A 144,179-nucleotide genomic window follows, 5' to 3' on the forward strand; every position below is an offset into this window, starting at 1 on the left:
CCACAATAGGAACAGACGACAGCAAGAACTGATGAACAAGGAGGCCCCGGCCTACCACTGCACACGGCACACAACCAACCACAACCACACTCAGGGAGCCTTTAAAGCTCCATTTCACACGGTACATAAACGAACAACACCCCGGGAGGTATTAAACAAAACAGAACCAATAAAACCCCCCCTCCCCCTTAATAATCTGGAACAAATTAATACTCCAACAAATACCATAATTCCTCTTCACTCTACTCTATCCAACCCCCCCCCCCCCCCCCCCCCCTTCTTTTCCTCCCCTCCTTCCTCTCTCTCGCTACAACACATGACACACACGGATACGGACCTTGTGTCTAACACACCCATTTTTAAAAAAAATATAGATCCAGAAATGCACGGAGTTTCCCACGGCCTCCTGAGTTACTCCAAGACCATCCCAGCACACGCAGCAACCATCAGTTAGGTCCTGAGCGACAGTGCACCTCCCTTGGCACCTATACCAAACTCCATGGTGGTTGAACAGGAGTCCGAACTGGGACATCACGTAGGAGGGGGCCATTGAGCCTAACCCCAACCCCAACCCTAACCCTAACCCTAACCCTGACCTTATATGGTTGGACAGATAAGGCCCTCAGCTATCCGTAGACGTTGGTTTCATGTCTCTAGCACATTCCTATCAAAAGATATGAACTTAACATCCTAACAACATTACACAGGCACGATTTTGGCAACAAACAATTCCACCAAGTGCATTCCCATTTTTCAATTCAATTCATTTTTATTTTTATAGTGCCAAATACAACAAATGTCATCTCTAGGCACGTAGTAAGTACAATTCAAGCCAATTGGAATTCAATTCATTAATAATAATCATAGTTCATAAAATATTCCAATTCGTTCATATAGAACCAATTCAAAAACAATTTCCTAGCTAAGAAAACCAACAGATTGCACTGAAAACTATTCCCATGCATGTCAGAGTCCTGTGTGTGTGTGTAAATGTGAGTGCGAGTGATGCATCTCTTCCAGTGAGGATCTTGGTGGAGAGCCTACACAGGTGGAGCTCATTGCCTCATCAGGGTGCTGGGAATAAAGGAGCTGCAGAGCCTTCACTCAGTAACTCCACCGGCAGTCTCTCTGGCCGGCTGTTGCACTTTACCTGTTAAAAGTTATTGACTATAATCACTGTTTATGCTACTGAATCACAACTTTTTGGACAAAATAGCTTACAACCTTTCCACCAAATGCGGTCCCATGCATTTCCTATGGAAAATACATTTTAGCATGAGCATTTTGTTAAAAAACCATGTCTACAAAATAGGTACCAATCGACTCCAAATGGCCTGAAACGTGCTCCTAACAACATTCCCCAGGGTCCCTTTTGGCTGTGGGACTTATTGAAAAAAAATTAAAGCCACACTACGCTCATTTCAATGGGGAAACGGTTTTTGTTGAATAACTCCCGAACGGAAGGTCCTAGAGATTTGGAAAGTTGATCCGTCCCACATAATTTGGCCATGGGCTTTCCAATGGTACCCCCCACGAGTCTCTACGACATTCACTTCTGGAGTTATGGGCCAATCAGTGACAAGAATGTTAAAACGTCTATATCTCCGGAACGGAAGGTCCAAAACCTTATTCATTGGTACTGTGAGATTCAGCGGGCCCACAAATGGGGGGGTAGCCGAAGTTTCGATGCTGTGAATCACTGTTAAGGGTACTGAATCACCACGTCAAAGGTGGCGCTCAGCGACTACATTTTGCGTCATAACTCCCGAACGAAAGCTCGTAGAGACTCGGAAGTGACTTCCGTCAGACATAATTCGACCCTTCTGAACACGCCTGACTTGTCCCCAGGTCTCTACGACCTTCCGTTCAAGAGATATAGGCGTTTTAACGTGATTGGCTAATAACTCCGGACCGGAAGTTCCCACCCCTTATTCATTGGTACTGCTAGATAGAGCGTCCCCAAAAATGGGGGGGTAGCCAAAGTTTCGGAGCTATGAATCACTGTTAAGGGTTCCGAATTAGACCCTCTGAAGTGGCACTCTTGCCTAACCCTAACCCTCGGCATCCGGGGTTTTAGCCCCTTATCCTAACCCTAACCCTAACCCTTCCTATCAAGAGATAAATCAAAATAACTAATCCTATTATGTTATATAGGGATTAGTTTTTCGTGAATAACTCCGGAACCGTACGTCCTAGAGACTTGCAAATGCCTTCCGTCAGACATAATTCGACCGCTCTGAACACGCAGGACGTGTCCCCGAGTCTCTACGACTTATGGTTCCCGAGATACATAATTTTCACCCATAAAAAGTGACATATCTCCGCAACGGAAGGTCCCACAGACAAACGGGTGCTACCGTTGGAAAGCCCGCCTACGAATTAGTGGGGGCGGAGCATACTTTCGAGTCGCTACGACCTTCCTATCAAGAGATAAATCAAAATAACTAATCCTTTTTTGACTAATCGTGGCTAATACCCCTATTCCCTAACCCTAACCCCTAACCCTAACCCAACCCTAACCCTAACCCTAACCTAATCCTAGCCCTAACCCTAACCCTAACCTAATCCTAGCCCTAGCCCTAACCCTAACCTAACCCTAACCCTAATCCTAACCTGGCCCTAACCCTAAACCTAACCCCACAGAGAGTAGCGGTCTTAACCCTAATTGGTACTATCATTATTGATTTAATAATTAAAAAATTAAAAAATTTATGATTTTAACATTAATTAAAACAGAGCTAAAACCAATTCAATTGAATAAAAACAATATTTGATGGGTTAAACCTCATTTATTAAAAATTAATGGATTAAAAACAATTAATGGGTTATAAATAGGAATTAAATTACATTACAAATTAAAGGAGGGTTGACTTAATACAAATTCAATTTAAAAACATTTTTTCTAAAAATACTAAATGGTGCAAAACAGGGGTTAAAAATTCATATTATTCGTCCCTTTGTAGCTTTTCCCGCCCAAAAAGTAGGGGCGGAGTATAAAAGGAGGAGAGCAGGACATCTCCTTCATTCCAGCTCTGGCCTTCGAAGGGGAAACATCCCACAGCCACAGCGGAACCAACGAATTTTTCGTGCCCAGCCTGAGGAAGACCTATCAGAGGTCGAAACGTCGCGACGGGCACATTTTTATTTTATTTTATTTTAGTTTAAAAAAATAAAAAGACCAAAAACATAATAAAAATTAAAAAATACAAAAAAAACCAAAAACTTGAAAAAGTAAAAAAACAAGTACGTTGAAAAACAACAACACACGTTATTGGGGAAAACCTTTTATTGTTTCAGTTTGAAACCCTCCCTTGGTTATTTGTTTATTTTTAAATTTTACTGTTTCCCAGTTTTGGAAACCCTCCCTTGGTTGTTTGTTTTGTTTAATTTAAATCCCAATTTTGATTAAATTATCCCAAAAAAACAAAAAAGAATAAAAAAATAATAACAAACATGTATGATTGGACACCGGTCCACTACGGCAGGAGACGCAGGCGTCCCTGTCAACCATCATGGGACCAGGGTTGCGGGAGGTTCGAAGGGTCGCAGGACCGCGCACCTTCTTCCTCCCACGGGAGGATAGCTCCAGACCCACTCCCTAACCTGGCCCTAACCCTAACCCTAACCCCACAGAGAGTAGCGGCCTTAACCCTAATTGGGACTATCATTAATGTTTTAATAATTTAAAAATTAAAAAATTTAGAATTTTAAGATTAAATAAAACATTGCTAAAACCAATTCAATTGAATAAAAACAATATTTGATGGGTTAAACCTCATTTATTAAAAATTAATGGATTAAAAAACAATTAATGGGTTATAAATAGGAATTAAAATACATTACAAATCAAAGGAGGGTCGTCTTAATACAAATGTAATTAAAAAACATTTTTTCTTAAAACAATAAATGGTGCAAAACAGGGGTTAAAATTCATATTATTCGTCCCTTTGTTTGCTGGAAGCCTTTTCCCGCCCAAAAAGTAGGGGCGGGGTATAAAAGGAGGAGAGCAGGACAGCTCCTTCATTCCAGCTCTGTCTTTCGAAGGGGAAACATCTCACAGCCACAGCAGGAACAAACGAACTTTTCGTGCCCAGCCTGAAGAAGACCTATCAGAGGTCGAAACGTCGCGACGGGCACATTTTTATTTTATTTTATTTCAGTTTTAAGAAAATAAAAAGACCAAAAACATAATAAAAATTAAAAATACAAAAAAAACAAAAACTTGAAAAAGTAAAAAAACAAGTACGTTGAAAAACAACAAAACACATTTTTTTGGGGAAAACCTTTTATTGTTTCAGTTGGAAACCCTCCCTTGGTTATTTGTTTATTTTTAAATTTTACTGTTTCCCAGTTTTGGAAAACCTCCCTTGGTTGTTTGTTTTGTTTAATTTAAATCCCAATTTTGATTAAATTATCCCAAAAAAACAAAAAAGAATAAAAAAAACAAAAAAGAATAAAAAAATAACAAACATGTATGATTGGACACCGGTCCACTACGGCAGGAGACGCAGGCGTCCCTGCCAACCATCATGGGACCAGGGTTGCGGGAGGTTCGAAGGGTCGCAGGACCGCGCACCTTCTTCCTCCCACGGGAGGATAGCTCCAGACCCACGCCCTAACCCTACCCTAACCCTAACCCTAACCCTACCCTAACCCTAACCCTAACCCTTTTGTCAAAAATCATGTGTCCAAAATAGGTACCAAATGACTCCAAATGGCCCGAAACGTGCTCCTAACAACTTTCCCCAGGGTCCTTTTTGGCTGTGGGACTTAGGAACTTTTCGAGAAAATAGCGTTCCATTCATTTCAATGCGGAAACGGTTTTTGCCGATTATCTTCGGAACGGAAGGTCGTAGAGACTCGGAAGTGACTTCCGTCAGACATAATACGACCCTTGTGAACACGCTCGACATGTCCCCGAGTCTCTACGACTTACGGTTCCCGAGATACAGACATTTTCACCCCAAGGAAGTGACGTATCTCCGCAACGGAAGGTCCCACAGACAAACGGGTGCTACCGTTGGAAAGCCCGCCTACAAATTAGTGGGGGCGGAGCATACTTTCGAGTCGCTACGACCTTCCTATCAAGAGATAAATCAAAATAACTAATCCTATTATGTTATATAGGGATTAGTTTTTCGTGAATAACTCCGGAACCGTACGTCCTAGAGACTTGCAAATGCCTTCCGTCAGACATAATTCGACCGCTCTGAACACGCAGGACGTGTCCCCGAGTCTCTACGACTTATGGTTCCCGAGATACATAATTTTCACCCATAAAAAGTGACATATCTCCGCAACGGAAGGTCCCACAGACAAACGGGTGCTACCGTTGGAAAGCCCGCCTACGAATTAGTGGGGGCGGAGCATACTTTCGAGTCGCTACGACCTCCCTATCAAGAGATAAATCAAAATAACTAATCCTTTTTTGACTAATCGTGGCTAATACCCCTATTCCCTAACCCTAACCCTAACCCTTACCCTAACCCTAACCCCTAACCCTAACTTTCCCTGCCACTTACCCTAAACCTAAGGTCACAGGACTAAGGCCCTAAACCTTTCCCTGCCACTTACCCTAAACCTAAGGTCACAGGACTAAGGCCCTAAACCTTTCCCTGCCACTTACCCTAAACCTAAGGTCACAGGACTAAGGCCCTAAACCTTTCCCTGCCACTTACCCTAAACCTAAGGTCACAGGACTAAGGCCCTAAACCTTTCCCTGCCACTTACCCTAAACGTAAGGTCACAGGACTAAGGCCCTAAACCTAAGTCAAAAGCCTACAAACCACGGTTAGAAAATATTCATTTCCAGATATGAATTTTCATAATTTTCTTAATTTTCCCAAAATCCCAATTACACCCACGACTTCCCTTACTCCACTCTCACCCCCGACCCGCAACAGTGCACCCGCTTGGCACCTATACCAAACTCCATGGTAGCTGAACAGGAGTCTGAACTGGGACGACACGTAGGAGGGGGCCACTGAGTTAAAAACCCTAACCCCTAACCCTAACCCTTGTTATAACCTTTCCCTGCCACATACCCTAACCCTTCGGCGACAGAATTTAAATGATAGTTTCCCCTAACTCCATGGCAGCTAATCAGTTGCGTAGGAGGGTAACCAGAACCATAGCAATGTCATAACCGTGTCACAGCGTCATAACCCTATTATTACGACCCTATGGAAAATAATCCTAAAATATAATACAACCCCATGAATTATTTTGATAAACCCTAGAGTGTGGACATAAACTAAATATGGGAGATATGGGGTATTATAATAAAATACTGTATATGTATATGTATAATACAGTATAATGATGACTGTGTGTGTGTATGTGCACAGATGGAGGAAGTGTAGATGCATGTGCAGGACATGTGTGTGGGGGTGTGGGTCTGGGTGGAGTGTGCACTGAGCCCGTCTCCAGATTGGATGGCGATAATTAACCCTGTTCAACAAACCCTAATAAATAATAACCCTAATAGGTGTGTATGTGTGTACATATATATAAACTGATGTATAAGAAAGGTAAGGAGATGTGTGAATATAAGTATAAATGGATATGTATATATAGAAATGTGTGTGTGTGTGTGTGCGGGGGGGACGGGAGGGGGGGGGACGTTCCTGAATTTTGTTGGAGGTCAGATGGAGTGTGCATTGGGTCCAAACATTCAATTGTTCTAACCCTAATTAGACTGTGGAGAGTTTTGACAGCCTGCAGCTTATGTGATGCATGCTGGGAACAGGTCTGCCTCCCCCAGTGGATGCAGATTGGAGATGCATGCTGGGAACAGGTCTGTCTCCCCCCAGTGGATGCAGATTGGAGATGCATGCTGGGAACAGGTCTGTCTCCCCCCAGTGGATCCAGATTGGAGATGCATGCTGGGAACAGGTGTGTCTCCCCCCAGTGGATGCAGATTGGAGATGCATGCTGGGAACAGGTCTGTCTCCCCCCAGTGGATGCAGATTGGAGATGCATGCTGGGAACAGGTCTGTCTCCCCCCAGTGGATGCAGATTGGAGATGCATGCTGGGAACAGGTCTGCCCCCCCCCCAGTGGATGCAGATTGGAGATAAAAAAGAATAAGACAATAATGTATATATGTAAGTATATGTATCTATGAAGGGTTAGGGGTAGGGATGCAGCGATACCACTTTTTTTAAACCGATACGATACCAATACTTGGATCTGAGTACTTGCCGATACCGAGTACCGATGGCGATACTTCTACCACAGAAAATATGCAATGAATTGTAAGACCACACTGTTCCTGATCAGCTTGCCATCTCCCCGAGCCGCCAATCAAAAAAAATACAACAAAAATGACAAGCCACCCTCTGATCGCGGTCTTCATGCAATAAATTGTTATCGGTTCATGGTATCGCTTAACTTTAACGAGTACGAGTATATTAGAATAGTATCGGCCCGATACCAGTATCTGTATCGGTGCATCCCTAGTTAGGGGTTCCTCTCTTCTTTTTAAAACTGTAACCAGGCTGAAGAAGAGTCCGAGCTCTGTTGAGCCATGTATTTAACTCTCATTACAGATCATTTCATGAGTTTCTTTACCTATAAAATTGTTTCTAATTGCGAGTCCCCTTCACACCTATAGATGATTTTAAAAGGCTTTTCAATCAGTATTTTTCATGTTGGACCTGAGCGTGTCCTTTGCCATCCCTAACCCCACAGGCCTGAAGAAGACCCAAAAGGCTCGAAACGTTGTGTCCATTAAAGTGTGCATTAAAAACTGGACAGAGCTAAAACACCCAATATGGGTGATCAGTGCCCCACCCCTTCGAGGAATGGCCGAATCACTTCAAATGAGTAAATATAGATATATCTAACATATACTGTGTGTGTGTGTGTGTGTGTGTGTGTGTATATATATATATATATATATATATATATATATATATATATATATATATATATATATATATATATATATATATGTATGTGTGTGTGTATAGCCTGGGAATTCCCATGCTGCTTTGCTCGAGATTTCATTCACACTGCAAAGTCAGCCTGGAAACCACCGCCCTTATTTTTGCCTGAGTTAGGGAACCAATCACAGAACGGGGGGGGGGCAGCAAGACAATGACGCCGTCTATGCGCTACACCGAAGCTTGTAGAGCGTCAATCCAACATGGCAGCAGACACAACGTTACCGTTCGATGCAGCCTTAGAAAGTGTTTTAAGTAGCTTAGAGCGCAAGTTTACTTTTATTTTACTTTTTTTTTTCTTCTTCTTCCTCGTCAAATTTATGTCGCTCTACATAATGTCATCTGGTATAAGTGATACAATTGGCTATGAATCGGGCGCAAAGCAGCATGGGAAGAACCAGACGCAATTTAATAGACATTCGTAGCGCCCAATAAATTTCAAAGATCCAACAAAAAGTGTGACTGAGCCAGAATACAAAACCTAAACTGTGACAAAACTTGGCTAAACAAAACCTACTATGACTAGGGATGGGAATCGAAAACCGGTTCTTGTTGAGAACCGGTTCCCAGATTTTCAATTCCTTGGAATCGTTTGGCGATTTTGCAAACGATTCCCTTATCGATTCCAGTGGGCGCGAATGACGTCACCACGCAGCGTTGCGTGGCGAGTCCAGCGCAGCCAGCAGCCAACAGTAAACATGGCGCCCAAGCGGTACAAACGCTCGAAAGTTTGGTTACACATCCCTAAAAAAGACGACAACAGGGCAACTTGCAAAGTGAATATTTCACCAAAGGGAGGAAATACTACCAACATGCAATAACTATGAATGAATGATTAACGTTGGTGAAACTGAACCCAGCAACGTTAGCAACGTTAGCAACATTAGCAACATTAGCATGTCCTCGGCTAACACTGCAGGTAACTAACTAACAAACACTGCCTATCATGTTAGCACCATTTGCCTCATTGTAAAAGCTGCTGTTAGTAACGGTTAAGGTTAAATGAATGCCTTCTCAGGCATTACATTTAGATGAAATCATGAGAGACAGAGCCTGACTGGCTCAGAGCCAGAGGCTGGTGGTACTACCCCCAGTTCACCTCTACCTCCAGCTTCTCCTTTCACCAGAGCAGGGAAGAGTTAAATTACCCAGGCCAGGATAGACCAATGTGGACCTCACCGTTGTTGGGTTTGTGAGGTCATGACTCGTGTTACTTCTAAACTAAACAAAGTGGATGCTAATCGACCGGTTTGTTGTCCTTTTTCTCCAAATGAGAATCGATAAGGGAACCGACAAAGAACCAAATCGTTAAGCAGAATCCAAAATGGAATTGGAATCGTAAAAATCTTATCAATTCCCATCCCTAACTATGACTGTGAAAAAAACAGGAATAAACTTGACATGGACAAAACTAACTTGGCAAGAGTTGCTGTGCCATGGGATCAATGAGGATCAGGCAAAGTGCATGAGAAATTAAATACTGAGGGGGTGATTGGTGAGTGAGTGCAGCTGATGGCAGGGCCAGAGAAACTAAAGAAAACAAAAAACTAAAGACGAAACAGGAACTTAAAACCGAACGAAACTAATAGAACTAACCTAACTAACCTAATAAAGAAGCTAATACATTATATAGAGTATTTGTTGTTTGGCCATAGAAAATTAGATTGTATTTTTATTTTTTGCTTTTACTTGTTTTGCAAAAAACAGAGAAGGACGAGTGATGGATTTTATCGTGGACTCGCTGTCAAAGCCTTTATCAAGAGATTATTCAGAAATCTGGACATTGTGAGGAGAACTCAGAAGGAACTGAGACACATTCAATAAATCAACTACTAAAAGGTACAACAATATACTGCATCAGTGACACCTGATGAGCAACATTGGTCATTTTCACTGATGATTAGAGTATTGAATTTCTTTTTGTGATTAACAGTTTTTATTTCCATTTTCATTATTCAACAATTACAAAACAGACAGACCCCCCACCCCCCTAAACAAGCACCACCATCTGTGCTGATCGCTTTCTGGTTACCAACATCTACCCCCGTGCTCCTTCACATGACTGCCATAGTTACACCAATCGTATCAATGAAGACAAAAATAGACACAGAAAATTATTTGCGGTAAAATCAAAACAAGAAGTAAATAAGGTGAGCACTGCATTAAAGAGGTATTCTGTTAACAAACAACATGATCAAAGTAACAATAAAAAACATAAAATACATATAAAAATAAGAAGAAACACAGTTATATATTTATACAACTTTTTTGAAACCTTGCGTCTCTCCACTATATAACCCCTTTAATAGAAGTTAAAAGTTAGATATTTGCTCCACTTTGCCTCATTTATATCCAGTCTACCCAGTCGTTTATATGACATTTTTTCAAAAGCTGCAACTCGTGCCATCTCTACTGCCCACTCTTGCGTAGAGGGTACCCCCTCCGTCTTCCATCCCCTGACAAGTATTTGTCTGCCAATCATAATACTAGACTGGATAAAGCTTTTAACATGTTTATCCTGTCCTGTCAGAACTGAATGATCACTCAAAATAAATAGTCTAGGAATAAATGGAATTAGCATCTCTGTTATCTCACATAGATTATCATAAACATTGGTCCAAAATTGTTGGACTTTGTGACATGACCATAAAACATGAATTAAAGTACCTTCCTCAGACTTACATCGCCAACAGTGCGAAGTGGATGATAATCCTAATCTAAATAATCTAGAGGGAGTCCAATAAAAACGATGCATAATTTTGAATTGAATAAGGCGTATTCTTGCATCCCTTGAAACTACTTTAATATTCCTACAAATTCTGTTCCAATCCTCATCACTAAATGTCAAGTTCAGATCCCTTTCCCATGTCCTCTGTAGAGCTGCAATGGGCCCATTACCAAGAGTCTGAATCAACATAGAATAATAGACAGCTGCCTCGTGTCCTTTCCCATAACTCTTTAAAATTCTTTCTAGAGGCTCTGCATTGTGGGGAACTGCTGCAGCGGACCCAAAAACCGCCCCCAACATATGTCGGAGTTGCAGGTACCTGAAAAAGTGAGATGTAGGGATGCTGAACCGCCGCACCAACTCCCCAAAAGAATTTAATGAACCATCACAATACAGATCCCCCAGTGTGACCACTCCCTTCTCCTGCCATATCTTCCAATAAATGGGAAATTTACCAATTCGTAATTTAGGATTTAACCAGATACTTGAAGAGATATTTAGAAAGGGATCAGATTTGAATATACGGGCAACCCTTGTCCAAATTAATTTAAGATGACCGATTATTGGATGCGTATTTGCTTTTTTACTTAATTTAGTAGACAAGACTTGCATGGGTGACAGAGGGGCAACAACAGCTTGTTCCATACAATACCACGGCGGGGCTCTTTCCGGAGGGAGAGACCAATGGGCCAAGTGCCTTAAATTAAAAGCATAATAGTAAAATAACATCTTTGGTAGCCCTAAGCCTCCTTTATCAGCCGGTCTCTGTAACTTGCTGTGGTTCAGACGGGGCCGTCTACCATTCCAGATAAATATCTTGGATATTCTGTCGAACCTTTTAAAATAACAGTGGGGAATTTCTAAGGGGAGGGACTGCATAAGATAATTGAGTTTGGGAACACAGTTCATTTTCAAAATGTTAACTTTACCTGCCATAGAAAAATTAAGAGTTGCCCATCTTTCAACATCACAAGAAATTTTTTGTAATAATGGGTCAAAATTGACTTTAACCAAATCTTTAAGCTGTCTGGGAAACCGAATACCCAAATACAGAATACCTTGCTGAGGCCACTGAAATGCACCTGGACGGAAGGCAGTGGAGGGGCAATAAGCTGTTAAGGGGAGTGCCTCGGACTTGGACCAGTTCACCCTGTATCCGGAAAATTTTGAAAATAAGTCTATAATTCCAAGAAGACATGGTACAGATCTGCTAGGATCGGAGACCAGTAATAAGATGTCATCGGCGTAAAGCATCAGTTTATGTACCATCCCACCCACAGTGACCCCCGGAAAATCTGTCGCCTCACGTATGGCAGCTGCAAGAGGCTCAATGGCTAAACAGAAAAGCAAAGGGGATAGGGGTGAACCCTGCCTGGTTCCTCTTCCCAACATAAAATAGTCTGAAATCAACCCATTGGTCTGCACTGCTGCTTCTGGGTGCTTATATAATACATGAATCCATCTTATAAAGGTGCTACCAAATCCAAACTCTTTTAAGATTTTGAATAAATACCCCCATTCGACCATATCAAAAGCCTTTTCGGCGTCCAGAGATATTGCAGCAACCGGGGATTGGGTGTCGGCCACCGACCACATGACATCAATAAGGCGTCTAATATTATCTGAGGAGCTACGACCGCGAATGAATCCCACTTGGTCAGTATGAATCAGTGATGTAATTACGCTATCTAATCGGTTTGCTAAAATTTTTTAAATGATCTTAACATCGATTTGCATTAATGAAATAGGACGATAATTCTTGCATTCATCCAGATCTTTACCTTTCTTGGGAACTAGACTAATAAGGGCCTGTCTCAGAGTCGGTGGCAGAACTCCCCCCTCTAGCGCTTCCTTATAGACCTCTAGTAAAGGTGAAGCTAACTCTGTTGCAAAGCTCTTAAAGAATTCCCCAGTAAAGCCATCGGGCCCAGGTGCTTTACTCGACGGTAAAGCCTTAATTACCCCTTTAATCTCCTCAACAGTAATATCAAGGTCTAGAAAATCCCTTTGTTCATCTGTGAGTTTTGGCAGTCCTAGTGGTACTATAAAGTCATGAATTTCTTCTTCAGACGAGGTAGATGCTGAACTATAGAGATTACTATAAAATTCTTTAAATGCCTGATTAATATCTACAGTTGCAGTAAGCAGGTCTCCAGCCAGCGACCTAACAGCAGGAATAGTGGAGGACAACTCCCTCTGCTTTATATAACTGGCAAGCAACTTTCCTGCTTTGTCTCCTGACTCAAAATATGTTTGTCTAGACCTAAATAGATTAAATTCAACCTTCTGGGATAGTATGTTATTATACTGATATTTTAACTTTGTCAATTTTCTCATGCCGTCTTGTGTCATATGTTGCTTCAACTCTGTTTCGGCCTGTTTAATTACATTTTCCAATTCTAGCAGCTCCCGTGTTTTAATTTTCTTATGATATGACATGCGTTGGATGATCCGTCCCCTGATCACAGCCTTTAGGGCCTCCCATGCAACACCTGCTGATGATACAGATTGCCAATTAATCTCCAAATAATTATTTAGTTCTGTCCTTAGCCACTCAACATTTACTGGGTCCTGCAGAAGAGACGAGTTCAAACGCCATCTGTAAGACTTTCTTCTCTCACTTTGGGGTAAAAGGTCCAAGCTGACCCAAGCATGATCAGAAATAAGAATGTTCCCTATTTCACAACCTATAGCAGAGGAAATGAGTGCTTTGGATATTAGGAAAAAATCTATTCGGCTATAGGTCTTGTGTACTGGTGAAAGAAAAGTGTAGTCTCTGCCAGAGAGGTTCATGATCCTCCAAATATCTATTAATCCTAAAGATTTGCAAATTCTCTGTAATGTTATAGCAGCCCTTGGCACTTTACGCAACACTGTCCCACTGTGGTCAAGAGCTGGATCCATTAAAAGATTAAAATCCCCTCCCAAAACAACAGCATGATTCCCAGCAGTTTGCAATTTTCTTTCAAGGTCAGTGAAAAAAGTTTGGTCATCCAGATTAGGTGCATATATGTTAGCCAAGATCAGCTTCTGAGACTGTATTTCAGCCAGTACGATTATCATCCTTCCCGAATTATCCTTAATTTGCTTAAGACAGTTAAACTGTAAATGTTTACTTACTAAGGTTATAACACCCTTGCTCTGGCTAGAGCCTGTGCTGTAAAAAACATGTCCAACCCATCCTGCACAGAGCTTCTCAGACTCCTCTTTTGACATGTGTGTTTCTTGAAGAAACACCACGTCATATTTTTTGTTCTTAAGCATCATCATGACCTTTTTTCTCTTAACCGGGTTCCCCAGCCCATTTACATTCCAAGTGGCGAGATGCATTAAACCTATTTGTGAAGGCATTCCTGCCCGCGCATTAATAACATACAACCCTTCACCAAAAACAATGATATTACACAGTGGTGGTGTCTAAACACAATCCCCATAAAACTAACAAAACAAAACATGTGCAACTGAACCTGAACTTTGCACATTTCCACCCCCACAAAAGTCCCTTCAACGAAGGTCCGACGGTCCGTGTCTGGTCCGCGAGACTCCACTCGTCGTAACCCCTCACGCGCGTCGCTGCCATAACAATGAGTCTACACCAGTGTCTTTAATTGAACATTTAGGTGCTTGGGATGAGAATAAAAACACTTCCGTTATCAGCACTTACTGCATAGCGTCTATGAAAGCCATAGCTTCCCGGGGACTGTCAAACGCCCTCTCCCCCTCGTCGGTCTCGATCCTCAGTTTAGCCGGGAATAGCATCCTGAAGCGTACTTCACGATCATGCAGCTTTTTGTTGCATTCCCTGAACTTGTCGCGCTTCATCTGGGTAGCTCTGGAGTAGTCGGGGAAAAGCATAATAGTGGTGTTTTCCCAGCTCAGCTTGCCTTTGTTCCTCGCAGCCCGCAACACCGCATCCCGGTCCGACGATCTCAAAAACCTGGCCAGTATCGCTCTGGGTCTGTCACCTGGTGTGGATCGTTGGCTAGCAATCCGATTAGCCCGTTCAATCTCTCGTCTCCCTTCCATGTTCAGCAAATTTGGCAACAGCTCCTCCAAAAATTTCACCACATCTCCCCCTTCTTTGCCCCCCGGAAAGCCGACGAAGCGAACATTATTGCGTCGCGAGCGATTCTCCATGTCTTCTAGTTTATCCCATATCTGTCCGACATCTGACTTGCTAGCTGGCGGATTAGCTTGCCACTCCTGCTCGGTCATTTCCAAAGACTCCACGCGCTTCTCCATGTCGTCCATTCTTGTAATTAGGGATGAGAGTTTAGTCTCTACCGACGCGGTGGTGCGACGTATTTCTGCCAACCCCGTCAGATCTTCAGATATTTTTGTTAGTGCGGAATAGATGTTACTGATATCCTGTGCTATATCGTTAGCTTGTTGCGGCACCTCCGCTCCCTCATGGTCTTGCATCATGGCGTCAGTCCCGTATGAACGTAAATGTCTTTTAATGTCTCCACAAGCCGAAGTCTTAGCATGTTTCGACATTTTTGCAACTTCTTTAGTTAGTATCAAGTATACTGGAAGCTATTATCTCTGGTGTAAATATTTTAAAGGATAAAGGCAACGACGCGAGCGGAGCTCCCCTACTCCGTGGCTTCCTCTCGCATCGCGTCACGTGACTCCCTAGAGTATTGAATTTTATTTATAACTTCCATCGATCCATCAGCTTCCTCTTCTCCGGGGGTCGGGTCGCGGGGGCAGCAGCTTAAGCAGAGAAACCCAGGCGTCCCTGACTCCAGTGAGAGCTGAAGGTCACAGCCCGACTGAAGGTCACGGCCCGACGACGCCAACAGAACCACATCGTCCGCAAAGAGCAGAGACCCGATTCTGTGGTCGCCAAACCGGACCCCCTCAACGCCCTGGCTGCGCCTAGAGATTCTGTCCATTAAAATTATGAACAGAATCGGTCATAAAATCTTATTTATTAGCCAAGATGCTGTCATTCATCAGTTGTTTAGAAGCACTTAGTTGTGTAGCTGGATATCAGATCATAACAGTGTGGGAGAATAACAGATGATCTTGGCATTGGGGATGTTAATGGTGGGCAAGTTATTATCGGTTTGGATCATTGCTGTGGCTGTAAATGATGCTGACATTCAGTGTCGTTGAGTTTGTGTTGTGGCATGAGTCCAGCAGGTTCAAAAGAATTTACAGGAGGGTTAGGGCCTCTTTGTATCTTATAGAAGTTTTAATTGACTAATTAATTTAGTAAACTTGATGGCTGTTTTGAACTTGTGCCTTTTTGGGAACTTGTGCTTTTAACCCGAACCCCTTTGTTCTTTGGTAATGATATGGGTTAGGGTGTGCTTTTTGTGATAGAGAATCCAGTCTGACAGATAAATCCTTTACACCGGCGGTTCCCAAACGTTTTAGCGCCACAGACCGGTTTAATGTCAGACAATATTTTTGCGGACCGGCCTTTAAGGTGTGCCGGATAAATACAACAAAGTGAAATGATACGACCAACACAAAAATTGTGGTATTTTGTAAATATAATAATAAAGGTGAATCCACTGTGTACTTCTATGTAACTTTTAGTTTTGAAGGCTTCATTGCCTCGTTGGAGAGCCGGTCGGTGTTTTAAGTCCGTCTCCTGGTGTCGTCTGTTAAATGCATCTTTCTTGTTCTTAGTGGTCAGAGGCTCTTCTTCTGTCTCCTCACTGGGCCTTTTCCCCTTTGCAAAGAAACTTTTCAAAGACTGATTTTTACTCATTTTGCTAGCTTGTGGGTTTAATATTGGCGTTAATGTATCACGTGACCGAGACAAACATCGTGACACGTGTCAGGAGTGAGTCATAGACGGAGGTAACGGAGAGAATTCGGTTATTTTTCAATATAAAACATTGTTCAGAATCGGATAATAAATAAAACGGAAATAATGTAAGTTGTTTATTCTTTCTGTGCGGCCCGGTACCAAACGACCCAGGGACCGGTACCGGGGTTAGGTGATGCTTTACACCATCAGTCATGTGTTATTGTCTCTTAGGGCCTGGGCCTTCAGCTAAAGCTCATTTCCACTGTTTAAAGATTAACATCATTGTGAAGATTAAGTGCTTCCATAGAATGAGAATAGCACATAGCGCTCGTGTTATAGTTGGGTTATTGAAGGTAAATTTAACTAAGGTCTGAAGGTCTGGGTGTAAAACACATGGCCTGACACCACAAAACATGCCTAAAGTTATCCTACCTCAGGAACTAAGTCGCACCTGCACCTCAGGGAACTGATGATAAAATATTCCACCAGCTAAGGAGGTTCTGATGAGTCTAAGAGGCTTCTGGGGAACTCTATGAACCAAAATGATGTGTTAACACTAGGGCTGGGACTTTAGCGCGTTAATTTCGATTAATTAACTACACACATCTTAGCGCGTTGAAAAAAATAACGCATTTTAATCGCACACTATAATTTTTTTTTTTTTTCTTTAAATACAGACGGATGGAAGCGTCGACAAGAGCGTGGTTGTGTACCCCATAGCTACCCCAACTTTGGGGCTAGAGGCAGGTTTACTGCTCACAAAGAACAGAAGTGCAGTGCAACAACGACAACAATATTAAGAAGTAAAGAATCACGTATGTTGTTGCGTGGTAGCCTATCCCCGTTTTTCGTTCTTTAGCTGATAAATATACATATGGAAAGGTATAAAACACCAGCTTTACTGGTGAAACGGCTATCCACATTGTTCCTAGATCTACAGTAGCTGTGGTGATGTCATTCTAAAGTCAGCCAATCACGTCTGTTATAAATTACCCGGGGAAATCGGAGGTCTAAAATAATATTTCCATAAAGCAGATTTAGGAGATAAATAGAAACCCTATTTAATTGTATTCTCAGTTTAATTCGTTTTTGAATAGTCATATGTTACAGTTTTCCTCTCATTTTAGCACCCATTCACTCATAACATAGCTAAACTGCAATTCTAAATGGATATTTGGCGATTCTAACTGGAATATGGCGATTTTGAGAATGTCCTTCTTCAAGTAACACAAATAAGGTAGGAAATCCCAGTTGTTTTTCATATGGTCGCCTAAACACTATTATCAAATAGTCTTCTTGTGACTTGGTTTGTTAGTCGACTCTAGGTGCTTGCAGTCTATCTAGAGCTACTTGCTAAGTAGCCTTGTGTCAGTGCAGTTAGCACCATCTTTTGAAAATAACGGACACACTTTTTACTTTATGTTAGGTTGCCAGCGTGCTTCCTCTGCCATAATGTGATGCGAGTAGATTGGCTTGAGTCGGCTATGTGTCCGCTGTGGCAGCGGACAGACTGGTGTGAGCAACAAGTTTGAACGTAATGTTGTGCCTGTGTGATTTAGCACTGTACGAGGCTACTGTTGGAAGCCCGCCAGGTAGAACTATCTCTTGAAAGTTGTCGCCTACAACTGTTGTGCGTCAGATGAGATGAAATAGAAAGTCCGCACTGTAGCTCATTCACTCCCAGCTCATTTTTTCCAAGATGAAGTTGATCCAAACTTATTTGAAAAAGTTAATTTTCTAAAGGATAAAGTATATGCGATTAAAATGCGATTAATTTCGATTAATTAATTTCAAAGCCTGTAGTTAACGCGATTAAAAATTTTAATCGAGTCACAGCCCTAGTTGACACCCAAAGATGGAAGAATAGCAATTAGAACTTAACCAAAACTGAACTAATGAAAAAGAGAAAACATTTTGTATTGCTGTTTGATACATAACAATAAGAAAAGACAATATTACATAAGTGTGAGAGCTATAAGTATGGTCTTATAAAGTCTGAGAAAAATTATCCAAAGAGAAGACAAATTAAATCATACAAAGTGTAGCATTCTGCAGTATCAAACACCATTCAAAGATGTTTGTTTTCCTTTTACAGTGTGAAAATCACATTTTAGCATGTTCTTCAAATTTCACATAATAAGAAATTGTGTCAAGCACTGCATTTGAGTCATTTATCTAAAAAACCAAAAAACTCTAAGAATAACACAACATTCATTTAATAAAAGTACTCAGACATTCTGTAAGATAACAGTCCAGCGCTTTGTGTAAGATTCCAGTACTGAGAGAGGTCTGTTAAGAATTTAACTTTTGTGTTAGTATTTAACTAATACTAACACTGAGAAGATGGGCTAGAGTTAGCTACCTCTAATACAAGAGGAAACACCACCCTCATTTGTTTGGGTGGTTTGAACCTGATTTTAACTCTTATCTTCAATGAAAAGCAAGTAAAATAATTATTAATGTACAGCTATTTAATCTGAAATCAAACCATATATGAATTTACCCACTTCTATTTTACTGAAGCTAAAACGTTCCAGGTCTGTGGATATGTCTACTTCATTAGGAACTGAAAAATGAGAAGTTGGGTTTATGAACAGGAATGTCAGCTAACGGGTACAAACAGCGACCGTTTTTACCATCAGTGGTCACAGCTTCCTGTAATCTGTTAAGGGTTAGGGTTAATCTGGTAAATATCGCCATGGTTAGGGTTAATCTGGTACATATCGCCGTGGTTAGGGTTAATCTGTTAAATATCGCCGTGGTTAGGGTTAATCTGGTAAATATGGCAGTGGTTAGGGTTAATCTGTTACATATCGCAGTGGTTAGGGTTAATCTGGTAAATATGGCAGTGGTTAGGGTTAATCTGGTAAATATCGCAGTGGTTAGGGTTAATCTGTTACATATCGCAGTGGTTAGGGTTAATCTGTTACATATCGCAGTGGTTAGGGTTAATCTGGTACATATCGCCGTGGTTAGGGTTAATCTGGTACATATCGCAGTGGTTAGGGTTAATCTGTTAAATATCGCAGTGGTTAGGGTTAATCTGTTAAATATCGCAGTGGTTAGGGTTAATCTGTTAAATATCGCAGTGGTTAGGGTTAATCTGGTAAATATGGCAGTGGTTAGGGTTAATCTGTTACATATCGCAGTGGTTAGGGTTAATCTGTTACATATCGCAGTGGTTAGGGTTAATCTGGTACATATCGCCGTGGTTAGGGTTAATCTGGTACATATCGCAGTGGTTAGGGTTAATCTGTTAAATATCGCAGTGGTTAGGGTTAATCTGTTACATATCGCAGTGGTTAGGGTTAATCTGGTAAATATGGCAGTGGTTAGGGTTAATCTGGTAAATATCGCAGTGGTTAGGGTTAATCTGGTACATATCGCAGTGGTTAGGGTTAATCTGTTACATATCGCAGTGGTTAGGGTTAATCTGGTAAATATGGCAGTGGTTAGGGTTAATCTGGTAAATATCGCAGTGGTTAGGGTTAATCTGGTACATATCGCAGTGGTTAGGGTTAATCTGGTACATATCGCAGTGGTTAGGGTTAATCTGGTACATATCGCAGTGGTTAGGGTTAATCTGGTAAATATCGCAGTGGTTAGGGTTAATCTGGTAAATATCGCAGTGGTTAGGGTTAATCTGTTAAATATCGCAGTGGTTAGGGTTAATCTGTTAAATATCGCCGTGGTTAGGGTTAATCTGTTAAATATCGCCGTGGTTAGGGTTAATCTGTTACATATCGCAGTGGTCGTTGCTCAACTGAAGGAGTAAACAGGGTATCTCTGACAGTCCTGGACCTGTTGGAGTGCATTTGCTTCAGATGGGGACTCGGTAACAATTTGAGCTAATAAGATTAAAAAACCTCTCTCCGTCCTGGAAGCACAGAATTGAACCTGATAAGTTTTTTGTCTCTGAATTCTCCAAAAGTCAGAGAATCTCAGGGTTTATTGTATATCAAACAGGTTTTTTAAGTGATGTAGAAGTAATTTGTGGGAATCTTACTATGTGTTGACTGCACATTCTGTGGACTTTCTCTGATTAATCTTACTGTATTATGTGATAAAGCGTTACATTATAAAGGACTTGGTGACCATTATTCCACGCATACAGGGCTCTGTCTCTCGGGTTGTAGTCGAGCATTGACAAGTGGCTGTATTTATTGGTCAGAGGAATATCGATGTATTCGTAGGTGGAGGAGTTGGTGGAGTAGGCGTAGTACACCTTGGTTCCCCCTGAGTACCCATTGGTCACGTATAAGGTTCCACAGATCATGAACGCTTCGCCAGCGCTGCGCTTGGGGTGGTTGGTGGTCCAGCTGCGGATGATCTGCAGAGTGTTGGGGTTCAACTGGCTGAGCACGATGTTTCCGGCGTTCTGATTGGTGGCATATACGGCCCAGAGCCCGCCCTCGTCCACCATCAAGTCGATATCAGAGTGCCCCCCCCAGGAGTAGTGGTACATGTTGTTGTAACCGGCGAAGTCGAGCTGTCGGGAGCGGCTGACCACCGATGTGCTGAAGTCAAACTTCATGATGGTGTGACTCTGAAACTTGTTGAAGTAAACTGATCCGTTATAAACCACCTGACCAGTGCCAGACCAGGGGTGGGGCAGCCGGTGAGAGGTGAAGTTATCGGTCGTCATGAAGTCGTACACCGACTGATACTCCCTAACGAAGCGGTTGTTATGGTAACCATCCATGTACCACACCTGTTTGGAAAGGAAACAAAGAGATAATTAATCTTCTGACCCGGCACAGATCGGGTTCAGCAATTCAAGATTCAAAGGTTTATTGTCATATGTGCAGTTAGAAACGTGTTTCCCTGTACAATGAAATTCTTTGCTTTGTTGCCCGCCCTGGATGTCCAAATATAATAAAAGATAAAATAAGGATGCAACAATATTATAACAGGATTCTTAAATAGAATAGAAATATAAAGATATAGAAATATAGCCTGTGTACATAAACGTGCAGTAGTGCGCTACATTAGCTGTCTTTGTGCAGTAGTCAGCAGTAAGGTGGTTGTGATTGTGATAAATTGCAAGTACATTCTTGTTATCTGGCTGAAATTTAAGCTTTAAGAAAATATGAGTTATCAGCCTGCCTGGTTCTTCTGGAACAGTCTCCTGATGAGCTTTTTGATTCTGCCATTGAACACAATGGACCTTCAGGATGTATTTACTTTCCAAAATGTTTCTATCGAAAGTTAGTGTTCATAGTTTATCTTTCAGCTCAGAATCTGGCTTATAGACGCAGAACCGGGATCATATCAATGTGAATACAGTTAATACTCTGGTGCTTCAGGGGGTCTTCCATTATTTTTTTAAGGTGGGTTAGATGGGTAACATCAAAGTCTACGTCTAAGAAGAAGACATGTTTTGAGTTTCAGTCATTTCAGACGGACATTTTCAGGTAAACAGCCGAAGCTTCGTCCCACTTGTTGTAATAAAAACAAGCTAAAGAAGACTTGGACTGTTATTTCCATGATTTATTATTGTGCTGTTGAAGTGATGGTGCCACTCACTCTGTTGTCTCCAGGTGGCGCCAGCGGGTCGGTCATCCATGAGCCAAACCTGGATCCTGAAGTCTTGATGGTGATTGGCTCAGAGATTCCTGTCAGTTTACCACAAGCTGGAAAACAAACAGCAATGTTCAGAGGTACACCGTGAACACAATAAGAGAAATAATAAAATAAGAGTAAAACAAACGGCAACGTTCAGAGGTACACCGCGAACACAATAAGAGAAATAATAAAATAAGAGTAAAACAAACAGCTTTGCTTCAGTTCAGACAGGAATGTTCACGGGTCTTTTACGTACAATTCTGTTCAACTCCAAGTCTTTCCCTCTGAGTTAGAGCACTTTATAACTTACAGTGCTTATTCATTCTGCTTCAATCTGTTCCAGAATAACTAGTTCAGATCTCCCCCACCCCCTCAGCCCAATAATAAACTAAACAAATCAAATAAACCCACCGAGCCTCTGCATGCAGGCCCTCAGCCGGTCCTCCAGGTTCATCACCCGGCCGTGCAGATCTTGGTAATCCAGACCTCCCAGCTGTTCCTGCAGTGATCCCAGCAGCTCCGTCACGTTAGCCGCCTCCTCTTTAAACTGTCGCACCAGCAGAGCGTCGGCTTTGTAGGCCTCCAGAACCGGGATAAGAGGACGCAACTCCTCCATTTTGGCTTTGATAGACTAACAGACAGCAAAGAATGCAGAAAACAAAAAGTCATCAGATCCGAGTTCCAGCTGTTGGATCCTTCACATTTTATCATGATTACTGAGATCAGAACAAACCAATCTTTGGGGATTTTCTGTAAACTGGAACATTATTGAACCTGTTCAAACTAATGTGTGCCAACAACTTTATTCAATTCAATTCATTTTTATTTATATAGTGCCAAATACAACAAATGTCATCTCAAGGCACTTAGATAATAAAGTCCAATTCAAGCCAATTGGAATTCAATTAATTGTAATCATAATTACAATTAATGTGAACTACAGCTAAAAGTGTTGAATCAAAACACAATTTTTCTATAATATCATATTTCAGAGCAAGAGAAGCTGTAACTTATAGACTTAAGCTATAACTATGATGAGCTATGATGTAATCAGATGAAATAAGCATTTATTTGTACCTTGTATTGCCTGGCGATGTTGCTCTCATGTCCGTCCTCCACCTGTTTGAACTTGTTTTCCAGACCTTTCAGCTGTGTTTCCATCTTCTCCACAAACTGCAGATCTCTGCGGGTTCGCTGGTCCAGAACCTCGATGGACTGACTCATGTTTTGAACCTGAACAAAATCAAAACATTTTATACATTTAATAAAATTGAATATGTTACTCCTGATATTGTACAGTCTGTTTAACATATAACAACAGAGCATTAATACTTTATGGTAAAGATCCTGAGACCATGGTCCTCGGCCGGAAAAGGGTGGAATGCCCTCTCCCGGTCGGGAATGAGATCCTTCCCCAAGTGGAGGAGTTTGAGTATCTCAGGATCTTGTCCACGAGTGAGGGACGAATGGAGCAGGAGGTTGACAGACGGATCGGTGCGGCGTCTGCAGTGATGCGGGCTCTGCACCGGCCCGTCGTGGTGAAGAAGGAGCTGAGCCAGAAGGCGAAGCTCTCAATTTACCGGTCAATCTATGTTCCTATCCTCACCTGTGGTCACGAGCTGTGGGTAGTGACCGAAAGAACGAGATCCTACCCTCACCTATGGTCACGAGCTGTGGGTAGGGACCGAAAGAACGAGATCCTACCCTCACCTGTGGTCACGAGCTGTGGGTAGGGACCGAAAGAACGAGATCCTATCCTCACCTATGGTCACGAGCTGTGGGTAGGGACCGAAAGAACGAGATCCTACCCTCACCTATGGTCACGAGCTGTGGGTAGGGACCGAAAGAACGAGATTCTACCCTCACGAGCTGTGGGTAGGGACCGAAAGAACGAGATCCTACACTCACGAGCTGTGGGTAGGGACCGAAAGAACGAGATCCTACACTCACCTATGGTCACGAGCTGTGGGTAGGGACCGAAAGAACGAGATCCTACACTCACCTATGGTCACGAGCTGTGGGTAGGGACCGAAAGAACGAGATCCTACACTCACCTATGGTCACGAGCTGTGGGTAGGGACCGAAAGAACGAGATCCTACCCTCACCTAAGGGCACGAGCTGTGGGCAGGGACCGAAAGAACGAGTTCCTACCCTCACCTGTGGTCACGAGCTGTGGGTAGTGACCAAAAGAACGAGATCCTACACTCACCTATGGTCACGAGCTGTGGGTAGTGACCGAAAGAACGAGATCCTACCCTCACCTATGGTCACGAGCTGTGGGTAGTGACCGAAAGAACGAGATCCTACACTCACCTATGGTCACGAGCTGTGGGTAGTGACCGAAAGAACGAGATCCTACCCTCACCTATGGTCACGAGCTGTGGGCAGGGACCGAAAGAACGAGATCCTACCCTCACCTGTGGTAACGAGCTGTGGGCAGGGACCGAAAGAACGAGATCCTACACTCACCTATGGTCACGAGCTGTGGGTAGGGACCGAAAGAACGAGATCCTACACTCACCTATGGTCACGAGCTGTGGGTAGGGACCGAAACAACGAGATCCTACCCTCACCTATGGCCACGAGCTGTGGGTAGTGACCGAAAGAACGAGATCCTACCCTCACCTATGGTCACGAGCTGTGGGTAGGGACCGAAAGAACGAGATCCTTCACTCACCTATGGTCACGAGCTGTGGGTAGGGACCGAAAGAACGAGTTCCTACCCTCACGAGCTGTGGGTAGTGACTGAAAGAACGAGTTCCTACCCTCACGAGCTGTGGGTAGGGACCGAAAGAACGAGATCCTACCCTCACCTAAGGGCACGAGCTGTGGGCAGGGACCGAAAGAACGAGTTCCTCCACTCACCTATGGTCACGAGCTGTGGGCAGGGACCGAAAGAACGAGTTCCTACACTCACCTATGGTCACGAGCTGTGGGTAATGACCGAAAGAACGAGATCCTACCCTCACCTGTGGTCACGAGCTGTGGGTAGTGACCGAAAGAACGAGATCCTACCCTCACCTGTGGTAACGAGCTGTGGGTAGTGACCGCAAGAATGAGATCCTACCCTCACCTATGGTCACGAGCTGTGGGTAGTGACCGAAAGAACGAGATCCTACACTCACCTATGGTCACGAGCTGTGGGTAGTGACCGAAAGAACGAGATCCTACCCTCACCTGTGGTCACGAGCTGTGGGTAGTGACCGAAAGAACGAGATCCTACCCTCACCTGTGGTAACGAGCTGTGGGTAGTGACCGAAAGAACGAGTTCCTACCCTCACCTATAGTCACGAGCTGTGGGTAGTGACCGAAAGAACGAGATCCTACCCTCACCTATGGTGACGAGCTGTGGGTAGTGACCGAAAGAACGAGATCCTACCCTCACCTATAGTCACGAGCTGTGGGTAGTGACCGAAAGAACGAGATCCTACCCTCACCTATGGTGACGAGCTGTGGGTAGTCACCGAAAGAACGAGATCCTAATCTCACCTTTGGTCACGAGCTGTGGGTAGTCACCGAAAGAACGAGATCCTAATCTCACCTTTGGTCACGAGCTGTGGGTAGTGACCGAAAGAACGAGATCCTACCCTCACCTGTGGTAACGAGCTGTGGGTAGTCACCGAAAGAACGAGATCCTAATCTCACCTTTGGTCACGAGCTGTGGGTAGGGACCGAAAGAACGAGATCCTACCCTCACCTATGGTCACGAGCTGTGGGTAGTCACCGAAAGAACGAGATCCTAATCTCACCTATGGTCACGAGCTGTGGGTAGTTACAGAAAGAACGAGATCGCGAACACAAGCGGACGAAATGAGTTTCCTCCGCAGGGTGTCTGGGCTCTCCCTTAGAGATAGGGTGAGAAGCTCGGTCATCCGGGAGGGGCTCGGAGTAGAACCGCTGCTCCTCCGCATCCAGAGGAGTCAGATGAGGTGGCTCGGGCATCTGGTTAGGATGCCTCCTGGACGCCTATCTTCCGCTTGTCCCGATCCCCGGACAAGCGGAAGATGGATGGATGGATGGATGTTTCTCACCTTCTCCAGCAGCTGTCGCAGCTGTTTGGTTCGGGCATCTCTGGAGCAGACCGTCTGCTGAGGAGCCACAACAGTGCAAACACATCGGCCCTCAGAGTCCTGAGCCGAGCTGTACACCTGCCAGCCCTCCTCAGGGGTGGAAGGACCCACCTAATGGGGTAATGATGAGAATTATGAACTCTTATGACAACAGTGGAAATAAATGTAGTTCAAGCTGACTGTAGTTGAAGTAAGCAGATTTATTTCTAACTGCTTTAAGTGGAGGATTGGAAACAGGTCACATTTCAGGCTGTTCACCTGTCAGACCTGCTCAGGAGCACATGGCCCACATCATCCCCGCCTTATACAGACATCTTAAATTATTGAAATTCAAAGAGTGTTTTCTGTCCTCTGCTGGCTGAACTTAATATAACAGCGTGACCCATTTCTGTGCATCAGTGAAACTGATCTGAGGACAGTTTCACCTGTAATCTGAGTATTTAAGGTGTGGTTAAAGGATATTCTGTAGATTTATTACAGAACTACCTAACCCTATTATTACCCTAACCCTTACTCAAGACACCAAAATAAGAATGAATCGTTTTTATTTGATTCTGAAGGAAGAGAGCTGAACCCACTGCAGTTCAGATGTTTTTCTCTCTTCAGTTTCACTGTTTCCAGCCTGATCATCAGAGACAAAAACAATCTAAGTCGTGCAGCTCGAGATGCTCAGAAAACCAAACTGTGGACATAAAACCAAACTGTGGACATAAAACCAAACTGTGGATATAAAAACGAACTTTTCATTCGGACCGAGCAGAAGGATGAAATGTGTGAACTATGTGAGAATCTAACAGACTCAAAGATGTGTTCATCCCACAGTATTGTGGAATGTTTTTAAACCGGGAGAAGACGTTTCAGTATCATCACATTCTTTATCGGTCTTTGTAAGAATGAAGTAAAGCTGAAACTGTTCTTTGTTTTAAATGCTGAATTCCTCTGAACATCATCTGAACTCCTCTCAGTTGTATTTCCACCACTGATAATCTCTGCTTCTTCCCTCGGACGCTCCGGGTTCCTTCTCCAGTCAGAAGTCAAATGTTTCCGTGTCCTTCTGGGATTGAGTTTCAGTCACATGACGCAGAACATTAAACATCATCAGATATCTTTGAGCAGCCGAATGTTTAACGGTCTTTACCTTTGGTATTTGTAAAATATGAACTAATTCAGTATTTCTGTAGCAGCTCTGCAGTTTATTATTAATCCTAATCTGCTGTAATAAATCCTTTAATAATCCAGATTATTAGCAGTTTTATTATCAGATCTTATCATATACTGAACACTGATTACCATCATGTTTCTGTTTCTGTACTAAAGCAAAGCACCTGGGCTTCATCTTTAGTTTTAGGTTAAATCTGAGCTGAGTTTACCTGAGATTCAGTTTTTATTTACATCTGGAACAAACATCTGGAGGTAAAGCTACAGAAGTTCATTCTGGGACTGATCGGTGGTGGAAAACAGTTTATTTCTGAGAGTATCAGCTTGTGTAAGAATGTAAAAAAACGACTGAAAGATATTAAAGAAACATGTTGGAATCTGATCAAAGAGTAATCAGCAAGGAATTTTCTGAAAAACATGGCGTATCAGAGCTGAGTGGAACAGCATGAAGCTGCAGCAGCGAGAACCCTAACAGAACATTAACAGAACATTAACAGAACCCTAACAGAACATTAACAGAACCCTAACCCTAACCCTAACAGAACATTAACAGAACCCTAACAGAACCCTAACAGAACATTAACAGAACCCTAACCCTAACCCTAACAGAACATTAACAGAACATTAACAGAACCCTAACAGAACCCTAACCCTAACAGAACATTAACAGAACATTAACAGAACCCTAACAGAACCCTAACAGAACCCTAACAGAACATTAACAGAACCCTAACAGAACATTAACAGAACCCTAACAGACCATTAACAGAACCCTAACAGAACCCTAACAGAACCCTAACAGACCATTAACAGAACCCTAACAGAACCCTAACAGAACACTAACAGAACATTAACAGAACCCTAACAGACCATTAACAGAACCCTAACAGAACCCTAACAGAACCCTAACAGACCATTAACAGAACCCTAACAGACCATTAACAGAACCCTAACAGAACATTAACAGAACCCTAACAGAACATAAGGAGAAGCCGAGCTGTTACCACTTTGAATTGCCTTGTGTACGAATGTGCTCTATAAATAAAATTACCTTGTGTACGAGTTGTGCTCTATAAATAAAATTGCCTTGTGTATGAGTTGTGCTCTATAAATAAAATTGCCTTCCCTTACCAGAGTGACGTGCGATCCGATGAGCAGCAGCAGCAGATAAAGATGATTCTCTTCAGACTCCATCTGTTCCTGAAACCAAAAACACGTCTTCAACTCAACCTGGTTCTGAATCTGGTTACTGGCCCGTTTATCAGATTATTGGCAGATCTATCCGGTTATCTGGCTCTCTGCTCATTGACTCGGTTACTAACTCGTTTATCTGATTGATGCATCTGTCTGTTCTTCCTCTGCTCCTCCTCCTCCTCCTCCTCTCTTCGTCTTTTCTGATGCGACGCCAAAAATCAGTTGAGTGGAAACAAGATCCTTCTGCGCAGGGAGCGAGATGATGTCACAACGGAGCTGGAGAACAGATCCGTGAAGCAGCAGGAAGAAGAGGAGGGGGAGGAAGAGGAGGAAGAAGAGGAGGGGGAGGAAGAGGAGGAGGGGGAGGAGGAGCTGCCCAGGGTGCTGAGAGAGGGTTTCTGTGTGTGTCCGTGTGTGCATGTGCATGTGAATGTGTGCATGTGTGTGCGCAGGAAGCCATTTGGCCTGAGGAAGAAAATGTCGGTTCTTTAATATTTATAAGATTTTTCAATGTTATTCAGATCCGACACGTAAAATGTGTTTTTCTATCATATTTTAGATTAAAATAAATGATACAAACATGAGGTATTTTGGACTAAAGACGTATTTCTATGCTTTAACATTTTTATTGTGACCTGATATTTGGTTCCTATTCATCCATGAAACCGTCAGATTCATCAGAATTTAATTATTTCTCTCGGGGGTTAAATTCTTCTCCTGAAGATTTATTTCCTCCAGTTTCAAAAGGATGAAGATGAGCAGGGACGATTTAAAACATTTAAAGGTATTTTACCATCATTAGAACCACTTTACACTGTAAGAGGCTGTAACTGACTTTAGGATTTAATTTATTTTTTTTTTTTTATAATATGTTTATTGTGCAAACTTCAAAGCATATTACAGATAAAACACAAATCAGCTGTAAGTAGGAAGTCTGACATTTTTTTGTTTCTTTTTCCCTGGAGATAAAACCAGTTGTAAGAGAGCATCCAGACAAAATACCAAATGACCAACACCCCCAATTCACCCACCCACCCTGCCTAGTCTTGCACAATGTACAAAGTTCACTTTATATGGTAAATAAGAGGTCAAGAAAAAATAAATAAATAAATAAAAAAGAAAATAATAGAATAGCAACCATTGTAATAGTAACAGTAAATAAATAAATAGTAGTAGTAATAATAATAATAATAATGAAACACACAATAACAAAAAAAAAAAAAAAAAAAGAAAGAAATTATGGTCAAATTTAGGAGTCTATCAAAGTTAAAGAGTTGACATAGGAAAGAAAGGGGTCCCATATTCTGTGATATCTTTTCACAGATCCTCTGACTGTGTGTTTGATTTTCTCTAAATGAAGAAAAGACATTAAATCTTTTAACCAGGAGGTTGTGCCAGGGGGATTAGGACTCTTCCAATGTAACAAAATGCGTCGCTTGGCTATGAGGGCAGCAAACGCAACGAGGTCAGCCTGATATTTATTAAACTTGCCCGTAGGAGACACACCAAAAATAGCAATTAAGGGACAAGGGGTCAAGGGGATGCCCAGAATTACAGAGAGGGAGTTAAAGAAAGACGACCAGAAGGAGCTGAGCTTAGGGCAGGAGAAAAATGTGTGTGTGTGGTCTGCTGGGGAGAGAGAGCATCGAACACAAGAATCATCTGTATCAGGAAATAGTCTCTTTAGCCTGGCCTTAGTATAGTGGACCCTATGAACCACTTTAAACTGAATAAGGCTCATACGAGCACAAGTACAAGTGGAGCTGATCCTAAGCAGGGACTCCCTCCACCAGTCCTCGTCCAGCCCCAGCCCGAGCTCCTTCTCCCATGTGCCCCTTAGCCATGAAAGGGAAGATACTTGTGTAGAGAGTAAAAGGTTATAAATTGACCCAATGCTGTTTTGTGATTTTGATGATGAAGACATTATATTCTCTAAAAGAGTCTTCTCAGGCAGTTTAGGAAAAGATGTAAAATTAGTCCTTACAAAACTACGAAGTTGGAAATATCTAAATCGACCTTGAATTGACAGGCCAAATTTAGTGACAAGGTTTTCCAAACTACCAAATGTTTCATCTAGAAAAAGATCACAAAAAGAAACCAGGCCTTTCTTTTTCCATAGTTTAAAAGCTGGGTCTAGCAGAGAAGGTAGAAACAGGTGGTTGTTGCAAATAGGGGAAAGGACAGAGGAAGATTTTAATCCAAAATGTTGCCTGAACTGTTTCCAGATTTTTAGCGAGGAAAGTACAACAGGGTTATTAGTATACTGAGAGGGGCGCGTTGTGAGCGGAGCAAAAAGCAATGCGGGTAGAGAGGATGAAGTGCAAGAGCTAGCTTCTATAAGACACCAGTTAGTGTCAGGGGAATGATACCATGATTTAAGCTTTTGGAGGTTAGCGGCCCAGTAATACAACTGCATATTGGGAAGTGCAAGGCCCCCATCTTGTTTGGGCCTCTGGAGGATAGATATTTGAATCCTGGGGGGCTTGCCTGCCCAGATGTAAGAAAGTAGAATGGTGTTGAGGGATTTAAAAAAAGATTTGGAGAGGAAGAGAGGGAGAGTTTGAAAAAGAAATAGGAACCGGGGTAATACATTCATTTTAATTGTTTCGATACGACCCACTAGTGAAAGAGGTAACACACCCCATCTCTGTAGGTCTAATCTAATCTTCTCAGTCAATTCCACAAAATTATTCTTAAAAAGTGAGCTATAGGAATGTGAAATGTTTACACCTAAGTATTTAAAGCCACTAGGAGATAGATGGAAGGGCAGCACGTCAGGAGAAATTGATTTTGCTAACCGGTTAACAGGAAAACATACACTTTTTGTGATATTCAGCTTATAACCAGAAAATATTCCGAAGGTCTCTAACAAATTTACTATTCCACCAACACACTTTACTGGGTCTTGAACGTATAATAATAAATCATCAGCATATAGTGCTACTCTGTGTTCAACCCCTCCCCTGATTACACCTGAAAATAATGTGGAAGCTTTCAGGGCAATAGACAGAGGCTCTATAGCGAGAGCAAAAAGCAGCGGTGAAAGGGGGCATCCTTGGCGCGTGCCACGCGAAAGAGGGAAAGGAGGTGAAATTTCTGAATTTGTTTTAACTCTTGCCAACGGAGCAGAGTAGAGAAGGCGAATCCATGAGATAAACTTAGGGCCGAATCCAAATTTCTGGAGGATAGTAAACAGATACTGCCACTCCACCCGATCGAATGCCTTCTCCGCATCGAGTGAAATAACCATCTCAGGGTTTGGAGAAGCAGAGGGAGTCAAGATCACATTTAGAAGTCTACGTACACTAGACGACAACTGACGGCCCAAAATAAAGCCTGTTTGATCCTCTGATATAATGTCAGGGAGGCATGTCTCAAGTCGGCATGCCAGTATCTTTGCCAGCAACTTCACATCATTGTTAAGCAAGCTAATTGGTCTGTAGCTACTACATGAATTTGGGTCTTTATCTTTTTTAAGTATAAGAGATATCAGCGCCTCATTTAGTGTTGGCGGCAAAACACCCCGTTCTAACGAATCATTGAAAACATCTAGTAATAAAGGGGCAAGCTGTACAGCAAACTTTTTAAAGAACTCAGCTGAGAAACCGTCTGGGCCAGGGCTTTTATTATTCTGCATCAGAGAAATGCAATAAGTGATTTCTTGTAGACTTAATGGTTTATCTAAATTTTCTGCTGATTCTCTATTTACAGTTGGTATATCTAAATTGTTAAGAAATGACTCCATGGCCGAGGTATCAGGGGGAGGTTCTGATTTGTAAAGGTTAGAATAAAACGAAGAGAATTCAATATTTATGTTTGCTGGATCTGTTGTCAATTTCTGGGAAGCGTCATATATTTGTGAAATAAAGTGAGAGGCACGCTGATGCTTCAGCTGCGAGGCTAAAAGGCGACTGGCTCTGTCCCCATGCTCATAATAAGTTGCTCTCGTCCGTTGCAATAGGTGTTCCGCTTTACCTGTTGATAGGAGGTCAAATTCGGTCTGCAGCTGCAGACGTTTAGTAGCCAGAGCAGGATCTGGTGAAGAGGCATGCTGCCTATCAATGTCTAAGATAGAGTCCATAAGTTGTCGCTGCCTCAACCTTCTGGTCTTGGACAAGTGCGCACTGAAAGAGATGATACGCCCACGTAAAAAGGCTTTCAGTGTTTCCCACAGAAGCGATGGGGAAACGTGATCAGACCTATTAGTCTCTAAAAAGAAATCAATCTCCGAAGATACATAGTTACAGAACTCTGCATTGGCCAGTAAACCCGTGTTCAACTTCCAGCCTCCCTGGTGCCTATGTGAACCCGAGGGGAAACAAAGCTCGAGTATGTGAGGAGCATGGTCCGAAGTTACTATGGCAGTGTAATCTGTAGATCTGACGAGAGGTAAAAGGGCCTTATCAATAAAGAAAAAATCTATGCGGGAATAGACTTGATGGACAGTAGAGAAATAAGAAAAGTCTTTAGCATTAGGGTGAAAGAAACGCCAAGGGTCAACACACCCCACCCGATCCATCAGTGTTAATAAAGTCTTGGACATTGCTGTTGGTGCGGTTGATCTGGGCTGTGAACGATCAAGGCTTGGATCGACGACACAGTTGAAATCTCCTCCTAGTATAAGATGATGAGTATCTAAATTTGGCAGATGGGAAAATAACGTGGACATAAAATCTGGGCTATCCCAATTAGGTGCATACACGCTGACTAACACAACAGGAGTTTGATAAAGAATACCAGAAACTATAATGTAACGACCACCAGGATCAGAGTATATATGATCAGAGACAAACTTAATTCGTTTATGTACTAAAATGGCTGTGCCTCTGGATTTACTGTTAAAATTGGAGTGAAATATCTGCCCAACCCATGGTTTACGGAGCCTAGTGTGGTCAACTGTACGCAGGTGAGTCTCCTGCAAAAAAGCAATATCAGTGGAGAGATACTTTAAGTGTGAAAAGACTCTGGCACGCTTACACTGCCCCCCCAAACCCCGCACATTCCAAGTAATAATATTAATTTTATGTCCGGCAACTCCCCCCGGCACTACAGAAGCATTTGCCATTTATGATACACAAGGTAGATAAGACTGAGTGAAACCAGTAATTTGGGACCAAAGGTAGAGAAAGAGGAAAGGGAAAAAACAAACAAACAAGCCAGCAAAAAAAAACAAACAAGGCAAACAACAACGAACAAGGCGCACAGCCCCCACCCACCCCACCCCACTCCCCACATATAGCTTACATCTGTTGAGAGATACAGTAATATATGTCTGATGCCCGCTCGAATAAAACCGACGAGCTGCCAGAGCCAGTGTACATACAACCGGTTAATCATGTAGTGTTACCTGCTCCTTACATTGTATTTTTAATACCCTGGATATTACGGTCAACCCAGAGGGAGAGATAAAGCATCCTGAAAAACGCGTCGCAACCGCGAGCTTTAAAGAGGCTATACTCAGTAACATAACAGTGCACAGGTGCCTGCACAGTAGCTGTATTGCAGATAGGCTGTAAATTATAATGTGCCATTGCATAGACCCAAGCCTACAGCAACACTACACATAGTACCAAAAATGGTTAGGACTACTGCTACTGTCATAACGAACAAGAATGAACGTAACTTTAACAGCAAGCCAACAAAAGTCCGATAACATATTGTAACTAATACCTTAGCCAAAGTAGCATCACCTGAATGTATTTTTACTCCATCGTTAAAGCCTCCTAGGCTGGAAAGTTTTGCCGGTAGAAAGTCTCCGCGGCCTCGGGAGAGTTGAAGATGTGTTCCCTGTTGTTGTGGGTGACTCGGAGGCGCGCTGGGTACAGCACACCGAACTTCACTCCCCGCCGGTAGAGAAGCCCCTTGACCGGGTTAAATGCTGCTCGCCTCCTCGCCACCGCTGCGCTGAAATCCTCGTAGATTTTAATTCCGTGGCCGTTGTAAGAAGAGTCCTTGTGTGACTTTGCCCACCTCAGAACAGCCTCTTTCTCCATGTAGCGGTGAAACCTGACGATAACAGGACGTGGAGGATCATCCGGTCGGGGTTTCGGCTGCAGGCTGCGGTGTGCGCGGTCCAGCTCAGGCGGTCCAGAGAGCAGGTCTCCCAGTAAATCAGTGAACAACTTGGCCATAAAGACCCTAGCATCTTTTCCCTCCACGTTCTCCGGGAGTCCCAGCACACGGACATTTTGGCGTTTTGAGCGGGACTCCAAGTCCTCCACCTTTGCCTTGAGCTCTGTATTCTCTTTCACCACCGATCCCAGGTCAGACTGGAGCCCGCTCACGTCCAGTTCTAGTTGCGTTATCCTGTCGCTGTGGTCGGATAAGCTAGTCTCCATCTCTTTCATAGTAGAAGTTTGTGCCGCCAAGCTCAGCTGGAAGGATTCGACCGACGACCGGATAGGTTCCAGTGAGCTATTTAGTAAAGCTGTGAGTTCGACGGTTATATTCCTTCTCATTTTTTCAAGTTCTAGGACGAGCGTCTCCGTCGTTAATGGTGCCACAGGATCCTCCGCCATGCTGTCACAGGCTTTAGCACCCTGCTGCTTTTCAGTTTTACCGCCCGATTTACCCGCTTTACTCATTCTGCCTCAGAGTTTCGTTAAACGAAGTAGTCGTTTCAGGATTAGGAACTATGTGACGAGAAAAGGTATTTTGTGAATAAGCTAAACTGAAAAGATGCGGAGCTCGGACAATGTGCGTCTTACCACCACATGGCGTAACCCGGAAGCCCCCAGGATTTAATATTTTAACACAAAGACTTACTTATGATGCATTATCTGCATGGAAACAGTTCAAAGATTAAAAGAAGTTCACATTTTCAATGAGCATTCACAAAGCTTTATATCTTATCCTAACTCGCACTGAACACATTTTACGCAGGAGTTTTTCCTTTAATGTGATTCTCGTGCACGACTTTAGAGCGCTCAGTACGGTGATTGGTTGTTTGAGGGCGAAACTCTTACACAACATTCCACAAAAATCAACGAAAAACCAGGAAATAGCCTGATGAACTCCTATCAAATAGTTCTGGACAGTTAGCAGAATAAAGGCATTTATTTATTATTACAGATCCTCATTAGTCCTCACCACAGTGAAGGCTATTATTCCTGGGCTCCAAATATTCACACTTCAAACTACAAACATAATCCAATAAAATAAAATACAATCTCTGAGATTCTGCAGAAATCAGAGACTGTCCTACTTTCCCCAAGTATTCCCATGTTTGTTCATGTAGGCAGATAATGGTCAATAATTAAATTTAAAGAACATACAGCCTTTAGTGGTCGTAAGATGATGGCATTCATCTCAAAGGTCCACCACCCCTTTCCACCTTTGTGGCTTGTGAAACTAAAGACAAGTAAATAGGTTACGATTCCTCTGCTGTGATATGAAAACATTCATAATGTCAGGAGGGGGTGGGTGGTGAGGTAGGACACGGATGTACAAAAGCAAACTGGGTTTATTTACAAAAACAAAAGTTAAACAAAAGTTAAACAAAAGTTAAACAAAAGTTAAACAAAAGCGCGGCTGAGCTGGAAGAGATAAATGAGACTGTGACAAAAAACCAAAAGACATGAAACATGAAAAATACTTAGCTTGGTTGGTCATGAAGAAGATGTGGTGTGAAAGTGCCAGGATCTGACAAAAGGACGGGAAACTGGAAACTAAATAGAGGGCTGGGAGTGATTGGAGACAGGGAGCAGCTGGTGACAATGACTAACAGGTGACGGGAATTAACTAATGACCAGAGTGAGGGGAAAAACAATGACAAGACTAAAAACAAGAACTCAAAACCAAGACATGAACTGAAAAACAAAACAAAACCTAAAACATAATAAAACATAAAACTAAGAACATGAGAAATGTCCCATGGGAGTGACACATAAGTCATATTCCCCTTCATCATTTGTAGAGGCGGGTCTTTATCAGCTGTCATAATAAGACCTGATGACAGGTATGAACAAACAACCTGTATGACCATTTCAGGTGGAGAAATCTGGTTTTCTACAGTGAGTCAATTTGATCTTTTTCTAGGAGTGTTGAACTGTTCAGATTCAGGAATATTAGTACACTGTTACAATGTTAATTCACTCAATGTTGGGTTTGGGTAACGTATTCAGTAAATGTTGGGTTTGGGTAACGTGTTCAGTAAATGCTGGGTTTGGGTAACGTATTCAGTAAATGTTGGGTTTGGGTAACGTGTTCAGTAAATGCTGGGTTTGGGTAACGTGTTCAGTAAATGCTGGGTTTGGGTAACGTGTTCAGTAAATGTTGGGTTTGGTTAACTTGTTCAGTAAATGTTGGGTTTGGGTAACGTGTTCAGTAAATGTTGGGTTTGGGTAACGTGTTCAGTAAATGTTGGGTTTGGGTAACTTGTTCAGTAAATGTTGGGTTTGGGTAACGTGTTCAGTAAATGCTGGGTTTGGGTAACGTGTTCAGTAAATGTTGGGTTTGGGTAACGTGTTCAGTAAATGTTGGGTTTGGGTAACTTGTTCAGTAAATGTTGGGTTTGGGTAACGTGTTCAGTAAATGTTGGGTTTGGGTAACTTGTTCAGTAAATGTTGGGTTTGGGTAACTTGTTCAGTAAATGCTGGGTTTGGGTAACGTGTTCAGTAAATGCTGGGTTTGGGTAACGTGTTCAGTAAATGTTGGGTTTGGGTAACGTGTTCAGTAAATGTTGGGTTTGGGTAACGTATTCAGTAAATGTTGGGTTTGGGTTATGTGTTCAGTAAATGTTGGGTTTGGGTAACGTGTTCAGTAAATGTTGGGTTTGGGTAACGTGTTCAGTAAATGTTGGGTTTGGGTTACGTGTTCAGTAAATGTTGGGTTTGGGTAATGTGTTCAGTAAATGCTGGGTTTGGGTAATGTGTTCAGTAAATGCTGGGTTTGGGTAACGTATTCAGTAAATGTTGGGTTTGGGTAACGTATTCAGTAAATGTTGGGTTTGGGTAACGTGTTCAGTAAATGTTGGGTTTGGGTAACGTGTTCAGTAAATGTTGGGTTTGGGTAACGTGTTCAGTAAATGTTGGGTTTGGGTAACGTATTCAGTAAATGTTGGGTTTGGGTAACGTGTTCAGTAAATGCTGGGTTTGGGTAACTTGTTCAGTAAATGTTGGGTTTAGGGAACGTGTTCAGTAAATGTTGGGTTTAGGTAACGTGTTCAGTAAATGTTGGGTTTGGGTAACGTGTTCAGTAAATGTTGGGTTTGGGTAATGTGTTCAGTAAATGCTGGGTTTGGGTAACGTGTTCAGTAAATGTTGGGTTTGGGTAACGTGTTCAGTAAATGTTGGGTTTGGGTAACGTGTTCAGTAAATGCTGGGTTTGGGTAACGTGTTCAGTAAATGTTGGGTTTGGGTAACGTGTTCAGTAAATGCTGGGTTTGGGTAACTTGTTCAGTAAATGTTGGGTTTAGGGAACGTGTTCAGTAAATGTTGGGTTTAGGTAATATATTCAGTAAATGTTGGGTTTGGGTAACGTGTTCAGTAAATGCTGGGTTTGGGTAACGTGTTCAGTAAATGTTGGGTTTGGGTAACGTGTTCAGTAAATGTTGGGTTTGGGTAACGTATTCAGTAAATGTTGGGTTTGGGTTATGTGTTCAGTAAATGTTGGGTTTGGGTAATGTGTTCAGTAAATGTTGGGTTTGGGTAACGTGTTCAGTAAATGCTGGGTTTGGGTAACGTGTTCAGTAAATGTTGGGTTTGGGTAACGTGTTCAGTAAATGCTGGGTTTGGGTAACGTATTCAGTAAATGCTGGGTTTGGGTAACGTGTTCAGTAAATGTTGGGTTTGGGTAACGTGTTCAGTAAATGCTGGGTTTGGGTAACGTGTTCAGTAAATGTTGGGTTTGGGTAACGTGTTCAGTAAATGTTGGGTTTGGGTAACGTGTTCAGTAAATGTTGGGTTTGGGTAACGTGTTCAGTAAATGCTGGGTTTGGGTAACGTGTTCAGTAAATGTTGGGTTTGGGTTACGTGTTCAGTAAATGTTGGGTTTGGGTAACGTGTTCAGTAAATGTTGGGTTTGGGTAACGTGTTCAGTAAATGTTGGGTTTGGGTTACGTGTTCAGTAAATGTTGGGTTTGGGTAATGTGTTCAGTAAATGCTGGGTTTGGGTAATGTGTTCAGTAAATGCTGGGTTTGGGTAACGTATTCAGTAAATGTTGGGTTTGGGTAACGTATTCAGTAAATGTTGGGTTTGGGTAACGTGTTCAGTAAATGTTGGGTTTGGGTAACGTGTTCAGTAAATGTTGGGTTTGGGTAATGTGTTCAGTAAATGTTGGGTTTGGGTAACGTGTTCAGTAAATGTTGGGTTTGGGTAACGTATTCAGTAAATGTTGGGTTTGGGTAATGTGTTCAGTAAATGTTGGGTTTGGGTAACGTGTTCAGTAAATGTTGGGTTTGGGTAACGTGTTCAGTAAATGTTGGGTTTGGGTAACGTATTCAGTAAATGTTGGGTTTGGGTAACGTGTTCAGTAAATGCTGGGTTTGGGTAACTTGTTCAGTAAATGTTGGGTTTAGGGAACGTGTTCAGTAAATGTTGGGTTTAGGTAACGTGTTCAGTAAATGTTGGGTTTGGGTAACGTGTTCAGTAAATGTTGGGTTTGGGTAACGTATTCAGTAAATGTTGGGTTTGGGTTATGTGTTCAGTAAATGTTGGGTTTGGGTAATGTGTTCAGTAAATGTTGGGTTTGGGTAACGTGTTCAGTAAATGCTGGGTTTGGGTAACGTGTTCAGTAAATGTTGGGTTTGGGTAACGTGTTCAGTAAATGCTGGGTTTGGGTAACGTATTCAGTAAATGCTGGGTTTGGGTAACGTGTTCAGTAAATGTTGGGTTTGGGTAACGTGTTCAGTAAATGCTGGGTTTGGGTAACGTGTTCAGTAAATGTTGGGTTTGGGTAACGTGTTCAGTAAATGTTGGGTTTGGGTAACGTGTTCAGTAAATGCTGGGTTTGGGTAACGTGTTCAGTAAATGTTGGGTTTGGGTAACGTGTTCAGTAAATGTTGGGTTTGGGTAACGTGTTCAGTAAATGTTGGGTTTGGGTAACGTGTTCAGTAAATGCTGGGTTTGGGTAACGTGTTCAGTAAATGTTGGGTTTGGGTTATGTGTTCAGTAAATGTTGGGTTTGGGTTATGTGTTCAGTAAATGTTGGGTTTGGGTAACGTGTTCAGTAAATGTTGGGTTTGGGTAACGTGTTCAGTAAATGTTGGGTTTGGGTTACGTGTTCAGTAAATGTTGGGTTTGGGTAATGTGTTCAGTAAATGCTGGGTTTGGGTAATGTGTTCAGTAAATGCTGGGTTTGGGTAACGTATTCAGTAAATGTTGGGTTTGGGTAACGTATTCAGTAAATGTTGGGTTTGGGTAACGTGTTCAGTAAATGTTGGGTTTGGGTAACGTGTTCAGTAAATGTTGGGTTTGGGTAACGTGTTCAGTAAATGTTGGGTTTGGGTAACGTATTCAGTAAATGTTGGGTTTGGGTAACGTGTTCAGTAAATGCTGGGTTTGGGTAACTTGTTCAGTAAATGTTGGGTTTAGGGAACGTGTTCAGTAAATGTTGGGTTTAGGTAACGTGTTCAGTAAATGTTGGGTTTGGGTAACGTGTTCAGTAAATGTTGGGTTTGGGTAATGTGTTCAGTAAATGCTGGGTTTGGGTAACGTGTTCAGTAAATGTTGGGTTTGGGTAACGTGTTCAGTAAATGTTGGGTTTGGGTAACGTGTTCAGTAAATGCTGGGTTTGGGTAACGTGTTCAGTAAATGTTGGGTTTGGGTAACGTGTTCAGTAAATGCTGGGTTTGGGTAACTTGTTCAGTAAATGTTGGGTTTAGGGAACGTGTTCAGTAAATGTTGGGTTTAGGTAATATATTCAGTAAATGTTGGGTTTGGGTAACGTGTTCAGTAAATGTTGGGTTTGGGTAACGTGTTCAGTAAATGTTGGGTTTGGGTAACGTGTTCAGTAAATGTTGGGTTTGGGTAACTTGTTCAGTAAATGTTGGGTTTAGGGAACGTGTTCAGTAAATGTTGGGTTTAGGTAATATATTCAGTAAATGTTGGGTTTGGGTAACGTGTTCAGTAAATGTTGGGTTTGGGTAACGTGTTCAGTAAATGTTGGGTTTGGGTAACGTGTTCAGTAAATGCTGGGTTTGGGTAACGTGTTCAGTAAATGTTGGGTTTGGGGTTTGGTTTACGTTTGTAAAGCAAGATGTTAAATTGGGTTCTTGATGTAGATGAAGATGATATAGCAGAGTGAAAATATTTATATTAAATTTACAGAATTTGTGAAATGAATCATGCTTCTTCACAATTTCAGTCCGCATTACCGACAATAGATTTCCTTGCAGATAAACATTTACAGTTTATTGATCAGAATGAATTTATTGGTGATTGTTTTTGGTCAGATTTGTTTGCTTCATGATGTTTAGTATCAGTATCAACAGTCATTTGTGTCCCACACTGCGGTCAGCTCGAGTTTTAATCACTGATGTATCCATGATGGGCTAAGAGGTAAAAAACAACCAGCAGGAGGAGAAGAGATGGAGGAGAAAGCATCTCTAAATTAATCATGTTCCACATTGGGTCGTCATGGAAACAACATTTCCATCTGCAGGCGCTGTGTGTTTCTGAGTGTGTGTGATTCAGTGTGTGTGTCAGATGGTCCTCAGCAGGGATCAAAATACACACCAAGCGTGTTGGACAGAAACCAACATTTCTGTGACAGAGGAAGAAACTAGGTTTCCAGAAACATCCAATAAAACACAAATGTAGCTATTTATCCTTAACCCAATCTATTTAATGATCAGTGGCCACATTCACAAAGGATCTTAGGGCTGAAAGATGGGCTGTAATAAAAAATAAGTGCTGAGAGGACTCAGGTACATGTTCTTAGATCCACTCCAGGGCCCTCATTCATCATTAGTGCGTAGAATCCCTTCTAAATCCTGTCGTATGAGTGAAATTTAGAATGTGCCCAAGTACAAAAAAATCGGCATTCATCAAACGTTCTTACACAGGTCGTACGCACACAGGTAGGTAATCTGCAATGATAAATACCACACCTGCCAGTTCACCTTGCGCGGGCACGATCAGACTAATTTGCATCATGGAACGCCCCCAATTAACCATATATGGCACCAACATTCCCTTAGCCACCGGAACTCGCAATTAAATCCTTGGTGGAATGATGGAGAGGCGCGCCAAAAAGCGAAACTTTTCGGAGACTGAGATGGAAGCTCTGGTAACAGAGGTAGGACAACACCAAAAAATCCTATTCGGCACCTTAGATGGTGGGGTAACGAACAAAAAAAAAAAAATCGTGTGGGAGAAGGTGTTGAATAAAATGTGAAGTGCCAACCGTTGTGCAACACACACACACACACACACACATACACACACACACTGGGTAAATTATATGCCTAACATGGGTAGACTTGCCTAAAATCCCTCTATTATCCCTGCTCTCATCCGCATGGCACCAGGGGCAATGGCCTCTGCGCAAGGCTCTCCAGCTTCCAAACGGTCGTCTGGTCTAGGTGGTTCCTGCAGGGGGATGCCTCTTCTGATGGCCAAATTATGAAGCACACAGCACGCCGTCACAATGTTGCACACTTTTTCAGGGCGATATTGGAGCGTTCCCCGCGCGCTTGACAGGCACATCCACCGGCCTTTCAGCAAACCATTCGCGCGCTCTATGGTGACTCTGGTGCGCGCGTGGGCCCGGTTGTAAGCTTGCTCCTGCTGTGTGTGTGCAATGAACGCCAGGTAGGTCTAATGCACCGTGCTTTGGAATTGCAGAGGCTACACGGACCCAAATGCCGTCAGACATACTGTAATGCAACAATTGAATGAACATTGTAATATTCCCCTGTGCAGCGATCAACACCATTTGCAGTTTTGTAATTCTACCACTAGGCAATGTGCGTAAGCATGGTCAAAGCTGTGCGTGGATTTAGGCACATTTCTAAGTTCAAGGACATGTTCATAAATCCCACACTTTGCTCAGGAATGATCGCACGCACGCTTTACGCACAGATCTGTTCCTAAGAACGCTTGATAAATGAGGGCCCTGGATCTGCTTCGGGATCAGTTCTCACAAAGTATTGAACAGGAAGTTCACAAAGTCTGGTACTGCTTCCTTTTCAGAGAAAACATGAACAGAAACTGGATTAAAACTGGAGCTTCCATCCTTTCCTCTTTGTTGGTGAATTCCCCTTCAGAAGCTCACAGGTGTGTCTGATTTATCCAGTCCAGGTCCAAAGGGTTACAAACCCTAACCCATCTGTTCATTTCACTGTGTCTCCTGCTACAGTTGATGTCATTGTTCTGTTTCATGTATTTTCAGCTTTGGTTTTGTTTTAAGTGACAGTTGGATGTATTTCCTGATCCTGAGATTTCTGTTTGAAGCATGTTAAACTTTCTGAGCCCTGACATCTGCTGGTTGAACTGCAGAATTACACAAGAATAGAAGGATTTCACCTGGAGGCTCTGCCAGGTGATCTATAGAGGCGCCCCATGCTGTTTTCATTTGTTTATGTGAAGTATTTACCAACAAAAACACAGAAATCCAACAGACCAAATAAAAGTCCTGAATGAGAGTCACTCAGTGGGGTCACATGGCACAGAAAGGATCGGATTATTGGCTGAATTACAATCAGACTGATTTTTTAACTTCATGTAGACACCTTAATTTAAGATTAAGCTTAAAGGCCTACAGAAAGGTGATTTTTTGCACAAAACTGAAATAGCAGATCGATTCCTTTTATACCATGGAATTTTTTTATGATTTTAAAATAATTTTAGGCCCCTGGATAGTCCTGATTAGGCCCAATAAACTATCACCACATTTGACTCGAATTTGGCAAACTGGAACGACAGGTGCGTGACGTCACGAGTGCCAGCTGCTGGAACAACCCCCAGTAGTTCTAGTAGCGAAGCCAGCAGTTTGCCAGACCTGGACAGCTTCCTCACGGCAAATTTCGATGTGTGCCGCGGAACGTCGCTTTGAAATATAAAACATTGAGTTCAATGCAGTTCAATGCATGTATTTTATTGCGAGTAGATGTACGAAGTGCGTGTGTTGCCCTCAGCAGCAGCAGCTCACACCACCGGGGACAGAGGAAGCAGAGAGACCCGCGGTCGGACAGGAATCCACCTGGCGGCGAGCGAACACACTCTCCGCCAGGTGGAGAGTGGAAATCAGCCGGCAGAGCGATCATGTCCACGTCGGGGCTCTTGATGATCGCTCTGCCGGCTGATTTCAGGGCAACCATCCCGCGGTGTGTCCGCTCTCCGCCAGGTGGATTCCCCCTGAGTGTCCGCACCGCAGGGAGCTGAACACGGCGGGATGGCTCCGGCTGATTTCACCAGAGAGGAGGCAGGCGGACAGGGAGGCACAGACACAAGACCGCGGGTCTCTCTGCTTCCTCTGTCCCCGCAACATATGAAACTTTTCAGGTGAGAAAGTAGTCGTTTAGATCCCCAACGTGTTGAAAACCTGACAAAATACCGGCTGTTTACAATTTTGTTCCGACGAATTCGGCGCTGCTAAAGCTAGCCGCAGTGAGCAACGCACTTCCTGTTATTTTTTACAAAATAAAATACCCTTTGCCTTTTATCATAGGGAAAGCCATTACGTGCTGTTGTTTTGAAAACAGGAAGTGAACCTACCCTCGTTGTAGCTAGCTTGAAACTGCGGTTTTGACAGGAAATGCCGGGTTGCCACCGTCCTGCAGTGCTTCTGTCTCGGCTTGTATGGTATCGCGGGGCAACTGATTTGTCACTCACAAAACAAGTTGAATTGTCGCTAGATTCAGCCAGATTGAGCCCGAAAGTCGCTAGATTTTTTTTTTTTGTCGCCAGAGATGGCCAAAAGTCGCTAAATCTAGCTAAATTGGCAACACTGAAGCAGCCAGGAAAAACCATGGCACTTGTGACGTCACACGGAAGCCCCGCCCCCAGTCTGGAATTCCAGGAAGGTTTCCTAGCGGCAAATTCAAAATCGCAAATTTCATGCGTTTATGAAATGTTTTGGTGTAGAGTCCAATGATCATTATTGTTCCTCTGTGTATGTATTATCATTACGTATTGGGTGTAGTGTCAGCTTTCTGTAGGCCTTTAAGATCCAATTTATTGGTCATGCATACACACGAAATTTGTCCTCCGCTTTTATCCCATCCAGGTTGGCACCTGTTGACACACATGCACATGCACAGGGTCACACACTCAGAGACAGATGCCAGCCTGGAGCGGTGGGCAGCCATTCAGCACCCGGGGAGCATGGGGGTATGGTGCCTTGCTCAAGGGCACCTCAGCCATGACAAGAAGGTGGACTGACATCCCTCCAGCTATCAGTTCCACCAATCTTTTTTTTTTGAGTGGTGAGAATCGAACCGCCAACCTTCTGGTTATTGGATGACCGACTCTAACCACTGAGTTGGAGGTCCAAGATGGCGCTGCCCTGCCGGCGACATGGAGGAGGGCTCTTGCTGCATATTGTTTGTTTTCTACATGTCATGTCTACGTTAATGTCCCCGTTTTATGTCGGTGTCCGGTGGACACAATGTGCAAGACATATGCCGAAAGCTATTCGAGCTTTAAACCATTTACTTTACATATGTGACATGAGACAGAAGGGAATGGAGCGGATAGCATTGGCGTGGCTAATCCTGTCCGGCCGGTTCATCCAGTGTTTTTCGGATGGGATCATCAACCAGCTAATGTACAGCGGAACCGAGCTGATGGCACTGCGGGACGGCGGAGCTGTACCATCGGCAGGACTACTCAACGATGTGCCCGGAGAGCTATGTCGGCACCACGGAGCAGGCTACCGTCGGAATGGCAAGGAGAGGAAGAGGGGCAGAAGGGGCGGCGTGAGACAGCGCACCCGGAGGGCCAGCAGGCTACCGCTGCCGCAAATGCTGCTTTGCAACTCCCGCTCCCTGAGAAACAAGCTGGATGAACTATGGTTACTGGCCAGAGGCTGCTACGAATACCGTGAGTCAGGTCTAATGATTTTCACGGAGACATGGTTTAGCAGGGATGTACCAGACAATTTCGTACAGGTAGACGGGTTTTCCCATGTTCGCCTGGACAGAGACGAAAACTCGGGCAAAGTAGGGGGAGGAGGAGTATGCATTTATATCAAGGACAGTTGGTGCTCAAACTTTGCAATAAGAGACACTATATGCAACCCGGACTTGGAACTATTGTGTGTCACTTTACGTCCACACTACCTGCCTAGAGAATTTAGCAACATTTTTGTGTGCGCCGTCTATGTCCCACCAAGTGGGAATGCCAACAGAGCAGCAAACCAAATTGCTGACTGTGTCCATCGTCACCTACAGAACAAACCTGACGCCCCAATATTGATATTAGGGGATTTTAATCACTGCAGCCTGAACAAGAGTCTACCTGGGTTTTATCAGTATGTAAAGTGTAACACCAGGAAAAATAACATTCTAGACAAGTGTTATGCTAATGTCAGGGATGCTTATACAGCCAGTGCCAAACCCCCTCTTGCAAATTCTGACCACAATGCAATTAATCTGCTACCCACATATCGGTCAGTCTTTAAGTCCAGCAAACCAGAAACCCGAACTATAAAGGTGTGGTCAGACGACAAAATTGAGGAATTGAAGGGATGTTTCCTCTCTACAGATTGGGACGTCTTCTTAAAGGATGCTAACATTGACAGAGCAACAGAATCCACAACTGCCTACATCTCCTTTTGTGTTGACTCCATTATTCCACAGAAAACTGTTAAGATTTATCCGAACAATAAACCTTATATCACAAGAGACATTAAGGACTGTATCAGGAGGAAAAAGTCCGCCTTTGAACTCAGCGACACAGAGGGAGTCAGAACAGCTCAAAAAGAGCTTAATCATCACATGAGAGCAGCTAGGCTGCAGTACAAGGAGCGGGCAGAACAAGGATTGTCCATGAACAACTCTAAGAAACTTTGGGACTCAATTAGAGGAATGACAAACATGGAGGCCAAAAGGAAGCCCCTTGTTGCACAGGATGAAACATTGAAAGCAAATGTACTGAACCAATTTTATATGCGTTTTGAATCTGATAACAACAGGGACTGCTGTGTTGTTTTGGATAAAGTAAACTGTAATGTGAAAGACAGGATTTTTATAGATCCATGTGCGGTAACCAAATTTTTTAAATCAATGCATTTGAAAAAATCGACAGGGCCAGATAATATGTCCACTTTTCTTTTAAAGACATTCACAGAGGAATTGACTCCGGCATGGCACCCGCTGTTCCAACTCTCTATTGATAAACACACTGTAGCTGAGATCTGGAAGAAGTCCATTATAATTCCAGTTCCAAAAAAGGCATGTCCTCGGGAGGACAACGATTACAGGCCTGTTGCATTAACTTCTAATGTCTTCAAGGCCCTCGAACGACTCATGTTAAATGCACTTCGTTCAGAGGTGGAGCCAGTGTTAGATAAATACCAGTTTGCATATACAAAGAAACGTAGTACAAGTGATGCTATATCGACTATAATGCACCTTACACTGAAACACCTTGAAACCCCGGGTGCATATGCCAGACTGCTCGTTATTGATTTTAGTTCTGCTTTTAATACAATCCAGCCACATATTCTTTTAAGGAAATTAGCTCTTCTGAATGTAAACCCATTCTTAATCAGGTGGTATCACTCTTTCCTCACCAAGAGGCCACAGCAGGTCGAGTTTAACTCCTCCCTATCAAGCACAGAAATATGTAGTACTGGGGCCCCTCAGGGTTGTGTCAGTTCACCATTTTTGTTTATTCTGTATACAAATGACTGTGTTAGTTCTGAGCCTAATCAATATGTTGTGAAGTTTTCGGATGATACGGCTGTTCTTAGTCTGCTCACTAAGAACTCCGATTCATCCATCCACAAAGAGGCTGTAGACAGGTTTGTGGACTGGTGCGACAACCATAAACTACACATTAACACCTGTAAGACTGTAGAAATGCTCTTTGATCCCAGGTCAACTGGTGACCGTAGCCCTTTGACCATACACGGTAATAACATTAATCAGCTAACCTCATGTAAGTACCTAGGCATTCACATTGACAGCGACCTGAGCTGGCAGACACAGGTAGCCGCTGTATGCTCTAGAATTCATCAGCGCCTCCACTTCTTACGCAGACTGCGGTTGTTTGGTGTCAGCAAAAACATAATGTTCATTTTCTACAGGGCAGCAATAGAGTCCATCTTACGGTACGGTATCACCAGTTGGTTCGGAAATCTAACTGTCAAATGTAAATCACAGATTCTCAGCCTGGTCAGAGTAGCGGGCAAGATTATGGGTCACTCCCCCTTAACCTTCAGGAACTGTTCAATGAGGCTGTCATCACTCAGGCAAAAAACACTCTAAATGACAGTTCACATGTGTTGTACAATGAATACTCACTAATGCCCTCAGGGAGAAGATATAGGGTCTACTTATGCAAACACAACCGGTTCAAACATTCCTTTGTCCCAGTGTCAGTCAAGCTCATTAATGAGCAAATGTAGGGAGGTTTTGTATCAGCATGTTTAATGTGTACTACCATGTGTACATTTTGTTCTAATATGCACCAGCACTTCATTGTGCAGTGCACTTTAAATGTACATTAGAACCATAATTTATCCAATTCTGTACCAGCATTTTTAAAATATATGTACTAGCATTTTAACATGCACTGCACTTTAGCCGGAAAAGGGTGGAATGCTCTCTTCGGGTCGGGAATGAGATCCTTCCCCAAGTGGAGGAGTTCAAGTATCTCGGGGTCTTGTTCACGAGTGAGGGACGAATGGTGCAGGAGGTTGACAGACGGATCGGTGTGGTGTCTGCAGTGATGCGGGCTCTGCACCGGCCCGTCGTGGTGAAGAAGGAGCTGAGCCAGAAGGCCAAGCTCTCGATTTACCGGTCAGTCTATGTTCCTACCCTCACCTATGGTCACGAGCTGTGGGCAGGGACCGAAAGAATGAGATCGCGAATACAAGCGGCCGAAATGAGTTTCCTCCGCAGGGTGTCTGGGCTCTCCTTTAGAGATAGGGTGAGAAGCTCGGTCATCCGGGAGGGGCTCGGAGTAGAACCGCTGCTCCTCCGCATCGAGAGGAGTCAGATGAGGTGGCTCGGGCATCTGGTGAGAATGCCTCCTGGACGCCTCCCCGGTGAGGTGTTCCGGGCCCGTCCCACTAGGAAGAGGCCCCGGGGAAGACCCAGGACACGTTGGAGAGACTATGTCTCGCGGCTGGCCTGGGAACGCCTCGGGGTCCCCCCAGAAGAGCTGGAGGAAGTGGCCGGGGACAGGGACGTCTGGGTCTCTCTGCTCAAGCTGCTGCCCCCGCGACCCGACCCCCGGACCAGCGGAAGATGATGGATGGATGGATGGATGGATGCACTTTAGGTGCATTAGCGTGTACTTTCAAGGCATACCTCTTGCACTTTGGTCCTTACCTGGCTGTCGGTTAATGTACCCTCCTGTTTGGATGGTTATGCTGTTTTTACATAATGTTGTCTTGTATGTTCTATGTCTGTCTATGCAGCAGTACCCTGTCTCTGAACCAAATTTCTCCCAAGGGAGACGAATAAACGTACTTGACTTGACTTGACTTGAGCCACAGCTAAGCCCTGAGCCCTGACTAAGAAAATGGATCAGATTATTCGCTAAATCATAATCAGACTGAGTTATTAATTGCATGTAGACACCTTAATCTGACTAAGAATTGGATCGGATGGGATTCAGACCCCGAGATAACTGGGGTGAAAGTCACTCTAAACCTGCTTGTAGATGCTGAAGCTCGTGGTGAATCAGACTTTGCGTTCTGCGCATGCTCCAGATGTTTTCCCGGGGTCGTGACCCGGAAGTCAAAGGAGACGATATTCCTGTTGTTGTCGCCGTCAGAAAGAAAGAGACAACGCGATGGAGAATGCTCCGTTGGGCATCGTTTGTGCAACAAGCAGCTCATCACAGACCAAATGTAGAGGGACGTAGCTTCATCTGGCTCTGCGTTCTCCATCTTTCTCCAAGGCCTGAGTTTGTTGTTGTTGTTGGTGGTGAAGAGGTCAACAGGAAGTGGCTCTATTAGCAACAGCTGGAATGGGTACAGCGCCACCTATCATACCGGGGTATGACACGCTTTGTGCCTCTGATCCCATTCATTCACCGCCAAATATCCAAGGAGAATTACCCTTAAATAAGGAGCAGAACCCAACTAGAGGTGTAATCGAATTAACCTGAAGTGTTTACCTGAAAAACTGTTCTTTTTTTTCTTCTTTAAAGCAATACTATGTAACATTTTACCTTAAAATAACAGCTTGAAAAAAATTGTGCGGCTAGAATGAGTTTTAATATTACGATTGGCCTGTCTCCTATGTCCTTCGGGGGTCTGAGTTGGAAAAACTGCGCTATGTAACTTTGCTGGAGCGGCCCGGGAGCTGAGCGGAAGTACTTCGACTTGCTTTCTGGCACACCTACCGCAAAAACAAATAGACCCCTCTCACGCTCCCAGGTACATTTGATTACTCTTACCTTCTCGGTCGACATAGCTTGCACCTTCTGACTCCTCGCCGGTTCGTCAACAAACGTGAAAGCGAAAGCGAAAGGGTGTTGTATTTACGACAGTGTAACCGTACATTACCTCCAAGCCTGTAGGGGGAGCTCCATAGTGGGCTTTTTGAGAAGATACATTGTATTGCTTTAAAACAAGTTGTCAGTTTTATCATCAGTGTTTAACTGACGCTTTGGTTTCTACGGTGAAACAGATGGAGGTGGACTTTTTAATTGTGAGTTGCTATGGAAACCATCACTCCGCTTCTTTCGACATGATCATCATCAGTCTCACAGCTGCTACTTTCACAGAATTATAAATCTATTTCCGTGAATTATTCTACAATCAAAGAAACTTTGGCACTTAATGTTAGTCTCACCTGTATTGGTTTAGGTTTAGGTATAGCTTCCGTATGTTCGGTATAACAGATGAATATTTCTCAGATTGAAGTAAAAAATACTTTTTTCCTTTATCTTTTTTTACAAACACCCAGGGTGTGTAGAGTAGACGGAGACAAGCGAAAAATCTGAATATACGACTCTGCACATGAACATTAAAAACTGAAACCAAACATGAAGGACTGGAGCAGTGAAATCCAGGGTTTAAGGAACCAATGTGCGATGGGTTTGAATCACCAACCACCTGCCAGCTGGTGGCTACTTTACTCCAGCATTCATACCGAGGATGTGAAGAAAGCCAGAGAAGACAATCATGTTGTCTCTCTGGGAGGTTCTCAGTGTTCAGAACCCTCTGAAACATGAGAACCTTTTGGCCCGAGTTGGTGTACCCTCAGCAGTTCAGATTGTTCTTTAATGAAGTGAAATATCGGTTTGCTTTATTTAAACCAAAAAACCCACTGAGGCCGATGTTCAACTCAAAGTGTTCTTTATTTTGAGATCTAAAATACAGGAAGTTGAAAAGAGTGTGATCAGCAGTCTCACATCTCATGAAAAAGAAAATCAGCTGATCAGAATCTCACTGTTGAGTCAATCAAAAATGTTTCACATTTCACACAATCAATCAATAACACGACCATTTATCAACAAGCAGGAAACAGGGAAAGGGGCGGAGCCTCCACAGGCTGTTCCTCTGTGGGCGTGGCTAACACCAGCAGGTTTATGGGGGGCGACACTTTATATTTACAGGCAAAGCTTTAAAGTGATGTCATGGTTTACAGACACACTCTGTGGTGACATCATCGCGCCTTTTCAGCTTCAGTTTCTCTTTAATAAAATCGACTTTTCTTCAGAATTCCACATATATAAAGATCCATGCTTAACTTTGAACTGGTCTCTGCCAGTTTGTTGTTATTTAAACATCTGAAGATGTTGTCACTGAAGTTAAAAAGTTAAAGGTTCTGAAGGGTAAGGCTAATCCTTTTCCATAAAAAAGAAGCGATAAAGGACTAAAGTTTAAGATTCAGATCAGGATTTAATTAATATTCTTCTACATCTGAGGACGAATTCTTCTGAAAACGTTCATTCCAGATCGGATCAGATATCAGTGTTCAGCCCCTGATCTCTGATTGATCTCTGATTGATCTCTGAATAATTCTCAGTCAGGTTTTTGTTTCATCACATGTCAAAAGCTGTCTGGCTGCTGATTGGTTGATATATCTGAAGAGCAAATCTGTCCAATGAAAAGCTGTCACCAGACCGCCTCTGAGCTCTTACATCACTTCCTGTGGAGAGACGTCCTCATTGGTCGACTACTGTGCTAGACTAGCCGACTACTCTGCACAAAGCCTACAAGACAGACAGACAGGCAGACAGACAGGCAGATGTTAGACCGGGCAGATGTTAGAACGGGCAGATGTTAGACCCGGTTAGACCGGGCAGATGTTAGACCGGGCAGATGTTAGACCCGGTTAGACCGGGCAGATGTTAGATCGGGCAGATGTTAGACCAGGCAGATGTTAGACCGGGCAGATGTTAGATCGGGCAGATGTTAGACCGGGCAGATGTTAGACCGGGCAGATGTTAGACCAGGCAGATGTTAGACCAGGAGGATTCAGACCAAACTGGGATCAATCATTTTAAACTTATCAGCAGGTTTGTTTGTGTGACTGAAGCTTCTGTGTTGGTGTTTCTTTGGGTTAAGGTTAGGTTTAGGGAACATCTGAGGAGGACAGCTGGGACTCATTTTCACTGTTTCCTTACATTTTACAGCCGATGAGCAGAAAACAATCATTTTTCACATGATCAGTTAGTTTAGGGTGAATGAGGCAGAGAAACACGAGGCTGAACGTTCACATTTGGCAGTTTCATGGTTCACGGCGTCTTCGGGGGCAGATTGGATGATGCAGGTCATAATGAGCCCCCCCTCTGAGGCTAATCTGGCTTTAAATGTAAACTCCACACTCAGTTTCTCACAGTTGTTGCAGCCTGACATGTGACTCCATGAATGATGGCAGCTTATTTTTCCTCTATAACATCATGCATAATACAATACAGTTGATATAATAGTATAAAGAGCAGACATATCAACATATTCAGGCTATTAACACAAAAAGCCTTCATTTCATTTGTGTTCAGACTTTTTTTCCAACTCAAACTCAGAAGGAAAGCAGTGCCAGTCCTGCCTGATTAACTCCAACGTATCAGCGGGGGGTATTGGTCCCTAAAACTGGTCACCACTGGTCCTAAAACGTAGATATTGAGCTCCAGTTGGTTTGATATCTTTACGTTTATTCAGTTAAGTTGTGAAGTCTGCTCTGGTTATTTATCTGACGGCATCAAAGAGGTTAACTCGGGGTTAAATTAACCCAAAAAGAAAGACCAGATGGTTCAGTTCAAGATGAATATTATTATGAATTCAATACATTAAATTAGATTGAACAAGATTGCAACGTTAAAGTGCCTTGAAATAACTTGTTTGTGAACTATCCATCCATCCATCCATTATCTATACCGCTGAATCCGTCGGTCGGGTCGCGGGGGGCGGAGCCTATCCCAGCAGTCATTGGGCGAGAGGCGGGGTTCACCCTGGACAGATCAGTCCATCACAGAGACACACCAGACCAACAACCACTCACACTCCTAGGGACAATTTAGACACTAATGAACCTAACAGGCATGTTTTTGGACGGTGGGAGGGTCCGGAGAGAACCTTGTTTGTGAACTAGAAACATATAAATAAACTGAATAATATTAAATGCTTTATTGCTGAAGATATGATGCTCAACAGAACAGCCAGGAAACAAACAGCTGCTCCACACCGTCAGGTTGTTTCAGCTAAAACTGGAGTAATGATTCTGTTTCCTGCTGAGAAGTCATGATGAACCACAAACATTCAATTTATTTTGAGACTAATGGAGTGTCACACTCTGCCTTAGACTTAAAGAGGACACAGCAGGATCATTTCCTGTCATTTCATTCTTAATCTCGGGTACCTTTGTAGTAGCTTTGCATGCTTCATTACTCCCTGTTCCAAAATCAGGGAGACGGGTCAGCGTTTTCCTGATAATGAGAGGCTCTTCTGAGGGAGGTGGAAAGGATGTTGGTGACTCGTGAAGGTCAGAAAGCAACTCGTACACAAAGGAGAACCTTTGACAAACGCTGTGTTTTTCAGCCTGGCAACACCTCAGATCCAAATTATGTGTTCGATCCAGAATCAGATCCAAATTATGTGTTCGATCCAGAATCAGATCCAAATTATGTGTTCGATCCAGAATCAGATCCAAATTATGTGTTCGATCCAGAATCAGATCTAAATTATGTGTGTGATCCAGAATCAGATCTAAATTATGTGTTCGATCCAGAATCAGATCCAAATTATGTGTGTGATCCAGAATCAGATCCAAATTATGTGTTCGATCCAGAATCAGATCCAAATTATGTGTGTGATCCAGAATCAGATCTAAATTATGTGTTCGAACCAGAATCAGATCCAAATTATGTGTTCGATCCAGAATCAGATCTAAATTATGTGTGTGATCCAGAATCAGATCTAAATTATGTGTTCGATCCAGAATCAGATCCAAATTATGTGTGTGATCCAGAATCAGATCTAAATTATGTGTTCGATCCAGAATCGGATCCAAATTATGTGTTCGATCCAGAATCGGATCCAAATTATGTGTTCGATCCAGAATCGGATCCAAATTATGTGTTCGATCCAGAATCGGATCCAAATTGTGTGTTCGATCCAGAATCGGATCCAAATTGTGTGTTCGATCCAGAATCGGATCCAAATTGTGTGTTCGATCCAGAATCGGATCCAAATTGTGTGTGTGATCCAGAATCAGATCCAAATTATGTGTGTGATCCAGAATCAGATCCAAATTATGTGTGATCCAGAATCAGATCCAAATTATGTGTTTGATCCAGAATCAGATCCAAATTATGTGTGTGATCCAGAATCAGATCCAAATTATGTGTTCGATCCAGAATCAGATCCAAATTATGTGTTCGATCCAGAATCAGATCCAAATTATGTGTGTGATCCAGAATCAGATCCAAATTATGTGTTCGATCCAGAATCGGATCCAAATTATGTGTTCGAACCAGAATCAGATCCAAATTATGTGTTCGATCCAGAATCAGATCCAAATTATGTGTTCGATCCAGAATCAGATCCAAATTATGTGTTCGATCCAGAATCAGATCCAAATTATGTGTTCGATCCAGAATCAGATCCAAATTATGTGTTCGATCCAGAATCAGATCCAAATTATGTGTTCGATCCAGAATCAGATCCAAATTATGTGTTCGATCCAGGATCAGATCTAAATTATGTGTTTGATCCAGGATCAGATCCAAATTATGTGTTCGAACCAGAATCAGATCCAAATTATGTGTTCGATCCAGAATCAGATCTAAATTATGTGTTCGATCCAGAATCGGATCCAAATTATGTGTTCGATCCAGGATCGGATCCAAATTATGTGTTCGATCCAGAATCGGATCCAAATTATGTGTTCGATCCAGAATCGGATCCAAATTATGTGTTCGATCCAGAATCGGATCCAAATTATGTGTTCGATCCAGAATCGGATCCAAATTATGTGTTCGATCCAGAATCGGATCCAAATTATGTGTTCGATCCAGAATCGGATCCAAATTGTGTGTTCGATCCAGAATCGGATCCAAATTGTGTGTTTGATCCAGAATCAGATCCAAATTATGTGTGTGATCCAGAATCAGATCCAAATTATGTGTTCGATCCAGAATCAGATCCAAATTATGTGTTCGATCCAGAATCAGATCCAAATTATGTGTTCGATCCAGAATCAGATCCAAATTATGTGTGTGATCCAGAATCAGATCCAAATTATGTGTTCGATCCAGAATCGGATCCAAATTATGTGTTCGAACCAGAATCAGATCCAAATTATGTGTTCGATCCAGAATCAGATCCAAATTATGTGTTCGATCCAGAATCAGATCCAAATTATGTGTTCGATCCAGAATCAGATCCAAATTATGTGTTCGATCCAGAATCAGATCCAAATTATGTGTTCGATCCAGAATCAGATCCAAATTATGTGTTCGATCCAGAATCAGATCCAAATTATGTGTTCGATCCAGAATCAGATCTAAATTATGTGTTTGATCCAGGATCAGATCCAAATTATGTGTTCGAACCAGAATCAGATCCAAATTATGTGTTCGATCCAGAATCAGATCTAAATTATGTGTTCGATCCAGAATCAGATCCAAATTATGTGTTCGATCCAGGATCAGATCCAAATTATGTGTTCGAACCAGAATCAGATCCAAATTATGTGTTCGATCCAGAATCAGATCTAAATTATGTGTTCGATCCAGAATCAGATCCAAATTATGTGTTTGATCCAGGATCAGATCCAAATTATGTGTTCGATCCAGAATCAGATCCAAATTATGTGTTCGATCCAGGATCAGATCCAAATTATGTGTTCGAACCAGAATCAGATCCAAATTATGTGTTCGATCCAGAATCAGATCTAAATTATGTGTTCGATCCAGAATCAGATCCAAATTATGTGTTTGATCCAGGATCAGATCCAAATTATGTGTTCGATCCAGAATCAGATCCAAATTATGTGTTCGATCCAGAGTGGAGGTATTTCAAAGTGGATGATAAAAACCTTGTGATTGTAAACTGTGCAAACTTTTCTTAATGTACTGTAGAAGTATCGGATCGGGAATTGTTATCGGCAGATACTCAAAATCAAATGACTCGGACTCAAAAAAACCTGATCGGGACATCCCAGGTGAAATACTCAGGCAGAAAACATCTGCTCCAAGAACTAGAACGGATAGTGATATACACACGCCTTCATTGTTACCTGAGGCTAAGTTGGTATGAGCTCTTTATTGTACACAATATGTGATGTGCATGAATATGTGCAAAGAGGGAGGTAAATCAAATCATGGTTGATTATGAGATGAACCCCATGTTTCTGAGTTGTAGAAGCAACATATGGCTTCTTCCGGTTGCTACATAAATAAATAAGATATTCCCGTATTTTCCGGACTATAAGTCTCACTTTTTTCATAGTTTGGCTGGTCCTGCGACTTATACTCAGGTGCGACTTATATATCAAAATATATATACTTTGTTGTTTTTAAATGTTAATTCACACTGACTGACATGAACCAAGGAGTAAACATTGCTATCTGCAGCTGTGAGAGGACACTCTGGGCTTGTGACAACTATCTGCTGCTCCTGTACCACTGAAACATTAAAAACTTAAAGACAACTGACAATCCCCACGGGCCGAAGTGCTGTTGTGTAGCTGAATAACTGTTAATGTGTCACGTTAACATACCCATTCAGCCTGTTGTTCTGTTGTTGTGTAGCTGAATAACTGTTAATGTGTCACGTTAACATACCCATTCAGCCTGTTGTTCTGTTGTTGTGTAGCTGAATAACTGTTAAAGTGTAACGTTAACATACCCATTCAGCCTGTTGTTCTGTTGTTGTGTAGCTGAATAACTGTTAAAGTGTAACGTTAACATACCCATTCAGCCTGTTGTTCTGTTGTTATTGTGGAGCTGAATAATTTGCCTTTCCAGATTAAATGTCTGTTCTTGTTCTTGGATTTTGTGAAATAAATTAATTTATATATAATTTTTTTTAATTATGTTTTGGGGCTTTTTATGCCTTTATTATATATCACAGTGTAGAGAGACAGGAAGCAGGGGGCAGAGAGAGGGGGAATAACACGCAGCAAAGGGCTGTCCGATGCGGGATTCGAACCGGGGCCAGCTGCAGCGAGGCCTACAGCCTCTGTACATGGGGCGTCTGCTGTACCCACTACGCCACCGACCGCCCCGTGAAATAAATTTCTAATTAAATGCGACTTATATCTGTTTTTTTCCTCTTTGTGATGCATTTTTTGACTGGTGCGACTTATAGTCCAGAAAATACGGTACCTAATACAGAATACCATTGTGTGTCTTTCCCGTGTTGCCTTCATTCACTAATCCCCCTCCTCTGCATTTAAATTCCCGCCTGTGATTCATTCATTGTCAGATTCTCACCATCACTTGTGTTGTTTCATGTCAGGTTTTGGTCACAGCGATCCCTGGTTTCCTTTGTCAGTCCTTGTGCAAGTATTTCAGTCTGGTTTTGTTATTTTTATTTCAATGTTTTGTTTAGTTTTTAGCCTTTGCCGTGCTTTTTGTTAAAGTTTCTTTGGAATTAATCCAGTTTTATTTAATATCTGCATTCGGGTCCTTCATCTCCATGTCGACGCCACACTTTTTGACAAAAAACTTCCATTCTGCAGTTTTTGTTAAGTAGTAGTCGAGTCAGATGGCATTTCAATCTGCTTGCTGTAGGTTTTTACTCAAAGTATACACCTGTATGGGTCAGTTACAGCTTCTGAGATCACAGTTTGAGCCTGAACACCAGATACACATCACAGGTGCTTTCATTACCTCCTCCCCCCACCCCTCCATCATCACAAAGATGACCTTCCAGTCCGATAGGGGAACAATAAAGTCTGAGTGAAGCAAATTCTGAGATTTTCATGGAAACGTGTTATGTGTGTTATCAAAGGAGATTAAGTATTCCCTAACCCTAACCCTACCCTATCCCATCTAGAATTTGGACTGTTGATTTACACTGAAGGGGAATGATAAGAAGAAGAAAAACTGGATTCATTTAGAAGAGTTCAGTAAAATCAAAGCTCTGCAGATGTTGAAGAGCTTCAGCCTGAAAAAGGAATCAGGCTTATGTTGAAGTGGAGGGTGGACTAAACCTCTGTGGGATAATCTGTGGAGGTTCTGGGGCTGTGCAGTCGCTCAGAGAACCAACGGACCATAGTTTCAGCCCTACGGTCAGTGGATGCTCTGTGGATCCCTTCTGTGCAGAGCTGCAGGAACAGACCGTTCAGGATCATCACCAACATCCGCCTCATTTTCCACCTGGTAAGTCTTACTAACCTTTCCGAAGAAAGCTGGGATTAAGGAATGCTGTGAAGCTCTTTATGCTAAGTCTTTATGCTAATTATGCTAAGTTCATGCTGCTGAACCTTCAGCAAGAATGACCCATCATGGGAATGGAAGTTATACCGTTTAACAGACTTTGAACAAGCTCAGAGCAGATTTATTTCTGCTGTCCTGAGTTTAAAGGAAACAAGGAGATGAAGAAGCTTCTATTGGAGACGAGCAGTTGGGTCTTTCCTCACATCCTGACAGGGAAGAAGACTGAGGAAAGACATGCTGCTTCCCCACCAGGTGTAAATATGTGTTGAATTCTTACAGTCTTTCACAGATATTTAACACACTACAGCAGATCAGTCACAGCTCCTGGCATCAGATGAACATTTACATGTAACATATGTGTTATTGTTTCGGCTCCGAAGGGATCATGGAGCACCTGAACTCATCATGTCGAACAGTTTAACAGGCGTCTCACAGAGGTGACTGGTTTCAAACAGCAGCAGAGAAACAGATGTTAACCCTTTAAGCGCCCCAATCCTGAATAAAACAGGCTGAAAGGCCCACGTTACACATCAAATCTTATTTCTACTCACTACCACTAAATGGCAGACATGTTTTATCTGACAGAGATGTGCCAGATGCTGAGATGCTGAGCCCACTGAGCTGCTGTCCCTCTAACTAACTGATGATGTCTGGACTCTGAGAACAGATGAAGCTAACAGAGATGAAGCTAACAGAGATGAAGCTAACAGAGATGGAGCCAACAGAGATGAAGCTAACAGAGATGAAGCTAACAGAGATGGAACCAACAGAGATGGAGCTAACAGAGATGAAGCTAACAGAGATGGAACCAACAGAGATGGAGCTAACAGAGATGAAGCTAACAGAGATGAAGCTAACAGAGATGGAGCTAACAGAGATGGAGCTAACAGAGATGAAACTAACAGAGATGGAACCAACAGAGATGGAGCTAACAGAGATGAAGCTAACAGAGATGAAGCTAACAGAGATGGAGCTAACAGAGATTAAGCTAACAGAGATGGAGCTAACAGAGATGGAGCTAACAGAGATGGAGCTAACAGAGATGAAGCTAACAGAGATGAAGCTAACAGAGATGGAGCTAACAGAGATTAAGCTAACAGAGATGAAGCTAACAGAGATGGAGCTAACAGAGATGGAGCTAACAGAGATGGACCTAACAGAGATGAAGCTAACAGAGATGAAGCTAACAGAGATGAAGCTAACAGAGATGAAACTAACAGAGATGAAGCTAACAGAGATGAAACTAACAGAGATGAAGCTAACAGAGATGAAACTAACAGAGATGGAGCTAACAGAGATGAAGCTAACAGAGATGGAGCTAACAGAGATGAAGCTAACAGAGATGAAGCTAACAGAGATGAAGCTAACAGAGATGAAACTAACAGAGATGAAGCTAACAGAGATGGAGCTAACAGAGATGAAGCTAACAGAGATTAAGCTAACAGAGATGGAGCTAACAGAGATGAAGCTAACAGAGATGAACACCAGTTCTTGGCCACTCAAACACTGAAGAATCAGGATCTGATTAAAGATGTTTCACTGATTTTCTGTTTTTTTTTATGTGGATAAAATGAGAGAAAAACATGAAAAAGATCAGAAGTTGGAACAGCTTTGCTCATAGTTGTGTTCATGAGTTCAGAAAATGATCAAAAAGGGAAAAATAAAAGTTAAAAACATGAGGATATGTGTTCAGAATCCAATGTTCACTACAAGTTGTGGAATCCAAGACGCTGCCATGTAGTGATGTCATCAGTGATGTCACCACATGCAAAATTAGGTGGTTAAATTGACCACCTTCATAAACTTTGAGTCCCACTCAGAACTTCTCACATTTACAGCATCTCTTTATCTTTAGTATTTTTAATCTGCAGCCTGTTGAACTCTGGCTGTTCAAACGTTTCATCTGGTGCTTAAAGGGTTAACAGGCAACGAATGTGGTGACATTCAAAGGTCAAAAGTCACAGAGGTCAGATGATTTACAAAGGTCATCAGAAGGTCAGTGGGCGGGGGTCAAATGAAGGTCATATTTACAGGTCACAAAGAGGTCATATGTAGGTCATGGCACCTTTGGCACTGCTGTCCAGGAAGACTTTGATGTAGGACGTGGGAACATATCCCTCCTCCTCCAGGTTCCTCCGCACTCTGGTCCAGCCATCGCCTTTGTCTTCCTCCACCACAGAAAGTAGTTCTCCCTCCACCATTGACAGGGTGCCTTCATTCTGACCTGCAGAAGATCAACAAACCTGGGGTTAACCCTAACCCAAACCTGGGGTTATCCCTAACCCTAACCTGGGGTTAACCCTAACCCAACAAACCTGGGGTTAATCCTAACCTGGGGTTAACCCTAACCCAAACCTGGGGTTATCCCTAACCCAAACCTGGGGTTAACCCTAACCCAAACCTGGGGTTAACCCTAACCCAAACCTGGGGTTATCCCTAACCCAAACCTGGGGTTATCCCTATCCCAAACCTGGGGTTATCCCTAACCCAAACCTGGGGTTAACCCTAACCTGGGGTTATCCCTAACCCAAACCTGGGGTTAACCCTAACCTGGGGTTATCCCTAACCCAAACCTGGGGTTAACCCTAACCCAAACCTGGGGTTATCCCTAACCCAAACCTGGGGTTAACCCAAACCTGGGGTTATCCCTAACCCAAACCTGGGGTTAACCCTAACCTGGGGTTATCCCTAACTAAAACCTGGGGTTATCCCTAACCCAAACCTGGGGTTAACCCAAACCTGGGGTTATCCCTAACCTGGGGTTATCCCTAACCCAAACCTGGGGTTAACCCAAACCTGGGGTTATCCCTAACCTGGGGTTATCCCTAACCCAAACCTGGGGTTAACCCAAACCTGGGGTTAACCCAAACCTGGGGTTATCCCTAACCTGGGGTTATCCCTAACCCAAACCTGGGGTTAATCCTAACCTGGGGTTAACCCTAACCCAAACCTGGGGTTATCCCTAACCCAAACCTGGGGTTAACCCTAACCTGGGGTTAACCCAAACCTGGGGTTATCCCTAACCCAAACCTGGGGTTATCCCTAACCCAAACCTGGGGTTATCCCTAACCTGGGGTTATCCCTAACCCAAACCTGGGGTTAACCCAAACCTGGGGTTAACCCTAACCTGGGGTTATCCCTAACCCAAACCTGGGGTTAACCCTAACCTGGGGTTAACCCTAACCCAAACCTGGGGTTAATCCTAACCCTAACCTGGGGTTAATCCTAACCCTAACCTGGGGTTAACCCTAACCTGGGGTTATCCCTAACCCAAACCTGGGGTTAACCCAAACCTGGGGTTATCCCTAACCTGGGGTTATCCCTAACCTGGGGTTATCCCTAACCCAAACCTGGGGTTAACCCTAACCTGGGCTTATCCCTAACCCAAACCTGGGGTTATCCCTAACCCAAACCTGGGGTTAACCCTAACCCTAACCTGGGGTTATCCCTAACCCAAACCTGGGGTTATCCCTAACCTGGGGTTATCCCTAACCTGGGGTTATCCCTAACCTGGGGTTAACCCTAACCTAACAAACCTGGGGTTAATCCTAACCCTAACCTGGGGTTAACCCTAACCTGGGGTTATCCCTAACCCAAACCTGGGGTTAACCCAAACCTGGGGTTATCCCTAACCTGGGGTTAACCCAAACCTGGGGTTATCCCTAACCTGGGGTTATCCCTAACCTGGGGTTAACCCTAACCTAACAAACCTGGGGTTAATCCTAACCTGGGGTTAACCCTAACCCAAACCTGGGGTTAATCCTAACCTGGGGTTATCCCTAACCCAAACCTGGGGTTAATACTAACCCAACAAACCTGGGGTTAATCCTAACCCTAACCTGGGGTTAACCCTAACCTAACAAACCTGGGGTTAATCCTAACCCTAACCTGGGGTTAATCCTAACCCTAACCTGGGGTTAACCCTAACCTGGGGTTATCCCTAACCCTAACCTGGGGTTAACCCTAACCTAACAAACCTGGGGTTAATCCTAACCCTAACCTGGGGTTAATCCTAACCCAAACCTGGGGTTAACCCTAACCTGGGGTTATCCCTAACCCAAACCTGGGGTTATCCCTAACCCAAACCTGGGGTTAACCCTAACCCTAACCTGGGGTTATCCCTAACCCAAACCTGGGGTTATCCCTAACCTGGGGTTATCCCTAACCTGGGGTTATCCCTAACCTGGGGTTAACCCTAACCTAACAAACCTGGGGTTAATCCTAACCCTAACCTGGGGTTAACCCTAACCTGGGGTTATCCCTAACCCAAACCTGGGGTTAACCCAAACCTGGGGTTATCCCTAACCTGGGGTTAACCCAAACCTGGGGTTATCCCTAACCTGGGGTTATCCCTAACCTGGGGTTAACCCTAACCTAACAAACCTGGGGTTAATCCTAACCTGGGGTTAACCCTAACCCAAACCTGGGGTTAATCCTAACCTGGGGTTAATCCTAACCTGGGGTTATCCCTAACCCAAACCTGGGGTTAATACTAACCCAACAAACCTGGGGTTAATCCTAACCTGGGGTAAATCCTAACCTGGGGTTATCCCTAACCCAAACCTGGGGTTAATCCTAACCCTAACCTGGGGTTAACCCTAACCTAACAAACCTGGGGTTAATCCTAACCCTAACCTGGGGTTAATCCTAACCTGGGGTTATCCCTAACCCAAACCTGGGGTTAACCCAAACCTGGGGTTAATACTAACCCAACAAACCTGGGGTTAATCCTAACCCTAACCTGGGGTTAACCCTAACCTAACAAACCTGGGGTTAATCCTAACCCTAACCTGGGGTTAACCCTAACCCAACAAACCTGGGGTTAACCCTAACCTGGGGTTAACCCTAACCTAACAAACCTGGGGTTAACCCAAACCTGGGGTTAACCCTAACCTGGGGTTAACCCTAACCTAACAAACCTGGGGTTAATCCTAACCCTAACCTGGGGTTAATCCTAACCCAACAGACCTGTGGTTAACCCTAACCCTAACAAACCTGGGGTTAATCCTAACCCAACAAACCTGGGGTTAAAGAGGAATTCCTGTATTTTCAACATTAAGCCTCTTTTCTGAGTCGTCTGCAATGTTTTAGAACCCCCCTCACCGCTTTTTTGATGTTTACTGCTGTCTCCGGTATTTCCCTAATTTTGATTCTTCTCAACCTGCTTCAGAACGGCAAGTCATGTGCATGTCTTAAAAGCTCCGTAAAAGCAACATAAACGTCCGTTTTCAAAATCATCAACTCACCGGAGTGGTTACTGGTGTGCACTGGTAATCCATATCAGATTTCGTAGCGAAAAGTTGCTTCTGTCGGGTTTTATTTGACATTTTGTAAATCCCATTGAGTTGTATTGAAGACTGGATGTTCGTCGATAGCGGACATGTTTGTAGTTCTCTCGCACCGGAAATGCTGCTAGGTGTGTTGCATTTCCCCTTTAACACTAACCCGAGGTTAACACTAACCCAGGAACTTCAAAGGTTTTTTTTCTTGAAGTGTTGCAAACTCAAATTCTGGTCTTTGTTTTGTTAGTTTTTCCAACACCTTCTGCAGGGGAGCCCCCGTGTCTTTGGGGAGGGACTTTTGTACTTCTCTCCATCATGAATGGATACTGCCTTTTTATTCCCAGAGACCACCTGAGTCAAGGTTTACAGAGTTGCACATCTATGGTGTGGTGTGCTGATCCATGAAAGGAAGGGAAGTATTCTATATTCTATATTTTCTGACTTTTATATGAGCTGAACGTGGCAGCCGACTCATCCTAAAGAGTTAGGGCTGATTTGTCAGTTCAGGACTTGGCCACTTTTCTTTCCCAAGTTTTATTAATGGTCTCTTCTGGTGAGCCAAGCAACCTGTTGGTTAAAAACTGTAGCGTCTTTCTACAAGTGCTTAATCCAGTGGAACTGTTGAGTTTATTCATTTTGAGTGCCCTGGCATTTTATACCCTTAACCCTGTATAAAGGTGAATATAACTAGATGAACTAACTGCTGCAGATGTTAGCCAGCTGTTGCCTGGATGCTGTGTTCACCTTAGTGATAAAAGGCATTTTGTTCTATGTACATTAAATACCTTCAACTAAAATCTCCCAAACACTACAGACTGCAGAGAATCAAACCGAGTACCTTGGAAAGGGTAAAGAGATTTACAGGTGCCAATACTCGGTAATGGCTCTTCGTCTTCAAAGTCGTCATCGAATTCAGAGCTTCGGGACTTAAAGTGAAGCTCTGTGCTGTGGTCTTCGGTGTAACTGCCGTCAGGACTGAGGAGACACAGGCGGGAATTTAAGTCTTTGAGCATCAACTAAAACAGAAGAAATACAGCAACACATGATGTGACTCAGAGTACTGACAACAAGCCTCACTCAGGCATGTCAGTACCTCAGAGTACATGTCAGTACCTCAGTACCTCAGAGTACATGTCAGTACCTCAGAGTACATGTCAGTACCTCAGAGTACCTCAGAGTACACGTCAGTACCTCAGAGTACATGTCAGTACCTCAGAGTACCTCAGAGTACACGTCAGTACCTCAGAGTACATGTCAGTACCTCAGAGTACCTCTGAGTACATGTCAGTACCTCTGAGTACCTCTGAGTACATGTCAGTACCTCAGAGTACACGTCAGTACCTCAGAGTACATGTCACTACCTCAGAGTACCTCAGAGTACATGTCAGTACCTCAGAGTACACGTCAGTACCTCTGAGTACCTCTGAGTACATGTCAGTACCTCAGAGTACATGTCAGTACCTCAGAGTACACGTCAGTACCTCTGAGTACCTCTGAGTACATGTCAGTACCTCAGAGTACACGTCAGTACCTCTGAGTACCTCTGAGTACATGTCAGTACCTCAGAGTACATGTCAGTACCTCAGAGTACACGTCAGTACCTCAGAGTACATGTCAGTACCTCACAGTACACATCAGTACCTCAGAGTACATGTCAGTACCTCAGAGTACACGTCAGTACCTCAGAGTACATGTCAGTACCTCACAGTACACGTCAGTACCTCAGAGTACATGTCAGTACCTCAGAGCACACCTCAGTACCTCAGAGTACACGTCAGTACCTCAGAGTACACGTCAGTACCTCAGAGTACATGTCAGTACCTCAGAGTATCTCAGAGTACCTCAGAGTACCTCTGAGTACATGTCAGTACCTCAGAGTACCTCAGAGTACATGTCAGTACCTCAGAGTACATGTCAGTACCTCAGAGTACACGTCAGTACCTCAGAGTACATGTCAGTACCTCAGAGTACCTCAGAGTTCACGTCAGTACCTCAGAGTACATGTCAGTACCTCAGAGTACACGTCAGTACCTCAGAGTACACGTCAGTACCTCAGAGTACACGTCAGTCCCTCAGAGCACACCTCAGTACCTCAGAGTACATGTCAGTACCTCAGAGTACATGTCACTACCTCAGAGTACCTCAGAGTACATGTCAGTACCTCAGAGTACATGTCAGTACCTCAGAGTACATGTCAGTACCTCAGAGTACACGTCAGTACCTCAGAGTACATGTCAGTACCTCAGAGTACATGTCAGTACCTCAGAGTACACGTCAGTACCTCAGAGTACCTCTGAGTACATGTCAGTACCTCAGAGTACCTCAGAGTACATGTCAGTACCTCAGAGTACATGTCAGTACCTCAGAGTACCTCAGAGTACATGTCAGTACCTCAGAGTACCTCTGAGTACATGTCAGTACCTCAGAGTACCTCAGAGTACATGTCAGTACCTCAGAGTACATGTCAGTACCTCAGAGTACCTCAGAGTACATGTCAGTACCTCAGAGTACATGTCAGTACCTCAGAGTACATGTCAGTACCTCAGAGTACCTCAGAGTACATGTCAGTACCTCAGAGTACCTCTGAGTACATGTCAGTACCTCAGAGTACATGTCAGTACCTCAGAGTACCTCTGAGTACATGTCAGTACCTCAGAGTACCTCAGAGTACATGTCAGTACCTCTGAGTACATGTCAGTACCTCAGAGTACCTCAGAGTACATGTCAGTACCTCAGAGTACATGTCAGTACCTCAGAGTACACGTCAGTGTTAATTTCGTCAGCTTTTTTTAATTTAGTCTTAGTCTTAGTCATAATGACGAAAATCAATTTTAGTCTTAGTCAAATTTTAGTCATTTTAGTCAACACTGACTGTACATAATAGAACTTCTCTACACACGGCGGCATGATCAATCATTATCATGCAGGTTGTTTTGTTGTCCTTGTTGTAAACGAAATGGCTCCAGCTCCAACAAACCATATAGTACCGGCAGGTGAGCTAAATGCTACAACTAGCATGCACATGGCGAGTTACACATCAAAGCAACAGAAGCTACGGCTGCAGCAACCTGAATACATTACATGAACAATATATACAGCCATACTCACGTTTCATTTACGCACACACCACTTGCCGGGACATTAATCAACAGCTCGATCTTCACTCTGTCGACTCAGGGCACACACCTGTTCTAACCGAGCACCGACAGTTACGCTACATGACCAGCAGGGGGCCGGTCCGCTCTGAACTGACCAACACAACTTTGGAGCCTTTTCTACATCAAGAAACACTTATATTAACAATTACAAATTACAAATTAATTATAAACAATTAAATTTGTTAATGTCCATTCGTCCATGGCTTGTAAATTTCGTCTTGTCTTAGTCTCGTTAACGAAAATCATTTTTTATTCTGGTCATATTTTTATTTTCTGGAAGCATTTTTGTGCGTCATCGTCTCGTCATAGTAACGGGTAAAAGGGGCGTTAACGAAATATTTTCGTCATCGTCCTAGTTGACAAAATTAACACTGGTACACGTCAGTATCTCAGAGTACACGTCAGTACCTCAGAGTACACGTCAGTACCTCAGAGTACACGTCAGTACCTCAGAGTACACGTCAGTACCTCAGAGTACACGTCAGTACCTCAGAGTTCACGTCAGTACCTCAGAGTACACGTCAGTACCTCAGAGTACACGTCAGTACCTCAGAGTACACGTCAGTACCTCAGAGTTCACGTCAGTACCTCAGAGTACACGTCAGTACCTCAGAGTACACGTCAGTACCTCAGAGTACATGTCAGTACCTCAGAGTACATGTCAGTACCTCAGAGTAAATGTCAGTACCTCAGAGTACATGTCAGTACCTCAGAGTACACGTCAGTACCTCAGAGTACATGTCAGTACCTCAGAGTACATGTCAGTACCTCAGAGTACACGTCAGTACCTCAGAGTACACGTCAGTACCTCAGAGTTCACGTCAGTACCTCAGAGTTCACGTCAGTACCTCAGAGTACATGTCAGTACCTCAGAGTACATGTCAGTACCTCAGAGTAAATGTCAGTACCTCAGAGTAAATGTCAGTACCTCAGAGTACACGTCAGTACCTCAGAGTACCTCAGAGTACACGTCAGTACCTCAGAGTACATGTCAGTACCTCAGAGTACATGTCAGTACCTCAGAGTACACGTCAGTACCTCAGAGTACCTCAGAGTACACGTCAGTACCTCAGAGTACACGTCAGTACCTCAGAGTAAATGTCAGTACCTCAGAGTACACGTCAGTACCTCAGAGTACACGTCAGTACCTCAGAGTACCTCAGAGTACACGTCAGTACCTCAGAGTACACGTCAGTACCTCAGAGTACACGTCAGTACCTCAGAGTACCTCAGAGTACATGTCAGTACCTCAGAGTACATGTCAGTACCTCAGAGTACACGTCAGTACCTCAGAGTACACATCAGTACCTCAGAGTACCTCAGAGTACACGTCAGTACCTCAGAGTACCTCAGAGTACATGTCAGTACCTCAGAGTACACGTCAGTACCTCAGAGTACATGTCAGTACCTCAGAGTACACGTCAGTACCTCAGAGTACATGTCAGGACCTCAGAGTACACGTCAGTACCTCAGAGTACACGTCAGTACCTCAGAGTACACGTCAGTACCTCAGAGTACACATCAGTACCTCAGAGTACCTCAGAGTACACGTCAGTACCTCAGAGTACATGTCAGTACCTCAGAGTACACGTCAGTACCTCAGAGTACACGTCAGTACCTCAGAGTACACGTCAGTACCTCAGAGTACACGTCAGTACCTCAGAGTACATGTCAGTACCTCTCTCTGCTGGCTGGACTGCGGTTGTCGACCTTTTTCAGGCTGCTGCTGCCGGGTGTTGTGGCCTGAGAGTTCAGCCCTCCGCTCTGCCTCCTGCTGCTGTGATCAGACAGCCGGCTGTCCACCTCCGACAGCCACACCTGCAGCAGCACAAACAGCTCTCAGTGGCACAGATACACAGAAACGCACCCAGTAACAGGCTGAAAATAACACAAGGGTTCTCCATGGGGGCTATAGGCTGTAAACATCTGTAAACATCTGTAAACACACCTGGTTCCTCCTCAGCTCCTCCTCCAGTCTCTGCAGGTTCTGCTTCACTTCCTCCAGTCGAGGCTCCAAACTGCCGGCGTCGCCCATCTGAGGACTTCGTTCATAAACCTCCCTCATCTTCAGCAGAGCATCTCTGAGACACAACAGGGATGGAAACTTTAAAACACACCAGGGAGGGGAAACTTTAAAACACAACAGGGAGGGGAAACTTTAAAACACACCAGGGAGGGGAAACTTTAAAACACACCAGGGATGGGAAACTTTAAAACACACCAGGGATGGGAAACTTTAAAACACACCAGGGATGGGAAACTTTAAAACACACCAGGGAGGGGAAACTTTAAAACACAACAGGGAGGGGAAACTTTAAAACACACCAGGGAGGGAAACTTTAAAACACACCAGGGACGGGAAACTTTAAAACACAACAGGGAGGGAAACTTTAAAACACACCAGGGATGGGAAACTTTAAAACACAACAGGGATGGAAACTTTAAAACACACCAGGGAGGGGAAACTTTAAAACACAACAGGGAGGGGAAACTTTAAAACACACCAGGGAGGGGAAACTTTAAAACACACCAGGGATGGGAAACTTTAAAACACACCAGGGAGGGGAAACTTTAAAACACAACAGGGAGGGGAAACTTTAAAACACAACAGGGAGGGGAAACTTTAAAACACAACAGGGATGGAAACTTTAAAACACACCAGGGAGGGGAAACTTTAAAACACAACAGGGAGGGGAAACTTTAAAACACACCAGGGAGGGGAAACTTTAAAGCACACCAGGGAGGGGAAACTTTAAAACACAACAGGGAGGGGAAACTTTAAAACACACCAGGGATGGGAAACTTTAAAACACACCAGGGATGGGAAACTTTAAAACACACCAGGGAGGGGAAACTTTAAAACACACCAGGGATGGGAAACTTTAAAACACACCAGGGAGGGGAAACTTTAAAACACAACAGGGAGGGGAAACTTTAAAACACAACAGGGATGGGAAACTTTAAAACACAACAGGGATGGGAAACTTTAAAACACACCAGGGAGGGGAAACTTTAAAACACAACAGGGATGGGAAACTTTAAAACACACCAGGGAGGGAAACTTTAAAACACACCAGGGAGGGAAACTTTAAAACACACCAGGGAGGGAAACTTTAAAACACACCAGGGATGGGAAACTTTAAAACACAACAGGGATGGGAAACTTTAAAACACACCAGGGAGGGAAACTTTAAAACACACCAGGGATGGGAAACTTTAAAACACACCAGGGATGGGAAACTTTAAAACACAACAGGGACGGAAACTTTAAAACACAACAGGGATGGGAAACTTTAAAACACACCAGGGAGGGGAAACTTTAAAACACACCAGGGAGGGGAAACTTTAAAACACAACAGGGATGGGAAACTTTAAAACACACCAGGGAGGGGAAACTTTAAAACACACCAGGGAGGGGAAACTTTAAAACACAACAGGGATGGGAAACTTTAAAACACAACAGGGAGGGGAAACTTTAAAACACAACAGGGATGGGAAACTTTAAAACACAACAGGGATGGAAACTTTAAAACACACCAGGGAGGGGAAACTTTAAAACACAACAGGGATGGAAACTTTAAAACACAACAGGGATGGAAACTTTAAAACACACCAGGGAGGGGAAACTTTAAAACACAACAGGGATGGGAAACTTTAAAACACACCAGGGAGGGGAAACTTTAAAACACACCAGGGAGGGGAAACTTTAAAACACAACAGGGATGGGAAACTTTAAAACACACCAGGGAGGGGAAACTTTAAAACACACCAGGGAGGGGAAACTTTAAAACACAACAGGGATGGGAAACTTTAAAACACACCAGGGATGGAAACTTTAAAACACAACAGGGAGGGGAAACTTTAAAACACACCAGGGATGGAAACTTTAAAACACACCAGGGAGGGGAAACTTTAAAACACACCAGGGAGGGGAAACTTTAAAACACAACAGGGATGGAAACTTTAAAACACACCAGGGAGGGGAAACTTTAAAACACACCAGGGAGGGGAAACTTTAAAACACACCAGGGATGGGAAACTTTAAAACACACCAGGGAGGGGAAACTTTAAAACACACCAGGGAGGGGAAACTTTAAAACACACCAGGGATGGAAACTTTAAAACACACCAGGGAGGGGAAACTTTAAAACACACCAGGGAGGGGAAACTTTAAAACACACCAGGGAGGGGAAACTTTAAAACACACCAGGGAGGGGAAACTTTAAAACACACCAGGGAGGGGAAACTTTAAAACACACCAGGGAGGGGAAACTTTAAAACACACCAGGGAGGGGAAACTTTAAAACACACCAGGGAGGGGAAACTTTAAAACACACCAGGGATGGAAACTTTAAAACACAACAGGGATGGGAAACTTTAAAACACACCAGGGATGGGAAACTTTAAAACACACCAGGGAGGGGAAACTTTAAAACACAACAGGGATGGAAACTTTAAAACACAACAGGGAGGGGAAACTTTAAAACACAACAGGGAGGGGAAACTTTAAAACACACCAGGGATGGAAACTTTAAAACACAACAGGGATGGGAAACTTTAAAACACACCAGGGATGGGAAACTTTAAAACACACCAGGGAGGGGAAACTTTAAAACACAACAGGGATGGAAACTTTAAAACACACCAGGGATGGAAACTTTAAAACACACCAGGGATGGGAAACTTTAAAACACACCAGGGATGGGAAACTTTAAAACACAACAGGGATGGAAACTTTAAAACACACCAGGGATGGAAACTTTAAAACACAACAGGGATGGGAAACTTTAAAACACACCAGGGAGGGGAAACTTTAAAACACAACAGGGATGGAAACTTTAAAACACACCAGGGATGGAAACTTTAAAACACACCAGGGATGGGAAACTTTAAAACACACCAGGGAGGGGAAACTTTAAAACACACCAGGGAGGGGAAACTTTAAAACACACCAGGGATGGGAAACTTTAAAACACAACAGGGATGGGAAACTTTAAAACACACCAGGGAGGGGAAACTTTAAAACACAACAGGGATGGAAACTTTAAAACACACCAGGGATGGGAAACTTTAAAACACAACAGGGATGGGAAACTTTAAAACACACCAGGGAGGGGAAACTTTAAAACACACCAGGGAGGGGAAACTTTAAAACACACCAGGGATGGGAAACTTTAAAACACACCAGGGAGGGGAAACTTTAAAACACACCAGGGAGGGGAAACTTTAAAACACACCAGGGATGGGAAACTTTAAAACACAACAGGGATGGGAAACTTTAAAACACACCAGGGAGGGGAAACTTTAAAACACAACAGGGATGGAAACTTTAAAACACACCAGGGATGGGAAACTTTAAAACACAACAGGGATGGGAAACTTTAAAACACACCAGGGAGGGGAAACTTTAAAACACACCAGGGAGGGGAAACTTTAAAACACACCAGGGAGGGGAAACTTTAAAACACAACAGGGATGGAAACTTTAAAACACACCAGGGATGGAAACTTTAAAACACACCAGGGATGGAAACTTTAAAACACACCAGGGATGGAAACTTTAAAACACACCAGGGAGGGGAAACTTTAAAACACACCAGGGATGGAAACTTTAAAACACAACAGGGATGGGAAACTTTAAAACACACCAGGGAGGGGAAACTTTAAAACACAACAGGGATGGAAACTTTAAAACACACCAGGGATGGAAACTTTAAAACACACCAGGGATGGAAACTTTAAAACACACCAGGGAGGGGAAACTTTAAAACACACCAGGGAGGGGAAACTTTAAAACACACCAGGGATGGAAACTTTAAAACACACCAGGGAGGGGAAACTTTAAAACACACCAGGGAGGGGAAACTTTAAAACACACCAGGGATGGAAACTTTAAAACACACCAGGGAGGGGAAACTTTAAAACACAACAGGGAGGGGAAACTTTAAAACACAACAGGGAGGGGAAACTTTAAAACACACCAGGGAGGGGAAACTTTAAAACACACCAGGGATGGAAACTTTAAAACACACCAGGGAGGGGAAACTTTAAAACACAACAGGGAGGGGAAACTTTAAAACACACCAGGGAGGGGAAACTTTAAAACACACCAGGGAGGGGAAACTTTAAAACACACCAGGGAGGGGAAACTTTAAAACACACCAGGGATGGAAACTTTAAAACACACCAGGGAGGGGAAACTTTAAAACACAACAGGGAGGGGAAACTTTAAAACACACCAGGGAGGGGAAACTTTAAAACACACCAGGGAGGGGAAACTTTAAAACACAACAGGGAGGGGAAACTTTAAAACACACCAGGGAGGGGAAACTTTAAAACACACCAGGGATGGAAACTTTAAAACACACCAGGGAGGGGAAACTTTAAAACACACCAGGGATGGGAAACTTTAAAACACACCAGGGATGGAAACTTTAAAACACAACAGGGATGGAAACTTTAAAACACAACAGGGATGGAAACTTTAAAACACAACAGGGATGGGAAACTTTAAAACACACCAGGGAGGGGAAACTTTAAAACACAACAGGGAGGGGAAACTTTAAAACACACCAGGGAGGGGAAACTTTAAAACACAACAGGGAGGGGAAACTTTTAAACACAACAGGGATGGAAACTTTAAAACACAACAGGGAGGGGAAACTTTAAAACACACCAGGGATGGAAACTTTAAAACACACCAGGGAGGGGAAACTTTAAAACACACCAGGGAGGGGAAACTTTAAAACACAACAGGGAGGGGAAACTTTTAAACACACCAGGGATGGAAACTTTAAAACACAACAGGGAGGGGAAACTTTAAAACACAACAGGGAGGGGAAACTTTAAAACACACCAGGGAGGGGAAACTTTAAAACACACCAGGGAGGGGAAACTTTAAAACACACCAGGGAGGGGAAACTTTAAAACACACCAGGGATGGAAACTTTAAAACACACCAGGGAGGGGAAACTTTAAAACACAACAGGGAGGGGAAACTTTAAAACACACCAGGGAGGGGAAACTTTAAAACACACCAGGGAGGGGAAACTTTAAAACACAACAGGGAGGGGAAACTTTAAAACACACCAGGGAGGGGAAACTTTAAAACACACCAGGGATGGAAACTTTAAAACACACCAGGGAGGGGAAACTTTAAAACACACCAGGGATGGGAAACTTTAAAACACACCAGGGATGGAAACTTTAAAACACAACAGGGATGGAAACTTTAAAACACAACAGGGATGGAAACTTTAAAACACAACAGGGATGGGAAACTTTAAAACACACCAGGGAGGGGAAACTTTAAAACACAACAGGGAGGGGAAACTTTAAAACACACCAGGGAGGGGAAACTTTAAAACACAACAGGGAGGGGAAACTTTTAAACACAACAGGGATGGAAACTTTAAAACACAACAGGGAGGGGAAACTTTAAAACACACCAGGGATGGAAACTTTAAAACACACCAGGGAGGGGAAACTTTAAAACACACCAGGGAGGGGAAACTTTAAAACACAACAGGGAGGGGAAACTTTTAAACACACCAGGGATGGAAACTTTAAAACACAACAGGGAGGGGAAACTTTAAAACACACCAGGGATGGAAACTTTAAAACACACCAGGGAGGGGAAACTTTAAAACACACCAGGGAGGGGAAACTTTAAAACACAACAGGGAGGGGAAACTTTTAAACACAACAGGGAGGGGAAACTTTAAAACACAACAGGGAGGGGAAACTTTAAAACACAACAGGGAGGGGAAACTTTAAAACACAACAGGGAGGGGAAACTTTAAAACACACCAGGGAGGGGAAACTTTAAAACACAACAGGGAGGGGAAACTTTAAAACACACCAGGGATGGGAAACTTTAAAACACAACAGGGATGGAAACTTTTAAACAAACCAGGGATGGGAAACTTTAAAACACACCAGGGATGGAAACTTTAAAACACAACAGGGATGGAAACTTTAAAACACAACAGGGAGGGGAAACTTTAAAACACAACAGGGATGGGAAACTTTAAAACACAACAGGGAGGGGAAACTTTTAAACACACCAGGGAGGGGAAACTTTAAAACACAACAGGGATGGGAAACTTTAAAACACACCAGGGATGGGAAACTTTTAAACACAACAGGGATGGGAAACTTTAAAACACACCAGGGAGGGGAAACTTTAAAACACACCAGGGAGGGGAAACTTTAAAACACAACAGGGAGGGGAAACTTTTAAACACACCAGGGATGGGAAACTTTAAAACACAACAGGGAGGGGAAACTTTTAAACACACCAGGGAGGGGAAACTTTAAAACACACCAGGGATGGGAAACTTTAAAACACACCAGGGAGGGGAAACTTTAAAACACACCAGGGATGGGAAACTTTAAAACACAACAGGGATGGGAAACTTTAAAACACAACAGGGATGGGAAACTTTAAAACACAACAGGGAGGGGAAACTTTAAAACACACCAGGGATGGGAAACTTTAAAACACACCAGGGAGGGGAAACTTTAAAACACACCAGGGAGGGGAAACTTTAAAACACAACAGGGATGGGAAACTTTAAAACACAACAAGGATGGGAAACTTTAAAACACACCAGGGAGGGGAAACTTTAAAACACACCAGGGATGGGAAACTTTAAAACACACCAGGGAGGGGAAACTTTAAAACACACCAGGGAGGGGAAACTTTAAAACACAACAGGGAGGGGAAACTTTTAAACACACCAGGGAGGGGAAACTTTAAAACACACCAGGGAGGGGAAACTTTAAAACACAACAGGGAGGGGAAACTTTTAAACACACCAGGGATGGAAACTTTAAAACACACCAGGGATGGAAACTTTAAAACACAACAGGGAGGGGAAACTTTAAAACACAACAGGGATGGGAAACTTTAAAACACAACAGGGATGGGAAACTTTAAAACACAACAGGGATGGGAAACTTTAAAACACACCAGGGATGGGAAACTTTAAAACACAACAGGGAGGGGAAACTTTAAAACACACCAGGGAGGGGAAACTTTAAAACACACCAGGGATGGGAAACTTTAAAACACACCAGGGATGGGAAACTTTAAAACACACCAGGGAGGGGAAACTTTAAAACACACCAGGGAGGGGAAACTTTAAAACACACCAGGGATGGGAAACTTTAAAACACACCAGGGAGGGGAAACTTTAAAACACACCAGGGAGGGGAAACTTTAAAACACACCAGGGATGGAAACTTTAAAACACAACAGGGAGGGGAAACTTTAAAACACACCAGGGATGGGAAACTTTAAAACACACCAGGGATGGGAAACTTTAAAACACAACAGGGATGGAAACTTTAAAACACAACAGGGATGGAAACTTTAAAACACACCAGGGATGGGAAACTTTAAAACACAACAGGGATGGAAACTTTAAAACACACCAGGGAGGGGAAACTTTAAAACACACCAGGGATGGGAAACTTTAAAACACAACAGGGATGGAAACTTTAAAACACAACAGGGATGGAAACTTTAAAACACACCAGGGATGGGAAACTTTAAAACACAACAGGGATGGAAACTTTAAAACACACCAGGGATGGGAAACTTTAAAACACAACAGGGATGGAAACTTTAAAACACACCAGGGAGAGGAAACTTTAAAACACAACAGGGATGGGAAACTTTAAAACACACCAGGGATGGGAAACTTTAAAACACACCAGGGAGGGGAAACTTTTAAACACACCAGGGAGGGGAAACTTTAAAACACACCAGGGATGGGAAACTTTAAAACACACCAGGGATGGAAACTTTAAAACACAACAGGGATGGGAAACTTTTAAACACAACAGGGAGGGGAAACTTTAAAACACACCAGGGAGGGGAAACTTTAAAACACACCAGGGATGGGAAACTTTAAAACACACCAGGGATGGAAACTTTAAAACACAACAGGGATGGGAAACTTTTAAACACAACAGGGAGGGGAAACTTTAAAACACACCAGGGAGGGGAAACTTTAAAACACACCAGGGATGGGAAACTTTAAAACACACCAGGGATGGGAAACTTTAAAACACACCAGGGAGGGGAAACTTTAAAACACACCAGGGATGGGAAACTTTAAAACACACCAGGGATGGGAAACTTTAAAACACACCAGGGAGGGGAAACTTTAAAACACACCAGGGAGGGGAAACTTTAAAACACACCAGGGATGGGAAACTTTAAAACACACCAGGGAGGGGAAACTTTAAAACACACCAGGGATGGGAAACTTTAAAACACACCAGGGAGGGGAAACTTTAAAACACACCAGGGAGGGGAAACTTTAAAACACACCAGGGATGGAAACTTTAAAACACAACAGGGATGGGAAACTTTAAAACACACCAGGGATGGGAAACTTTAAAACACACCAGGGATGGGAAACTTTAAAACACACCAGGGAGGGGAAACTTTAAAACACACCAGGGATGGGAAACTTTAAAACACACCAGGGATGGGAAACTTTAAAACACAACAGGGATGGAAACTTTAAAACACACCAGGGAGGGGAAACTTTAAAACACACCAGGGATGGGAAACTTTAAAACACAACAGGGATGGGAAACTTTAAAACACACCAGGGAGGGGAAACTTTTAAACACACCAGGGAGGGGAAACTTTAAAACACACCAGGGATGGGAAACTTTAAAACACAACAGGGATGGGAAACTTTAAAACACAACAGGGAGGGGAAACTTTAAAACACACCAGGGATGGGAAACTTTAAAACACACCAGGGAGGGGAAACTTTAAAACACACCAGGGAGGGGAAACTTTAAAACACACCAGGGAGGGGAAACTTTAAAACACAACAGGGATGGAAACTTTAAAACACACCAGGGAGGGGAAACTTTAAAACACACCAGGGAGGGGAAACTTTAAAACACAACAGGGATGGAAACTTTAAAACACACCAGGGAGGGGAAACTTTAAAACACAACAGGGATGGAAACTTTAAAACACACCTGGGAGGGGAAACTTTAAAACACACCAGGGAGGGGAAACTTTAAAACACAACAGGGATGGAAACTTTAAAACACACCAGGGAGGGGAAACTTTAAAACACAACAAGGATGGGAAACTATAAAACACACCAGGGAGGGGAAACTTTAAAACACACCAGGGAGGGGAAACTTTAAAACACACCAGGGAGGGGAAACTTTTAAACACAACAGGGAGGGGAAAATTTTAAACACACCAGGGAGGGGAAACTTTTAAACACACCAGGGATGGAAACTTTAAAACACAACAGGGAGGGGAAACTTTAAAACACAACAGGGAGGGGAAACTTTAAAACACAACAGGGAGGGGAAACTTTTAAACACACCAGGGAGGGGAAACTTTAAAACACAACAGGGAGGGGAAACTTTAAAACACAACAGGGAGGGGAAACTTTAAAACACACCAGGGATGGAAACTTTAAAACACAACAGGGAGGGGAAACTTTAAAACACAACAGGGAGGGGAAACTTTAAAACACAACAGGGAGGGGAAACTTTAAAACACAACAGGGAGGGGAAACTTTAAAACACAACAGGGAGGGGAAACTTTAAAACACACCAGGGATGGAAACTTTAAAACACACCAGGGATGGGAAACTTTAAAACACACCAGGGAGGGGAAACTTTAAAACACAACAGGGATGGGAAACTTTAAAACACAACAGGGATGGAAACTTTAAAACACAACAGGGAGGGGAAACTTTAAAACACACCAGGGAGGGGAAACTTTAAAACACAACAGGGAGGGGAAACTTTAAAACACACCAGGGATGGGAAACTTTAAAACACAACAGGGATGGGAAACTTTAAAACACACCAGGGATGGGAAACTTTAAAACACACCAGGGATGGGAAACTTTAAAACACACCAGGGATGGGAAACTTTAAAACACACCAGGGATGGGAAACTTTAAAACACACCAGGGATGGGAAACTTTAAAACACACCAGGGATGGGAAACTTTAAAACACACCAGGGAGGGGAAACTTTAAAACACACCAGGGAGGGGAAACTTTAAAACACACCAGGGAGGGGAAACTTTAAAACACACCAGGGAGGGGAAACTTTAAAACACACCAGGGAGGGGAAACTTTAAAACACACCAGGGATGGGAAACTTTAAAACACACCAGGGAGGGGAAACTTTAAAACACACCAGGGATGGGAAACTTTAAAACACAACAGGGATGGAAACTTTAAAACACAACAGGGATGGAAACTTTAAAACACACCAGGGAGGGGAAACTTTAAAACACACCAGGGATGGAAACTTTAAAACACACCAGGGAGGGGAAACTTTAAAACACAACAGGGAGGGAAACTTTAAAACACAACAGGGATGGGAAACTTTAAAATACACCAGGGAGGGAAACTTTAAAACACACCAGGGAGGGAAACTTTAAAACACAACAGGGATGGAAACTTTAAAACACACCAGGGAGGGGAAACTTTAAAACACACCAGGGATGGAAACTTTAAAACACACCAGGGATGGAAACTTTAAAACACACCAGGGAGGGGAAACTTTAAAACACACCAGGGATGGGAAACTTTAAAACACACCAGGGATGGAAACTTTAAAACACACCAGGGAGGGGAAACTTTAAAACACACCAGGGAGGGGAAACTTTAAAACACACCAGGGAGGGGAAACTTTAAAACACAACAGGGAGGGGAAACTTTAAAACACACCAGGGAGGGGAAACTTTAAAACACACCAGGGATGGGAAACTTTAAAACACACCAGGGATGGGAAACTTTAAAACACACCAGGGATGGAAACTTTAAAACACACCAGGGAGGGGAAACTTTAAAACACACCAGGGAGGGGAAACTTTAAAACACACCAGGGAGGGGAAACTTTAAAAATCACCAGGGATGGGAAACTTTAAAACACACCAGGGAGGGGAAACTTTAAAACACACCAGGGAGGGGAAACTTTAAAACACAACAGGGATGGAAACTTTAAAACACAACAGGGAGGGGAAACTTTAAAACACAACAGGGATGGAAACTTTAAAACACAACAGGGAGGGGAAACTTTAAAACACAACAGGGATGGGAAACTTTAAAACACAACAGGGAGGGGAAACTTTAAAACACAACAGGGAGGGGAAACTTTAAAACACAACAGGGAGGGGAAACTTTAAAACACACCAGGGAGGGGAAACTTTAAAACACACCAGGGAGGGGAAACTTTAAAACACACCAGGGAGGGGAAACTTTAAAACACACCAGGGATGGAAACTTTAAAACACAACAGGGAGGGAAACTTTAAAACACACCAGGGAGGGGAAACTTTAAAACACAACAGGGATGGGAAACTTTAAAACACAACAGGGATGGGAAACTTTAAAACACAACAGGGATGGAAACTTTAAAACACACCAGGGAGGGGAAACTTTAAAAATCACCAGGGATGGGAAACTTTAAAACACAACAGGGATGGGAAACTTTAAAACACAACAGGGAGGGGAAACTTTAAAACACACCAGGGAGGGGAAACTTTAAAAATCACCAGGGATGGGAAACTTTAAAACACAACAGGGATGGGAAACTTTAAAACACAACAGGGAGGGGAAACTTTAAAACACACCAGGGAGGGGAAACTTTAAAAATCACCAGGGATGGGAAACTTTAAAACACAACAGGGATGGAAACTTTAAAACACAACAGGGAGGGGAAACTTTAAAACACAACAGGGAGGGGAAACTTTAAAACACAACAGGGATGGAAACTTTAAAACACACCAGGGAGGGGAAACTTTAAAACACAACAGGGAGGGGAAACTTTAAAACACACCATGGATGGAAACTTTAAAACACACCAGGGAGGGGAAACTTTAAAACACACCAGGGATGGAAACTTTAAAACACACCAGGGATGGGAAACTTTAAAACACACCAGGGATGGAAACTTTAAAACACAACAGGGAGGGGAAACTTTAAAACACAACAGGGAGGGGAAACTTTAAAACACAACAGGGAGGGGAAACTTTAAAACACACCAGGGAGGGGAAACTTTAAAACACAACAGGGAGGGGAAACTTTAAAACACAACAGGGAGGGGAAACTTTAAAACACACCAGGGAGGGGAAACTTTAAAACACACCAGGGAGGGGAAACTTTAAAACACAACAGGGAGGGGAAACTTTAAAACACACCAGGGATGGAAACTTTAAAACACACCAGGGAGGGGAAACTTTAAAACACACCATGGATGGAAACTTTAAAACACACCAGGGAGGGGAAACTTTAAAACACACCAGGGAGGGGAAACTTTAAAACACAACAGGGAGGGGAAACTTTAAAACACAACAGGGAGGGGAAACTTTAAAACACAACAGGGAGGGGAAACTTTAAAACACAACAGGGAGGGGAAACTTTAAAACACAACAGGGAGGGGAAACTTTAAAACACAACAGGGATGGAAACTTTAAAACACAACAGGGATGGAAACTTTAAAACACACCAGCTGGGGAGGTGTGCATGTGATGCAGTGCACACTTTACATGGGCAGGAAGCAGTGCTGCTCATAGAAAGTGTGCACGTGATGCAGTGCTGCCCATAGAAAGTGTGCACGTGATGCAGTGCTGCCCATAGAAAGTGTGCACGTGATGCAGTGCTGCCCATAGAACAGGGGTTCCCAAACTTTTCCATGCCAAGGCCCCCCAAACAGTATCAGCTTCTGGCCGGGGACCCCCTTTGCTACAAAATATGTAAAGAAGCATCAACTTTTAGAAGGTATTTTCTTTCTTTTATTCACGGACAGCAGTTCGCCGTGTGAATGCAGCCTGACTAAATGCTCTTCTTTACGTCTGAAGAAGTCTGCCAGATGTTTTTGTATCAAGTGACACTGAAGTTTCGAAGGTTTTGAACACTCATTTGAGAGGCTCTCCAGACAGAGGACGCCATTTTTCTGTACGGCTGTAAAGCCAAACTTAATGTATGCTGCCTCATACTTTCTGATTTTAGTCGGCCAGTTCTTTCGGTCTCTTCCAACTCAAAAATCTGTCCATTTTGGCTAAGCTAGCTACACGCTAGCTTGAGGAGCAGAGCAGCTTGAGAACAGGCGCAAACCGCCAGGTCTACCATGTTTTGACTGGCAGCCAATCAGAAAGACAAGCATGGCAAATAACATTTCCATATGATATATTATTATAAATTGTTTTTTTACAATACTGATTAAAAAAATTGACAACTTTTTATGATGATGTTTAAAAAAAATTGAATTCTATTTTTTTATTTTTTTATTATCTTCACTCCAATTTTCTGAGGCCCCCCTAGCGCCCCCTGGTGGCCCCCACTTTGAAAACTACTGCCATAGAAAGTGTGCACGTGATGCAGTGCAGTCTGGAGATGCTTTCAGTGAGCTGACTCAATGGAGTGATTTTCAGTCCCAGTTTCTGACAGAAGAAACAGAAAAACCTGTGAATGAGAGCAGCTTTATGAGGAGTTCAGCCGGATTAATGAACACTTTCCTGCTTTTACTGAAAGATGCAGAAAGATGGAAGTTTGGAGCCTGAACAGAGTCCAGCTGAGTGTTTCCATGCAGGAGGGATCCAAACCCAGCTGGATCCTCTGGGGCTCCGCTTTAAGAAGCTGGGTTTAAGGGTTAGGGTGTTGAGATGTCGGTGAGGCCAGTGTGTGCTACCTCTGCTCTTTCTCTCTCTGTATTTCCTGGGTTAGGGTAGGGTTGGGGTTAGGGTTGGGGTTAGGGTGTTGAGATGTTGGCGAGGCCAGTGTGTGCTACCTCTGCTCTTTCTCTCTCTGTATTTCCTGGGTTAGGGTAGGGGTTAGGGTTGGGGTTAGGATGTTGGGTTAGGGTTGGGGTTAGGGTGTTGAGATGTTGGTGAGGCCAGTGTGTGCTACCTCTGCTCTTTCTCTCTCTGTATTTCCTGGTTGAGGTTGTTGACTCTGCTTTGGAGCTTCTTGCGTCGCTGCTCAGGCTGAAGGTGGCTGCAGTCTGCTGGGCTGGAGCCCTGCAACAGTTCAGATTCATGTTACCCTGGAAACATCCTCAGGGGTTCAGATGGTGTCGGGTTCACCTCACAGGTGGGAACTCACCAGTTTTAGTGACAGCTGTCCGGCCAGAGGAGAGCATGGAAGAAACAGAATACATGTGACAGCTCTGAGGAAACAGATGTGTCCGTGTGGATCTTTGCATGCAACCCTAACCCGATGGGTCCATCCAGATGTTCTGATGTTACCTTATTGTCCCTTCAGGGCAAATTGTTTAGCAGCTAACAGCAAAGATAAAAGAACGCCAGCATACGAAAGCACACAATGCACAGCTCAAGTATGGGGGGCACTATGGGGGGGTGCTATTTTAATAGCACTGACCGACCCCCCACCCCCATACTTGATATATATATATATATTATATATATTATTATTTACCTTTATTTAACCAGGCAAGCAATTATATACACAGTATATACACTTTGTGTGTGTGTTTACATGTAAATATATATATACACACAAACAGTATATACACTTTGTGTGTGTGTTTACATATATATATATATATATATATATATACATACAGTATATAGACTTTGTGTGTGTGTTTACATATATATATATATATATGTAAACACACACACAAATGTATATATGTATATACTGTGTGTGTTTATGTATATATATATATATATATATATATATATACATACAGTATATAGACTTTGTGTGTGTGTTTACCCCTCTCTTAAGGCTTCGGAGGCACTGCTTCCTGGTTCTGGAACCAGAGCTCATGAGGTCATTGAGTCGCTGTGTGATTGGCTCTCTGGAGGCGGGGGGTGGGGACGGCGGGCTGTTAACCACACCCCCAGGTGAGGGGGAGGTCGGGGGAGGCGGGGGAGGCTGCCGGGGGGAGGACAGGAGGGTCAACAACTGGTGAGAGAAACAGACATCAAGAGAGCCCGTTCAGTGTGAGTGTGTGCACGTGTGTGTGTGTGTACGAGTGTGTGTGTGTGTGTGTGCACGTGTGTGTGTGTGTGTGTGTGTGTGTGTACGAGTGTGTGTGTGTGTGTGTGCACGTGTTAGTGTGTGTGTGTGTGTGTGTGTGTGTGTACGAGTGTGTGTGTGTGTGCACGTCTTAGTGTGAGTGTGTGCACGTGTGTGTGTGTGCACGTGAGTGTGAGTGTGTGTGTGTGTGTGTGTGCACGTGTTACTGTGAGTGTGTGCACGTGTGTGTGCACGTGAGTGTGTGTGTGTGCACGTGTGTGTGTGCGCACGTGTGTGTGTGCGCACGTGAGTGTGTGTGTGTGTGTGCACATGAGTGTGTGTGTGAGCACGTGAGTGTGTGTGTGTGTGCACGTGTGTGTGTGTGCGCACGTGAGTTACCTTGTTTTTTCGTAAGAAGGGCCAAAGCTTCCTGCTATGTCTCCGCCCCTCCATCCGGTTGTCAAGGTAACTGGATTCAGAGATGCTCCGCCTGATGGTGGCGCTATAATCTTCAAACTCTACGTCTCCTGGAGGATCGAAGCCAGATTTAAACACCTCCACCACCTGACGTGTGTCCTGCAAACAGAAGGGGCCCACAGTGTCAGATCTGACCTTTGACCCCCAGACCCTTCAGTGTCAGATCTGACCTTTGACCCCCAGACCCTTCAGTGTCAGATCTGACCTTTGACCCCAGACCCCTCAGTGAGGCCTGCAGGAGATAAAACTTGGCTTTTGACCCCGACTGGTTTTGACTCCGACTGGTTTTGACCCAGACTGGTTTTGACTCCGACTGGTTTTGACCCCGACTGGTTTTGACCCCGACTGGTTTTGACTGGCTTTGTTTTTGCTGGTATTTTTAGTGACTGTAGGACTGTTTAGGTGAGTTTGTCTGCTGAATCTGCTCGTGTGTCTTGTCCTGCCTCCACCTCTGGCACCCTCTATACTTTCATTACCCCCTACCCTAACCAGGGTTTGAATCCCATTCCTACTTATCTTTACCTCTTCTATTTCTACACCCTACCCAAACCAGGGTTTGAATCCCATTCCTACTTATCTTTACCTCTTCTATTTCTACCCCCTACCAGAACCAGGGTTTGTATCCCATTCCTACTTATCTTTACCTCTTCTATTTCTACCTCCTACCCGAACCAGGGTTTGAATCCCATTCCTACTTATCTTTACCTCTTCCATTTCTACCTCCTACCCGAACCAAGGTTTGAATCCCATTCCTACTTATCTTTACCTCTTCTATTTCTACCCCCTACCTGAACCAGGGTTTGAATCCCATTCCTACTTAGCTTTACCTCTTCTATTTCTACCCCCTACCCGAACCAGGGTATTAATCCCATTCCTACTTAGCTTTACCTCTTCTATTTCTACCCCCTACCCAAACCAGGGTATTAATCCCATTCCTACTTAGCTTTACCTCTTCTATTTCTACCCCCTACCCGAACCAGGGTTTGAATCCCATTCCTACTTAGCTTTACCTCTTCTATTTCTACCCCCTACCCAAACCAGGGTATTAATCCCATTCCTACTTAGCTTTACCTCTTCTATTTCTACCCCCTACCCGAACCAGGGTTTGAATCCCATTCCTACTTAGCTTTACCTCTTCTATTTCTACCCCCTACCCAAACCAGGGTATTAATCCCATTCCTACTTAGCTTTACCTCTTCTATTTCTACCCCCTACCCGAACCAAGGTTTGAATCCCATTCCTACTTAGCTTTACCTCTTCTATTTCTACCCCCTACCCAAACCAGGGTATTAATCCCATTCCTACTTAGCTTTACCTCTTCTATTTCTACCCCCTACCCAAACCAGGGTATTAATCCCATTCCTACTTAGCTTTACCTCTTCTATTTCTACCCCCTACCCAAACCAGGGTTTGTATCCCATTCCTACTTATCTTTACCTCTTCTATTTCTACACCTACCCAAACCAGGGTTTGTATCCCCACCCAGAACTAAATATCTCCTGTAAAAACCTCCTGTGAAAACCTCCTGTAGGGTTATGGGAACAGGCTGGAGCTGAGGGGGACTCACCTTTCTGGCCTGGATGCTTTCAGCAGCATCCATCATAGCATCCAGACAGTGACTTGCTACAGGAAGAACTTTCCTCTCCGCCTCTGCTGACAAACGCATCGCTTCACCGATCCTGTCGATCCGCCGCTCCTCCAGGTCCTGAATACGCTGCATTAAAGATGGACACCTTAACACACTCTGATACACCCAGGTCCGGTACTGGTTTACCTGGTATATAACTGGTTTACCTGGTATATAACTGGTATATAACTGGTTTACCTGGTATATGACTGGTATATAACTGGTTTACCTGATATATGACTGGTATATAACTGGTTCACCTGGTATATAACTGGTTGATCTGGTATATAACTGGGTTACCTGGTATATAACTGGTTTACCTTGTATATAACTGGTTTACCTGGTATATAACTGGTTTACCTGGTATATAACTGGTTTACCTGGTATATAACTGGTATACCTGGTTTACCTGGTATATAACTGGGTTACCTGGTATATAACTGGTATACCTGGTATATAACTGGTATATAACTGGTTTACCTGGTATATAACTGGTTTACCTGGTACATAACTGGTTTACTTGGTATATAACTGGTTTACCTGGTATATAACTGGTATATAACTGGTTTACCTGGTATATATCTGGTATATAACTGGTTTACTTGGTATTTAACTGGTATATAACTGGTTTACCTGGTATATAACTGGTTTACTTGGTATATAACTGGTTTACCTGGTATATAACTGGGTTACCTGGTATATAACTGATATATAACTGGTATATAACTGGTTTACCTGGTATATAACTGGTTTACTTGGTATTTAACTGGTATATAACTGGTTTACCTGGTATATAACTGGGTTACCTGGTATATAACTGGTATATAACTGGTTTACCTGGTATATAACTGGTATATAACTGGTTTATAACTGGTTTACCTGGTATATAACTGGTATATAACTGGTTTACCTGGTATATAACTGGTATATAACTGGTTTACCCGGTATATAACTGGTTTACCTGGTATATAACTGGTATATAACTGGTTTACCTGGTATATAACTGGGTTACCTGGTATGTAACTGGGTTACCTGGTATGTAACTGGGTTACCTGGTATATAACTGGGTTACCTGGTATATAACTGATATATAACTGGTATATAACTGGTATACCTGGTATATAACTGGTTTACCCGGTATATAACTAGTATATAACTGGTTTACCTGGTATATAACTGGGTTACCTGGTATGTAACTGGTTTATAACTGGTTTACCTGGTATATAACTGGTTTACCTGGTATATAACTGGTATACCTGGTATATAACTGGTTTACCTGGTATATAACTGGTATATAACTGGTTTACTTGGTATTTAACTGGTATATAACTGGTTTACTTGGTATTTAACTGGTATATAACTGGTTTACCTGGTATATAACTGGGTTACCTGGTATATAACTGATATATAACTGGTATATAACTGGTTTACCTGGTATATAACTGGTATATAATTGGTTTATAACTGGTTTACCTGGTATATAACTGGTTTACCTGGTATATAACTGTTTTACCTGGTATATAACTGGTTTACCTGGTATATAACTGGTACATAACTGGTTTACCTGGTATATAACTGGTTTACCTGGTATATTACTGGTTTACCTGGTATATAACTGGTACATAACTGGTTTACCTGGTATATAACTGGTTTACCTGGTATATAACTGGGTTACCTGGTATATAACTGGTTTACCTGGTATATAACTGGTACATAACTGGTTTACCTGGTATATAACTGGTTTACCTGGTATATAACTGGTTTAACTGGCATATAGCTGGTTTACCTGGTATATAACTGGTACCAGTGTGTGGTAGTGCTGGTGCTGGTCCTGGTTAAACTGGTTTAAACTGGTCATGTAGTCTTTCCTGGACTCCTCAGCAGTCTGCTGTTTCTGCTGAGCGGTTTGTCGAGCCTGAAACATGTAAAAACAGTTTAGAACAACAAAAAACAAACTAAATCTTGACTAACACTTTAATAAGTGAGCTTACCTTCAGTGAGCAGCGCTGAGAGACACAAACAGGAGTTCAGATCAGGTAAATATGACCACAATGATGCAACAAAACCATCTGAATCATTCATTCACAGCAGCTAGCAGCAGGTATCAGCAGCTATCAGGGTTCTACACTGGAAAAAATCTAAATCTTACCAAGTATATTTGTCTCATATCTCATTACAATTGATATAAGACACAAATGCCTAACAAGTTCTATTTCAGCCAGATATAGGGACTTGTTTTAATACATCCTGAATATCTTGTTAATGGAAAAAGTCTTGAAAACATCTTGTTTTGAGTCACATATCATATGAAACAAGCTTTTTCTTTCATTTGAAGAGGTTTTTAAGCTAATTTCAAGATCACTTTTGACTCAAAAGTCCTAAATATCACATTTTATTTAAAGAAAAATCTTGACAAGCCGATTTTCACTAGTTCCATTGGCAGATTTTTTGCTTATTTCAAGCAAAAACGTCTCATATTTGTTGTTTTTTAACTTATTTTTGGAAGGGCATTTTTTCCAGTGTACTTTCATTACCCATGATGCTCAGGGAACCTGTTCTCTACCTTCTCTCCGTCGGTCTTGTCCAGGTCGATCCTGTCTGAGACGTGCTGAGCTCGCTCTGCCTCCTTACAGTCACGTTCAAACCGACGTTTACTCTGAACAGATTCATCCAAACATTTCAGTTAAAACTTATTCCAATCAGCAGGACTTTTATCTGATCAGGAACACTTCTGACTCAGGGTGGATGTTAGGGGTTCACTTACAGACTCCAGCTGTTTCCAGGAGCTCTCTATGTGCTGCTGAGCACGGCGGCCATCTTGGAAATGCTGCAGCAGATACATAAAACTGGTCAGAACATACAAATAACCTCAATGTGTGTCCAAACTTGGTCCCCAAAGATGGACATTTACAGAATGATACTTTAACAGATGCTTTAATCCAAAACAACTTCCCACTTCAATTCAGTTTGTTTATAAAGTGCCAAATTACAACAAATGTTGTAATTCAATGATACAGTTGTAATTCAATGATACAGTGTAATTCATTGTAATCATAATCCAATCAGATCCAATCAATTCAAAATTAGTCCAATTATTACAAAGCCAATTCAAAAACAGTTTCCCAGCTTAGGAACCCAACAGATTGCACTAAAACTTCTCTTTGGTCCATCCTGAGCTTGCATGAGGCGACTGTGGAAAGAAAAAAACTCTTTGCTGAACAACACTGAAGCTTGATTTCCTTCAGCCACACCAGACTCCGTGTCAAGAAAAGAGTTTGGGTTTGAAACGTGGTTCTGAGCAGCTTTCAGACAGAGAGAGGGGGTTAGGTTAGGATGGTGAAACATGGAATAACACGACTCATAAACCTGGTCCCAGGTCCAGAGAGGGATAAGACTGCTGGCTTTCTGGTGGTGAGATGGGTTCTGAACCTTGGACCTTGGTCCAGGAATCATGGTGGGCAGCATCAGAGGTTCATGGGGCTCTGACACAAAGACTGAGAAGGGTCACATGGCACTGAAAGGATCGGATTATTGGCTAAACTACAATCAGACTGAGTTATTAAGTGCATGTAGACACCTTAATCTGACTAAGAATTGGATCGGATTATTGGCTAAATTACAATCAGACTGAGTTATTAAGTGCATGTAAACACCTTAATCTGACTAAGAATTGGATCGGATTATTGGCTAAATTACAATCAGACTGAGTTATTAAGTGCATGTAAACACCTTAATCTGACTAAGAACTGGATCGGATCGGATTCAGACCCCGAGATAACTGGGCTGAAAGTCACTCTAAACCTGCTTGTAGACGCTGAAGCACGTGGTGAATCAGACTTTGCGTTCTGCGCATGCTCCAGATGTTTTCCCGGGGTCGTGACCCGGAAGTCAAAGGAGACGATATTCCTGTTGTTGTCGCCGTCAGAAAGAAACAAACAACGCGATGGAGAATGCTCCGTTGGGCATCGAGTTTGTGCAACAAGCAGCTCATCACAGACCAAATGTAGAGGGACGTAGCTTCATCTTGCTCTGCGTTCTCCATCTTTCTCCAATGCCTGAGTTTGTTGTTGTTGGTGGTGAAGAGGTCAACAGGAAGTGGCTCTATTAGCAACAGCTGGAATGGGTACAGCGCCACCTATCATACCGGGGTATGACACGTTTTGTGCCTCTGATCCCATTCATTCACCGCCAGATATCCAAGGAGAATTACCCTTAAATAACTCAGTCTGATTGTAATTTAGCCAATAATCCGACCCTTTCGGGGCCATGTATTCGGGAGTATTTCACACTTATTTCATGTTTTGCTTGGTAACATGGTGACAGCAATGTTGGGATCTTTTATGGCGGCCAAAGTTTGAATCTGGACCCACTTTATATTCATCAAAGCCTGGGAGCAGGACACCATGATGTGGACACCAGACCTCAGAGGTTTTTCCTTTTCTGATGGAAATCCTGAATACGGGTCACATGATGGTGGACGGGTCACATGATGGTGGACGCACACACACACCCGGCTGTGTTCAGAGCTGCTGGGTGGAAGTAATGTGGCGACTGAAGGATGAGTGTGTCACTGACCCACTTTCAGTGTGTTGGATCTTATGAGATGTCAGAAACGATCAATTAAACAAAGGAGGGCTCCCGATCTCTGATTGGCTGCAGCTGTCTGAATGTTTGTGGCACAGCAGCGATGCTCCGCCCTGAGAGGTGTGGCCTTGTGTTCATTTAGAGGGTCCGATGGTGGCTGAGGGGCAAGGCTGAAAGGAAGCCCAAAGTGGCTTATAATCAGCAGACCTGGCAACTCTGGAGACAAAGCTGTGTTGTAGACAGGAAGGTATTTGGAAAAAGCTGGGAAACTTCTTTATAAAAGAAGGTAAAAGTGTGTAAATGTTGGTATTTAAAAGGTGATTCTGAGAAAAAACAACTGAGAATACTTCCCTCAGTGGGAGGATGATCTTATGATCTGTAAAAGTGTCTTCTTCAGATTCAGGTTGAAATGTGTTGAACATCAGAATGCAAAAGTAAGCAAAGCCACGGATTAGAAAAGAAGTTAGAGTTCAGGAGTTAGAGATCAGAAGTTAGAGATCAAAAGTTAGAGATCAGAAGTTAGAGTTCAGAAGTTAGAGATCAGAAGTTAGAGATCAGAAGTTAGAGATCAGAAGTTAGAGTTCAGAAGTTAGAGTTCAGAAGTTAGAGTTCAGAAGTTAGAGATCAGAAGTTAGAGTTCAGAAGTTAGAGATCAGGAGTGAAAGTTCAGCAGGGAAAGTTCAGTTCTAACTTCTGAACTCTAACTTCTGAACTCTAACTCCTGAACTCTAACTTAGAGGAGTTAGAGGACAGGAGTTAGAGTTCAGAACTTAGAGATCAGAAGTTAGAGTTCAGAAGTTAGAGATCAGAAGTTAGAGTTCAGAAGTTAGAGATCAGAAGTTAGAGATCAGAAGTTAGAGATCAGAAGTTAGAGGACAGGAGTTAGAGTTCAGAACTTAGAGATCAGAAGTTAGAGTTCAGAAGTAAGAGTTCAGAAGTTAGAGATGTTAGAGAGGCACATTAAGGTGTCAGACAACAGCTTCCGGATCAGTCGGACAGAGCGTCACCATGGTAACCAGCTCATGGCAGTGTTTACTTTGTTTACTCACAGTCTTCCTCTCGACTTTCAGCTCCTGAATGTATCGCGTCAGCTCAAAAACAATCTGCGTGTTCAGGTTTTCAGCGAGATCTTCTCTCTGCACCGCCAGGTCGCTCAGCTGCTGCAGCGTGGCTGCAAACGCCAAACACCAGGTGTACCTGAAATGGCCAATCAGAGAGCAGAGTACAGTTCATACAGAAAACACCAGGTGTACCTGAAACGGCCAATCAGAGAGCAGAGTACAGTTCATAGGGGAACCACCAGGTGTACCTGAAACGGCCAATCAGAGAGCAGAGTACAGTTCATAGGGAAACCACCAGGTGTACCTGAAACGGCCTGTTGGTGGGTTAGGGTTAGCACCTACCCTAACCCACCAACACGGTGCGGGGTTAGCACCTACCCTAACCCACCAACACGGTGCGGGGTTAGCACCTACCCTAACCCACCAACACGGTGCGGGGTTAGCACCTACCCTAACCCACCAACACAGTGCGGGGTTAGCACCTACCCTAACCCATCAACACAGTGCGGGGTTAGCACCTACCCTAACCCACCAACACAGTGCGGGGTTAGCACCTACCCTAACCCACCAACACGGTGCGGGGTTAGCACCTACCCTAACCCACCAACACGGTGCGGGATTAGGGTTAGCACCTACCCTAACCCACCAACACGGTGCGGGGTTAGCACCTACCCTAACACACCAACACAGTGCGGGGTTAGCACCTATCCTAACACACCAACACGGTGCGGGGTTAGCACCTATCCTAACCCACCAACACGGTGCGGGGTTAGCACCTACCCTAACCCACCAACACGGTGCGGGGTTAGCACCTACCCTAACCCACCAACACGGTGCGGGGTTAGCACCTACCCTAACCCACCAACACGGTGCGGGGTTAGCACCTACCCTAACCCACCAACACAGTGCGGGGTTAGCACCTACCCTAATCTCCCAACACGGTGCTGGGTTAGCACCTACCCTAACCCACCAACACGGTGCGGGGTTAGCACCTACCCTAACCCACCAACACGGTGCGGGGTTAGCACCTACCCTAACCCACCAACACGGTGCGGGGTTAGCACCTACCCTAATCTCCCAACACAGTGCTGGGTTAGCACCTACCCTAACCCACCAACACAGTGCTGGGTTAGCACCTACCCTAACCCACCAACACGGTGCGGGGTTAGCACCTACCCTAACCCACCAACACGGTGCGGGGTTAGCACCTACCCTAACCCACCAACACGGTGCGGGGTTAGCACCTACCCTAACCCACCAACACGGTGCGGGGTTAGCACCTACCCTAACCCACCAACACGGTGCGGGGTTAGCACCTACCCTAACCCACCAACACAGTGCGGGGTTAGCACCTACCCTAACCCACCAACACAGTGCGGGGTTAGCACCTACCCTAACCCACCAACACAGTGCGGGGTTAGCACCTACCCTAACCCATCAACACAGTGCTGGGTTAGGGTTAGCACCTACCCTAACCCACCAACACAGTGCGGGGTTAGCACCTACCCTAACCCACCAACACAGTGCGGGGTTAGCACCTACCCTAACCCATCAACACAGTGCTGGGTTAGGGTTAGCACCTACCCTAACCCACCAACACAGTACGGGGTTAGCACCTACCCTAACCCCCCAACACAGTGCGGGGTTAGCACCTACCCTAACCCCCCAACACAGTGCGGGGTTAGCACCTACCCTAACCCCCCAAGACAGTGCGGGGTTAGCACCTACCCTAACCCCCCAAGACAGTGCTGGGTTAGGGTTAGCACCTACCCTAACCCACCAACACAGTGCGGGGTTAGCACCTACCCTAACCCCCCAACACAGTGCGGGGTTAGCACCTACCCTAACCCACCAAGACAGTGCTGGGTTAGGGTTAGCACCTACCCTAACCCACCAACACAGTGCGGGGTTAGCACCTAACCTAACCCACCAACACAGTGCGGGGTTAGCACCTACCCTAACCCACCAACACAGTGCGGGGTTAGCACCTACCCTAACCCACCAACACAGTGCGGGGTTAGCACCTACCCTAACCCACCAACACAGTGCGGGGTTAGCACCTACCCTAACCCACCAACACAGTGCGGGGTTAGCACCTACCCTAACCCACCAACACAGTGCGGGGTTAGCACCTACCCTAACCCATCAACACAGTGCGGGGTTAGGGTTAGCACCTACCCTAACCCACCGACACAGTGCGGGGTTAGCACCTACCCTAACCCACCGACACAGTGCGGGGTTAGCACCTACCCTAACCCACCAACACAGTGCGGGGTTAGCACCTACCCTAACACACCAACACAGTGCGGGGTTAGCACCTACCCTAACCCATCAACACAGTGCGGGGTTAGGGTTAGCACCTACCCTAACCCATCAACACAGTGCTGGGTTAGGGTTAGCACCTACCCTAACCCACCAACACAGTGCGGGGTTAGCACCTACCCTAACCCACCAAGACAGTGCTGGGTTAGGGTTAGCACCTACCCTAACCCACCAACACAGTGCGGGGTTAGCACCTACCCTAACCCCCCAACACAGTGCGGGGTTAGCACCTACCCTAACCCACCAAGACAGTGCTGGGTTAGGGTTAGCACCTACCCTAACCCACCAACACAGTGCGGGGTTAGCACCTACCCTAACCCACCAACACAGTGCGGGGTTAGCACCTACCCTAACCCACCAACACAGTGCGGGGTTAGCACCTACCCTAACCCACCAACACAGTGCTGGGTTAGGGTTAGCACCTACCCTAACCCACCAACACAGTGCGGGGTTAGCACCTACCCTAACACACCAACACAGTGCGGGGTTAGCACCTACCCTAACCCCCCAACACAGTGCGGGGTTAGGGTTAGCACCTACCCTAACCCACCAACACAGTGCGGGGTTAGGGTTAGCACCTACCCTAACCCACCAACACAGTGCGGGGTTAGCACCTACCCTAACACACCAACACAGTGCGGGGTTAGCACCTACCCTAACCCATCAACACAGTGCGGGGTTAGGGTTAGCACCTACCCTAACCCACCAACACAGTGCGGGGTTAGCACCTACCCTAACACACCAACACAGTGCGGGGTTAGCACCTACCCTAACCCACCAACACAGTGCGGGGTTAGCACCTACCCTAATCTCCCAACACAGTGCTGGGTTAGCACCTACCCTAACCCACCAACACAGTGCGGGGTTAGGGTTAGCACCTACCCTAACCCACCAACACAGTGCAGGGTTAGCACCTACCCTAACCCACCAACACAGTGCAGGGTTAGGTTTAGCACCTACCCTAATCCCCCAACACAGTGCTGGGTTAGCACCTACCCTAACCCACCAACACGGTGCGGGGTTAGCACCTACCCTAACCCACCAACACAGTGCGGGGTTAGCACCTACCCTAACCCACTAACACAGTGCAGTGTTAGCACCTACCCTAACCCACCAACACAGTGCGGGGTTAGCCCCTACCCTAACCCACCAACACGGTGCAGGGTTAGCGCCTACCCTAACCCACCAACACGGTGCGGGGTTAGCACCTACCCTAACCCACCAACACGGTGCGGGGTTAGCACCTACCCTAACCCACCAACACGGTGCGGGGTTAGCACCTACCCTAACCCACCAACACGGTGCGGGGTTAGCACCTACCCTAACCCACCAACACGGTGCGGGGTTAGCACCTACCCTAACCCACCAACACAGTGCGGGGTTAGCACCTACCCTAACCCATCAACACAGTGCGGGGTTAGCACCTACCCTAACCCACCAACACAGTGCGGGGTTAGCACCTACCCTAACCCACCAACACGGTGCGGGGTTAGCACCTACCCTAACCCACCAACACGGTGCGGGATTAGGGTTAGCACCTACCCTAACCCACCAACACGGTGCGGGGTTAGCACCTACCCTAACACACCAACACAGTGCGGGGTTAGCACCTATCCTAACACACCAACACGGTGCGGGGTTAGCACCTATCCTAACCCACCAACACGGTGCGGGGTTAGCACCTACCCTAACCCACCAACACGGTGCGGGGTTAGCACCTACCCTAACCCACCAACACGGTGCGGGGTTAGCACCTACCCTAACCCACCAACACGGTGCGGGGTTAGCACCTACCCTAACCCACCAACACGGTGCGGGGTTAGCACCTACCCTAACCCACCAACACGGTGCGGGGTTAGCACCTACCCTAACCCACCAACACAGTGCGGGGTTAGCACCTACCCTAACCCATCAACACGGTGCGGGGTTAGCACCTACCCTAACCCACCAACACGGTGCGGGATTAGGGTTAGCACCTACCCTAACCCACCAACACAGTGCGGGGTTAGCACCTACCCTAACCCACCAACACGGTGCGGGGTTAGCACCTACCCTAACACACCAACACGGTGCGGGGTTAGCACCTACCCTAACCCACCAACACGGTGCGGGGTTAGCACCTACCCTAACCCACCAACACAGTGCGGGGTTAGCACCTACCCTAACCCACCAACACGGTGCGGGATTAGGGTTAGCACCTACCCTAACCCACCAACACGGTGCGGGGTTAGCACCTACCCTAACCCACCAACACGGTGCGGGGTTAGCACCTACCCTAACCCACCAACACAGTGCGGGGTTAGCACCTATCCTAACCCACCAACACAGTGCGGGGTTAGCACCTACCCTAACCCACCAACACGGTGCGGGGTTAGCACCTATCCTAACCCACCAACACAGTGCGGGGTTAGCACCTATCCTAACCCACCAACACAGTGCGGGGTTAGCACCTACCCTAACCCACCAACACAGTGCGGGGTTAGCACCTATCCTAACCCACCAACACAGTGCGGGGTTAGCACCTACCCTAACCCACCAACACGGTGCGGGGTTAGCACCTACCCTAACCCTAGGGTAGGTGCTAACCCTGCACTGTGTTGGTGAAAACCTGATTCCTATCAAACATGAATCAAAAGATTAAAGAAAGAAAAAACAAAAGCTGACCTGCTCTCATCTTCTCTGCTTCGTTTGGGATGGTACTTCTTGGACAAGCTCCTGCAGACAGAAAGGTGGAGTAAAACAGATGGAGTAAAACAGGTGGAGGCAGAAAGGTGGAGTCAGACAGGTGGAGACAGAAGGGTTTAACAAAAAGCGCGGCAGATTCGGATACCAAAAACTAAACTGTGACGAAAACAAAACATGGCTATGGCTATGGCTATGGCTTGGAAAAACTAGAAAGGTACTTAACTTGGTTGAGACAGTGACGGGTGAGAATCTGACCATGAACATGAACAAACTGGGAGACTAAGTACTGTGGAGGGTGATTGGTGGGTGAGTGCAGCTGATGGGGAAAACACAGGTGAGGGAAGTGAAGCTGATGGCCTGAACATGGGGACTGAGGAAAGAAACAAAACATGGCAAGACTTAACTAAACATGAACTTAAAAACTAAGACGTGACATGACCTAAAACAGAACTAAAAACATGGGGAAAACCCCATGAACGTGACACAGGTTAGTAACACAGGTGGATGTACAGAAAGAAACTACGGATCAAAACTATTGATCAAACTGAAGCTTCTTACCAATGTTCGTACCAATGTTATGTAATGTAATGTAATGTAATGCGATGTAATGTAATATAATGTAGTGTAATGTAATGTAATATAATGTAATGTGATGTAATGTAATGCAATGTAATTTAATGTAATGTAATGCGATGTAATGTAATGTCATGTAATTTAATGTAATGTAATGTAATGCGATGTAATGTAATGTCATGTAGTGCGATGTAATTTAATGTAATGTAGTGTAATGTAATGCAATGTAATGTAATGCGATGTAATGTAATGCGATGTAATGTAATGCAATATAATGTAATGCGATGTAATGTAATGCAATGTAATGTAATGCGATGTAATGTAATGCGATGTAATGTAATGCAATATAATGTAATGCGATGTAATGTAATGCAATGTAATGTAATGCGATGTAATGTAATGCGATGTAATGTAATGCAATGTAATTTAATGCGATGTAATGCTATGTAATGTAATGTGATGTAATGTAATGTAGTGTAATGTAATGTAATGTAATGTGATGTAATGTAAAGTAATGTAATGTGATGTGATGTTATGTGATGTAATGTGATGTAATGTGATGTAATGTGATGTAATGTAGTGTAATGTAATGTAGTGTATTGTAGTGTAATGTAATGTAATGTGATGTGATGTAATGTTATGTAATGTAATGTAATGTAATGTAGTGTAATGTAATGTGATGTAATGTAATATGATGTAGTGTAGTGTAATGTAATGTAATGTAATGTGATGTAATGTAGTGTAGTGTAGTGTAATGTAATGTGATGTAATGTAGTGTAATGTAATGTAATGTAATGTAGTGTAATGTAATGTAATATAATGTAATGTGATGTAATGTAGTGTAATGTAATGTAATGTAATGTGATGTAATGTTATGTAATGTAATGTGATGTAATGTAATGTGATGTAATGTAATGTGATGTAATGTAGTGTAATGTAATGTAATGTGATGTAATGATATGTAATGTAATGTAATGTAGTGTAATGTGATGTAATGTGATGTAGTGTAATGTAATGTCATGTAATGTAATGTAATGTAATGTAGTGTAATGTGATGTAATGTAATGTAATGTGATGTAATGATATGTAATGTAATGTAATGTAATGTAGTGTAATGTGATGTAATGTGATGTAGTGTAATGTAATGTGATGTAATGTAATGTAATGTAATGTGATGTAATGTAATGTGATGTAATGTTATGTAATGTAATGTGATGTAATGTAATGTGATGTGATGTAATGTAGTGTAATGTAATGTAATGTGATGTAATGATATGTAATGTAATGTAATGTAATGTAGTGTAATGTGATGTAATGTAATGTAATGTGATGTAATGATATGTAATGTAATGTAATGTAATGTAGTGTAATGTAATGTGATGTAATGTTATGTAATGTAGTGTAATGTAATGTGATGTAATGTAATGTAGTGTAATGTAATGTAATGTGATGTAATGATATGTAATGTAATGTAATGTAATGTAGTGTAATGTGATGTAATGTAATGTAGTGTAATGTAATGTGATGTAATGTTATGTAATGTAATGTAATGTAATGTGATGTAATGTAATGTAGTGTAATGTAATGTAATGTGATGTAGTGTAATGTAATGTGACGTAAACACCTAACAGGTTGTTTTTCTTTAACTATTGGACTGGAACTCTGGAAGTGCAGGTCATATATGAGGCTGGTGTACCCACACCCTACCTGTACCCACACCTTACCTGTAGCCACACCCTCCCGTGTGTACAGGGGGCATTACCTTATCTGTTTGGCATAGCTTAGCTCGATCTCAGCCCGCTCCTTTACGAACTTTGTGTATCTCTCAAGGAAGTCGATTCCCCAGCTCGTGTGTTTCTCCAGATTATCAAACTGGTCCTGAAAAAAGCAGGTGAAAATCATTCAGACTCAGATCAATTACTGACATATCAATTACAGACATATCAATTACAGACCTCAGATCAATGACCTCAGATCAGTTCCAGACCTCAGATCAATGACCTCAGATCAATTACTGACATATCAATTACTGACATATCACCTACAGACCTCAGATCAATTACTGACATATCAATTACTGACATATCAATTACAGACATATCAAATACAGACCTCAGATCAATGACCTCAGATCAATGACCTCAGATCAATTACTGACATATCAATTACTGACATATCAATTACAGACATATCAAATACAGACCTCAGATCAATGACCTCAGATCAATTACTGACCTCAGATCAATGACCTCAGATCAATTACTGACATATCAATTACTGACATATCAATTACTGACATATCAACTACAGACCTCAGATCAATTACCTAAGATCAGTTCCTGACCTCAGATCAGTTCCAGACCTCAGATCAGTTCCAGACCTCAGATCAATGACCTCAGATCAGTTCCTGACCTCAGATCAGTTCCAGACCTCAGATCAGTTCCAGACCTCAGATCAGTTCCAGACCTCATATCAGTTCCTGACCTCAGATCAGTTCCTGACCTCATATCAGTTCCTGACCTCAGATCAATGACCTCAGATCAGTTCCTGACCTCATATCAGTTCCTGACCTCAGATCAGTTCCTGACCTCAGATCAGATCCTGACCTCAGATCAGTTCCTGACCTCAGATCAGTTCCTGACCTCAGATCAGATCCTGACCTCAGATCAGATCCTGACCTCAGATCAGTTCCTGACCTCAGATCAATGACCTCAGATCAGTTCCTGACCTCAGATCAGTTCCTGACCTCAGATCCTGACCTCAGATCAGTTCCTGACCTCAGATCAGTTCCTGACCTCAGATCAGTTCCAGACCTCAGATCAGATCCTGACCTCAGATCAGTTCCTGACCTCAGATCAATGACCTCAGATCAGTTCCTGACCTCAGATCAGTTCCTGACCTCAGATCAATGACCTCAGATCAGTTCCTGACCTCAGATCAGATCCTGACCTCAGATCAATGACCTCAGATCAGTTCCTGACCTCAGATCAATGACCTCAGATCAGTTCCTGACCTCAGATCAGTTCCTGACCTCAGATCAATGACCTCAGATCAGTTCCTGACCTCAGATCAGATCCTGACCTCAGATCAGATCCTGACCTCAGATCAATGACCTCAGATCAGTTCCTGACCTCAGATCAGATCCTGACCTCAGATCAGTTCCAGACCTCAGATCAGTTCCTGACCTCAGATCAGATCCTGACCTCAGATCAGTTCCTGACCTCAGATCAGTTCCAGACCTCAGATCAGATCCTGACCTCAGATCAATGACCTCAGATCAGTTCCTGACCTCAGATCAGATCCTGACCTCAGATCAGTTCCAGACCTCAGATCAGTTCCTGACCTCAGATCAGATCCTGACCTCAGATCAGTTCCTGACCTCAGATCAGTTCCTGACCTCAGATCAGATCCTGACCTCAGATCAATGACCTCAGATCAGTTCCTGACCTCAGATCAATGACCTCAGATCAGTTCCTGACCTCAGATCAGATCCTGACCTCAGATCAGATCCTGACCTCAGATCAATGACCTCAGATCAGTTCCTGACCTCAGATCAGATCCTGACCTCAGATCAGTTCCAGACCTCAGATCAGTTCCTGACCTCAGATCAGATCCTGACCTCAGATCAGTTCCTGACCTCAGATCAATGACCTCAGATCAGATCCTGACCTCAGATCAGTTCCTGACCTCAGATCAGTTCCTGACCTCAGATCAGTTCCAGACCTCAGATCAGATCCTGACCTCAGATCAATGACCTCAGATCAGTTCCTGACCTCAGATCAGATCCTGACCTCAGATCAGTTCCTGACCTCAGATCAGTTCCAGACCTCAGATCAGATCCTGACCTCAGATCAATGACCTCAGATCAGATCCTGACCTCAGATCAGTTCCTGACCTCAGATCAGTTCCAGACCTCAGATCAATGACCTCAGATCAGATCCTGACCTCAGATCAGTTCCTGACCTCAGATCAGTTCCAGACCTCAGATCAGATCCTGACCTCAGATCAATGACCTCAGATCAGTTCCTGACCTCAGATCAGATCCTGACCTCAGATCAGTTCCTGACCTCAGATCAGTTCCTGACCTCAGATCAGATCCTGACCTCAGATCAGATCCTGACCTCAGATTAGTTCCTGACCTCAGATCAATGACCTCAGATCAGTTCCTGACCTCAGATCAGATCCTGACCTCAGATCAGTTCCAGACCTCAGATCAGTTCCTGACCTCAGATCAGATCCTGACCTCAGATCAGTTCCTGACCTCAGATCAGATCCTGACCTCAGATCAGTTCCAGACCTCAGATCAGTTCCTGACCTCAGATCAGATCCTGACCTCAGATCAGTTCCTGACCTCAGATCAGATCCTGACCTCAGATCAGTTCCTGACCTCAGATCAGTTCCAGACCTCAGACCTGGTTCTGCTCTGGCCCGGGTCTTGTCTCCCCGGGTTTAGCCTCGCAGGCTGCATGTGTTCTGAAACATGAATCTTTTCTCAGATCAAACTGAAAGCTAAACACCAAACAGAACTCCGCAGCTGTTCCATCCCATAATTATTGATCCCATAATTACTGATCCCATAATTATTGATCTAAGCTCAGTTTCTGCTTCTTCCATGATGCTGCTGCAGCGCGAGCTGCTGTCGTCACCCGCCGTGTTGCTATGGCAGAGCAGACAGAGCACGAGGGCCTCACACAAACGCATGCACGCGCACACACAGCCTGACTGATGGGCCGCCGGTTCCCGGCAGGTTTTCCCGGTTCTGTCCCGGTTCTGTCCCGGTTCACTCACCCACAGTTCGGTGCCCCAGTTGCAGCTCATGGTTCCGGTGCGCGTGTCACCTCCTCCGCTGCCGCTCCTCGCGCTGCTCCGCCTCTCGGTACCGCGCGACTATCACCGCGAGCTGCCGCTGCCCGCCGCGCGCATCCTCAGCACCACACCGGCGGTCCGTGCACGTGTGGAAGTGCGAGTCTGTCTGCAGCAGCACGAGCAAAAAAGATGTGGTCGCGCGCAGCGCGTCTCTCCGGAGAGCTCTTTGTCGTCAGTGAGGAGTGTGCGCGTGAATATCTATACATTTTTATCAGAGTAAAGCGCATGCGCAGTGACAGCCCCGCCCTGATGTCACAGATGACAACAAAAAGAATTCCGACATGCAGGAAGAAACCAGCGGAATCAGTGTGGGTCATGATCAATATGAATGATCAATACTATTAATGATCAATAATAATGATCAATAATAATGATCAATATTATTAATTATCAATAATAATGATCAATATTATTAATTATCAATATTAATGATCAAAGCTGATAAAGATCAGTGTGACACCAACAGCAGGCGGCGCTGTTCCCCAGATCAGGTGTTCATGGTGATGATGATGATGATGATGATGATGATGATGATGATGAAGAGGTCTTCTCTGTCGACACCAGCTGACCTGAAGAGTAATCAGACCGAACACATCGTTACACCAGAAACTAACCAGAAACTAACCAGAAACTAACCAGAACCTAACCAGAACCACAGCTCCAGTCATCGGACTGATGGGACCAAACTGCCTCCTGATTGGTGGACTACTTCCTGAACTGTGTAAGAGTTCAAATATCCAGGAAATAAAAACTCCTGAAATTAAAGATCTCTGTTCAAAGATCACAGATCAGGAGGGTGTGGGTACAGGTTAGGGTAACACTAACCCTAACCAGGTTAGGGTAACACTAACCTGGTTAGGGTAACACTAACCCTAACCCAGGTTAGGGTAACACTAACCTGGTTAGGGTAACACTAACACTAACCAGGTTAGGGTAACACTAACCCTAACACTAACCAGGTTAGGGTAACACTAACCTGGTTAGGGTAACACTAACACTAACCAGGTTAGGGTAACACTAACCTGGTTAGGGTAACACTAACACTAACCAGGTTAGGGTAACACTAACCCTAACACTAACCAGGTTAGGGTAACACTAACCTGGTTAGGGTAACACTAACACTAACCAGGTTAGGGTAACACTAACCCTAACACTAACCAGGTTAGGGTAACACTAACCTGGTTAGGGTAACACTAACACTAACCAGGTTAGGGTAACACTAACCCTAACCCAGGTTAGGGTAACACTAACCTGGTTAGGGTAACACTAACACTAACCAGGTTAGGGTAACACTAACCCTAACACTAACCAGGTTAGGGTAACACTAACCTGGTTAGGGTAACACTAACACTAACCTGGTTAGGGTAACACTAACACTAACCAGGTTAGGGTAACACTAACCTGGTTAGGGTAACACTAACACTAACCAGGTTAGGGTAAAACTAACTCAGGTGAGGCTCTGCTCAGGCATCAGTCTGATCCGGGTTCTTTATAAAAGTGATGAAAATGGCTGCTCATCACACAGGTAACCTCTCCTGAGTTTAATGAGACAAAATGCTTCAACAGCCTCAAACATTCGTCTTCATCCCAAAGAGGCCGATTCCTCTCAAAGTTTGGAAATTTGGAAATATTGATTGTGACACCAAATGGAGACATTTTTAAATCCAGGTTAAAAACATTTCTGTTCTCATGTGTCTATGCATGAAATCTGCACGCTATCTTTGAACTTATCTGGACTGTTGCTGGTTTTTAATCATTTAAGTGATTTTATTTGTTTCTCTTTATATTCTTTTATGTATTTTAATGCTTCTTCCACTCCCTGCTGCAATGCTTTTATTTTATGTTAAGCACTTTGAACTGTTTGTACATGAAATGTGCGATATAAATAAGTTTGAACTTTGATTTGATGACTCACTCATCTGCAGCTCAGATTCTCACCTGAACACACCTCCAGGGAGTTTTATTGATCACTGCAGTAACTCGACTTTACAACAACTGATAAATCGATCAGTGAGTTCATTTCAGTTCACTGTGGCAGACGTTTTCCCTCCTGAAACTTTCATCTCACATAATCAGCCATCACGAAAATCCATGATTGATTATTAGTGTCATCAAACCAATTGATCAACTCTGCTAAATAAAAACACTAAAACACGTGTGAAAAAAATAAATTACACTTTATTTTAACATCGTATGAACAGAAAAATAAACAGGCGAGTTCACATCCGACAGGTGTCGTGGAACGCCTCCAGGGTCCTAAAGTCCCTCCATGTTGGGGGAAGCCCGTCCTGCAGGAAACGTCCACAGCGCTGACATGGGGACTGGAAGAGCTTAATGTAGCTGCGGAGCCAGGTCTGCGGGGACAGGGGGGACAGGTGAGACAGGTGAGCTACATACAGGTGAGACACATACAGGTGAGCTACACACAGGTGAGACACATACAGGTGAGCTACACACAGGTGAGACACATACAGGTGAGCTACATACAGGTGAGACACATACAGGTGAGACACATACAGGTGAGCTACACACAGGTGAGACACATACAGGTGAGCTACATACAGGTGAGACACATACAGGTGAGACACATACAGGTGAGCTACACACAGGTGAGACACATACAGGTGAACTACACACAGGTGAGACACATACAGGTGAGCTACATACAGGTGAGCTACATACAGGTGAGCTACACACAGGTGAGCTACACACAGGTGAGCTACACACAGGTGAGCTACACACAGGTGAGCTACATACAGGTGAGCTACACACAGGTGAGCTACACACAGGTGAGCTACACACAGGTGAGACACATACAGGTGAGCTACACACAGGTGAGCTACACACAGGTGAGACACATACAGGTGAGCTACACACAGGTGAGACAGATACAGGTGAGCTACACACAGGTGAGCTACATACAGGTGAGCTACACACAGGTGAGCTACACACAGGTGAGCTACACACAGGTGAGCTACACACAGGTGAGCTACATACAGGTGAGCTACATGCTACACACAGGTGAGGTACACACAGGTGAGGTACACACAGGTGAGCTACATACAGGTGTATTACATACAGGTGAGCTACATACAGGTGAGCTACACACAGGTGAGCTACACACAGGTGAACTACATACAGGTGAGCTACATACAGGTGAGCTACACACAGGTGAGCTACATACAGGTGAGCTACACACAGGTGAGCTACACACAGGTGAGCTACACACAGGTGAGCTACATACAGGTGAGCTACATACAGGTGAGCTACATACAGGTGAGCTACACACAGGTGAGCTACACACAGGTGAGCTACATACAGGTGTATTACATACAGGTGAGCTACATACAGGTGAGCTACACACAGGTGAGCTACACACAGGTGAACTACACACAGGTGAACTACACACAGGTGAGCTACACACAGGTGAGCTACACACAGGTGAGCTACATACAGGTGAGCTACATGCTACACACAGGTGAGGTACACACAGGTGAGCTACATACAGGTGAGCTACACACAGGTGAGCTACACACAGGTGAGCTACATACAGGTGAGCTACATACAGGTGAGCTACATGCTACACACAGGTGAGGTACACACAGGTGAGCTACATACAGGTGAGCTACACACAGGTGAGCTACACACAGGTGAGCTACATACAGGTGAACTACACACAGGTGAGACACATACAGGTGAGCTACATACAGGTGAGCTACACACAGGTGAGCTACATACAGGTGAGCTACACACAGGTGAGCTACACACAGGTGAGCTACACACAGGTGAGCTACACACAGGTGAGCTACATACAGGTGAGCTACACACAGGTGAGCTACACACAGGTGAGCTACACACAGGTGAGACACATACAGGTGAGCTACACACAGGTGAGCTACATGCTACACACAGGTGAGGTACACACAGGTGAGCTACATACAGGTGAGCTACACACAGGTGAGCTACACACAGGTGAGACACATACAGGTGAACTACACACAGGTGAGACACATACAGGTGAGCTACATACAGGTGAGCTACACACAGGTGAGCTACATACAGGTGAGCTACACACAGGTGAGCTACACACAGGTGAGCTACACACAGGTGAGCTACATACAGGTGAGCTACACACAGGTGAGCTACACACAGGTGAGCTACACACAGGTGAGACACATACAGGTGAGCTACACACAGGTGAGCTACACACAGGTGAGACACATACAGGTGAGCTACACACAGGTGAGACACATACAGGTGAGCTACACACAGGTGAGCTACATACAGGTGAGCTACACACAGGTGAGCTACACACAGGTGAGCTACACACAGGTGAGCTACACACAGGTGAGCTACATACAGGTGAGCTACATACAGGTGAGCTACACACAGGTGAGCTACACACAGGTGAGCTACATACAGGTGTATTACATACAGGTGAGCTACATACAGGTGAGCTACACACAGGTGAGCTACACACAGGTGAACTACACACAGGTGAACTACACACAGGTGAGCTACACACAGGTGAGCTACACACAGGTGAGCTACACACAGGTGAGCTACATACAGGTGAGCTACATGCTACACACAGGTGAGGTACACACAGGTGAGCTACATACAGGTGAGCTACACACAGGTGAGCTACACACAGGTGAGCTACATACAGGTGAGCTACATGCTACACACAGGTGAGGTACACACAGGTGAGCTACATACAGGTGAGCTACACACAGGTGAGCTACATGCTACACACAGGTGAGCTACATGCTACACACAGGTGAGCTACATGCTACACACAGGTGAGCTACACACAGGTGAGCTACATACAGGTGAGCTACACACAGGTGAGGTACACACAGGTGAGCTACATACAGGTGAGCTACACACAGGTGAGCTACATGCTACACACAGGTGAGCTACACACAGGTGAGCTACACACAGGTGAGCTACACACAGGTGAGACACATACAGGTGAGCTACACACAGGTGAGCTACACACAGGTGAGCTACACACAGGTGAGACACATACAGGTGAGCTACACACAGGTGAGACACATACAGGTGAGCTACACACAGGTGAGCTACATACAGGTGAGCTACACACAGGTGAGCTACACACAGGTGAGCTACACACAGGTGAGCTACATACAGGTGAGCTACATACAGGTGAGCTACACACAGGTGAGCTACACACAGGTGAGCTACACACAGGTGAGCTACATACAGGTGTATTACATACAGGTGAGCTACATACAGGTGAGCTACACACAGGTGAGTTACACACAGGTGAACTACACACAGGTGAGCTACACACAGGTGAGCTACACACAGGTGAACTACACACAGGTGAACTACACACAGGTGAGCTACACACAGGTGAGCTACATACAGGTGAGCTACACACAGGTGAGCTACACACAGGTGAGCTACATACAGGTGAGCTACACACAGGTGAGCTACACACAGGTGAGACACATACAGGTGAGCTACACACAGGTGAGCTACATGCTACACACAGGTGAGGTACACACAGGTGAGCTACATACAGGTGAGCTACACACAGGTGAGCTACACACAGGTGAGACACATACAGGTGAACTACACACAGGTGAGACACATACAGGTGAGCTACATACAGGTGAGCTACACACAGGTGAGCTACATACAGGTGAGCTACACACAGGTGAGCTACACACAGGTGAGCTACACACAGGTGAGCTACATACAGGTGAGCTACACACAGGTGAGCTACACACAGGTGAGCTACACACAGGTGAGACACATACAGGTGAGCTACACACAGGTGAGCTACACACAGGTGAGACACATACAGGTGAGCTACACACAGGTGAGACACATACAGGTGAGCTACACACAGGTGAGCTACATACAGGTGAGCTACACACAGGTGAGCTACACACAGGTGAGCTACACACAGGTGAGCTACACACAGGTGAGCTACATACAGGTGAGCTACATACAGGTGAGCTACACACAGGTGAGCTACACACAGGTGAGCTACATACAGGTGTATTACATACAGGTGAGCTACATACAGGTGAGCTACACACAGGTGAGCTACACACAGGTGAACTACACACAGGTGAACTACACACAGGTGAGCTACACACAGGTGAGCTACACACAGGTGAGCTACACACAGGTGAGCTACATACAGGTGAGCTACATGCTACACACAGGTGAGGTACACACAGGTGAGCTACATACAGGTGAGCTACACACAGGTGAGCTACACACAGGTGAGCTACATACAGGTGAGCTACATGCTACACACAGGTGAGGTACACACAGGTGAGCTACATACAGGTGAGCTACACACAGGTGAGCTACATGCTACACACAGGTGAGCTACATGCTACACACAGGTGAGCTACACACAGGTGAGCTACATACAGGTGAGCTACACACAGGTGAGGTACACACAGGTGAGCTACATACAGGTGAGCTACACACAGGTGAGCTACATGCTACACACAGGTGAGCTACATACAGGTGAGCTACACACAGGTGAGCTACACACAGGTGAGACACATACAGGTGAGCTACACACAGGTGAGCTACACACAGGTGAGCTACACACAGGTGAGACACATACAGGTGAGCTACACACAGGTGAGCTACATACAGGTGAGCTACACACAGGTGAGCTACACACAGGTGAGCTACACACAGGTGAGCTACATACAGGTGAGCTACATACAGGTGAGCTACACACAGGTGAGCTACACACAGGTGAGCTACACACAGGTGAGCTACATACAGGTGTATTACATACAGGTGAGCTACATACAGGTGAGCTACACACAGGTGAGTTACACACAGGTGAACTACACACAGGTGAGCTACACACAGGTGAGCTACACACAGGTGAACTACACACAGGTGAACTACACACAGGTGAGCTACACACAGGTGAGCTACATACAGGTGAGCTACACACAGGTGAGCTACACACAGGTGAGCTACATACAGGTGAGCTACATGCTACACACAGGTGAGGTACACACAGGTGAGCTACATACAGGTGAGCTACACACAGGTGAGCTACATGCTACACACAGGTGAGCTACATGCTACACACAGGTGAGCTACACACAGGTGAGCTACATACAGGTGAGCTACACACAGGTGAGGTACACACAGGTGAGCTACATACAGGTGAGCTACACACAGGTGAGCTACATGCTACACACAGGTGAGCTACACACAGGTGAGCTACACACAGGTGAGCTACACACAGGTGAGCTACACACAGGTGAGCTACACACAGGTGAGCTACACACAGGTGAGCTACACACAGGTGAGACAGGTGAGACACAGACAGGTGAGACAGATTATTGATCAGTAATTAACCATCGTCTCACCATAAAGGATCGGACCACCACATCGGGCATCTGGGGCAGCTGGTAGTGCAGCAGGGCAGTGGTGGCATGGTCCGTTACCTAGCAACAAAACAACCAATCAGAGCGTGCACAGGGGGGCCCGGTGAGTACAGGAAGGATTGGTGCGTCTTACCTTTTGAAACACCTGGTACTGAGACTTGGTCCAAATGTCCAGCTGGGGAGGACAGACAGACAGGTTACCATGGAGACAGCCAGGTATCCGTCCTCACCCGTCAGGCAAACTTACCTTTCCGTCCTCGTTGTAAACGTTCTCGTTGAATCCTCGAACAACGGTTCTGTCGATGAAGAGCGAGCGCATCACAACGATGGCCTTCAGCACCTTCCCCAGCGTCACCTGAGAGGCAGACACACCTGTTACCTGGACACACCTGGTACCTGGACACACCTGGTAACCCTAACCCTGAAAAAGTTCTGTACCAGCAGCACGGCCGAGGTCCCGTTGGGTCTGAACAGCTCGATGCTCATATCAGGAAACATCCTGCCGATCCGAGCGATGACATCATCCACATACCTGCACACAGCAGAAGGTGAGGTACACTCCAGGTGCGCTACACTCCAGGTGCGCCACACTCCAGGTGCGCTACACTCCAGGTGTGCTACAAGTCTGTCTACAGGTACTTTGTGTTGTACATTGGACAGTACAGTGGTAGGATCGCCACCTTTCATGTTGGGGTCCTGTGTTCAAATCCCCTGAATGAAAGGTTCTACCTAACCCTAACCCTAATGAAAGGTTCTACCTAACCCTAACCCTAATGAATGGTTCTACCTAACCCTAACCCTAATGAATGGTTCTACCTAACCCTAACCCTGAATGAAAGGTTCTACCCAACCCTAACCCTAATGAATGGTCCTACCTAACCCTAACCCTGAATGAAAGGTCCTACCTAACCCTAACTCTAATGAAAGGTTCCACCTAACCCTAACTCTAATGAAAGGTTCCACCTAACCCTAACCCTGAGTGAAAGGTTCTACCCAACCCAAATGAAAGGTTCTACCTAACCCTAATGACTGGTTCTACCTAACCCTAACCTTAACCCTAATGAAAGGTTCCACCTAACCCTAACCCCTAATGAAAGGTTCTACCTAACCCTAACCCCTAATGAAAGGTTCTACCTAACCCTGAATGAAAGTTCTACCCAACCCTAATGAAAGGTTCTACCTAACCCTAACCCTGAGTGAAAGGTTCTACCCAACCCTAATGAAAGGTTCTACCTAACCCTAACCCTAATGAAAGGTTCTACCTAACCCTAACCCTAATGAAAGATTCTACCTAACCCTAACCCTAATGAAAGGTTCCACCTAACCCTAATGAAAGGTTTTACCCAACCCTATCCCTAATGAAAGGTTCCACCTAACCCTAACCCTAATGAATGGTTCTACCTAACCCTAATGAAAGGTTCCACCTAACCCTAACCCTAATGAAAGGTTCCACCTAACCCTAACCCTAATGAATGGTTCTACCTAACCCTAACCCTAATGAAAGGTTCCACCTAACCCTAATGAATGGTTCTACCTAACCCTAATGAAAGGTTCTACCTAACCCTAATGAAAGGTTCCACCTAACCCTAACCCTGAGTGAAAGGTTCTACCTAACCCTAATGAAAGGTTCTACCTAACCCTAACCCTGAGTGAAAGGTTCTACCTAACCCTAACCCTAATGAAAGGTTCCACCTAACCCTAACCCTAATGAATGGTTCTACCTAACCCTAACCCTAATGAAAGGTTCCACCTAACCCTAACCCTAATGAATGGTTCTACCTAACCCTAACCCTAATGAATGGTTCTACCTAACCCTAACCCTAATGAAAGGTTCCACCTAACCCTAATGAATGGTTCTACCTAACCCTAATGAAAGGTTCTACCTAACCCTAATGAAAGGTTCCACCTAACCCTAACCCTAATGAAAGATTCCACCTAACCCTAATGAAAGGTTTTACCCAACCCTATCCCTAATGAATGGTTCTACCTAACCCTAACCCTAATGAAAGGTTCTACCTAACCCTAATGAAAGATTCCACCTAACCCTAATGAAAGGTTTTACCCAACCCTATCCCTAATGAATGGTTCTACCTAACCCTTACCCTAATGAAAGGTTCCACCTAACCCTAACCCTAATGAAAGGTTCCACCTAACCCTAACCCTAATGAAAGGTTCTACCTAACCCTAACCCTGAGTGAAAGGTTCTACCTAACCCTAATGAAAGGTTTTACCCAACCCTAATCCTCCAGCAGGGGTCCAGGACCCCCTGATCAGTGTAAGTTGCTTTAGATAAAATAAATATGAACATAGTGTTGGTGTACTTTGTGGTGTTAGTGCATGGTGTTGGTCCCCACGGTAACCTTGGAACTCACTGAGGAGGCAGAACCAGGGTACTGGGCTGGACTTTGGGTCGTCTCTTGGCTGAAGCTCCCATCTGATTGGCTGATCGTTTGAGTGACTGCTGGTTCAACAGACTGGAGGCCAAACCGGCGTGATACTGCAGCTGCACACACACACAATGATGATCAGCATCAGTGTACTGGGATGGGGTTGCCATGGTAACGGCATCTCAGCCAGGGGCTCACCTTGTTGGACCACTTGTAGGCCTGCAGCAGCTGCGAGTACAGAGGAGTTTTGTCCTGAACCGGGTCCAGACTGAGCAGGCCGCTGTTGTGGAGCGGGTGGGACTCCGAGGGCCGGCCCACCAGACCGCTGAGGCGCTCCAACTCGCTGTCGGGTGGAGGAAACAGGAAGAGAATCAGCATGTTCATCCATCCATATTCTTATCTGAGGTCAGATCTCCTCCTGGGGATCCAGAGGGGAATATATAACCCCTCCAGTTCTGGGTCTGCCCCAGGTCTCCTCCCAGGAGGCGTCCTGACCAGATGAACCGGCGCCTCGACTCGTAGCTCCTCCCCCTTTCCTACCAGGTCGCTCACACCAAAAGAGACTTGAGCGACGCATCGTGAGTTGAGAGGATCGACTTTATGCATATGAGCAGCGGCTCGACAGATAATAGTCTGATAATTAGGATAGTTATGGTCCGATCTGGATTCCAAAGGCGGAAAGAAGACGGAAAAGAGCAGAAAGAGAGGAAAACCGTGGAGCAGAAATGGATCATCGCAGTCTCCGGTTTCCCAGAGCTGTGCGATACGTTTGTCTACAGAGGAAAAAATGGATGGCACCAATAGGGCGGGAACCAAAGACCTGCTTCCACTATGCAGTCCGGTACGGTTCGGTTCAGATCGGTTCTCTTATTTCAGTGTTTCCACTACCACCAAAGCGTAACGGTCCCATGGAACCCGTTTCCATGGAACCCGTTTCCATGGAACCCGTTTCCATGGAGCCCGTTACCATGGAACCCGTTCCCTTGAAACCCCTGAGGGTCCCCTTTGTACAGTGGGAACGCAGCTGACCCCAAAGCCCCCCGATGTGTTTCCATGGCGGATCTGCAGCTGACAGAAGGCCCAGAGTGCGATCCACAGTGAGAGAGGGAACCGACGCTTAGAGGCATCATTATATATGCCTGCTGTCTGGAAGCCCCGCCCCTTCGGGCGCTCAAGTCGCTTTAGGTGTGAGGTCAGCGCGGGCGGCGCCATGTGAGCGACCGCAGGGCCGCCCCGTAAAGCTGGATTTATAGCCGGCGTGGGACGTCAGAATGACGTTTGTGGCCTGGCGGCGCCATGAAGAGGCGGCGCGGCGTCGTGCACCAGCCGAACTGTGCACGTTCAGAGACGACAAACCGGACGGACCAACTGGAAAACAGGCTCACTTTGTGCAATTATCTGTAAATAAATGATGTCGCTCAGAATTTGCTGTTGTTTCATTCACTGGAAGCAGCTTTGAGCATCAGCGCTGTATAAAGCTGATCTATTATTGTTGTTGTTGTTATTATTATTGTTATTATTATTATTATTATTGTTGCATCCTGAAAGGTAACGATAATTCCCAAGTGTGTCCACTGAAGCATTATTATTTCATAACAAACAAACAAACCAAAGCTAACCCAGTACCCTTAAAGTCCTAAAGCAATGATCTAAGTACCGTGTCAGAGTATGATGGTGAGAACACAGAAACTTCTGCAGCTCATCAGCTGTTCTGTCAGGAATCTTTCGGTTTCCTCAGTAAGGTTCTCAGATGTTTCTGTTTCTTCTGTCAGAAACTGGGACTGAAAGTCAGCGCATTAAAACCCCCGGACTCACTTCAAACCTTCTGCCCATAAACCTGCTCTGAACTGTACCTTCTGTGACCTTTGCCCTGAGGCCATCACTCATGTGTCCTCATTGGAAAGGTTTCTGGCAACATTTGTGTCATTTTGTTGACTTAAAAATATCAGAAGCTTCCAGTTGTACTGGGAACATGTTCCTGTTTGGGTTTCACCTCAGTGGCTAAATTAATCCGAAGCTTTTCTTTATTCATTTATTAATTATCAAAGCTAAATTTCACATACACAAATGCAAAGTTTTTTAAAAAGAAAAACAAATTTCTATGTTTTTTTTTTAATTGAATTAAAGCAATACTTGCTCACAATTAAACCTTCAACTAATCATAAAGCAAAAACAACAATATGGGCTTGTTCCCAACTTATTATGGACGAACTGCCACCATCCGGGGTGAGCCTGTGGAGGTGGGGGGGGAATACAGCTACTCGGGTACAGTTTGACAGGCTTCTGAGGTTTTCTGCTAATACGGACGAGATCCTGAAAAAGTGCCACCAAAGACAATATCTGCTGAGGAAGCTGAGATCATTCGGAGTGAACAAAGCAATCCTCCTGACTTTCTATCGCCCCTTCATTGAGAGCGTCCTATCTTTTTCATTCTTTCCTGGTTCTGTTCCATCAGCCTGCAAGATGGAACACGACTTCACCAGAGTTCTCAAAAATGCATGGACACCCTGTTCCTCTGTGACCAACAGACACTCCGCACTGCTCACAGGATCTTACAGGACCTTCACACGTTCTTCACTCCGTGTTCGAGGGGCTCCCATCAGGTCGCAGGTTGCGCTGCCCACGCTGTAGAGCTGAAAGGAGGAGGGCCACCTTTTTCCCCAAAGCAATCCAGCTCATGAAGTCTGACCCCTCCCTGTCCCAACATCACTGCCCCCCCCCCCCTATTGACTCAATGCACTTTCATTTCACAGCACAGAGCACTTTGACTGTGTCAGAGGGTACTGACCAGAGTACCGGAAATGCTGCTAGGTGTGTTGCATTTCCGGTGCGAGAGAACTACAAACATGTCCGCTATCGACGAACATCCAGTCTTCAATACAACTCAATGGGATTTACAAAATGTCAAATAAAACACGACAGAAGCAACTTTTCGCTACGAAATGTGATTTTGAAAACGGACGTTTATGGTGCTTTTACGGACCTTTTAAGACATGCACCATGCTTGTCGTTCTGAAGCAGGTTGAGAAGAATCAAAATTAGGCAAATACCGGAGACAGCAGTAAACATCAAAAAAGCGGTGAGGGGGGGTTCTAAAATACAGGAATTCCCCTTTAAAGGAGAAGTTCTTTTTTTTTTTTTTTAAACCTGGACCTTATTTCTGGCATTAAATACGTTCATCTGCTCACAGATAACAGTTTAGTGAAAGCAATACAGCAATGTACTGATATTAGAAAACGTACTTTGTACTTTTGAATACTTAAGTATTTTTAAAAGTAAGTTCTTCAGTATTTTAACTTGAGTAAAATTTTGAACGGTTGGCAACCCTACTGCAGCCCCACCACACTAAGGACCCCCGGACCGGACTCACTTCAGACCTTCTGCCGGTAAACCTGCTCTAAAAGCCGCAGCCCCACCACACTAAGGACCCCCGGACCGGACTCACTTCAGACCTTCTGCCGGTAAACCTGCTCTAAAAGCCGCAGCCCCACCACACTAAGGACCCCCGGTCCGGACTCACTTCAGACCTTCTGCCGGTAAACCTGCTCTAAAAGCCGCAGCCCCATCGGACTGCAGCCCCACCACACTAAGGACCCCCGGTCCGGACTCACTTCAGGTCCCTGTTGACCGCCTGCAGGTTGTCCTGGAACTCGGCTATGAACTGCTTCTCGCGGCCCTCCAGCGTCTCGCGGTTCTTCATGCCATCCTTCAGGGACTCGAACACGCGGCTCACGCTCGAGCGCAGAGCTTGGATGCCGTTGATCGCGTGAGAGAAAGCGTCCAAATTCACCCCGACGTTCACCACGTCCGCCATTTTCTCAGCTTCGGCTCCGTTTCTTCCCCCCGCTTCTGGTGCGGCGCGGAGAGATGACGTCACGTAAATAATACAAAGGCAGAGCCTAGAGAAAAAGAGGGTTCGGGATGTTAAAAATATAAAAAAAAATATATTAAAAATATAAAAAATATATAAAAAATATATATTATAAATATTAAAAATTAATTCAAAAATATATAAAAAATATTAAAATATTAAAAATATTTTAAAAAATTCAAAAAGTTTAAAAAATATAAACAACATCAAATGCATTTTTAAAAATAAGATTAAAATTTGTTGTAGAACACTGTTATAATTGCAAAACAGATCTGGAAACAATAGAGATAGAGAGGTAGAGTTTATACAGGAGAGAGAGGTAGATTTATACAGGAGAGAGAGAGAGAGGTAGATTTATACAGGAGAGAGAGAGAGAGAGAGAGGTAGATTTATACAGGAGAGAGAGAGAGAGAGAGAGGTAGATTTATACAGGAGAGAGAGAGAGAGAGGTAGATTTATACAGGAGAGAGAGAGAGAGAGAGAGAGAGAGAGAGAGTTTATACAGGAGAGAGAGAGAGGTACAGTTAATACTGTAGAGATAGAGACAGAAAGATAGAGAGAGAGAGAGAGAGAGAGAGAGAGAGAGAGAGAGAGAGAGAGAGAGAGAGGGGGGGGAGAGAGAGGGAGAGAGGTAAAAAGGTGGAGAGAGGTAGGCTTTGACTTTCGGCCATCAGAACATTCGGAGCTCTGAGAGGAAGAAGAGGAATAAATAGAGAAACTTAAAAAAAAGAGAAGAAGAGAAGATTTAACCAGAAGTGAAAAAGGAGGAGAAGAAGAAGAAGCAACAAAGAGGAGTGGCAGCAGGAGGAAGAAGAAGAAGAAGAAGAAGAAGAGCATTTAATCAGCTTATCAAGAATCACTGAAGATCCTCTGACAGGTGAGTTCCAGGCAGCCTCTATGATGGGTCAGGGTAAAAAGAACAACTACAGACCTGTTTCTGACCTCTTTATATCCAGAAAGAACAGCTACAGACCTGTTTCTGACCTCTTTATGTCCAGAAAGAACAGCTACAGACCTGTTTCTGACCTCTTTATATCCAGAAAGAACAGCTACAGACCTGTTTCTGACCTCTTTATGTCCAGAAAGAACAGCTACAGACCTGTTTCTGACCTCTTTATATCCAGAAAGAACAGCTACAGACCTGTTTCTGACCTCTTTATATCCAGAAAGAACAGCTACAGACCTGTTTCTGACCTCTTTATATCCAGAAAGAACAGCTACAGACCTGTTTCTGACCTCTTTATGTCCAGAAAGAACAGCTACAGACCTGTTTCTGACCTCTTTATGTCCAGAAAGAACAGCTACAGACCTGTTTCTGACCTCTTTATATCCAGAAAGAACAGCTACAGACCTGTTTCTGACCTCTTTATATCCAGAAAGAACAGCTACAGACCTGTTTCTGACCTCTTTATATCCAGAAAGAACAGCTACAGACCTGTTTCTGACCTCTTTATATCCAGAAAGAACAGCTACAGACCTGTTTCTGACCTCTTTATATCAAGAAAGAACAGCTACAGACCTGTTTCTGACCTCTTTATATCCAGAAAGAACAGCTACAGACCTGTTTCTGACCTCTTTATATCCAGAAAGAATATCTACAGACCTGTTTCTGACCTCTTTATATCCAGAAAGAACAGCTACAGACCTGTTTCTGACCTCTTTATATCCAGAAAGAACAGCTACAGACCTGTTTCTGACCTCTTTATATCCAGAAAGAACAGCTACAGACCTGTTTCTGATCTCTTTATATCCAGAAAGAACAGCTACAGACCTGTTTCTGACCTCTTTATATCCAGAAAGAACAGCTACAGACCTGTTTCTGACCTCTTTATATCCAGAAAGAACAGCTACAGACCTGTTTCTGACCTCTTTATATCCAGAAAGAACAGCTACAGACCTGTTTCTGACCTCTTTGTATCCAGAAAGAACAGCTACAGACCTGTTTCTGACCTCTTTATATCCAGAAAGAACAGCTACAGACCTGTTTCTGACCTCTTTATGTCCAGAAAGAACAGCTACAGACCTGTTTCTGACCTCTTTATATCCAGAAAGAACAGCTACAGACCTGTTTCTGACCTCTTTATGTCCAGAAAGAACAGCTACAGACCTGTTTCTGACCTCTTTATATCCAGAAAGTTGTATTTAACCAGCTCAACGACTTTCTGAATGAAAGTGGAAGTCTTGATAACTTTCAATCAGGCTTCAGACGTCATCACAGCACTGAAACAGCTCTGGTTCTGTTAATGTTTCAGTCCTGGTTCTGTTAATGTTTCAGTCCTGGTTCTGTTAATGTTTCAGTCCTGGTTCTGGTAATGTTTCAGTCCTGGTTCTAGTAATGTTTCAGTCCTGGTTCTGTTAATGTTTCAGTCCTGGTTCTGGTAATGTTTCAGTCCTGGTTCTAGTAATGTTTCAGTCCTGGTTCTGGTAATGTTTCAGTCCTGGTTCTGGTAATGTTTCAGTCCTGGTTCTGGTAATGTTTCAGTCCTGGTTCTAGTAATGTTTCAGTCCTGGTTCTAGTAATGTTTCAGTCCTGGTTCTGGTAATGTTTCAGTCCTGGTTCTGGTAATGTTTCAGTCCTGGTTCTGGTAATGTTTCAGTCCTGGTTCTAGTAATGTTTCAGTCCTGGTTCTAGTAATGTTTCAGTCCTGGTTCTGGTAATGTTTCAGTCCTGGTTCTGGTAATGTTTCAGTCCTGGTTCTGGTAATGTTTCAGTCCTGGTTCTAGTAATGTTTCAGTCCTGGTTCTAGTAATGTTTCAGTCCTGGTTCTGGTAATGTTTCAGTCCTGGTTCTGTTAATGTTTCAGTCCTGGTTCTAGTAATGTTTCAGTCCTGGTTCTGGTAATGTTTCAGTCCTGGTTCTGGTAATGTTTCAGTCCTGGTACTGGTAATGTTTCAGTCCTGGTTCTGGTAATGTTTCAGTCCTGGTACTGGTAATGTTTCAGTCCTGGTTCTGGTAATGTTTCAGTCCTGGTTCTGGTAATGTTTCAGTCCTGGTACTGGTAATGTTTCAGTCCTGGTTCTAGTAATGTTTCAGTCCTGGTTCTAGTAATGTTTCAGTCCTGGTTCTGTTAATGTTTCAGTCCTGGTTCTGGTAATGTTTCAGTCCTGGTTCTGGTAATGTTTCAGTCCTGGTTCTAGTAATGTTTCAGTCCTGGTTCTGGTAATGTTTCAGTCCTGGTTCTGGTAATGTTTCAGTCCTGGTTCTGGTAATGTTTCAGTCCTGGTTCTGTTAATGTTTCAGTCCTGGTTCTAGTAATGTTTCAGTCCTGGTTCTAGTAATGTTTCAGTCCTGGTTCTGGTAATGTTTCAGTCCTGGTTCTGGTAATGTTTCAGTCCTGGTTCTGGTAATGTTTCAGTCCTGGTTCTAGTAATGTTTCAGTCCTGGTTCTAGTAATGTTTCAGTCCTGGTTCTAGTAATGTTTCAGTCCTGGTTCTGGTAATGTTTCAGTCCTGGTTCTAGTAATGTTTCAGTCCTGGTTCTGTTAATGTTTCAGTCCTGGTTCTGTTAATGTTTCAGTCCTGGTTCTAGTAATGTTTCAGTCCTGGTTCTAGTAATGTTTCAGTCCTGGTTCTGGTAATGTTTCAGTCCTGGTTCTGTTAATGTTTCAGTCCTGGTTCTAGTAATGTTTCAGTCCTGGTTCTGGTAATGTTTCAGTCCTGGTTCTGGTAATGTTTCAGTCCTGGTTCTGGTAATGTTTCAGTCCTGGTTCTAGTAATGTTTCAGTCCTGGTTCTGGTAATGTTTCAGTCCTGGTTCTGGACTTTCTGGAGCGGTCCTTAACTGGTTCAGGTCCTACTTAGAAGGCCGGAGTTATTTTGTTACTATTGGCAGCTATGAATCTGAGCGAGTGGCCATTGCTTGTGGAGTCCCCCAGGGGTCAATTCTTGGACCTCTTCTGTTTAACTTGTATATGCTCCCTTTGGGTCAGATATTGCAGAATTTTAACATCAATTAAATATATCCAGAAAGAACAGCTACAGACCTGTTTCTGACCTCTTTATATCCAGAAAGAACAGCTACAGACCTGTTTCTGACCTCTTTATATCCAGAAAGAACAGCTACAGACCTGTTTCTGACCTCTTTATATCCAGAAAGAACAGCTACAGACCTGTTTCTGACCTCTTTATATTGCAGAACTTTAACATCAATTATCACAGTTATGCAGACGATACACAACTTTATGTGTCTCTGTCACCGGACGACTGCAGCCCAGCAGACGTACTGTGTCAGTGTCTGGAGGAAGTAAACACCTGGATGAGAGAGAATTTTCTACAGTTAAATGAAGACCAAACTGAGATCATTCTGTTTGGGAGCAAAGAGAAGAGGGTCAGCGTTGGTAAATATCTTGAGACTCGGGCCCTTACAATCACTGAGCGAGTCGGTAACCTCGGAGTGTTGATAGACTCAGATCTGACTTTCAGCAGCCACATCAAAGCTGTCACCAAGGCAGCTTTTTACCACCTCAGAAACATCAGCAGAATTAAAGGTTTCCAGGAGAAACTCATCCATGCATTCATCTCCAGCAGACTCCATCACTGTAACTTTTAACTGGACTTCCCACAAAGAGCATTAAACATCTGCAGCTCATCCAGAACGCTGCTGCTGGAGCTTTAACCCGGACTAAGAGATCTGAACACATCACAGCAGCTTTAAAATCTTTACTCTGGCTTCCAGTCAGTCACAGAATAGATTTTAAAAGCCTGCTGATGGTTTACAATCTGTGATCTGTTCAGAGAATATAAAGCCAGCAGAGCTCTGAGATCCAAGGACTCAGGTCAGCTGGTCCAGTCCAGAGTCCAGACTAAACATGGAGAAGCAGCATTTAGCTGTTATGCTGCAAACAAGTGGAACAAACTGCCAGTGGAGATTAAACTTTCACCAAATGGAGACATTTTTAAATCCAGGTTAAAGACATTTCTGTTCTCATGTGTCTATGCATGAAATCTGCACGCTATCTTTGAACTTATCTGGACTGTTGTTTGTTTTTAAATTAATTTAAATGATTTTATTTGTTTCTCTTTATATTCTTTTATGTATTTTAATGCTTCTTACACTCCCTGTAGCAATGCTTTTATTTTATGTAAAGCACTTTGAACTGTTTGTACATGAAATGTGCGATATAAATAAGTTTGATTTGATTTTGATTTGATCTCAAACATCAAAGTGACTCTTTAATGACGTAATTTAATGTTTTGTTCTGAAATTTAATTCTGAAATTAACTCTGATTGTTGTCTGAAACAGGAAAGCTGTTTGTGCAGCTCTAAGTCCGTCAGGTTTAACCAGAAGAATCACAGCATGCATGTGTCTGTAATAAAAAGCACAACCAAACAGAAAAAGATCCTTCAGAGTTCATCAGAACCAAACGCTGTTTTATCAGAACAGACACGAGCAGCAGGAGGAGAAACATGTTGAGATGATGAAGAGGGAGGACATCCTTCCTCCATGTCTCAGTTCAATCATCTTTCTCATCAGATCTGACACACAAACAGATTCAGGATGGATGAAGGGAGCCGGGGAGCAGCTGGTATATAGCCTTCAGTTATCAGGCCCCTCTCTGTGGAACCAGCTGCCAGTTTGGGAGGCAGAGCCTTCAGTTATCAGGCCCCTCTCTGAGGAACCAGCTGCCAGTTTGGGAGGCAGAGCCTTCAGTTATCAGGCCCCTCTCTGAGGAACCAGCTGCCAGTTTGGGAGGCAGAGCCTTCAGTTATCAGGCCCCTCTCTGTGGAACCAGCTGCCAGTTTGGGAGGCAGAGCCTTCAGTTATCAGGCCCCTCTCTGAGGAACCAGCTGCCAGTTTGGGAGGCAGAGCCTTCAGTTATCAGGCCCCTCTCTGTGGGACCAGCTGCCAGTTTGGGAGGCAGAGCCTTCAGTTATCAGGCCCCTCTCTGAGGAACCAGCTGCCAGTTTGGGAGGCAGAGCCTTCAGTTATCAGGCCCCTCTCTGTGGAACCAGCTGCAAGTTTGGGAGGCAGAGCCTTCAGTTATGAGGCCCCTCTCTGTGGAACCAGCTGCCAGTTTGGGAGGCAGAGCCTTCAGTTATGAGGCCCCTCTCTGTGGAACCAGCTGCCAGTTTGGGAGGCAGAGCCTTCAGTTATGAGGCCCCTCTCTGTGGAACCAGCTGCCAGTTTGGGAGGCAGAGCCTTCAGTTATCAGGCCCCTCTCTGTGGAACCAGCTGCAAGTTTGGGAGCCAGAGCCTTCAGCTATCAGGCCCCTCTCTGTGGAACCAGCTGCCAGTTTGGGAGGCAGAGCCTTCAGCTATCAGGCCCCTCTCTGAGGAACCAGCTGCCAGTTTGGGAGGCAGAGCCTTCAGTTATCAGGCCCCTCTCTGTGGAACCAGCTGCCAGTTTGGGAGGCAGAGCCTTCAGTTATCAGGCCCCTCTCTGAGGAACCAGCTGCCAGTTTGGGAGGCAGAGCCTTCAGTTATCAGGCCCCTCTCTGTGGAACCAGCTGCCAGTTTGGGAGGCAGAGCCTTCAGTTATCAGGCCCCTCTCTGTGGAACCAGCTGCCAGTTTGGGAGGCAGAGCCTTCAGTTATCAGGCCCCTCTCTGAGGAACCAGCTGCCACAATTTTTGTGATTTGGCGCTATAAAATAAAACTGAATTGAATTGTATTTGTTCAGTTGTTCAGTTGTTCAGAGTTCTGGTTTCATAGTCTGACTGTCTTTATTGTTTTTTTTTTCAGGCCCGATCGGCGTTTTGTTTTACTGATGCCTCCACTTCTGTTACTCACCTGATCGTCATGACCCCCCACATTTAGCAGCTTGTTACCATGGTAACCGCCTGTTTAAAGAAGGTGCGGAGCAGCTGAGGTTTTGGCATTAAAATGGGGGATCCGACGACCCTCCGCCCGGTCTGACTGCTCGCCATGTTCCGACTCCATCGCCTCCTCGTTCTCCTCATCGTTTCTCTGCCGGCGGGCTGGGCTCAGATCGGCGGCCCGTTCGACGTCTGCCGCTCTCTGCGGGGCTCGGAGGCGGGGCCAGGGTGGGAGTTCTACGCCTGTCAGCCCCCCCCCACCAACATGAAGGAGTTCATGCAGATCAGAGTCGACCCCCCAGGCATCACCTGTGGAAACCCCCCTGAAAGGTTCTGCACACTGGTCAGTCTAACTCACCTGAACACACACCTGAACACACACCTGAACACACACCTGTACACACACACCTGAACACACACCTGTACACACACACCTGTACACACACCTGAACACACACCTGTGCACACACCTGAACACACACCTGAACACACACCTGAACACACACCTGAACACCTGAACACACACCTGAACACACACCTGTACACACACATGTGCACACACCTGAACACACACCTGAACACACACCTGAACACACACCTGAACACCTGAACACACACCTGAACACACACCTGTACACACACATGTGCACACACCTGAACACACACCTGTACACACACCTGTGCACACACCTGAACACACACCTGAACACCTGAACACACACCTGATCACACACCTGAACACCTGTACACACACACCTGTGCACACACCTGAACACACACCTGTGCACACACCTGAACACACACCTGAACACCTGTACACACACACCTGTGCACACACCTGATCACACACCTGAACACACACCTGAACACACACCTGAACCCACACCTGTACACACACCTGATCACACACCTGAACACACGGGTGAACACACACCTGAACACACACCTGTACACACACACCTGATCACACACCTGAACACACACCTGTACACACACACCTGATCACACACCTGAACACACACCTGTACACACACACCTGATCACACACCTGAACACACACCTGAACACACACCTGTACACACACCTGAACACACACCTGAACACACAGGTGAACTCACACCTGTACACACACACCTGATCACACACCTGAACACACACCTGAACACACACCTGAACACACACCTGAACCCACAACTGAACAAACACCTGAACACACACCTGAACACACACCTGAACACACACCTGAACACACACCTGAACAAACACCTGAACACACAGGTGAACACACAGGTGAACACACACCTGTACACACACACCTGATCACACACCTGAACACACACCTGTACAGACACACCTGATCACACACCTGTACACACACCTGAACACACACCTGAACACACACCTGAACACACACCTGAACACACACCTGAACACACACCAGATCACACACCTGAACACACAGGTGAACACACACCTGAACACACACCTGATCACACACCTGAACAAACACCTGAACACACACCTGATCACACACCTGAACAAACACGTGAACACACACCTGAACACACAGGTGAACACACACCTGAACACACACCTGAACAAAAACCTGAACACACACCTGAACACACAGGTGAACACACACCTGAACACACACCTGAACAAACACCTGTACACACACACCTGATCACACACCTGAACACACAGGTGAACACACACCTGAACACACACCTGAACACACACCTGATCACACACCTGAACACACAGGTGAACACACACCTGAACACACACCTGATCACACACCTGAACACACAGGTGAACACACACCTGAACACACACCTGATCACACACCTGAACACACAGGTGAACACACACCTGAACACACAGGTGAACACACACCTGAACACACACCTGAACACACACCTGAACACACACCTGAACAAACACCTGAACACACACCTGATCACACACCTGAACACACACCTGAACACACACCTGATCACACACCTGAACACACAGGTGAACACACACCTGATCACACACCTGAACACACACCTGAACACACACCTGAACACACACCTGATCACACACCTGAACACACAGGTGAACACACACCTGAACACACACCTGAACACACACCTGATCACACACCTGAACACACAGGTGAACACACACCTGAACACACACCTGAACACACACCTGAACACACACCTGAACCCACAACTGAACAAACACCTGAACACACACCTGAACACACACCTGAACACACACCTGAACACACACCTGAACACACACCTGAACACACACCTGAACCCACAACTGAACAAACACCTGAACACACACCTGAACACACAGGTGAACACACACCTGAACACACACCTGAACACACACCTGAACACACACCTGAACAAACACCTGAACACACACCTGAACACACACCTGAACACACACCTGAACACACAGGTGAACACACACCTGAACACACACCTGAACACACACCTGAAACACACACCTGAACACACACCTGAACACACAGGTGAACACACACCTGAACACACACCTGAACACACACCTGAACAAACACCTGAACACACACCTGAACACACAGGTGAACACACACCTGAACACACACCTGAACACACACCTGAACAAACACCTGAACACACACCTGATCACACACCTGAACACACACCTGAACACACACCTGAACACACACCTGAACAAACACCTGAACACACACCTGATCACACACCTGAACACACACCTGAACACACACCTGAACACACACCTGAACACACACCTGTACACACACCTGATCACACACCTGAACACACACCTGAACACACACCTGAACACACACCTGAACACACACCTGAACAAACACCTGAACACACACCTGATCACACACCTGAACACACACCTGAACACACACCTGAACACACACCTGAACAAACACCTGAACACACACCTGATCACACACCTGAACACACACCTGAACACACACCTGAACACACACCTGAACACACACCTGAACACACACCTGTACACACACCTGAACACACACCTGAACACACACCTGAACCCACAACTGAACAAACACCTGAACACACACCTGAACACACAGGTGACCTGCCTCTTAGTCTAAATTCTTAAAATCATAATGAAAACATGACCTCGGTCATTTTTACAAATCAATTAAGAACCTCAACTCGCCATTTCCTGAAGTATTCAAGCTTCAAGGTACTTCATTGTCATTCTATGCTGGCCTGAAATCAAATGAATCTCTCAGGACCATCAGCACAGATGCAATAACAATTAAAATACACAATAAATAAATATGTAATAATAAAGACAATGGCAAGAAGAAGAAGAATCATTATGCATTAAAAACAGAGCAGCATAGGGGATAAACCAACAGGGCAAAAGGGCACAGAGCCTCACAGAGCCTCCTCATTTCTTTGGATAGAAGCTGTGATTGAGTCTCTTTGTTCCGGCCTTAATGCTGAGCAGTGGCCTGCCAAAGGGAAGGGGGTCATCCATAATGCAGGCTGCACTGCTCCAACCCAACAATGCAAATGTCTTCTATGGGGGCGGGGCCAAACAGTTTGCACCACCAGCACCAGCTGAACAGTGTGCTCTCCACCTGTGGAACCAACCCGCGCTGCAGAGTCCAGCCGGTTCAGGCTTCCCCAGGACTTATTGGTGGGCCTTCTTCCTGATACAGGACTTATTGGTGGGCCTTCTGCCTGATACAGGACTTATTGGTGGGCCTACTGCCTGATACAGGACTTATTGGTGGGCCTTCTGCCTGATACAGGACTTATTGGTGGGCCTTCTGCCTGATACAGGACTTATTGGTGGGCCTACTGCCTGATACAGGACTTATTGGTGGGCCTTCTGCCTGATACAGGACTTATTGGTGGGCCTTCTGCCTGATACAGGACTTATTGGTGGGCCTTCTTCCTGATACAGGACTTATTGGTGGGCCTTCTGCCTGATACAGGACTTATTGGTGGGCCTTCTTCCTGATACAGGACTTATTGGTGGGCCTTCTTCCTGATACAGGACTTATTGGTGGGCCTACTGCCTGATACAGGACTTATTGGTGGGCCTTCTGCCTGATACAGGACTTATTGGTGGGCCTTCTTCCTGATACAGGACTTATTGGTGGGCCTTCTGCCTGATACAGGACTTATTGGTGGGCCTTCTTCCTGATACAGGACTTATTGGTGGGCCTACTGCCTGATACAGGACTTATTGGTGGGCCTTCTTCCTGATACAGGACTTATTGGTGGGCCTACTGCCTGATACAGGACTTATTGGTGGGCCTTCTGCCTGATACAGGACTTATTGGTGGGCCTTCTGCCTGATACAGGACTTATTGGTGGGCCTTCTGCCTGATACAGGACTTATTGGTGGGCCTTCTGCCTGATACAGGACTTATTGGTGGGCCTACTGCCTGATACAGGACTTATTGGTGGGCCTTCTGCCTGATACAGGACTTATTGGTGGGCCTTCTGCCTGATACAGGACTTATTGGTGGGCCTTCTGCCTGATACAGGACTTATTGGTGGGCCTACTGCCTGATACAGGACTTATTGGTGGGCCTTCTGCCTGATACAGGACTTATTGGTGGGCCTTCTGCCTGATACAGGACTTATTGGTGGGCCTTCTGCCTGATACAGGACTTATTGGTGGGCCTTCTGCCTGATACAGGACTTATTGGTGGGCCTTCTGCCTGATACAGGACTTATTGGTGGGCCTTCTGCCTGATACAGGACTTATTGGTGGGCCTTCTGCCTGATACAGGAGGTGTCGGTTGCCCACATCAATGAACGGGGGGGTGGGGGGTGTGACTGCTCCCCCTGAAGTCAGTAATGAGCTCCTTGGTTTTCCCAACATTAATGAAGAGGTTGTTCTGCTCACACCAGTCCACCACCCAACGCATCACCCTGGGATACCCACTACCACGACTGCTGTATTATCTGCAAATTTAACAATATGAATGGCTGGTTGTTTAGCTGAGCATTCATATGTTTAGAGTGATGGGGGAAGTTGAATTCCAGTGGATCCTGACAAGGGATGTGAATCAAAAACCGGTTTCTTGTTGAGAACCGGTTCCCAGTGTTTCAATTCCTTGGAATCGTTTGGCGATTTTGCAAACGATTCCCTTATCGATTCCAGTGGGCGCGAATGACGTCACCACGCAGCGTTGCGTGGCGAGTCCAGCGCAGCCAGCAGCCAACAGTAAACATGGCGCCCAAGCGGTACAAACGCTCGAAAGTTTGGTTACACATCCCTAAAAAAGACGACAACAGGGCAACTTGCAAAGTGAATATTTCACCAAAGGGAGGAAATACTACCAACATGCAATAACTATGAATGAATGTCGCGTTTTCGATCCGCTCCGGACTAACGTTGGGGAATCTGAACCCAGCAACGTTAGCAACGTTAGCATGTCCTCGGCTAACACTGCAGGTAACTAACTAACAAACACTGCCTATCATGTTAGCACCATTTGCCTGATTGTAAAAGCTGCTGTTAGTAACGGTTAAGGTTAAATGAAGGCCTTCTCAGGCATTACATTTAGATGAAATCATGAGAGACAGAGCCTGACTGGCTCAGAGCCAGAGGCTGGTGGTACTACCCCCAGTTCACCTCTACCTCCAGCTTCTCCTTTCACCAGAGCAGGAAGAGTTAAATTACCCAGGCCAGGATAGACCAATGTGGACCTCACCGTTGTTGGGTTTGTGAGGTCACGACTCGTGTTACTTCTAAACTAAACAAAGTTGGTGCTAATCGACCGGTTTGTTGTCCTTTTTCTCCAAATGAGAATCGATAAGGGAACCGACAAAGAACCGAATCGTTAAGCAGAATCCAAAATGGAATTGGAATCGTAAAAATCTTATCAATTCCCATCGCTACTCAGGACCAGCCTGGACAGTCAGACACTTCCATCCAGACTCAACGAGCCTGAGTGAATCTGCAGGATACAAACTGACCGAATACCAGCAGAGCCTCCAGAAGCTGTTGATGAAAACACTTCTACAAAGATTTAGACAGTGAGGTTCAGATGAAAGCTGGATTAAGACCAAATTCCAGATTTATTTATTTCAGATCAAAGCTCCAACAGGATAAAGTGAAGGTCTGAATCTTTTAAATAGCCTTTATTACATATTATATTATATATATATATATATATATATATTCATTATATATTCTTGTTCAGCAGAACATTTCTAGTGTCAAAGAGGAATTTTTTAAATGTATTTCAGTTGATCATTAATTAGAATAAATCCTGTTAGTCATGCGGTGACCTCCAACAGGGGTCCTGAGCCACAGTTTGGGCACCACTGAACTCACACAGAGTGCACATCCTGCTGTGGGTCTAATTGTTCCTTTGGGAAACTAAAGTTGGGCCTCAATTATTGATGGACAGTAACATAATGATGCAAAAAAAGATACATTTTAATAATTGATCCGATTAGGGAAAAAAGAGAGAAATAAATTACCTTAATGACACCAAAAAGCAAATATATCACCATTTAAACAGAATATGTACCACCATTTAAACAGAATATATAGTACCATTTAAACAGAATATGTACCACCATTTAAACAGAATATGTAGTACCATTTAAACAGAATATATAGTACCATTTAAACAGAATATGTACCACCATTTAAACAGAATATATAGTACCATTTAAACAGAATATATACCACCATTTAAACAGAATATATACCACCATTTAAACAGAATATATACCACCATTTAAACAGAATATATATCACCATTTAAACAGAATATATACCACCATTTAAACAGAATATATACCACCATTTAAACAGAATATATATCACCATTTAAACAGAATATATACCACCATTTAAACAGAATATATAGTACCATTTAAACAGAATATATACCACCATTTAAACAGAATATATACCACCATTTAAACAGAATATATATCACCATTTAAACAGAATATATACCACCATTTAAACAGAATATATATCACCATTTAAACAGAATATATACCACCATTTAAACAGAATATATATCACCATTTAAACAGAATATATACCACCATTTAAACAGAATATATAGTACCATTTAAACAGAATATATACCACCATTTAAACAGAATATATACCACCATTTAAACAGAATATATAGTACCATTTAAACAGAATATATAGTACCATTTAAACAGAATATATAGTACCATTTAAACAGAATATATACCACCATTTAAACAGAATATATACCACCATTTAAACAGAATATATAGTACCATTTAAACAGAATATATACCACCATTTAAACAGAATATATACCACCATTTAAACAGAATATATAGTACCATTTAAACAGAATATATAGTACCATTTAAACAGAATATATACCACCATTTAAACAGAATATATAGTACCATTTAAACAGAATATATACCACCATTTAAACAGAATATATACCACCATTTAAACAGAATATATAGTACCATTTAAACAGAATATATACCACCATTTAAACAGAATATATAGTACCATTTAAACAGAATATATACCACCATTTAAACAGAATATATACCACCATTTAAACAGAATATATAGTACCATTTAAACAGAATATATAGTACCATTTAAACAGAATATATACCACCATTTAAACAGAATATATAGTACCATTTAAACAGAATATATAGTACCATTTAAACAGAATATATACCACCATTTAAACAGAATATATAGTACCATTTAAACAGAATATATACCACCATTTAAACAGAATATATAGTACCATTTAAACAGAATATATAGTACCATTTAAACAGAATATATAGTACCCAGTGGGTAACCTGGGTTCAGATCCCCTGCCTCCAGTATGAGTCTTTAGGCGAGACCCCCTTATCCTACCAGTGTAAGTCGCTTTGGATAAAAGTGCCAAAAACAACTCATTTAAACAGCAGCACACAATAAATAAACATGAATGAACATAAAAAAAAACTGAACATATTTCCACAGTCATGGTTTCCTTTTCATATTCAGTAATTCCGGTTCTGGTGAACCTCATATTTAAGTTGGTCTGAAATAATGTGAAACGAAACTCCATATGATCTGAGTAACTTCTGTCAGTTTGGTTTAAGGCCAGACACCACAGGTGAATAGGGTAATATTTAAAAAAAAATAGATATCGCCATGAAACTTCCTCAGTTGATTACTTATACAAGTATGAAAAAAAAATATTTTTTTGTTTGATTTTGTTTGAAATTTGTGTTTAATTATGCAAATGAGGCATTATCTCATTAAATATGCGCACATTTGCATATATTTCCGGAAGCTAGATCTGAACATATGATAAAGCCAGGTGCAAAATTCTTTTTTAATTTTGTTTACACACAAAATGAAAAGAAAATTACAGAGGGATTTCAGGATATCTGCTTTCATTTCCTAGGAAATCTAAATATACTGTCCATAGCCTAAAAAACATCAATTTTCGCCATATTTTGTTATTATAATGTCACATAAATCAGGCCAGGAATGATTTATCAACAAATCCTTTAGTAAATATCTTCAGAATACTGCTAAGTGTATAACTGGAAAGTTTGGTGTTAGTAGGTGCTCCATAGGCTGAGATATCGAAACTGGAAAAATACAAAAAAATTATTTTGAGAAAACGGCATTTAAAGATTTAAATAGGGGAATTAATTTTGGTAAATTCGGGCGAAAGGTACTGCTGCGATGAAACAAAATGTGATGAAATAAACATTTTAATTCATGTTTTCAACGTTTTCTTTATAGCAGGTTGAAAGAACACATACTGAAGGATCTAAAAATCTAAAAAATGACCAGTGCATGAAAAATCCCTGTTTCTGCCCGCCGTGTCTCGCCTTAAAGAATGAAGACAAATGAAAATGAAACAAGACTGATGTGAAACCTTGACCTGGTTAATAAGTTATATCTTAACCCAACCCAAACTAATCACTTTGATGCAACAGAACTTCATCATGAAGCTAAAACAGAAAAGCATCAAGTTTTTCCATGTTTATTCAACAAGTAATAATGTCATTTTAATTGTTTGATTCAGTACCAACCAACAGGAAATGAACCTAAACTCTAGACCTGTCTGATGTGATGAGCCGCTTTCGGACAGACCGTTCTAAGAAAGTAGTTATCAGAACTACCCTCCTCGAATTTCGTTCTGATAACTGTCCTTCCCCAGCGGAACTGTTTCAGTCTGCATTCGCACATGAGTCGGGACCTGATAGGGACTGATGCGCCGCGCGCAGCCGTCTGCTTCAGTGACGTGTTAGCCGTTAGCCGTTTAGCGCTACATTCAAACACAAAACAAAACGGTAAAAGTAAGGAGAGTAGAAAAAACAGCACCAAGAAGCTAATATGGAGAGCGGGGAGGCCACTGTGTTTATGGTCTGCATGATGGTGATATTAATCATGGACGATCACATCAGGCGTCTAATATCGAGGCTGGAAAAGCTCACAGAGAGAGTCAGGAGATACTTTTTATTTCATGAAGGAATAAAGGAGAGCAGAGCGTTGCTGACAAATGAGACCAGTGTAAGTTTAACTTATTAAACACGCACCGGTTCTGTCTGTGTGGTATGAGGAAACATTTCAGCCGTGATAGCATGACATGGGGCGTAGCTACCGACCACCACACACCTGCGTCAGATGTGTTCTATAGAACCATGAAAAGACCCGACCTCGGAGAAGGAGCTGAAATGGTTATAGGAACTGAGGGAGATAGCCCCGACTTCCTGTATGTCCGAACACGGGAGAAAACGGCCCCGCGGATTAAAAGGTTATTAGAACTGCCAAAGGTTCCTACAGTCCCAAAGCGGCTATGATGTCAGAAGCATTGAAACACGTCTGAACTGGTGGTTCATAATGTGAGGGATGATCTGCGTATCATTGGGAGAGTGATCAGTTAGCGTGAGTTGGTTAAACCGGTTCAGAACCGGTTCAGTGTGACAGTTGGCAGCAGCTGAAGTTAAAGGATAAACCTCACTGATCAGATTAGTCGCTGCTAATCTGTCACAGATGGACAAAACTTCTGAGAAGACTCTGGCATTCACTCAGCAACTCCTCACATCTGAGCCAACCGCAACAATAGAAGGATAACAGGAGTCCAGAACCCCTGAGACCTGCTCGGTCAGGCAGAATTTAGAGGTCCAGGCAGTCCAGAACCCCTGAGACCTGCTCGGTCAGGCAGAATTTAGAGGTCCAGGCAGTCCAGAACCCCTGAGACCTGCTCGGTCCAACTGAATTTAGAGGTCCAGGCAGTCCAGAACCCCTGAAACCTGCTCGGTCCAACTGAATTTAGAGGTCCAGGCAGTCCAGAACCCCTGAGACCTGCTCGGTCAGGCAGAATTTAGAGGTCCAGGCAGTCCAGAACCCCTGAAACCTGCTCGGTCCAACTGAAGGTAGAGGTCCAGGCAGTCCAGAACCCCTGAAACCTGCTCGGTCAGGCAGAATTTAGAGGTCCAGGCAGTCCAGAACCCCTGAGACCTGCTCGGTCAGGCAGAATTTAGAGGTCCAGGCAGTCCAGAACCCCTGAGACCTGCTCGGTCAGGCAGAATTTAGAGGTCCAGGCAGTCCAGAACCCCTGAGACCTGCTCGGTCCAACTGAATTTAGAGGTCCAGGCAGTCCAGAACCCCTGAAACCTGCTCGGTCCAACTGAATTTAGAGGTCCAGGCAGTCCAGAACCCCTGAGACCTGCTCGGTCAGGCAGAATTTAGAGGTCCAGGCAGTCCAGAACCCCTGAAACCTGCTCGGTCCAACTGAAGGTAGAGGTCCAGGCAGTCCAGAACCCCTGAAACCTGCTCGGTCAGGCAGAATTTAGAGGTCCAGGCAGTCCAGAACCCCTGAGACCTGCTCGGTCCAACTGAAGTTAGAGGTCCAGGCAGTCCAGAACCCTTGAGACCTGCTCGGTCCAACTGAATTTAGAGGTCCAGGCAGTCCAGAGTCCCTGAGACCTGCTCGGTCCAACTGAATTTAGAGGTCCAGGCAGTCCAGAACCCCTGAAACCTGCTCGGTCCAACTGAATTTAGAGGTCCAGGCAGTCCAGAACCCCTGAAACCTGCTCGGTCCAACTGAATTTAGAGGTCCAGGCAGTCCAGAGTCCCTGAGACCTGCTCGGTCCAACTGAATTTAGAGGTCCAGGCAGTCCAGAACCCCTGAAACCTGCTCGGTCCAACTGAATTTAGAGGTCCAGGCAGTCCAGAACCCCTGAGACCTGCTCGGTCAGGCAGAATTTAGAGGTCCAGGCAGTCCAGAACCCCTGAGACCTGCTCGGTCCAACTGAATTTAGAGGTCCAGGCAGTCCAGAACCCCTGAAACCTGCTCGGTCCAACTGAATTTAGAGGTCCAGGCAGTCCAGAACCCCTGAGACCTGCTCGGTCCAACTGAAGTTAGAGGTCCGGGCAGTCCAGAACCCCTGAAACCTGCTCGGTCCAACTGAATTTAGAGGTCCAGGCAGTCCAGAACCCCTGAAACCTGCTCGGTCCAACTGAATTAAGAGGTCCAGGCAGTCCAGAACCCCTGAAACCTGCTCGGTCAGGCAGAATTTAGAGGTCCAGGCAGTCCAGAACCCCTGAGACCTGCTCGGTCCAACTGAATTTAGAGGTCCGGGCAGTCCAGAACCCCTGAAACCTGCTCGGTCCAACTGAATTTAGAGGTCCAGGCAGTCCAGAACCCCTGAAACCTGCTCGGTCCAACTGAATTTAGAGGTCCAGGCAGTCCAGAACCCCTGAGATCTGCTCGGTCAGGCAGAATTTAGAGGTCCAGGCAGTCCAGAACCCCTGAGACCTGCTCGGTCCAACTGAAGTTAGAGGTCCAGGCAGTCCAGAACCCCTGAAACCTGCTCGGTCCAACTGAATTTAGAGGTCCAGGCAGTCCAGAACCCCTGAGACCTGCTCGGTCCAACTGAATTTAGAGGTCCAGGCAGTCCAGAACCCCTGAAACCTGCTCGGTCCAACTGAATTTAGAGGTCCAGGCAGTCCAGAACCCCTGAGATCTGCTCGGTCAGGCAGAATTTAGAGGTCCAGGCAGTCCAGAACCCCTGAGACCTGCTCGGTCCAACTGAAGTTAGAGGTCCAGGCAGTCCAGAACCCTTGAGACCTGCTCGGTCCAACTGAATTTAGAGGTCCAGGCAGTCCAGAGTCCCTGAGACCTGCTCGGTCCAACTGAATTCAGAGGTCCAGGCAGTCCAGAACCCCTGAGACCTGCTCGGTCAGGCAGAATTTAGAGGTCCAGGCAGTCCAGAACCCCTGAGACCTGCTCGGTCCAACTGAAGTTAGAGGTCCAGGCAGTCCAGAACCCTTGAGACCTGCTCGGTCCAACTGAATTTAGAGGTCCAGGCAGTCCAGAGTCCCTGAGACCTGCTCGGTCCAACTGAATTTAGAGGTCCAGGCAGTCCAGAGTCCCTGAGACCTGCTCGGTCCAACTGAATTTAGAGGTCCAGGCAGTCCAGAACCCCTGAAACCTGCTCGGTCCAACTGAATTTAGAGGTCCAGGCAGTCCAGAACCCCTGAGACCTGCTCGGTCAGGCAGAATTTAGAGGTCCAGGCAGTCCAGAACCCCTGAGACCTGCTTGGTCCAACTGAATTTAGAGGTCCAGGCAGTCCAGAACCCCTGAAACCTGCTCGGTCCAACTGAATTTAGAGGTCCACGCAGTCCAGAACCCCTGAGACCTGCTCGGTCCAACTAAATTCAGAGGTCCATGCAGTCCAGAACCCCTGAAACCTGCTCGGTCCAACTGAATTTAGAGGTCCAGGCAGTCCAGAACCCCTGAGACCTGCTCGGTCCAACTGAATTTAGAGGTCCAGGCAGTCCAGAACCCTTGAGACCTGCTCGGTCCAACTGAATTTAGAGGTCCAGGCAGTCCAGAACCCCTGAAACCTGCTCGGTCCAACTGAATTTAGAGGTCCAGGCAGTCCAGAACCCCTGAGACCTGCTTGGTCCAACTGAATTTAGAGGTCCAGGCAGTCCAGAACCCCTGAGACCTGCTCGGTCAGGCAGAATTTAGAGGTCCAGGCAGTCCAGAACCCCTGAAACCTGCTCGGTCCAACTGAATTTAGAGGTCCAGGCAGTCCAGAACCCCTGAAACCTGCTCAATGAACTGTCTCATGTTGCCAGTCTCAGAGCACCTTATCAGGCTGCAGTATAGAAACAGAAGGTCCACAGAAGGTCCACAGAAGGTCCACAGAAGGTCCACAGAAGGTCCACAGAGACAGCTGATCCCTACTTGTATTTGAAGCTCCGCCCCTTTCCACTGATCATTTTGTCTCTGTTTGCACAGGAGAACCCGTACCTGTGCAGCGATGAGTGCGATGCGTCCAGCCCCGACCTGTCCCACCCCCCCCAGCTGATGGGAGACAGGGAGAGGGGGGGGCTCATCACCTACTGGCAGACAGTCACATGGTCCAGGTTTCCTGAGCCCCTATTGGCCAACATCACTCTTTCTTGGAACAAGAGCCTGGAGGTGGTCGATGACATCATCGTTACCTTTGAGTATGGCCGACCGACCAGCATGGTGCTGGAGAAGTCCATGGACAAAGGTGAGGGGGGGGGGGGGGAGCATTAAAATACATCAAAGAATATAAAGAGAAACAAATAAAATCATTTAAATGATTAAAAACAAGCGACAGTCCAGATAAGTTCAAAGACATAAATATGAATACAATGGCGATAAAACAGTGATAGTTCTTTCCATCACAAAAAGTATCCACAGAATTAACCAGAATATGAGGAAAATAAACAGATATTAATAACCAAAACAACAGGCCAACATATACATCAATATTTAAACTGTTAGCAAACAAAATAATACATGTTAGCCAGCATGTTTACAGCAATGCAAAGTAAGAATACCAATCAATATACCGGTGGCGCTGCTCTGCTTGCGACCCAGGCTTGCCTTCACTGCACCGTCTTTCGTCATTTAGTCTGTCTTTGTACGTGCGTTTGCGTTTATTTTTTATGTGCGCGATTGGTGAGTGTGTGCTTCAGAACGTGAGACATGGCAAAAATAATCCACTGTTTGTACCTCGTCCTAATTATCGCTGGACTTTGGACTCCCTGCCAAACTCACGTCGGGGCCAAGGAGGCCCAACCAACCATCTATCTCCTACACCAGAGATGCACTGCTGGCGCTGCGATCAGCTGGACTCCCCCCCGTGGTGGATCTACCGGAGTGCGTGAGACTACAGCTAACGCGAGCGCGGCCCAGGAAGTGGGGCAGGCGCGGTGGAGTGCGGCAGCGCCTGCTGAGGAGAGGCAATCGGCCTCCCCTGCCTTCTATGATTCTCTGCAACGCGAGATCTCTCCGGGCCAAGATGGACGAGCTTCGGGTTAACACCAAGACATGCTTTGAGTACCGCACCGCGAGCCTGCTGGCCATCACGGAGACTTGGCTCCACCGAGACATACAAAACTCTTTGGTTGACATTGAAGGATTTTCGCTAATACGGGCAGACAGGACAGAAGAATCCGGGAAACGCAGAGGAGGTGGCATGGCGGTGTATGTGAGTAACAGCTGGTGCAAACAATACACAGTTAGGCAATCGTCTTGCTCTCCTGACGTGGAACGTTTGCACTTGCACTTCAGGCCTTTCCATCTACCAAGGGAGTTTGGCAGTGTGTCTGTGTGCGTTGTCTATGTACCCCCAAGTGGAAACGCAGCACGAGCTGCTACTCACATCGCGGATTGTGTACACAACAAACTATAACGTTCTCCAGGCGCTCCTGTATTTATTATGGGAGACTTTAACCATTGCAAATTAGAGCTTATGCTCCCTGGGTTTGAGCAGTATGTCAAGTGTAGCACACGCGAAAATAGAACTCTCGATAAGTGCTACGGTAACATCAACAATGCTTACATCGCCAAGCCTAAACCTCCCCTGGCAAACTCGGATCACAATGTCGTTCATTTAATTCCAACATATAAAACTATGTTAAAACAAAGCAAGCCTCAGGTGAAAACTGTAACCCTGTGGACAGGAAGGGATAGAATCCCTCAAAGGCTGCTTTTTATGCACAGACTGGGAAGTCTTCCACGACGCAGATATAAATGTGACCACAGACACGATCACTGACTATATTAACTATTGTGTGGACAGCGTTCTTCATAAAAAACAAGTTGTGGTCTACCCAAACAATAAGCCCTACATAACTAAAGACATTAAAAACTGCATTAACAGGAAAAATGCAGCTTTCAGGAAGAAAGACAAGTTGGAACTGAAAATTGTACAAAGGGAACTCAATCAACTACTAAGGCAAGCCAGGAACCGTCAAAGGGACATAATAGAAACCCAATTTGTAAACACGAACTCCAGGAAACTTTGGGATGCAATGAAAAGTACTGTAAACATGCGCCCAAGTAAAGTTGACATAAGCACATCTGACGACCACAGCAAGGCAGACGAATTGAACAATTTTTATCTCAGATTTGAAACTCATGATTTTAATAATGAATGTATGCTTGTTTTAAGTTCTTTAAATAATGAGACTAATGTCCACGAGGTAGACTGTCCAGAAATACAGTCCTTATTTAAGAAGGTGTGCACTAGAAAGGCCATGGGGCCAGATGGGATATCCGCCCGCCTCCTAAAATCCTGTGCAGAGGAGCTCACTCCAGCCTGGTGTCTGATTTTTCAGCGGTCTCTTGACTCCCACACTGTACCAGCGCTTTGGAAAAAGGCAGCTATAACACCGGTCCCCAAAAAGCCCTGCTCCACAAAAAACAATGATTTTAGACCAATTGCATTGACGTCTATAGTCATGAAATGCTTTGAAAAATATATGGTTTCCCTTTTAAAAACCGAGGTCAACCCAAAACTAGACCCATGGCAGTTTTCCTATAAGCATCAGCGTAGTACAAATGATGCTGTAAGCAGCATCACCCATCTTGTACTGAAACATCTGGAGGACCCAAAGGCCTACGCTCGTTTACTTTTTATTGATTTTAGCTAAGCTTTTAATACAATTCAGCCATTTTTACTACTAGAGACACTAAAGAACATGGGTGTTAGCTCTTTTATCATAAAGTGGTACTATTCCTTTTTAACAAATAGGACGCAGTATGTCAGAGTCCACAATGCAGCCTCACAAACTAAGTGCATAAGCACAGGGGCTCCTCAAGGTTGTGTGAGTTCTCCCGTCCTCTTCACTATCTACACAAATGAGTGTGTGAGTACTCACCCACACAACTACATTGTCAAGTTCTTAGATGACACTGCAATCCTGGGGCTACTACATAAGGATCAGGAAACAGCACCATACCATTCGGAGATAGAACAGTTTGTTGACTGGTGTGATGCCCATCATCTTGTTGTCAATGTGAAAAAAACTCAGGAAATGATATTTGACCCAAGAGTAGTTTCCAACACAAATGCAGTACACATCCATAACACCCCCATATGTCAGGTCCCCTCATATAAATACCTGGGTGTCTTCATGGACAGTTCACTAACATGGCAAGTCCATATTGAGACCCTCTGTACCAAGCTCCAACAGAGGATGTACTTTTTAAGACGACTAAGGCTGTATGGTGTTAATAATAGGCTTCTGTTTTTATTTTCCAAATGATCTTAGAAAGTGTGATACAGTATGGTGTGCAAACGTGGTATGGTAATCTGACTGTTCAGTTAAAAACCAAGTTGGGGCGTTTGGTTAAAACTGCACTGAAGATTGTTGGTCACCAAGATCAGGGATATATGCAGTCCATCTATGAAAAGTCAGTGCTCAGGGAGGCACTGAAGATTCTAGAGGACCCCACACACATTCTGCACAATGAATTCACTCTGCTACCCTCAGGTAGACGTTTTAGGACATTGAACTGCAGACTCAACAAATATAAGAACTCCTTTATCCCGTCTGCCATAAGAATGCTCAATGATAGATAGACATGTGCTGCACAGTCTTATGTTCTATGTTTTTAATGTTTTTCTATGTTTATGTTGTATGCTGAGTGTGTGAGTGCTGTATGTTATGCAGTGATTGTTGGAAGCCCAAGACAAATTTCCCCCTGGGGACAATAAAGTACACTCTACTCTACTACTCTACTACTCTAATAATAATACATATTTATTTACTCCATCAGCTTTAACCTTATCTGGGGGGAATGAGGGTAAAATCTCAACTTTGATTTATTGGTCCAAATAAGTGAGGGAATGGGTTGGTCTCCCATTCCTCCAAAAAGGGTTCTTTGTTTGTTCAGTTGAAGTTGTCAATGCATCCCTCAGGTTTATGGCAAATGTCTGTTGCTAAATCCACTCCCAGAATTTCATAGGCTGAAGGTGGTTGTAAATTAGGCGATTTCAGTCCCTTTCCTTTGTGTAGACTTCCACATCTGGGGCCTCATGTACAAAGACTTGCTGGATTTCCTACTGAAACATGGCGTACGCTCAAACCCAAATGCCCTCCAACGTCGGATGTATGAATCTGTGCGCACGCATCAATCCAAGCACATTTCCTTTGTACATCCCAATCAATGTAGAATTGTGCGCACATGTCGGAGCACCCGCCTCCTCCCTGTCCACGCCCCTACTTAAATACTCAAATCACATTTAAATGAGCTCTGCACCTGAGATTTCCCTCTGTGTACGGTCAGAAAATAAAGAAAAAACAATGAAGAATACGGGAAAAAAATTAGAACTTTACGGAAAGCGAGATATCGGTGCTACTTTCTGAAGTGTAGGCCCGCAAAAATGTGTTCTTTGGCACGCTGTCCTCCGGCATAAGCAGCAAACTATCTCTATATCTATCTCAAATGTGCACATCACTGTCTGAGGACTAATTGTTTTCACATTTATCTATTATAACAGTTTCCCAACATCACCTTAGGTGTCGCCAAAGAATCAGCAGCTGTAGAAAAGTGCGTACGCCAGCCCTGAAGCTGCCGTGAGGCACCGCACATTTCCACGGTCTTTTCGTTCTTGATACATCTGATCGTTGACGTGAAAAGGTGCGTACGCCACTATTTTGTGCGTACGCACCCTTTGTACATGAGGCCCCTGGTCCTTACCCAGAAAAACATCCCCCACAGGGATGCTTGTATCTTTCAAAGGTTTTAAGGCTTATTAATTCCACACTGGAGCGTGCTACAGAGCCATGACTCAAATGACTTTACTTAGATTCACTTTCAGCCGAATCTTAAAACTGTATTAAATGTGTTTGATATCTTTGTACAAGTTCTTTCAGGTTCTCAGAGAAGTCACGAGGTGCATTTAAAGAATATTTCCATGGCTGTGTTCGAAACCGCCTACTACATACTTCCATACTGCATACTACATACTAATCGATCAGACAGTATGCATAGCGTTTACCCACAATGCATTTTGCTCCTGCCCAAGCCGAAATCAGCCGGCCTGAAGCTGATTTCCCTTAAGCTCTAAACTCTGTAAACTTTAGCAACATTTGAAACATTTTCAGGTGAGAAAGTAGTCGTTTAGATCCCCAACGTGTTGAAAACCTGACAAAATACCGGCTGTTTACCATTTTGTTCCCACGAATTCGGCGCTACTAAAGCTAGCCGCAGTGAGCAACGCACTTCCTGTTATTTTCACAAAATAAAATACCCGTTGCCTTTTATCATAGGGACAGCCATTAGGATACAATTGGTGCTTTTGTTTTGAAAACAGGAAGTGAACCTACCCTCGTTGTAGCTAGCTTGAAACTGCCGTTTTGACAGGAAATGATGATCGGCGATGTCACGTTACGTTGCATCTTGGGTAGTTTGAGTATGAGTAGTAACCTCATGATGCATACCCAACATTTAGAGAATCTAGTATGCATCCGGGAACTTAAAAAAGTTAAAGTTAGTATTAGTAGTAGGAGAAGTAGGCGGTTTGGAACACAGGCCATGATTCTGACTCAAAGTGTGACGAAGAAATAATCCTGTTGGAAAAGCGACCAACCCGCCTATGGAACCACATTGCCCCCTAGTGGTCTGTAGGGTTGAATAGTTAAATCCACACGGAGTCAGTAAACTGGACAGTTATATGCAATAATACAACTGTTGAACGATGTTCCTTCTGCATCTTTTTGTACTCCATTATTAACACAGGATAACATTGTTTGGTTCCTGTAAATGCAATATATACATGTTGTTTTCATATGTAGATATCTGAACTGTAAAAGCTGTAAGTTTCCAGCCTGTGTCTGAGCATCGTGAACATAACCACATAATCTGAGTCGGAGTCTTTTGTTGCAGGAGAAACATGGCAGCCGTACCAGTACTATGCTGATGACTGTCTGGAGGCCTTTGGCATGGCACCTAAACAAGTTACTGATTTAGCACCGAGTAACTTAACCCGAGTCATCTGTACCGAGCAGTACTCCCGCTGGGTTGGAGCCAAGGTGAGTGACTGGACCTGAAATCACACTGGAAAAACTCCAAAAATAAGTAAAAAAACAACAAATAAAAGACGTTTTTGCTTGAAATGAGCAAAAAATCTGCCAATGGAACTAGTGAAAATCGGCTTGTCAAGATTTCTTGAAATAAAATGTGATATTTAGGACTTTTGAGTTAAAAGTGATCTTGAAATTAGCTTAAAAACCTCCTCAAATGAAAGTTTGTTGTTTTATGTGAAATATGACTCAAAACAAGATGTTTTCAAGATTTTTTCACCTAACAAGATATTCCAGATGTGTTGTATTAAAACAAGTCCCTATATCTGGCTTTAATGGTACTTGTTAGGCAGTTGTGTCTTATAGTCAAGTCAAGTCTTTTATTGTCAGATGCACAGAACAACAGAGTCGGACAGGACACTGTACAGCAGCTTCCATAACAAGACATAACATGCCGTAACATGTCATGTCATAAGTACTCTACCAAAAATATTTACAAGACAGTAACAATAGATAGGTAATGTGGATACTACAATATACAATATACATTTTAATGCTAATTACAAGAGCTGTACTGAACACATAATAGCCCATGCTAATCTAAGACCTACACTAACCTATAACATAAGGAAAAAAAACAAAAAAAACAATGCATATTAAGTGTAATGAGATACTCAATGAGAAAAATATACTTGGTAAGATTTAGATTTTTTCCAGTGCATGATCTCACTCAGATACTCGTGATGCACAGTCTCCAGGGAGATGTTGATCTGTACCAGATTTCATGTTGCTACCCCTGAACTGAAACTCCTGTTGGCCAACAGGAAGAGAAGAACGTGGTGTTCGAGGTGCGTGCTCGGTTCGGTGTGTTTGCCGGTCAGAAACTGATCAACATGGATGCCCTGTACACCCGGATGGACACCATGAAGGGGCTCAGAGACTTCTTCACCTTCACCAACCTTCGTCTGCGGCTCCTCCGCCCGGCCCTGGGAGGAACCTACGTCCAGACGGACAACCTGCTGAAGTACTTCTACGCTATCTCTGACATCAATGTTCCTGCCAGGTGACCAGCCCAGAACAGGCCACGCCCACTAACATATGACCCCCACAGACACCATCTGCTCATCCTACCAACCGGGGGCGGTTTTAGGATCTGGTGTTTAGGGGTGCCCGGCCCCCAGTGCTCACAGAGGCACATTATTTCTCACTAATTGAGGCGAACTAGTACATTTATAAATTTTGGAGCCGTATTACTTTTGCTTTGAGTAGTGTTTTCCCCTACAACATTCAATTTTGACCTCTTTATTTCAAAAGACTTTGTGGCTCGACAGGGATAACAGAGAGCCTGAGACAGATACTGAAGATAACTCAACATTTATTTTGGGAGTAAAGAGTTAAAACAAATGCTAGAAAATAAATAAAATTGTCACTAAAATAATGCATCCTTGAGCAAAAACAAAAAGTGTTTTTTCATAATATAATACTTTAAAAATGTGCTGAGCCAGGGGGTGCCGAGCTATCTCACGGTGGGGCCTTGGCACCAGTAAAAATACCCTAGCCTCGCCCCTGCTACCAACCCTAAAAACAACCATCAAGAAACAGGTTTAGTGGAAGAAACAAGGTTAGGAAGGCTTTTGGTTTAAGTTTCAAAGTTTATTTTCAGTATGTTGTTAGATCTAGAACGAGGTTGGGGTCAGAAGAGAAGTTGTGTGGGTAAGAAATAAGACAGGGACAATTCAAGAAGTCGTTCAGCTGTACCCTCAGGAAGGGTTTCAGGGTGATCAGGTATAAGTTCAGATGAGACAGTCTGTCTTTGATCCGTTTCTCAGGTGCAAGTGTAACCTGCATGCGTCTCAGTGTGTGCTGCGTGATGCAACGCTGCAGTGTGAGTGCGACCACAACACGAGTGGAGAGGACTGTCAGCGCTGCAGCGGGGGGTTCAGATCCAGCAGCTGGAGACCAGGATCATACCTTCCCCTGCCAAAAGGCACTGCCAACACCTGTAGGTACCTGCACACACCCTGCCAACACCTGTACGTACCTGCACACACCCTGCCAACAGCTGTACGTACCTGCACACACCCTGCCAACACCTGTACGTACCTGCACACACCCTGCCAACACCTGTACGTACCTGCACACACCCTGCCAACACCTGTACGTACCTGTACACACCCTGCCAACACCTGTACGTACCTGTACACACCCTGCCAACACCTGTACGTACCTGCACACACCCTGCCAACACCTGTACGTACCTGCACACACCCTGCCAACACCTGTAGGTACCTGCACACACCCTGCCAACACCTGTACGTACCTGCACACACCCTGCCAACACCTGTACGTACCTGCACACACCCTGCCAACACCTGTAC

At 44.3% G+C, this 144,179-nt stretch overlaps 3 protein-coding genes across 4 annotated transcripts; all 3 read right to left on the reverse strand.

The window, feature by feature from the left end:
* Positions 1–18,340: 18,340 nt before the first annotated feature.
* LOC142381753 (noelin-like) lies at positions 18,341–28,724 on the reverse strand. The gene is made up of 7 exons (XM_075466951.1): positions 28,557–28,724; positions 28,366–28,434; positions 26,038–26,187; positions 23,083–23,238; positions 22,417–22,636; positions 21,967–22,073; positions 18,341–21,151 (listed from the first exon to the last, which is right to left on the reverse strand). Exons 1-7 carry the CDS (start codon positions 28,575–28,577, stop codon positions 20,489–20,491), a joined length of 1,386 nt encoding a protein of 461 aa, XP_075323066.1. The 5' UTR covers positions 28,578–28,724; the 3' UTR covers positions 18,341–20,488.
* Positions 28,725–50,852: 22,128 nt separating this feature from the next.
* On the reverse strand, positions 50,853–102,215 carry LOC142381754 (formin-binding protein 1-like). 2 transcript variants are annotated; one of them, XM_075466953.1, is made up of 18 exons: positions 101,933–102,215; positions 98,907–99,022; positions 96,551–96,601; positions 91,553–91,700; positions 88,684–88,746; positions 88,483–88,575; positions 87,911–87,925; positions 87,706–87,813; positions 85,860–86,006; positions 84,215–84,391; positions 83,570–83,761; positions 82,934–82,948; positions 82,739–82,848; positions 68,769–68,901; positions 68,499–68,638; positions 64,501–64,637; positions 60,446–60,604; positions 50,853–51,708 (listed from the first exon to the last, which is right to left on the reverse strand). In XM_075466953.1, exons 1-18 carry the CDS (start codon positions 101,960–101,962, stop codon positions 51,680–51,682), a joined length of 1,863 nt encoding a protein of 620 aa, XP_075323068.1. In that variant the 5' UTR covers positions 101,963–102,215; the 3' UTR covers positions 50,853–51,679. The 2 variants fall into 2 exon arrangements, with proteins under 2 accessions (XP_075323068.1, XP_075323067.1); XM_075466952.1 differs by having other exon boundaries at positions 87,706–87,834.
* A 1,953-nt stretch (positions 102,216–104,168) lies between these two features.
* med27 (mediator complex subunit 27) lies at positions 104,169–115,649 on the reverse strand. Its single transcript, XM_075468873.1, has 8 exons — positions 115,415–115,649; positions 112,002–112,146; positions 111,789–111,919; positions 109,855–109,948; positions 109,664–109,771; positions 109,550–109,591; positions 109,399–109,476; positions 104,169–104,364 (listed from the first exon to the last, which is right to left on the reverse strand). The coding sequence occupies exons 1-8, from the start codon at positions 115,615–115,617 to the stop codon at positions 104,230–104,232; spliced, it is 936 nt and encodes a 311-aa protein (XP_075324988.1). The 5' UTR covers positions 115,618–115,649; the 3' UTR covers positions 104,169–104,229.
* Positions 115,650–144,179: the final 28,530 nt, after the last annotated feature.

This window comes from Odontesthes bonariensis, chromosome 6 (assembly GCF_027942865.1).
Source record: "Odontesthes bonariensis isolate fOdoBon6 chromosome 6, fOdoBon6.hap1, whole genome shotgun sequence".
Taxonomy (NCBI): Eukaryota; Metazoa; Chordata; class Actinopteri; order Atheriniformes; family Atherinopsidae; genus Odontesthes; species Odontesthes bonariensis.

Coding starts and splice junctions, on each gene's coding strand:
- LOC142381754 (XM_075466952.1), bottom strand. CDS start 101,962: ATGAGCTGCAACTGGGGCACCGAACTGTGG. Junction 96,602..98,906: donor AGCTATGCCAAACAGATAAG/GTAATGCCCCCT, acceptor TTCTGTCTGCAG/GAGCTTGTCCAAGAAGTACC. Junction 91,701..96,550: donor AGCAGAGAAGATGAGAGCAG/GTCAGCTTTTGT, acceptor TGGCCATTTCAG/GTACACCTGGTGTTTGGCGT.
- LOC142381753 (XM_075466951.1), bottom strand. CDS start 28,577: ATGCATCAATCAGATAAACGA. Junction 22,637..23,082: donor ACATCGCCAGGCAATACAAG/GTACAAATAAAT, acceptor GCTGTCTGTTAG/TCTATCAAAGCCAAAATGGA. Junction 21,152..21,966: donor CGCCACCTGGAGACAACAGA/GTGAGTGGCACC, acceptor CTTTCCAAACAG/GTGTGGTACATGGATGGTTA.
- med27 (XM_075468873.1), bottom strand. CDS start 115,617: ATGGCGGACGTGGTGAACGTCGGGGTGAATTTGGACGCTTTCTCTCAC. Junction 111,920..112,001: donor CCTACAAGTGGTCCAACAAG/GTGAGCCCCTGG, acceptor GTGTGTGTGCAG/CTGCAGTATCACGCCGGTTT. Junction 104,365..109,398: donor TGGTGGTCCGATCCTTTATG/GTGAGACGATGG, acceptor CTGTCCCCGCAG/ACCTGGCTCCGCAGCTACAT.